Below are 144,179 nucleotides of genomic sequence, written 5' to 3'. Positions count from 1 at the left end.
GTGGGGGAAGAAGCTCTCCGATGGACTTTGTGAGGTACCGACATTACACACTTACAACGATGACCCACCATGGGGTGTATTGCCATGCTTGAGAATACTTGCACCAATCCACGCGTGCGTGAATCCCAGACGAGAACGCCAGAGGGTCACGTGGCATAGAGTATCAGACTTCAAGCCGTTAATCAGATGCACATGGGTTCAAATGACCCATGGGCGGCACGGTAGCACAGTGGTTAGCACTGTTGCTTCACAGCGCCAGGGACCCGGGTTCGATTCCCGGCTTGGGTCACTGTGCGGTTTCTGTGCATTCTCCCCGTGTCTGCGTGGGTTTCCTCCGGTGCTTCGGTTTCCTCCCACAAGTCCTGAAAGACGTGCTTGTTAGGTGAATTGGACCTTCTGAATTCTCCCTCAGTGTACCCGAACAGGCGCCGGAATGTGGCGACCAGGGGCTTTTCACAGTAACTTCATTGCAGTGTTCATGTAAGCCTACTTGTGACAATAAAGATGATGATTATTATTATTTTCATCCTCCCACAGGCACAGGGCATGTATCTTGTTGCTGCCGCCTGCGGAGGACTGGAGCATCGGAATGACACAGATCCCATTTCTCGCCCAAAGCTGGATTTTCCACCAGCTCAGGAATCCTGCTACCAGTGCCGGGTGGCTGAGAACCAGCTCTACGTCTTCGGCCTCACAGGCAGACTGCTGTTTAACATTCAGTTTTTCTTTAAATTTAGAGTACTCAATTCATTTTTCCAATTAAGGGGCAACTTTAGCGTGGCCAATCCACCTAGCCTGCACATCTTTGGGTTGTGGGGGCGAAACCCACGCAGACACGGGGAGAATGTGCAAACTCCGCACGGACAGTGACCCGGGGCCGGGATCGAACTTGGCACCTCGGCGCTGTGGGGCATCAGTGCTAACCACTGCATGACTGTGCTGCCCGGTTTAACATTCAGTTGGTGAACACCAAGATGCAGAACAACAGCCTGCTCCTCAAACCTGTCTCTTCTGGAAGATTTCCTACCATCGCCTGCTGAACTGACCCAGCCTCTGTGTACCTACTTCATCACCCTGAGGTATCAACAGCAACTGTAATGAGAAGCCTAACAGCCCCGGTCTTCAACCAGCTGAACTCGAGCTCCTATGTTAAATAATTCCTCATTGGACTCTGACTCTGGACTCTGGAAATCTTATGAACTAAAATCTATTTCTGTGGTTCTTGTACTGTTACTATCCATAGTTGTAAAACTCCTTAATCTCTATTCCCGTCCCACACCCTTCCTCACTGCGTGATGTGAACACTCCTCCCCCAGGTTTTGAATGCGAAATAAACTAACCTTCTGAGTTAATCACCACATGAGTTTGCTGCACGTTATTTGTAAATTAGATCACTCAAACAGAAGGTTTGGCAAAACACACCACAGCATACTTAAAAAATAATTTAAAACATCTTTTCTTATGGATAGTTGGTGAGAGGAAAGAAGAATAGTTTTGCCTGTCTCTCTCCTGCCTGTTACACCACTGGTTGAGTTTCTGTTTAAGCCTTAGATCAGATAAGTGATGGATGTTTCATTGGGGTATTCCACATAAAACCGCTCCGAGCAATTGCCATGGTGCTGAACAATTATTCTTTCAAACAACCGCCTTAGTCCAGTGGCTGATAATGGTAAAGGATGATGTTACCTGGCATCAACACTAGGTTTTCTGATCTCCTGGGGTGTAATGCGTTCCAAATGCACATGCAAAGAGACAAGCTGAATTTAACTGTTTCCAAGTGGATGGGTTTCAAATTAGTCAAAGTCTCGCCCACTCTGACCTCCCATGGCCCTGCGTAACCCAGCAAGTTGTGTGGCAAAGTACTACAGCAGGCAAGGCCCATGTCTTTTAAAAAAAAATGTAGAGTACCCAATTCATTTTTTCCAATTAAGGGGCAATTTAGCGTGACCAATCCACCTACCCTGCACATCTTTGGGTTGTGGGAACGAAACCCACGCAAACACGGGGAGAATGTGCAAACTCCACACGGACAGTGACCCAGAGCCAGGATCGAACCTGGGACCTCGACGCCATGAGGCAGCAGTGCTAACCCTCTGCACCATCGTGCTGCCCTAGACCCATGTCTAACTGCTGTGACCATATCAATTCCTGATGTTTAAACCAAGACTTTCTGGGTCAGCATAGGCTTCACCGCGGAGTCTGATCTAGTCCTCCCTTGATATACACACATACACATGAGCACACAGGTTTTGGAATGGGAGCGATTGGATGGTCAGAGAAAGGAACTCTGACTGAGTTTTTCCTTCCCGGAAGTGCTAAAGCCCATTATAATGAGTACAGCATGTCTCCAACTGAAACCTGCTCACAGATCATTGGTTGATCCTGGATTTATCTGCTCTAACGTTTGTCCTTCCAGGCGATGATGGCCATGTTATCATCTGGGGTGTTTGATAGTGTTCCGATGGGTATATAGGTAACTGAAAAGACTAAATTGTGTCTGGCAGGTTCTGCTGCAATTAGGATCAGATACATTGGGCTGGATTTTCCGCCGTCGGGATGCTCCATTTTGCCAGCAGTCCAGGGGTTTCCTGACGCTGTGGGGCTGCCCCACAATGGGAAGCCCCATTGTCCAGCCGGCGAAACAAAGCATCCCGCCGTCATGCTGAACCAGAAATCTGGGGCGTCGGGACGGAGAATCCAGCCCATTATTCCAGTTTTCCTCATGCTGAACATAGGAAAATGCTGGCACATTGGATAAAACTGAATAAGTCGCCCATACTACATTGCACGTCCAACTCTGACCTGCAGTTAGTGCACAGTCATCTGTAAGCAGGAAATCACAAACTATATCCTTGCAGATTGTGGTCTTTGCCCAGGGTCATTTCAGATTGAACAGCATCCAGTCCATTTGTTATCTAATTTTGATGCTATCACCATCAGAAGAAGGGTAGCAAGGATAATCCAGGGAACTACAGGCCAGTGAGCCTTACTTCAGTGGTTGGGAAATTACTGGAGAGAGTTCTTCGAGACAGGATCTCCTCCCATTTGGAAGCAAATGGACGTATTATTGAGAGGCAGCATGGTTTTGTGAAGAGGAGGTCGTGTCTCACTAACTTGATAGAGTTTTTCGAGGAGGTCACTAAGATGATTGATGCAGGTAGGGCAGTGGATGTTGTCTATCTGGACTTCAGTAAGGCCTTTGACAAGGTCCCTCATGGTAGACTAGTACAAAAGGTGAAGTCACACGGGATCAGGGGTGAGCTGGCAAGGTGGATACAGAACTGGCTAGGTCATAGAAGGCAGAGAGTAACAATGGAAGGATGCTGTTCTAATTGGAGGGCTGTGACCAGTGGTGTTCCACAGGGATCAGTGCTGAGACCTTTGCTCTTTGTAGTATAGAAAAATGATTTGGAGGAAAATGTAACTAGTCTGATTAGTAAGTTTGCAGACGACACAAAGGTTGGTGGAATTGCGGATAGCGATGAGGACTGTCAGAGGATACAGCAGGATTTAGATTGTTTGGAGACTTGGGCGGAGGGATGGCAGATGGAGTTTAATCCGGACAAATGTGAGGTAATGCATTTTGGAATGTCTAATGCACGTAGTGAATATACAGTGAATGGTAGAACCCTCAAGAGTATTGAAAGTCAGAGAGATCTAGGAGTACAGGTCCACAGGTCACTGAAAGGGGCAACACAGGTGGAGAAGGTAGTCAAGAAGGCATACGGCATGCTTGCCTTCATTGGCCGGGGCATTGAGTATAAGAATTGGCAAGTCATGTTGCAGCTGGATAGAACCTTAGTTAGGCCACACTTGGAGTATAGTGTTCAATTCTGGTCGCCACACTACCAGAAGGATGTGGAGGCTTTCGAGAGGGCGCAGAAGAGAGTTACCAGAATGTTGCCTGGTATGGACGGCATTAGCTATGAGGAGCGGTTGAATAAACTCAGTTTGTTCTCACTGGAACGACGTGAGTGGCGACCTGATAGAGGTCTACAAAATTATGAGGGGCATAGACAGAGTGGATAGTCAGAGGCTTTTCCCCAGGGTAGAGGGGTCCATTACTAGGGGGCATAGGTTTAAGTTGGGAGGGGCAAGGTTTAGAGTAGATGTACGAGGCAAGTTTTTTACACAGAGGGTAGTGGGTGCCTGGAACTCGCTACCGGAGGAGGTGGTGGAAGCAGGGACGATAGTGACATTTAAGGGGCATCTTGACAAATACATGAATAGGATGGGAATAGAGGGATACGGACCCAGGAAGTGTAGAAGATTGTAGTTTAGTCGGACAGCATGGTCAGCACGGGCTTGGAGGGCTGAAGGGCCTGTTCCTGTGCTGTACATTTCTTTGTTCTTTTGTTCTATCATGGGAGCATTGGATAGCTTTGTGGAGGAAAACATGCTGAAGAAGGTTGGCGCTAGCACACAGCCCTGTTTAACACTAATTAGTGACTGGGAATAGGTGAGAAGACTCACCCATATCCAGGGTAGGTACAAGCCTGCTGTCATGGAACTGTGAGGAATTTCTCAGCGCAGCTAAATTGTTCCATTACCTTCCAAAGGTCCTCATGGCTGACTGTGCCAAAGGCCTTGGTCAGGCCACCAAACGTAGTGTAGAGATCCATGTTCCATTCTTCATATTCCTCCTGAGCCTGTATAACTGCAAACACCACATCAGTGGCTCCGCAAACTTTTCTGAAACAACACTTAACTTGCTGGCAGCAGATCTTGGACGAGATGCTACGGTTCAGAAGGATTCTGGTGAAGAGTTTGCCAGTGATAGAGAGGAGTGAGATTCCTCTATGATCGTTATAAGATTGGCCAGTTCCTTTCTGATTGTACAGGTGGACAGTGGAGTTATCTTTGTATTCTTGTGGGATGGTTCATTGTTCCCACATAGACTGAGCGACTCCAGTGAGCTTCTGGAACAGGTATTGACTTCCAGCTCTCAGCCGTGTTAGCATTAGCTCCTGGAGCTTTGACGTGAGACAGGAGTTTGATTGCATGTATTGTTTCCAACAACGTAGGAGGGTCAGCAAACAAGTAATTGATGGCAAATTGCGGCAGCCTGTTTATTGCTGCTTCATTGATGGATGAAGGTCGATAGACGTGACTAAAGTGTTCTGTCCATTTTTCCAGAAACTGATCCTTTTCTGTGAGCAGTATTGACCCTTCACACTAAGGGTTGGTGATAAACTAGTAGACTAGAACCCGTGGACAGATTTCAGAGCATCGTTGGTGGTACAGCTCAGCCTCATATTGTTTTCTACATTTCTCCAGTGACATTCGCCAGTCCATTAAAGAAACCTTGAATGTCTCTTCCCTTCTCGTTTGATCAATGCTGGCATCTTCAAGGTGGATAACATCTGTTCATTCAATCTGTGATGGACGGGAGTGACCCATTAAAAAGTGGAAAGTAAAACAAAGCAGTCATTGATTGCCCGAAAATTGACAACATATTCGGAAACAATCCAAGGATTTTGCCAAATTTTGAATGAGCTATCAGGCCTACAGGTTTGGTTAAAAGATCAGCTCTAGATCAGGGTCGTCTCCTTTACTGGGCAAGTTCCATGATCCTATGATCCCAGAAGGGAGTCATATGGGAATGTGGAAGACAAGTTGAGCCTACGTCACTGTATTCCTGAATCTCCAATCATTGGGCATGCATCCTAATTAGCAGTATGAGCACCCCTTCAACTCTCAAACATGGGAACATGGAAACATGATAGGATCCTTCAACCAAGTCTCACCATTCTATGAGATCACCGCTGATTCTGTATCTGAACTCCATCTAATCCACCTTGATTCATAACCCTTGGTATTCTTGGCTAGTGTCGTATAAGGGTCGGGCATATATTGGGTAAATGTGGGTCTGAGTCGTGCTTGTTAGGTGATTTGGACATTCTGAATTCTCCCTCCGTGTACCCGAACAGGCGCCGGAGTGTGGCGACTAGGGGCTTTTCACAGTAACTTCATTGCAGTGTTAATGTAAGCCCTACTTGTGACAATAATAAAGATTATTATTATTATTATTAAGAGAGCACATGACCTACATTCAGGGTCAGTGTAGTTTTAGACAACGCTGTGTGTGCCAGCAAGCATGAAGACAGCTTAGCTTTTACCCTTTACTATAAATTTGTAAATATTTCCAAGTGTCAGTAAAGAATAATTTAGAAGTATTTACTAGGCGACGTTTGACCAGGAAGACTTCTTCACGCCTACTAATCTACAACCTACAACACCTAACCTAACAAAAATCTCATATGTGAAATTTTCAATTAACCGCCAGACTCAGCAGTATTTTGGGGAAGAGTGTTCCTTCACCTTTAGTGTGAAGAAATGTTTCCTAATTCAACCCATCCTTTTTTTGTTTGCATTGGAGATAAAGAGAAATGTCAGAAATAAAAACAGAAATATTGAAAATACATAGCAGAACAATCAACATCTGATTGAGAATGGTGGGTAATATTTGAGGGGAAACCTTTCAATCGAACCAAATTGGATCTTCACTTGACGCGTTTTCTGAACATGGATGTTAACATCAGTGTAACTGTGGTGAACCACTGTACACTTGTATGAGGGGATGTAAGGTACTACAGGTTCGCCGGTAGCCCCTGCCGGCTGGCTCCGCCCAGTAGGAGGAGTATAAATATGTGTGTCCTTCATTCAGCTGCCATTTCACCAGCTGCAACAGGAGGCCACGCATCTGACTGCAATAAAGCCACAGTTGTACCCAACCTTAGTCTTTGTGCAATTGATCGTGCATCAGTAACATCCAACATTAATGGTCATATTACTTTTGAGCATTGCTCTGGGATTGTCTGTCGATCACGATAATAATGGTGCAATTTACAATGTAGAAGGAGGCCATTCAGCCCATCAAGTCTGCACCGCCCCTTGAAAAGAGCACACGACTTAAGCCCACGCCTCCACCCTATCCCCAGAACCCAGTAACTCCACCTAACCTTTTGGGCACGAAGGGGCAATTTATCACGGCCAATCCACCTAACCTGCACGTCTTTGGACTGTGGGAGGAAACCGGAGCACCCGGAGGAAACCCACGCAGACACGGAGAGAAAGTGCAAACTCCACACAGTCAGCTGAGGCCGGAATTGAACCCGGGATCCTGGAGCTGTGAGGCAGCAGTGCTAACCACTGTGCCACCGTGCCGACCCAGGTTTTGTCTCAGTAAGAGAAAACAGGACGCAGCAACCAGAAAATAAAAGCTGCAGCTTGTACGAGTTACCATTAAGATTTTAAAAGATCGCGGCCTAGTTTTGGGAGCCGTTTGGAAGAGGAGGAGCAGTCTCTGTCAGGGAGAGAACCTGAGAACATCTAAGACACTCAGAAGGTAAGAAGGTAAGTAAGTGATTTTTACTCATTTTTACTTTTATACCTTTTTCAAATTGTGTGTGTCGGGGGGAAACTGAAGTGACATCACAGAAAAGCTGTGGCCTGAGTGGCTGGTTGGGAATCTACACTAAATTAAAAAAATTAAGCATTGGTAACTAATTAAACATAATTATTTAATTATAATTTAGAGGGGTATCTAAGCCAGAGATCGGAGAGTACTATATTTAGCTTTCGCATTTCTATTAGAAATCTAGTGCTAGGAAACAGATAGTTAACAGTAACTGAAAAAATTTGAAAAATATATTTAAAATAAAAAAAAATTTAAATTTTAATTTTAATTAATTGACGCAATGTCAGTTAGAGGGGTGCAGTGCTCTGACTGTGAGATGTGGCAGGTCCGGGAGGCTTCCAGCATCCCGGATGGCTTCATCTGCAGAAAGTGCACCCAACTGGAGCTCCTCACAGACCGCATGGTTCGGTTGGAGCAGCAATTGGATGCACGTGGGAGCATGCAGGTGGCGGAAAGCGTCATAGATCGCAGTTATGTAAATGTGGTGCAGGCAGAGAAATGGGTGACCACCAGAAAGGGCAGGCAGTCAGTGCAGGAATCCCCTGTGGTTGTCCCCCTCTCGAACAGATATACCCCTTTGGATACTGTCGGGGGGGATAGCTTATCAGGGGGAAACAGCAGCAGCCAGAGCAGTGGCACCACGGCTGGCTCTGATGTTCAGAAGGGAGGGTCAAAGCGCAGAAGAGTAATAGTAATAGGGGACTCTATAGTCAGGGGCACAGATAGGCGCTTCTGTGGACGTGAAAGAGACTCCAGGATGGTATGTTGCCTCCCTGGTGCCAGGGTCCAGGATGTCTCCGAATGGGTAGAGGGCATCCTGAAGGGGGAGGGCAAACAGGCAGAGGTCGTTGTACATATTGGTACTAACAACATAGGCAGGAAGGGGCATGAGGTCCTGCAGCAGGAGTTCAGGGAGCGAGGCAGAAAGTTAAAAGACAGGACATCGAGGGTTGTAATCTCGGGATTACTCCCTGTGCCACGTGCCAGTGAGGCTAGAAATAGGAAGATAGAGCAGCTAAACACGTGGCTAAACAGCTGGTGTAGGAGGGAGGGTTTCCGTTATCTGGACCACTGGGAGCTCTTCCGGGGCAGGTGTGACCTATATAAGAAGGATGGGTTGCATCTAAACCGGAGAGACATAAATATCCTGGCCACAAGGTTTGCTAGTGTCACACGGGAGGGTTTAAACTAGTATGGCAGGGGGGTGGGCACAGGAGCAATAGGTCAGAAGGTGAGAGCATTGAGGGAGAACTAGGGAATAGGGACAGTGGAGCTCTGAGGCAGAGCAGACAGGGAGAAGTTGCTGAACACAGCGGGTCTGGTGGCCTGAAGTGCATATGTTTTAATTCAAAAAGTATTACGGGTAAGGCAGATGAACTTAGAGCTTGGATTAGTACTTGGAACTATGATGTTGTTGCCATTACAGAGACCTGGTTGAGGGAAGGGCAGGATTGGCAGCTAAACGTTCCAGGATTTAGATGTTTCAGGCGGGGGATGTAAAAGGGGAGGCGGAGTTGCGCTACTGGTTCGGGAGAATATCGCAGCTGTACTGCGGGAGGACACCTCAGAGGGCAGTGAGGCTATATGGGTAGAGATCAGGAATAAGAAGGGTGCAGTCACAATGTTGGGGGTTTACTACAGGCCTCCCAACAGCCAGCGGGAGATAGAGGGGCAGATAGGTAGACAGATTTTGGAAAAGAGTAAAAACAACAGGGTTGTGGTGATGGGAGACTTCAACTTCCCCAATATTGACTGGGACTCACTTAGTGCCAGGGGCTTAGACGGGGCGGAGTTTGTAAGGAGCATCCAGGAGGGCTTCTTAAAACAATATGTAGACAGTCCAACTAGGGAAGGGGCGGTACTGGACCTGGTATTGGGGAATGAGCCCGGCCAGGTGGTAGATGTTTCAGTAGGGGAGCATTTCGGTAACAGTGACCACAATTCAGTAAGTTTTAAAGTACTGGTGGACAAGGATAAGAGTGGTCCTAGGATGAATGTGCTAAATTGGGGGAAGGCTAATTATAACAATATTAGGCGGGAACTGAAGAACATAGATTGGGGGCGGATGTTTGAGGGCAAATCAACAGCTGACATGTGGGAGGCTTTCAAGTGTCAGTTGAAAGGAATTCAGGACCGGCATGTTCCTGTGAGGAAGAAGGATAAATACGGCAATTTTCAGGAACCTTGGATTTTTTTTTTTTTTTTTTTATAAATGTTTTATTGAAAATTTTTTCCCAAACAACAATTTTTCCCCTCTTACAGAGCAAACGCAACAATAACAATACAGAAATTTTAAACAATACACAAGTAACAAAACCCCTTTATCTTTGACCAAAACTAAACCCCCCCTCCCCCCCCCCCCCCCCTCCCCCTGGGTTGCTGCTGCTGGTCATCTGTCTTCCCTCTAACGTTCCCCTAGGTAGTCGAGAAATGGCTGCCACCGCCTGGTGAACCCTTGAGCCGATCCTCTCAGGGCAAACTTTATCTGCTCCAGTTTAATGAACCCCGCCATATCATTTACCCAGGCCTCCAGTCCGGGGGGTTTCGCCTCCTTCCACATGAGTAGGATCCTGCGCCGGGCTACTAGGGACGCAAAGGCCACAACGTCGGCCTCTTTCGCCTCCTGCACTCCCGGCTCTTCCGCAACTCCAAATAGAGCTAACCCCCAGCCTGGTTTGACCCGGGCCTTCACCACCCGCGAAATCACTCCCGTCACTCCCTTCCAATACCCTTCCAGTGCCGGGCATGCCCAAAACATATGTGCGTGGTTTGCCGGGCTCCCGCCACACCTCCCACATTTGTCCTCCACTCCAAAGAACCTGCTCAATCTTGCTCCCGTTATGTGTGCTCTATGTAGCACCTTAAATTGAATCAGGCTAAGCCTGGCGCATGAGGAAGAGGAATTTACCCTGCTTAGGGCATCAGCCCACATACCCTCCTCTATCTCCTCCCCTAGTTCTTCTTCCCACTTTCCTTTTAGTTCGCCCACCGACTCCTCCCCCTCTTCCCTCATCTCTCGGTAAATCTCTGACACCTTGCCCTCTCCGACCCACACCCCTGAAAGCACCCTGTCCTGTATCCCCTGTGTCGGGAGCAATGGAAATTCCCTCACCTGTTGTCTAGTAAATGCCCTCACCTGCATATATCTCAAGAAATTTCCCCGGGGCAACTTATACTTTTCCTCCAATGCTCCCAAGCTCGCAAAAGTCCCATCTATAAATAAATTTCCCACCCTCCTAATTCCCAACTGGAACCAGCTCTGAAATCCTCCATCCATTCTTCCTGGGGCGAACCTATGGTTGTTCCTGATTGGGGACCCCACCAGGGCTCCCCGCACCCCTCTCTGTCGCCTCCACTGTCCCCAGATATTTAATGTTGCCGCCACCACCGGGTTCGTGGTAAACTTTTTAGGTGAGATCGGTAGCGGCGCCGTCACCAGCGCCTCTAAACTCGTCCCTTTACAGGACTTTCTCTCCAGTCTTTCCCACGCCGCTCCCTCACCCTCCATCATCCATTTACGTATCATTGCCACATTGGCGGCCCAATAGTAATCGCCCAAGTTCGGTAGTGCCAATCCTCCTCTGTCCCTACTACGCTGAAGGAACCCCCTCCTTACTCTCGGAACTTTCCCTGCCCACACGAAGCTCGTGATGCTCCTGTCTATTTTATTAAAAAAGGTCTTAGTGATTAGGATAGGGAGACATTGAAATACAAATAAGAACCTCGGGAGGACCATCATCTTAATTGCTTGCACCCTGCCCGCCAGCGATAGAGGCTGCATGTCCCACCTCTTGAAGTCCTCCTCCATTTGTTCTACCAACCGTGTCAGATTAAGTCTGTGCAAGGTTCCCCAGCTCCTAGCGATCTGAATCCCCAGGTATCGGAAGTTTCTTTCCACTTTCCTTAGAGGCAAGCCTTCTATCTCTCTACTCTGGTCCCCTGGATGTATCACAAATAATTCACTCTTCCCCATGTTTAGCCTATACCCCGAGAAATCCCCGAACCCCCTCAAAATTCGCATAACCTCTATCATTCCCCCCGCTGGGTCCGACACGTATAACAATAGGTCATCCGCATATAACGAGACTCGGTGTTCTTCTCCCCCTCTAATCACCCCTCTCCATTTCCTGGAGTCTCTCAACGCCATGGCCAGAGGTTCAATTGCCAACGCGAACAACAATGGAGACAGCGGGCATCCCTGTCTTGTTCCCCTATATAGTCGGAAATACTCCGATCTATGTCGACCTGTAACTACGCTTGCCGTTGGAGCCCCATAAAGAAGTCTAACCCAGCTAATAAACCCGTTCCCAAACCCAAACCTCCTTAACACTTCCCATAAATACTCCCACTCCACCCTATCAAATGCCTTCTCTGCGTCCATTGCCGCCACTATCTCTGCCTCCCCCTCCACTGGGGGCATCATTATCACCCCTAATAGTCGTCGCACGTTAACATTCAGTTGTCTCCCTTTTACGAACCCTGTCTGGTCTTCGTGCACCACCCCCGGGACACAGTCCTCTATCCTCGATGCCAGTACCTTTGCCAACAATTTGGCGTCCACGTTCAACAATGAAATGGGTCTATAGGACCCGCACTGCAACGGATCTTTATCCCTCTTCAAAATTAACGATATCGTCGCCTCCGACATCGTCGGGGGTAGAGTCCCCCCTTTCCTGGCCTCATTGAACGTCCTCACCATCAACGGGGCCAACAAGTCCACATATTTTCTGTAATACTCCACCGGGAACCCGTCTGGTCCTGGGGCCTTCCCTGCTTGCATGCTTCCCAGTCCCTTAATAACCTCGTCCACCCCAATCGGTGCCCCCAGGCCTACCACCCCCCGCTCCTCCACTTTCGGGAACCTCAATTGGTCCAGGAACTGCCGCATCCCCTCCTCTCCCTCTGGGGGTTGAGACCTATACAGTTCCTCATAGAAGGTCTTGAACACCTCATTTATCTTTCCTGCCCTTCGCACCGTGTCTCCCCTTTCGTCTCTAATTCCTCCTATTTCCCTCGCTGCTGCCCTCTTTCGCAATTGATGAGCCAACAGGCGACTCGCCTTTTCCCCATATTCATACCTCCTCCCCTGTGCCTTCCTCCACAGTACCTCCGCCTTTCTGGTGGTCAGAAGGTCAAATTCCGTCTGGAGTCGTCTCCTCTCCCTGTACAATTCCTCCTCCGGGGTCTCTGCAAATTCCCTATCCACCCTTAAAATCTCCCCCAGTAATCTTTCCCTTTCCTTGGCCTCTGTTTTCCTTTTGTGGGCCCCAATGGAGATCAGCTCTCCTCTGACCACCGCTTTTAGTGCTTCCCATACCACTCCCACCGGGACCTCGCCGTCGTCATTGACCTCCAGGTATCTCTCAATACACCCCCGCACTCTTGCACACACTCCCTCATCCGCCATCAGTCCCACATCTAATCGCCAGAGTGTTCTCTGCTCCCTTTCCTCTCCTAATTCCAGGTCCACCCAATGTGGGGCATGATCCGAAACCGCTATGGCTGAGTACTCAGCTTCTTCCACCCTAGAGATCAACGACCTTCCCAAAACAAAAAAATCTATCCGGGAGTACACTTTATGGACATGGGAGAAGAAGGAATACTCCCTAGCCCTGGGTCTAAGAAATCGCCATGGATCCACTCCCCCCATTTGGTCCATAAACCCCTTAAGTACCTTGGCCGCTGCCGGCCTTCTTCCGGTCCTTGAGCTGGATCTATCTAGCCCCGGGTCCAGCACCGTATTAAAGTCCCCTCCTAAAATCAAGTTTCCTACCTCCAGGTCCGGTATACGCCCCAGCATCCGTCTCATAAATCCCGCATCGTCCCAGTTTGGGGCATACACGTTAACCAACACGACCTCCATTCCCTCCAGCCTGCCACTCACCATTACATATCTACCTCCGCTATCTGCTACGATGTTCTTTGCTTCAAATGCGACCTGTTTCCCCACCAAAATGGCCACCCCTCTATTCTTTGCGTCCAGTCCTGAGTGGAACACCTGTCCCACCCATCCTTTCCTTAGCCTAACTTGGTCCGCCACCTTTAGGTGCGTCTCTTGGAGCATAACCACGTCTGCCCTTAGTCCTTTCAAATGCGCGAGCACTCGGGCCCTTTTTATCGGTCCGTTCAGGCCTCTCACGTTCCACGTGATCAGCCTCACTAGGGGGCTACCTGCCCCCCTCCCGTGTCGACTAGCCATTACCTTCTCTAGGCCAGTCCCATATCCCGCCTCCGCGCTCCCGCTCGCTCCCCCAGCGTCGCACACCATCCCCGCCCACCCACTCTTTAGCCATTTCCTTTTGGATTTCCGCAGCAGCAACCCAGTTGTCCCCCCCCCCCTTCTCCCTCCCTCCTCCCCTCCCCGCTAGATCTCTTTCTAGCTTGATTGCTCCCCCCATATTACTTCCGTAAGTCAGCTAACTTCAACTGACCCCGGCTACTCCTGCTCACTCCTCGACCCCCCCCATGTGGGGAACTCCCATCCGCCTTGCGCCTGTCTTCCCGCCTTATTCTTTCTGGTGCGGGAACATCCCTTTACCTGACCCGCCTCTTATGGCGCAGCTCCCTTTCCCCTCCCCCTCCCCTTCCCCATTCTCCAACTATGTCCCGTCTTTCCCCCCTCACCGGCGCCCACATTTCCCCAATGTCTCCCCCCTTCCCTTTTTACTTCTCAATTAACTTCCACCGTAACATTAACAATAACATTTCCTGCAGCATCAGTCCCTCAGTTCCGATCCAATTTCTCTTCTTTGATGAAGGTCCATGCTTCCTCCGCCGTCTCGAAATAATGGTGTCTCTCCTGATACGTGACCCATAGTCTTGCCGGCTGCAGCATCCCGAACTTCACCTTCCTTTTATGCAACACCTCTTTGGCTCGGTTGAAGCTCGCCCTCCTTCTCGCCACCTCCGCACTCCAATCCTGGTATACCCGTACCACTGCATTCTCCCATCTGCTACTCCGCACCTTTTTAGCCCATCTCAGGACCTCTTCTCTATCCTTAAGGCGGTAAAATCGCACGATTATCGCCCTCGGTGGTTCTCCCGCTTTTGGTCTTCTCGCCGGAATCCGATTTGCCCACTCCACCTCCAAGGGGCCCGTAGGGGCCTCAGCACCCATCAGTGAGCTCAGCATCGTACTTGCGTACGCTCCACAGTCCACTCCTTCCACACCCTCAGGGAGACCCAGTATCCGAAGGTTCTTCCTTCGCGCTCCATTTTCTAGGGCTTCGATCCTTTCAGTACACTTTTTATGAAGTGCCTCGTGCGTCTGTGTCTTAACCGCCAGGCCCAGGATCTCGTCCTCAATATCTGTCACCTTCTGCTCCACCACGCGGAGCTCTGTCTCCTGGGTCTTTAATGTCTCCTTGAGCCCCTCAATTGCCTGTAGCAACGGGGTCAGCACCTCCCTCTTCAGCAGCTCCACGCACCGTCTCACAATTTCATCCTGCTCAGGCCCCCATGTCACCTGCGCTTTCTCCGCTGCCATCTTGTACTTCTCTCTTTCTGACCCTTTGGTCGACGATTCCTCGCGCTGCAGCCGCCGCCGCCGGTTTTTTCCTCCTTCGTTTGGGGGGGACTCCCTTCTCACACGCCCCACACCGGGTTGCGTCGTCGAAAAATTCCCCGTTGGGGCTCTTAAAAGAGCCCGAAGGTCCGTCGGAGCTGGAGCCGCCGAAGCGTGCGGCTAGCTCATCCTCACCGCAACCGGAAGTCCCTTCAGTGGCCTTGATGAGGTCTTTTCACAGTTGTTCCCTCTGCTGCTAGAATTCACCTTTGATACAGGCCCTCAGGTCAGCTTGCAGTTTTAAGCTTGCCCTTCCCCCGCCTGCATGCTGGAAGAGGCCCTGTTTATCCTGTAGTTGCAGCCAAATCTTTCACTGTTTCTGCGTGTGTCTGGCAACCAAGAGACATACCCTTCCTGGGGGACACTGTCGGGGGAATATTGCCGCCTTCTTCCCACACCGGGAAATGTCAAACAAATGCCGTGGGGGCCCTGTAAAAGAGCCCAAAAGTCCGTTCCAAGCAGGAGCTGCCGAATGTGCGACCTAGCTCTGCATAGCCGCACCCGGAAGTCTCTTCAGGAACCTTGGATAACGAGAGATATTGTAGGCCTCGTCAAAAAGAAAAGGGAGGCATTTGTCAGGGCTAAAAGGCTGGGAACAGACGAAGCCTGCGTGGAATATAAGGAAAGTAGGAAGGAACTTAAGCAAGGAGTCAGGAGGGCTAGAAGGGGTCACAAAAAGTAATTGGCACATAGGGTTAAGGAAAATCCCAAGGCTTTTTACACGTACATAAAAAGCAAGAGGGTAGCCAGGGAAAGGGTTGGCCCACTGAAGGATAGGCAAAGGAATCTATGTGTGGAGCCAGAGGAAATGGGCGAGGTACTAAATGAATACTTTGCATCAGTATTCACCAAAGAGAAGAAATTGGTAGATGTTGAGTCTGGAGAAGGGTGTGTAGATAACCTGGGTCACATTGAGATCCAAAAAGATGAGGTGTTGGGTGTCTTAAAAAATATTAAGGTAGATAAGTCCCCAGGGCCTGATGGGATCTACCCCAGAATACTGAAGGAGGCTGGAGAGGAAATTGTTGAGGCCTTGACAGAAATCTTTGGATCCTCACTGTCTTCAGCGGATGTCCCGGAGGACTGGAGAATAGCCAATGTTGTTCCTCTGTTTAAGAAGGGTAGCAAGGATAATCCAGGGAACTACAGGCCGGTGAGCCTTACTTCAGTGGTTGGGAAATTACTGGAGAGAATTCTTCGAGACAGGATCTACTCCCATTTGGAAGCAAATGGACGTATTAGTGAGAGGCAGCATGGTTTTGTGAAGAGGAGGTCGTGTCTCACTAACTTGATAGAGTTTTTCGAGGAGGTCACTAAGATGATTGATGCAGGTAGGGCAGTGGATGTTGTCTATCTGGACTTCAGTAAGGCCTTTGACAAGGTCCCTCATGGTAGACTAGTACAAAAGGTGAAGTCACACGGGATCAGGGGTGAGCTGGCAAGGTGGATACAGAACTGGCTAGGTCATAGAAGGCAGAGAGTAGCAATGGAAGGATGCTTTTCTAATTGGAGGGCTGTGACCAGTGGTGTTCCACAGGGATCAGTGCTGGGACCTTTGCTCTTTGTAGTATATATAAATGATTTGGAGGAAAATGTAACTGGTCTGATTAATAAGTTTGCAGACGACACAAAGGTTGGTGGAATTGCGGATAGCGATGAGGACTGTCAGAGGATACAGCAGGATTTAGATAGTTTGGAGACTTGGGCGGAGAGATGGCAGATGGAGTTTAATCCGGACAAATGTGAAGTAATGCATTTTGGAAGGTCTAATGCAGGTAGGGAATATACAGTGAATGGTAGAACCCTCAAGAGTATTGAAAGTCAGAGAGATCTAGGAGTACAGGTCCACAGGTCACTGAAAGGGGCAACACAGGTGGATAAGGTAGTCAAGAAGGCATACGGCATGCTTGCCTTCATTGCCCGGGGCATTGAGTATAAGAATTGGCAAGTCATGTTGCAGCTGGATAAAACCTTAGTTAGGCCACACTTGGAGTATAGTGTTCAATTCTGGTCGCCACACTACCAGAAGGATGTGGAGGCTTTAGAGAGGGTGCAGAAGAGATTTATCAGAATTTTGCCTGGTATGGAGGGCATTAGCTATGAGGAGCGGTTGAATAAACTCGGTTTGTTCTCACTGGAACGAAGGAGGTTGAGGGGAGACCTGATAGAGGTCTGCAAAATTATGAGGGGCATAAACAGAGTGGATAGTCAGAGGCTTTTCCCCAGGGTAGAGGGGTCAATTACTAGGGGGCATAGGTTTAAGGTAAGAGGGACAAGGTTTAGAGTAGATGTACGAGGCAAGTTTTTTACGCAGAGGGTAGTGGGTGCCTGGAACTCGCTACCGGAGGAGGTGGTGGAAGCAGGGGCGATAGTGACATTTAAGGGGCATCTTGACAAATACATGAATAGGATGGGAATAGAGGGATACGGACCCAGGAAGTGTAGAAGATTGACGGGCTTGGAGGGCCGAAGGGCCTGTTCCTGTGCTGTACATTTCTTTGTTCTTTGTACCGGAGGCTATTCGGATGGAAGTTGTTCCTACATTTTTATAAATGGCACAAAGATAATACTCTGTGGTGTGGGTTTTCATTCCTTATTTGCTCCTTTACCATTTTAAAAGGAATATTTGTACTGCAGCAATGGAGAGAGAGCAGGAAACTGCGATTTGAAAATAGGCCCGACGTAACGTTGGCAGTTTGGGCCTGTTCCGTTATGAGGTATTGATGATTTTCTGACCTTACTTTTTTTTTGATCCCCCAGTTGGCAGAAATACCTCTCAGCTCTTACAGCACTGTTTGTGGTACGGTATGGGTCACTTATTATTCAGCCCATTTGCAACGCTTTCACCTGCCTGAGCGAATGAGCCTGGAAGTTAGAGCTTGAGGAATCAGGAAATTCCAGTGTGGAGCTCGAACCGTGACATCATTCTCATTTAGTCGCAATGAGCTAATGAAAATACTTGTGTTAGGGTGGGGGGTGGGGGGGGGGGTGGGGGGGGGGGGTTGCAGGGGAGGGTGTGCGGTTGCTTCTAAACACAAGATTGTGCTCGCTCGAGCTTGAGCGAGGGAGAAAATCAGCTAGTGGAATGAGGTCTTTGAATCAGCAGCTGAGGATAGATTTTACTTCCCTCTCTCCCTCGGTGAATAGATATTCTGCTGTACAAGAGAGCAGAAACAATCATTCTCTGTAATTCCGTGTGACCTCACACTCCACGCAAAAGAGGGAAAGAGATTGGCTCTTGATGATGTTATCATGTGTTAAATATTTTACTAAGGCCCAATTAACCTTCAGCACATTTCTTTATTTTTACTAATAACAAACATTACTCTCCAGCGAGCCGATAATGTTATTATTTTTCTTCCAATAAATGCATAAAGCTTTTTTTCTCCACAGCATATTAAATTGCCTCCAGAGGATGTTAAGGGTCCAGTTGAAGTATGACTCACCGCTCGGAGTGAATCATAACCACAGCTGAGTAAATTCTGCCCAAATACCCCAGGAGGTGTATGAAATCCTGCTCGGCAAACACAACTTTATAGCCCTGCGCATGCAGGAATTTAGGAGATAGAGGCTGCCTCACCGCCTGGTGTAAACTGGACTCTTTGAAGAAGCATTAACCACTTCGCAGTCGTGCAACTGTGAGGGCAGCGTGCTCTGTGGGCGGGATTCCCCGTCCGTTCGCGCCGGCGGGATTCCCGGTCCCGCTGCAGTGAATGGGAGATTTAGCTGAACACCAAATTTTCCGTCTTTGCTGGCGGCGATGTCGGGGCGGACTGGAATCCGAGAATCCCGGATAATATTGGGTGTCTTCATTTTCCAGTCTTTTTTTATTCGAGTCGCTCCATTGACTCTCTATACCCTCCACCCGTCTGCTGAGATCTTCACACTTTTAGACCAGATATTAGCAGGGCCATCATCGGCAGATGGGCCTCAGATTCTAAACTTTGGTCGTCCTTGAACCATTCCTTCTCTCTCATTTTCTGTCTTCTTTTAAGACACCCCCCTTAAGACCTACAGTCCTGACCAATCTGTTAATCACCTGCCCTAAGTAGGGCAGCACGGTAGCATAGTGGTTAGCACAATTGCTTCACAGCTCCAGGGTCCCAGGTTCGATTCCCTGCTTGAGTCACTGTCTGTGCGGAGTCTGCACGTTCTCCCCGTGTCTGCGTGGGTTTCCTCCGGGTGCTCCGGTTTCCTACCACAGTCCAAAGATGTGCAGGTTAGGTTGGGTGGGGTTACTGGGTTATGGGGATAGGGTGGAGGTGTGGGCTTCGGTAGGGTGCTCTTTCCAAGAGCCGGTGCAGACTCGATTGGCCGAATGGCCTCCTTCTGCACTGTAACTTCTATGACTTCTATAATAAACCAGGGGCTAGTTTAGCACACTGGGCTAAATCGCTGGCTTTTAAAGCAGACCAAGGCAGGCCAGCAGCACGGTTCAATTCCCGTACCAGCCTCCCCGAACAGGCGCCGGATTTGGCAACTAGGGGCTTTTCGCAGTAACTTCATTGAAGTCAATTCGTGACAATAAGCGATTTTCATTTCATTTCATATCTCCTTATGTGGCTCAGTGACCAATGTCTGATAACGCTGATGTGAACCAGCTTCGGAACTTCACCACATCAAACGCACATAGATTGCTATTGTCTGTTGATCAAAGAAAGAAGTCTTACAACACCAGGTTAAAGTCCAACAGGTTCGTTTCGAATCACTAGCTTTCGAAGCACTGCTCCTTCCTCAAGTCAATCAAGCGAGGAAGGAGCCTTAGGAAGGAACAGTGCTCCGAAAGCTAGTGATTCGAAACAAACCTGTTGGACTTTAACCTGGTGTTGTAAGACTTCTTACTATGCTCACCCCAGTCCAACGCCAGCATCTCCAGATCAAAGAAAGATATACATTCGCAGACTGAGCCACTTGTATGACAATGTCAGACTGCCACGGAAAGTTGAAATCCACCAGCTATCAAATAGTAGATCACATTTCAGTGACGTATCTGGAAATGTCCATAACAGGACACTGGACACAGGAAAAAGTTAAGGTGCAAAAGCAAGATATCACAGGTGTTGGACATTTAAGTTGTCCTGGTCAATATGTATCATAAAAAGTTGCTGACACCCATTGAAATACCAAAGGTGCTGTTCGCATTTGAGAATTAGCACATGAGATATTTGTAAAGAAAACCATTTTTGAAGCAGAAACACTTGCAATTTAACAAATTAATTAGCCCAAGCTTGTAGAAATATCCAATTTGCTGCAAATAATTTATGAAAATCCGAAGAATCAAGGAAATGCGATAAATATGAAATAAGCCAAGCCAAGGAAACATGAAAGAAAAACATTATCTCATCCTGATTTCATAAAATTAGTTAAAAAATATAAAGGACAAAGGCTTTACACAGACTGAAGCCAAGATTGACTACACCTCACACAAAAGGAATTTCTAGCCTTGAAAACCCCCCAGCAACTTTGTTATCTCTAAAGAGGCACTAATGGCCCTGTGGTTGGTGACATTACATTCCAAGAAAATGCACATGTCTGAGGCAAAGCCCTGACCAATGGAGATGGTCCGTCAGTGAGGACAACGGACCCTGAAACCTAATAATGGATGAAACATTAACCATCTCAAGGATCCAGACAAGGAATCTAAATACTTTGACTAATCAGGAGGAAGAAGTGGAAATTATGTCACATGTCTCCACCCACCCCTCTGCCCCAAGCTGCTAGAACTTTTAATATTGGCTTGTGAAGCTGAAGGAGCCAGTCCGCCATCTACCATCAACAAAACTGCAGTAGAAGCAGAGCTCAGCCCCGACTACACTTTCAACTGGAATGCCTGTACCAGCGCCTACTGCAAGACTAATTCCTCTTTACGTGCCTCTCCCATCGTTGAATGCTACCGGAAAATTGGCTTCAACCTGCTGACCCCTCTGAAGGAATACACCATTGGACATTTAATTCTGGACTCAGCGAAATAATCATTCAATTTGGTCAGTGATCTTTACCCTGTACCGCCTTTGTTTCCCTAAGCTCTTTTTTATTGTATGGATGCAAAAGGGGGAGGCGGGGGCCGTCGCGAACTCTCCTCCTGAATTTTGAGTGTGTGTAAGGTAAACTAATCCTCTGATCTTACCCTATCTCAAGCATCCTGTAGGGTTATTAATAGACAATTGTTACAGAAAACTGAAGGATTGGGGAAATATTCCACCACTTATAAAGGGGATAATCAGGGCTGTTTTAAATTAACCCCCCCTCCAGTCCATAACAAACATATTTTCTCTTTTAATGTTAATAGCTCATTGAGTTCTGTTTCTACCGGCTTCGCAAAGGTGCATCAATCTATGTTTGAAAGGTCAGAGCTCAGGATGTGACTGGCGTCAATTCCAGCCCTGCTCATTCTATAGCCCCCTTGGCAAATGCCTGACCTTCACCTGATAATCTGACAATTCTGGTGATTTTAATGAGATCCACACTTCTGCCTGACATCCCTGGGATACACATTAAGCTGCTGATATTATCTGCACGTTATTTGCATTTTCTGGATCATTTGATGAAAGGAGAGTTAAACGAACAAGACTGTGCTGCAGTCAGCCGAATGTTTACTCTGCTGATTAGCTAAACGTCACTTCCTCTCAATTCACCCAGTTTAAAACTGTATAAAGCTGATGTATTCAGAATACTACTGATCTCATAATGTGTATCCTGACCAGCTCAGGCAAATATGACACACTCCGAACACATATATCAATTAGATCAGTTAGGCACCAGACGAATTGATCAATTAACGTTGTCACACTAAACCCCATCTATTTCAGATAAGACCAATTGATCTAAGTGATGTAGAAATGTTGCACAAGGTGATGGCGTCCTTTCTCCTTGAACAATTTCAGCCCTTGTGCTGATTGGTGCTGCCACATAAATGCTGATCAGTCGAGACATGAATAAATGGTTTAGAATCTCAATTTCAGATTCAGAGAAAAAGACAATTCAAATCAAAGCCTGGATCAGTGTAAAGGTACACTTTCACGGACTTCATTAGTGAACGCAAAAGGTATTTATTAATAAGTACAAAAAATTCATTCTTTCACTTTGTGAACCCAAACTCACTTTATACAGTAAAGTATCTTTTTAATGGAATTAACAGTCTCATGACAAACCAAAGTTTAAAAAAATATATATTTTCCTTTCACTTTATTTGCATTATTTATATATATAAACGCCAAACACTAATAATATAAAACATTAACATACCAAAAAAATGCTTCCAATATCCCCTGCCTCTGCTCGATGATTCTGGGCCGAGAAAAAAAAGCGCAAATAAAAAGTATAAAAACTGACTTAACATCGGGGCAAGTCAACCAAGTGAGCTCGGCCCCTGGACTTTTCGTCTGTCTCTTCAGCACAGCAGTGGGAGGAAAGCAGGTGAAAAAAAACTACACCGGGAGTTTAAATGTGGCCCGCTTCCAGCGCGCGTGTCCGTGTGTCCACACTTCTGGCTCCGCGCATGTGCGGCGGACAATCGACTTAGGTCCGAGACCGGACAGGAAGTTACGGGTCAATGTGTTTAATATATTGAGACCTGTGAAGGTTTGAAACTCAGCACTTGTGAATATCGTTTCATTATCTGAGACCATGACTTCAAGTAATCCGTGAGTTGAAAAGGATTGGTGTGATCTTTCGATGATAGCATGTTATGTAGGTGACTTCATCTCAAAACTGTCCATCCATTTAGAGTGTGCATCAATCACAAGCAAACACATTGTGCCCAGGAATAGACTAAAATAATCAATATGGATTTGTGCCCTTGGTCAGTCCCAGGGTGCAGTGGGGCTGAATCAGGCTTTTATTGCAGTTGGCACTGTTGTCAGTGCTTGACTAACTTCTCAATACCAGCATCAACACCAGGCCTCCACACATAACTCCTAGCAAACATCTTCATCTTAGAGATGCCAGGATGTGCACTGTGTAATTCAGTAAGGAGCAGCTCTCTGCCGAGTACAGGAATGACTACACTGTTCCCCAGAGTAAGTGACCATCCTGACAAGTCAATTCATTCTTGCAGGTAGAAAATGGTTTCATTTCCTCGGTAACTGGCTCACTTACCCAACCTATAAGTATTTTGTCTCTCACTTTGGACAGAAGTGGATCTTATTATAGAATTTACAGTGCAGAAGGAGGCCATTCGGCCCATCGAGTCTGCACTGGCTCGTGGAATGAGCACCCTACCCAAGGTCAACACCTCCACCCTATCCCCATAATCCAGTAACCCTACTCAACACTAAGGGCAATTTTGGACACTAAGGGCAATTTATCATGGCCAATCCACCTAACCTGCACATCTTTGGACAGTGGGAGGAAACTGGAGCACACGGAGGAAACCCACGCACACACGGGGAGGATGTGCAGACTCCGCACAGACAGTGACCCAAGCCGGAATCGAACCTGGGACACCGGAGCTGTGAAGCAATTGTGCTATCCACAATGCTACCGTGCTGCCAAGAAATTGGTCCAATTTCTGATCTGCTTCGCCAAGACTGGCAATGTGTTTAAAACATTTAATGCCATGATGATTTCTTACTAGAGTACATGTGATACTTTCTCGCAAGAGTAGGCAACGAAGCTCATCCTCATTTGCTATGTTAGTTCCAGGTCAGTTCTTGAAAGCATATTCATAAGTGGACAGAATTAACACCCACCTTTGAATTCTTGCCAAGGTGACTGGTGGGATAGCCTAGTCCTCTTTGAAGAAACCCAAGAGCGGCTTGTGGTCAGAAATGATGGTAAAATGTTTATCACGTAGAGTCTGGTGGACTTTCTTGATCTCAAAGACTATTGATAGTCTTTCCTTCTCGATTTGGGAGTAGCATTTTCCAGTCTCTGAGAGGGTTCCTGACACACACCCTATTGGCCTTTCAGATCCATCATCCATCTAATGGGACATCACGATACCAACACCATACGGAGAGTTGTCCACAGGCCAATATCAGTTCTTGAGATGGGTTGACAGGTTTGAGGAATGCAGCAATTGTTTTAGCACAGTGGTTAGCACTGTTGCTTCACAGCATCAGGGTCCCAGGTTTGATTCCCGGCCTGGGTCACTGTCTGTGCGGAGTCTGCACGTTTTCCCTTTGTCTGCATGGGTTTCCCCCAGGTGCTCCAGTTTCAAAGAACAAAGAACAAAGAATAATACAGCGCAGGAACAGGCCCTTCGGCCCTCCAAGCCTGTACCAGACATGATACCAACCTTTGCCAAAATCCTCAGCACGTCCTTGTGCCGTATCCCTCTATACCCATCCTATCCATGTGTCTGTCAAGATGCCTTTTGAATGGCGTTAATGCATCTGCTTCCATAACCTGCCCTGGGCACGTGTTCCAGGCACTCACCACCCTCTGCATACAAAACCTGCCCCACACATCTCCTCTAAACTTTGACCCATGGTCCTTAAACGTATGCCCCCTGGTGACTGACCCCTCCACCCTGGGAAAGAGTGCCTGCCCATCCACTCTATCCATGCCCCACATAATCTTGTAGGCCTCTATCAGGTCATCCCTCAACCTTGGTCTTTCTAGTCCGAGTCCGAGTCTACTCAGCCTCTCCACATAGCAAACACCCTCCAGACCAGGCAACATCCTGGTAAACCTCCTCTCCAAAGCCTCCACATCCGTCTGGTAGTGTGGCGACCAGAATTGTGCGCAATATTCCAAGTGCGGCCTTACCAAATTCTCTACAACTGTAGCATGACTTGCTAGTTTGTATACTCGATGCCCCGTCCAATGAAGGCAAGAATTCTGTATGCTTTCTTGCCTACCTAGTTCACTTGTATGGCCACTTTCAAAGATCTGTGGACCTGCACACCCAGATGTCTCTGACTTTCTATATTCATAAGAGTTTTGCTATTTATGGTTAATTTTCTCCATGTTAGACTTACCAAAATGCGTTACCTCCCATTTGTCCGGATTAAACTCCATTTGTCATTTCTCTGCCTAAGTCTCCAACCTATCTATGTCCTGCTGTTTCCTCTGGCAATCCTCAACACTATCTGCCACTCCACTGCACCAACCTTGTTGCCATCCGCGAACTTACTAATCAGGCCAGCTACATTTTGCTACAAATCGTTTACGTATACTACAAACAATAGAGGTCCAAGCACAGATCCCTGTGGAACACCACTAGTCACAACCTTTCATTCATAAAAACACCCTTCTACTGCTACCCTTTGCCTTCTGTGACAGAGCCAGTTCTGTATCCATCTTGCCACCTCACCCCTGATACCGTGTGACTTCACATTTTGTACCAGTCTGCCATGAGGCACCTTGTCAAAGGCTTTACTGAAGTCCATGTAAACAACATCCACTGCCTTCCCCATATCAATCAACTTTGTCACCTCCTCAAAAAACTTGATCAAGTTAGTGAGGCATGACCTCCCCTTCACAAACCCATGCTGTCTATCGCTCATGAGTCCATTAGTTTCTAAATGGGTATAAATGCTGTCCCTGAGAATGCTCCAATAATTTACCTACTATCAACGTGAGGCTCACCTGCCTGTGGTTTCCAGGGTTATCCCTGCTACCTTTCTTAAACAGCGGTACCACATTAGCTGTTCTGCAGTCCTCTGGGATCTCACCTGTAGCCAATGAGGATACAAAGATGTCAGTCAAGGCCCCAGCAATTTCCTCCCTTGCTTCCCTCAGTATTTTGGGATAAATTCCATCTGGCCAGGATACTTTATACCTTAATATCTTTTAAAAGACCCAATACCTCCTCCTTTTCGATGTTAACATGATCCAGACTATCCACACACCCTCCCCAAGAATCAACTTCAACAAAGTCCCTTTCTTTAGTGAACACTGATGCAGAGTACTCATTTAATACCTCACCCATTTCCTCTGGCTCAACACATAGATTCACCCCACGGTTCTTAAGTGGTCCAATCCTTTCCCTGGCCACCCTCTTGCTTTTTACATATGAATAAAAAGCTTTGGGATTCACCTTAATCCTACTTGCCAAGCACTTTTCATGACCCCTCCTAGCCCTCCTAATTTCCCGCTGAAGTTCCTTTCTACTTTCTTTATACACCTCAAGGGTTTTGACTGTCCCCACCTTTCTAGACCATGCAAAAGCCTCCTTATCCTTTTGGATGAGGTTCACAATATCCCTTGTTATCCAAGGCTCCCTAAACTTCCCATACTTATCCCTCATTCTCTCAGGAACGTGACTTTCCTGAATCCTAATCAACTGTCGCTTGAAAGACACCCACATGTCCGACGTTGATTTACCCTCCAACACCCAATCCAAATTCTTCAATTCCTGTCCAATGTTATCGTAATTTGCCTTTTCCCAGTTTAGCACCTTAACGCGAGTGTTACCCTCATCCCTATTCAAAAGTACCCTAAAACGTACGGAATTGTGATCTCGATTTCCTCCCACAAGTCCCGAAAGACGTGCTGTTAGGTGAATTGGACATTCTGAATTCTCCCTCCGTGTACCCGAACAGGCGCCAATGGCGACTAGGGGCTCTTCACAGTATCTTCATTGCAGTGCTAATGTAAACATACTGGTGACAATAAAGATTATCAATTAAAACTTTGTTGAAAGCTTCATCCTGGAGAATCACCACAATCAGGTTTCATCCAACAGAGGTTCTCACCTCTGACTAATAATATAATAAATCCGATCCCTTCCAACCCTCAGTGATTTGCAGTGCCTGGCTCACTCAGTCAATCCCTGGCTGAACCTGTGTGGCAGTGGTGCAGGCCAGGCAAACAAACTAATGCCATTCACGTGGGACTACATTACAAAATCGACGTTTACTTATTTAAATAGACTCTACTTTGCATAATTTATTCAACAGTGATTGAATAGTGTTTATTCCCTGTTTATTCCCTTATTTCCACTTTATTTTATTTTGCCGTTGTCAATTTTGATTCATGGGTCATGTATCTTTAAGTCAAGCAGCAGAGGGAATGAGGAATTCAGAAGTTGCAGCAGAGAACACTCTGCTAGTCTTTGCCTGTTTGAACAGGAATTTCAGATTTGGTGACGCCAGAGAGAGAGATGGGCTGGAACTCGGTTGAACTGAGGTCAATGAATTGGCCTAAAAGGCCGTACTCTGCCCAGTAGCAGGTGGTGATTGGATCCTGTCCCAGTGGAATGATTTGCAGGACCCCCTTTCTCTCCACAAGGCTGTGAGTGCTGCATTCCTGAAACTACAGAGGCCTGTAAGAGTCAACAGTAAACACTTCAAACTGAAAGCAAAGTTCAAACCAGGAGTAAGATGCTGGAAACATCCATCTGAAGCAAAGACTCTTTTTTTTTTCTCTTTCCCTTATGTTTCTTTTTACCCATTTCTCCCCCTCTGTGTTTGTCTACCTTGTGTGTGAAGCAGGTGGTGGGGGGGGGGGGGGGGGGGGAGTTAAAATGGTGGGAGGGGGATTAGGATTCAGGGAATAGTTATCCAGTTGTATTTGCTGCAGATTTCATTATAGTTCATATTAGAAACCAACAATAATTATTTTTAAACTTATAAACCTGGTGCCTATAATTACTGGACAGCCAGGGGCTAACGATTTGGGGTATGTTTTGAAGAATTATTATTTAATTCACTTGTGTTGTGACTCCAGGTCAAGTGAGGTTAGGAATGACCACGCACTAGCCCAGAGTGTCCTAACAACGGGGTTAAATTTCTATGTGGCTCACATCTCCTGGGACTATCTCAATTAATGCTCTGAATGAAATCAATTTTAACAACATGCCTTCAGTTCTTGTCTAAGTTTCTGTGCGATGATTCATCAGCAAAGTAAATACAAGCATATTTTAGAAACTAGCAGTGCAGGGCTAGCTGGACAAGGAGTTTGTTTCTTTGACAGCCTGGGCCACATCTTGGCTGCAGTGACTTTATTTAAATTTGTGCGCATAATATGAGTCAAGAAATTGAGGGAGCTGCACTATCGTCCTTACATCATGACAAGCTATTAACTATTTAATGTTGTGAGGGTTGGGGGCACAGTAGGTGGGCAGGTTCCCTTTTCCCGCTGGGACCAACATTCAAGTCTGTCTCATAATTGACACGACCAAGGTTTTTCTTCTCTGAACCTTTGTGGGATGATCTTTGACAGCTCTAATTCAACTCCTGGTGGGTATGTGCTCCTAATTAGCAGTACACTGACCATCTCAATCAGATAGCGTGGCTGGTATTGTCTCGTCTCAGATAGTTCTTTTGTGGGAAGGCAGTGGCGTGGTATTGGCTCTGTGAAATGAGCTTCATCCAGCATTCAACAGAAGGAGCTCCGGAGCCTGCTGTTAGAGAACTGTGTCCCAGTAGAACCTGCTGCAAGGGAACTGTTTAGAATTTACTGTTAGAGAACTCTACCTTAGTTAGAGACTATTCCTGGCAAGCTCTACCCCAGTTAGAGAACTCTGCCCCAGTTAGAGTCTGTTCATAGAGAACTCTACCCCAGTTAGAGACCGCTCTTGGAAAACTTTACCCCAGTTAGTGTCCAATCTTAGTGAGCACTACCCTAGTTCGAGTCCGATCATAGAGAACTAATCTCCAGTTAAAGTCCGATCTTAAGGCAATCTACCCCAGTTAAAGTCTGTTCATAGAGAACTCTACCCCAGTTAGAGTTTAGCGTAACAGCTTTCTAAGAGTTTTGCCACAAGGCAATGACCCCCCTACTGTCCCCAGTCATTATAAGTGATAGTTTCAATGACTGCTCAATTACATACCAGTTCCTCCTTCAACCCGCATGTGCCTGTGAGGTCGGTTTTAGCCTTTTATTTAAAAAGCAACGCTTGAACATATCTTATCCAAACCTTTCCCTGGAGACGTGATTGAAGAAGATAAAAGATTAAGGTTAAAGTATATTGTGGGGAAGAATAGGGAGATCTTCAGTGTTATCATCCAAGTGTAGGATTGTCATCACTGAGTCAGCAAATTGTGGATTCAAGTCTCATTTCAGTACATAATCTAGTCTAAAGCTCTGGGACAGGATCCTCCGTCCCGCCGCACCTGTTCTCTGGAGTGGCGCGCCCCCGCCAGCAGCGGGATTCTCTGTCCCAGCAGCCGGCCAATGGGATTTCTCATTATGGGTGCCCCCGCGCCCTCTGGAAATCAGCGGGCGTGAGTGCGCTGCCGGTGAAATGGAGGATCCCGCTGGCGGAGAATCCGGCCCCTGATTTTTGCATTGATGGACTCTCCCAGCAAGTTGCCATATTGTACCTTAGGTGTGCTCTTACACAGAGCCCTGGTCTACTAGTCCACATGAATATTCAAAATTCCATGGTATTATCTCCAAGAGCTCGATTCCTCCTTCGAGCAACACCAGAGAGGACCCTGTTTAATGTGTGCGAACATTTTGGTATGCCTGCTGAACAATAGTCACTGCATTTCAAGTAGAATTTATGAAAGAGATTTGAGACATTTCTGAAAGACCGATTAGCTGCCACATCTTTAGTCTTACGTAGTGACAAAAATTATTTATACGTTGAATGTTACAGCACCGCCATTCGGCCCAGTAAATGCTCAGCACCAGCTTCTCCCACTCCTCTTCGTCTAACCTCAGCAGGATAATCTTCCAATCATTTCTCTTTCATCTCCTCGTCTGGCTTCCTTTTAAACATATTTTAATGCTTTTCCTTCGGCTTACCTGCTCCTTGTGGTGGATCATCCTGGGATTTCAACCTGTCTTTAACTTGAGCAGAATTTCCATGCTGCCACCATGAATAACTCTCATGTTTAAATGGTGGACAAACGAGTTCAAAGTTGCGTCATACGGAATGCACTAGAGTTTAGATTAACATTCCATTGAGAATGCACAGTCATGACATATAACTTTCTCCATTTCAATTACTGCCACTTTGAAAGGAAAAGGCAGATGAATTGCCTGAGATGCAGAGTTGTTATTGATGTGTTGGGTGCTCTGGATCCGTGGAACACATACAGGCCATCAACACTTAAAATAGTGCAACACTATTTTATTAAGCTAGAAGCTGTTGTTAACACGATGTTAGATTAAACTAAAGACCTATGCCTGTCCTAACCAGTCTATGCACTCAGCACATGGTGAAGATCTGTGCTGTAAGCTGTAAGCTCTGTCCTTGTAGGAGGCTGCATCCCGAATGAGCGGGAACTCTGATGCCCTCTGTCTTTACAGTGAGTGTGCTCAAACAGGTGATTGGCTGCAGTGCTGTGTGTGTTAATTGGTCTTGCTGTGTGTCCATTAGTGTGTGTGTCTGCACCATGATATACTGGTGTATATTATGACAGTTATCAAACTGGGAATGTTTGAGGGCTCCACTTTCTGAAACATTTAGGGCAGCACGGTAGCATTGTGGATAGCACAATTGCTTCACAGCTCCAGGGTCCCAGGTTGTTGCTCTTATTAGCCTTAGTTTTATTAGCTCTAATTCTGTCACCTTTGCTCACGAGTCGGCAGGTATCTTTCTGATACCGCCATGTGGTTCAAGCTCGAGTAATGATTAATAATACAGCACACCGCTTAGTAAATGTTAAATCAACGATCATTTATTATATGCAGCAATAAATACTTATACAATAATACTACCTCTAGACTATTACCAACCACTAAAGGCCAATACTTAACTTTGGTGATGGCCCACCAGGTCAGGGAAATGAATGGCTTATCGAATTGGGTCTGACCTGCGGGATTCAAAAAGTCTGGTACGGGTCGGTAGTCTGGAACACCTCTCTGGTAGCGATCGCTGGAGTAAGACTTACTTGTTCTTTCGTCGAAGGGTCTCGAAGGTTGTGAGTAGGAGAAGAAGGGTCGATCTGAACTTGGCCCCTATCTTTATACTTCCCAGAGGCTTCCCGCCTCTCGGGGCGGACCTTGACCCTGGTCCCAAGTGATTGGACGTGGTCCCAATCACTGGGTTCGATATGCTCCAATAATGGGGCGATTCCTTGATCGGGGGGTGGTCGTTCACCTTTCTTTGTCTCGGCCACTGCTGGCGTCGAGAGGTCTGGATCGGCTTTTAATTGCTAATTTGTTGCAATTGTTCCCGGGGATAGCCGATTAAACTGCAGATGGCTGGGCTGATGTGCTGTTAATGGTTGCAGGTATCGATCTGGGCCGACTTCCCCAGAGCCGAATACACTGTTCTGTCTGCAGCTGTCCGTTTGTGCCCGGTTGGCTGATTTTCCCATCAGCCTTTTCAGTTCGCCATTTTAATCGGGATTTGGCCAAATTAATCAGGAATCAGCCATTTTAGGTGGCCACAAACCCTCCTTGTGATCCTAATGTGAAGCGTGAAGGATCACATAAATTTTGTCCTTTCCGTTCCCTGACCGGGGGGGACACCTCCTACATGGCCACTACTCTGACCCTAGCTATGCACAAAAATTGTTTTTACCTAAACAATTCTAAGGGTGCTATGTCAGGCAGGGGCGTGCATTTACAAAATTAAAAAAACTTGGAACCTCTAATTTTACCTAAATACACTATACTCATCAAACATTGCCTTATCCTATCTTCCTAAAACATACAACAACAATCACAACATTTAACATACTCTTTCCTGGCTTGGCAGTCAAGCTCAGGATCATACATTTTTTTGTTTATGACAAGTTTTGTACATCTTTTATTTACAGAAAAACGCAAGTGCATGTTCTTTATTATTGTATTATAGGTCGCGGGGGTCGGGGGTCTGGTCATAACCGAATATAGGGAATCGGATCCGATATACCGGGGTTCGAGCGCGGTACGCTCTCCTTCTCCATTTACGGAGGCGCATAGTCTGCACTACACAGCAGAGTATCGCCAACGCTAACAGTGCTTCAATTATGTAGGACAGGGAGTACCAGGTTATGAACCTGGCACACCAGGAAGATGCAGTGTCGCTGGTGACTGGGCTTTGGGTACTGTGGGGCAGTGAAACATTAATGGCAGGGAGGTTTGGAGTAATGGGGTCCGCGTTCCCGCGCAACCAAAGGTCCATAAAAAGAGTGTTGGGCATGATGAAAGAAGTCCTCATGGCTGTCCTGGCTGTCCTCGTTCCTTTTCCTTCTTGTGTTCTTTTGTTTTCTCCGGTCCTGGAGCCTCTGGAGTTCTGTGAAAACAAGCATAGTGTCTGTAACTACCTTGGTTTAATATCCGGTGTGTTAGTGTGTCTGTCCTTCTGGGGCCAATTATACCCTTATAATTGGTCACTATGTGTGACACCTCATTTTTTTTTTCAAAACAAATTTTAGGACACGGCACACTTGCCAATGACGGACCAGTGCTGATTTGCCATCCCAATGTTCCAGGATGTAAATAGCATATGGCAGCAACCTAAAGGTCGGCAAAAAAAAGAAAAACTTTTGAAATAAAAATGTCAAATGAGGTGCGTATTGGCCGCGACGGGTACGATTTGGATGGAGTCCCCGGGTAGGACGGCTACCAATGCCGTATCTCCCCTACCCGAGCGTGTTTGACCAACGGGGGGGTCCCCAGGCAGGGCGGGTCTCACGCCGTTTCTCCAGTGCCTGAGCAACCGACAAGAACGGGCAAAAATGTAGTCATCGTGGTGGGGCTGCTATAGTGATTCTACCCTTGAATCAGAAGAGCAGCTACGATCGGGCATCTGGTGAGCAGGTATCTGCTGAATTGTCTGCAGACAAGCTAGTTCCACTGAACAAGCGTATGGTCTGTCCAAGTTGGTACCGCTGAACAAGCGACTGGAGAAAGATTTACTGTAGGACGAACAACATAAAACAAACGTACGAACAACATAAAACATCCTGCAGGTTCCATCAGGAAGGACAACACTTCTCCCAAGCATTTCCATTAAACATCATGTGGACACCTCAGTTCTCTGTTGCGAACAGGGTCGCAAAGGGGTTGGCGGTTTGGGAGTCTGACTCGAGGTCGTCCACTTCTCCCGGGTGCCAAACTCTGGAGTGAATTAAGGCTGAGAGGGCTGCGTGGTGTGAGTTGGGGTTGCTTTCGTCGTTGCGGACGAGTCTGTAGGAATTGTCGCGGTGCCAATGGGTTGTGTCGAGTTGTGTGGGGACAAAGTCGGGATCGTCCGTGTGGTTCGGTGGTCGGTGGTGGGATTTGTTTAGAAAAGTGATCATGAAGGGATCACTGGAGTCGAAATCGGAGTCGCTGGGTGTGGGTCCGGTTGTATGGGGATAGTAGGGAGGCGTGCTGTGGCTATCGTCCGAGTCACAGTCGGTATCTCTGCTGCTGCAGTCTGTGGGCATTCCGGGGCGGAGTGTATATTTTGGGGGTGGAGTCGAGGTCGAGTCCGTGGCTGGGCTGGACGTGGTGGGGGTTGGTCGGGTTACGTTGGCTGTGGGCGGGGTGTGGTCTGCTGCGTCAAGCATGATGTGGTGGGCGTGGTTTGACTGTGCTCCATAAACCTTCAACTGGTTGATATGAAACCAAGCAGTCTTTCCATTTGGGTATTTGATTTTATATACCGATGGGCTTACTTTATCCGTAATGGAGTACGTACCCGAGTATTTCGGAGACAGGAATGTGCTGGGGTTCTATACAGACAACATCACTTGTTGTCCTATCATACTCCGTTGCATGCACTGCCTTATCAAAACAGGCCTTGCTCTGCTTCTTTTTGGTGCCCAATTTAACTGCGGCTGCTAACTGAGCCGTTTTTACATTAGCAACCAATTGCTCAACGGCTTTCTCGTGGGTGAGGGCCGTAACTTCAGGGTTGGTCAGGTCTAAACATAACAAGTATTCTGTCCCTTTCATGGGGCATCCGGTCATAAGGATGTGTGGGGTGTAACCTGTGGAGGTGGAAACAGTGTTACGCAGAAACATCAGCGCAAAGGGGAGGACTGAATCCCAAGTGGTGTTGTTCTGCTGGAGCATTTTTCTGAGGGTAGTTTTAGGGTCCGATTCATGCGCTCCACTATACCACTCGACTGTGGGTGGTACGCAATGTGAAATTTTGGGGTTATGCCAAATATCGTGAGGACGTTCTGCATGATCCGTCCTGTAAAGTGAGAACCTTGGTCCGATTCAATACTGCGGGGGAGTCCCCATCTTGTAAAGATGTGGTGTGTTAGGATCTTGGCTGTGGATTTCGCGGTGTTGGTGCAGGCGGGAAATGTTTCCACCCACTTTGTAAAAGTGTCTATGACCACCAGAACATATTTATTCCCATTCCTGCAAGGGGGCAATGGACCTATAAAATCAATCTGGAGGTTAGTCCAGGAGCCGTTTACGGGTCGGGTGTGGCTGAGTTGGGCCTTTTTTGCAAATCTATCGGGGTTGTTCTGCGCACAGATAAGGCAATTCTCAATGTAATGGCTTACATCTTCCTTGAGATTTGGCCACCAACAAAGCTGTTTGAGGTGGGCTGTGGTGGGAGCGATTCCCTGGTGTCCATGACCATCATGGAATAAACAGATCAATTGGTTCCTATCCTGCTCAGGAACTACATAAAGGGTGTCCTTTAACACCACACCGTCATGTGTGGTCAGCGTATTTCTGAACCTCTCGTAGGAGGCTGGAAATTTCCCTTTCACGATCTCAGTGAGACCGCTATCCTGCTTCTGGGCCTCTACTAGATCTTCGATCCTAGTCTGCGTGACCTGAACTGCACTCACTGGCACACTCACTGGCGCACTTTCGGGGGGTTTCCAAAAGTACCCATGCCTGGATCCTGCCTTAGCCAGTGCGTTGGCTTTTACATTTCGAGGGGGGAGGAACGATGGTGGCTGCGGACTTTTATAATGCCAAAGGTCCTGTCCTTGGCTTTTTGCAAAATATGGCAGAGTAATGAGGCTGAGGGGAGGGGTTTTCCATCCGCGGAAACAAATCCTCTTGTTTCCCAGAGGGGCAGAAATTCTGTGAGGCTGTTGCAGACATATAGGCTGTCTGAATATATGTCTGCTGAGCTGGGGAAGGAATCTGGGTGCTCTACAATGTATGCGATGGCCGCAAGCTCTGCCGCCTGCGCGCCTAAGTGTCCGGGGAGTTTTAAGGCTATCTCCTCGAGGGTGCGTTCCTGCGCGTCCTCCACATAAATCCCGCAACCTGTTATGCGTTGCCCATCTAAGACTGTGGAAGATACATCCACATAAATCTTAATGGGGTCACACGTGTCCGGATGAGGGGGGCTCTGAGATGGAGTGGCTAGTTTTCTGGGGGGTGTTTTAGCTATAAAGTGGCCTGTATTATGGTGTGGAGAGATGATTTCACACTCATGGGGGGTTCCGGGGTACTGTAAATTGTCCCCTAAGTATGTGTGGGTCTTTGTCTGTTTTACTGTGATGTCCCGTCCTTGCAAGAGAAGGGTCCACCTAGCTGCATGTATTTAGCTGACGGTACCGTCCTTAAGTCGTCCGTCCAGTAAAAGTTGGGTGGGGGGGTGCTCGGTCAAAATGGCAGTCCGGTAATGTATAAAAAGTACTGGACTGCCCAGAAAACTGCGAGCAGTTGCCTCTCACAGGCTGAAAATCCCTGCTCCACAGCATCGAAAATTCGGGAGGCATAAGCTACTGGTCTTAACTGGTCGTGCCGTTCCTGCAGGAGCACGGCTGAAAGGGTGCGGTCTGTGGTCGCTACCTCTATGGCGTAAGGGGCAAGCGGGTCTGGAACTTGTAGTGCGGGGGCGGCTATGAGCACCTGTTTTAATGATTCCACAGCATCCGTATGCTGCGGAGGTCTGAGAGGGGTGCTGCCTTGCTGGCGAAACCGTCGATATGGTTTCGGCAGTAGCCAATCAGTCCTAAAAACGACTGGAGCGCTGAAACGTTCTGGGGAAGGGGCAATTTAGCGATCGAGTCAATTCTTTTATGCTCAATCTCGCGTTTGCCGTGTGTGATAATTGTGCCCAAATATATCACTTTTTCTTCCAAAATCTGGGCCTTTTTGGGGTTTACTTTACATCCAATTGACTGTAACAATTCCAGGAGTTCAGACAGAAGCTCAATGTGCTCTTCCTTAGTGTCTGTCTGCAGTAGTAGATCATCTCTACATACTGTACCAGACATTTGGGGCGAGAAAATTTTGCTAGTCCATTTGCCAGCTGCCGGTGGAAAATGGAGGGGGAGTTGTGGAATCCTTGTGGCAGGCATGTCCACGTGTACTGCTGCGCTCTGAAAGTGAAGGCAAATTTATACTGGCACGCCTTTGCCAATGGAATGGACCAGAATCCATTACTGACGTCCAAAACCGTGAAATATCGGGCATTGAGCCCCTGCTTGAGCATGGTCTCGGGACTTGTTGCTACGGTGGGGGCTGCTGCGGGGGTGACTTTATTGAGTTCCCGGTAATCGATGGTCAGTCGCCATGATCCGTCGGGCTTTCTCACTGGCCAAATCGGGGCATTATTAGTAGAGGCTACCGGTCTTAGTACGCCCTGCTCTAATAAGCTCTCTATAACTTTTAGGATTTCTCCCTCTGCTTCTAGGGGGAATCCGTACTGTTTTGGGGGTCTAGGGTCCGGTCCTGTTATTTGTACAGAGCCAGTCATCCATTCACAGTCGTGCTTGTGGGTCGCGAATGCTGCCCTGTTCTTTTGCAGGACTGCCCTAACCTGCCTGTCCGTGCTGAGTGTGGTGGGGTTGAACCAAAACTCGCCTACTGCGCTAATTTTGTTCATATAGTCCCCTATGTTGTGCGTTGAGGGGGCTCTAGCGGATTTCGCCATCTTCCAGACACACTGGTTGACAGGATCGAAAGATAGGTGGTGGGAATTCATAAAGTCGATTCCCAGAATGTATTCTGCTGTGTGGGGCAGGTCTACCAAAACTACGGGGTGTTTTGTGGTAATGTTTCCTATTTGAATGGGTACAGGGGCTGTGATGTGTCCCTGCTGTGAGTGGCCTGTAAAGCCGCTGAGGGTGAGTATCGCAGATCCAACTGGGGGAGCCTGTACACCGTCAGTCCGTTCCGGTTAAGTCTGTCTGATCTGAATGGGTGCTAATGCTATGTATGGGCTCTGCCTTTTTCTTACTGAGAGTGCCTGTTTGCTGGGCTCTCGGTGGCTTTTTAGGGGCATTGTATTCTTTGGCAAAATGTCCCAACTGTCCGCAATTGTAGCATTCTTACGGTTTTGTTGGGGGGCTGTTCTTTCCCTCATTTACCCAGGCGGGGTTGTGAGGTGTGGCTTTTACTGCCTGCATGTCTGCGGCGGCTTGCTTTTCCTCTGTGGTTTTAGCGGCGGGTCGATTGTGAACAGACTGTTCCCAAACGCGGGACAATCTTTTAACCACCCACTTCTTATTATGAGCCTCCTCCGAGGGATCATAGCTACTACAGGCATTCTATCCTGCTTCTGTGGCATGGGAGGTCCATTTGGCCATATTGTCTGGGGACAAATGGGCACGGTCTACGTTTCCGAAACAGTGAATCTACAAGCGCCCTGCGAACGCTGTGGGGTGTTCAGACTTCTTCTGCCTGCACTTATTTAGGCCATCTACGGGGTCACCCCAGTTATAGCCGATCGCATCCAGGATCGCGGTATGCATTTCTGTAAGGGTGCCTCCTCCTACGTTCTGTGGGTCGGGAAGGGCTGCTGCTACCGATGGATCTAGACTTAGAACCATGAGCTTTACATGCTCTCTCTCATCCAGGCCGTACATGGTCGCCTGATGTTTGACGGTGGCAAAGAAATGGTGTAGGTCTGAAGCGGGGAGGAACGGTGTGATTTTCGCACACGCGTCCCGTAATTGTGTCACTGTGAGGGGGGTGGAATATAGGAATTCCGCCTCGTCTGCTGTGGCTGTGCGGTGGGGTGTTACAGGGTTCATGGGAGCCTGAACTACCTGCTGTGTGGGGGGTGGGGGTGCCTTTCTCCTTTGGGGCTTTCCCTGCGCACATGTTCCCTGAACATATCTTTGCGCTGTCTCCTGCAATTCTTCCCAATCAGGGACGTCTTCCTGTTCTAAACATTCCCCAAAGGTTTCTTGGAATCCCTTTTGGACAGAAAGCAGTGATTGCAGGTCTGCAATTTGCTTCCGGCACTTCGCATGGTCTATGGTGCTCTGCCTTTGTTCCGTGGTTGCAGTGTGGAGCGCTCTCAAGGCTGCCTTGAGATCACTACATTGCTTCTGTAGCGTCTCCACCTGCTTCTCTGTCTCTTTCTTTACCAGGACTGCACGCTGCGTGTCCTGATAAGCCTTTTCGTACTGGGATTGGAAACTGCTGAAATGCGCCAGACAAGACTGGTGACCCCATTTGGCGTCAGCCAACTCTTCATCCTTTGCTGCCAATTTCCTCCTTAACTCTAAATTCTCTTTCTCAACCTCGCATACATCGACTTTACTCATGTGATGTATGCCCTTTACTCCTTTGCGGAGCGTCCTGACGACCTCCTCTGTGCCTCTCAATTGTGCCAGACAGGACAGAATTGCCATCGGCTTGCGAGCTTTTGTTAAATTCTTTTTGTGGATTTCACTCATGTTCTCTCACCTAGTATGCCCTATACTTCCGGGATCTGAGTCGTCATTATTACAGAAATCATTCCACATGGGCTATCCTTTGCCCTTGAGGTATTTCCGAATTTCCTCTTCCCAAGTGGGGCACTGTCCCACTCTACTGCTGCTGGTCGCTGCGTCCGCAAATTCCTCGGGGTTCATGAGGCGTTGCATTACCTGCATGCCATCTCTCCTATCTGCTTGCTTCGGTTAAATTTGGAACAGGGGGCTAAGGTGGTGTCGTAGATGCGGGTACGGCTTGCGCTAATTTCCAAAAATACAGACTTCCGACAGTTTTGACGCAACAAAAATCTATCAGTTTTGCCTGATAGCTCTGTTAGTTTCGCATGCATACACACACTTCCGAATTGTGAATTGTTAATCAGAACCGCTTGAACACTTGTGTTTTTTTTTTCCATTTGGATTCTATTCAAACTTCTTGGGCTCTCCCGGAGTGGTTTTCCACTTCTAGATCGGGTCCCACCAGAGTCGCCAAAATGTTGCTCTTATTAGCCTTAGTTTTATTAGCTCTAATTCTGTCACCTTTGCTCACGAGTCGCCAGGTACCTTTCTGATACCGCCACGTGGTTCAAGCTCGAGTAATGATTAATAATACAGCACACCGCTTAGTAAATGTTAAATCAACGATCAATTATTATTTACAGCAATAAATACTTATACAATAATACTACCTCTAGACTATTACCTACCACTAAAGGCCAATAGTTAACTTTGGTGATGGCCCACCAGGTCAGGGAAACGAATGGCTTATCGAATTGGATCTGGCCTGCGGGATTCAAAAAGGCTGGTACGGGTCGATAGTCTGGAACACCTCTCTGGTAGCGATCACTGGAGTAAGACTTACTTGTTCTTTCATCGAAGGGCCTCGAAGGTTGCGAGTAGGAGAAGAAGGGTTGATCTGAACTTGGCCCCTATCTTTATAGTTCCCAGGGGCTTCCCGCCTCTCGGGGCGGACCTTGACCCTGGTCTCAAGTGATTGGACTTGGTCCCAATCACTGGGTTCGATATGGTCCAATAATGGGGCGATTCCTTGATCGGGGGTTGGTCGTTCACCTTTCTTTGTCTCGGCCACTGCTGGCGCCGAGAGGTCTGGCCCGGCATTCAGTTGCTAATTTGTTGCAATTGTTCCCGGGGATAGCCGATTAACTGCAGATGGCTGGGTTGATGTGCTGCTAATGGTTGCAGTATCGGTCTGAGCCGACTTCCCCAGAGCCGAATACACTGTTCTGTCTGCAGCTGTCCGTTTGTGCCCTGTTGGCTGATTTTCCCATCAGCCTTTTCAGTTCGCCATTTTACATCGGGGTTTGGCCAAATTAATCGGGAATCAGCCATTTTAGGTGGCTACAAGGTTCGATTCCGGCTTGGGTCACTGTCTGTGCGGAGTGTGCACATCCTCCCCGTGTGTGCGTGGGTTTCCTCCGGGTGCTCCGGTTTCCTCCCACAGCCCAAAGATGTGCAGGTTAGGTGGATTGGCCATAATAAATTGCCCTTAATGTCCAAAATTGCCCTTAGTGTTGGGTGGGGTTACTGGGTTGTGGGGATAGGGTGGAGGTGTTGACCTTGGGTAGGGTGCTCTTTCCAAGAGCCGGTGCAGACTCGATGGGCCAATGGCCTCCTTCTGCACTGTAAATTCTATGAACCTGTCTTTTTTCAAATATTGACAGAGCTGCCATGGAATTCAGACATTGTGTCCTCAGTGTCTGCTTTGCTCAGTTGAGGGCACTAAGTCTGAAGATTGTAGGTTTAAGCCAAACTCCAGGATTTGCCATACAGCCTGTTACTGAGTGGCAGTGTTACATTAGGCTGAGGCCCTGACCACGCTATTTTTAAAAAAGCAGCGAAGGTGAGTTCCCCCAGTGCCCTGATCGATTACCTCCCTCAACCAACACCAGCAGGACTGACTGTTGGACCAAAGATGGCCTGTTTGTCTACATAAATAAAAACAGTGAACAGACTTTTATGACCACATTGTGTATGGAGCACTTTGGAATGGCTGGGCGTAGGCTAAATGGTCTCATGGTGGCATCATGATGTGGTACACAAAGGGTCACCGTCGGGCACACGGGAGTTCTCCCCGGGCGTGGGCAGAGTAAAGCATGGGGTAACTGCTCAGCCAGTGAAAGAACCCAGCACTTCCACAGTGAGGATACAATAAGGATACACGATCACGATACAAGTAGCTTCTCCTTTATCTCACACCATGATGTGATCACACAAGGAATGACATTTCGGAGTCAGCAGGGTACGATCCATTCTCCACACAAAGAGGAGTGGAACTTTGGAACTCTTTCCCTCAAAACATTGTTACAGCTAGACCAATTGGAAACTTCAAGACTGAAATTTGTTAGGCAAGGTTATTAAAGGATATGGAACCAAGGTGGGTAGGTAGAGTTGAGATACAGATGAGCCATGATTTAACTGAATGGAAGAAAATGACACTCTTTTATTTCTGTGTTCCTCTGTCTGCGAAGTCCTCCGGGACCCCATTGCTGCCTTACTCCAATCATGTTCAATTCTCCATCAGTCCTTACTTGGCATGGTAGCTTCAAACAATCATTTGGATAATTTAATTAATGTTTCAACACTTTGCACCTTTTATTATTGTGAGCTACAGAGCAGCCACCCGAGGCTTCAAAAGGTCACATCTACATGAAAGCATTTGATGCAGTCTGGGGCGCTATGTTTTGACATAATATGGCATCATATTATCATCCAGCAAAGCTATCACCATGGTAATCTCCATGGTAATCCCCGTGGTAATCCCCTTTCCTCCCCATCACGCAAATTCTAGAAGAATAGAATTGAAGATCAGGCAATTAATGTTAAATTTGTATAGAACCATGGCTGGAAAACATTGGAAGTGCTTCCACAGGCCCTATGTTACACAAAATAGAAGCACTAGAGCAGGTACAAACAAGATTTCCCAGTTTGAAAGGTTATAATGATCAGGAAAAATTGAGCAAACTAAGGCTCTTTTCTCCATGGAAGAGAAAGTTGAGCAATGACCAATGAAGGACTTTGAAATGATGAGCAGTCTTGATGGGATGGATTCAGAGAAGATATCTCGACTTGTAGAGGGAGGGGTCATAGACTAGAGGGCCGTCAATATGGAACAGTCACCAATGAATCATAGAATCCCTACAGTGTAGAAGGAGGCTATTCGGCCCATTGAGTCTACACCGACCCTCTGAAAGAGCACCCTACCTACGCCTAATCCCCCGTCCTATCTCTGTAACCCATAACCCACCTAACCTTTTGGACTTTAAGGGGCAATTTAGTATGGCCAATCCACCTAACCTGCACATTTTTGGACGATGGGAGGAAACCGGAGCACCTGAATCAAACCCACGCAGACACAGGGAGGAAGTGGAAACTCCACACAGACAGTGAGTTGAACCCAGGTCTGTGGCGCTGTGAGACAGCAGTGCTAACCGCCATGCTATCGTGTCGTCCCAATCCAATCGGGAATTCAGAGGAAACGTCCTTATCTGGAGAATGGCTACAATGTAGCAGTTGAGATGCATAGCCATTCAGGAGAAATAAGTGCGCAAGGGAGAAAATAATGGAAGGGTATGGTGAGCGGGCATTGCTGGAATAGTGAAGGAGAAGGCTTGTGTGGGGTGTATGCAACAACATGACCCATTGAACCAAATGGTTTATTTCTGTGCAGTGCATTCTATGTCATTATATGAATGAATTATTTTGTCCTTAACTAACTTGAGAGCTCTCCTGGGCATGGAATTTACTCCTACGATATTCATTCACCATCATTGAACTCCACTAACACAACAGTGTTGTGTTAAAAGTGTGCGGAAACATTCAACAAGCCAGGCATCGTCACTGTGAAGAAAAGTGAGAAGTTAACACATTGTAACCGTCCTGAGGAAAATTATGCCTCAAATGTTAACTTGTCACTTATTTTGTTAGATGCTGCACCACCGGCTTGCTGAGTTTTCCCTGTATTTTCCTATTTCCATCCAGCTCATCCATAAAAAAGACAGAATGATTTTATCATGCTTTACCATCTCTTCTCAAATATCCCAAAGTGTTTTGCATACAATGAATTAATTGGAAGTGCAGTGGTTGCTGATGTCATGAACATTACAGCCACTTTTGGCATAGCAAAATTGCACACAAATATAATGTGATATCAGCTTTAGGTAGAGTTGGGCGAAGGAGAAATCAAATATTGGCCAGGACTGAAGGAGATCTCCGAGAGCCGATTCAACTATTGTCACAGAATCCTTTAATAGTCTCTTGGACAGGCAAACTCTGTTTAAGGCATCGTCCAAAGCTGGTACCTCTGTCAGAGTGGGACTTCCTCAGCACTATGCGGAAGTGTCAGCTCAGTTGGAAGTGGGGGATTTTTAGCCCTGCAATAACTGCACAAGGTTAACTCTGTAAACCTCGGTAAATTCACTTGTTTTGAATGAGGACCTTTAGTATTTTAATAGAAGATGCAAACTGGTGAGAGGGTAATTCACAAAGTTCTGCCAGTGATTAACAAGACTAAATAAGACCGGCACTGTAAGTATGTTTATGTTTTGTGGTGATCCACAGTTTGTGGACATTGGTTATAAACAGCTGAATATATTCCTGGCTAAAATAATACTCTTAATGTTTCCGGCTGGATTGGTCCTGTCTGCAGAAAGGTTGCCACTTAATTGCTGCTTATAGTTATTCACTCAGTAAAACCTGCTTCCCTTTTTCCAAATAATGTTCCACCTTTAAGGGAAAGGCAGAGCAGCTTAAGCAGCTCTCTGGTAACTCCCTTTCCTTCTCAAAGCACCACTCTAGAGACTTGAGGATTTGATCTTGAGTGTAGTACTGAAGCAGTGCTGTTATGGAGGTGTGGTCTTTGATGTTACCAACAGTGGAAGTGGTGCAACTCTATTTTATTATAAGGTTAACTATATTAACATACTTGAACTGTGGGTAAATGCAATACCAGCTTTAACTGTTGACCCTTGCCTAGTCCTAACCAGGTGATGCACTCAGCACAATGTGAATGTCTGTGTTGCAGGCTGTGAGCTCTGTGCTCCGAGCTGGCTGCTACAAGAATGAGCGGGAACTCTCCTGTCCCCTGTCTTTATAGTGCGTGTGCTCTCACTGGTGATTGGCTGCGGTGTTGTGTATGCTGATTGGTCCCACTGCATGTCCATCAGTGTGTGTGTGGCTGCACCATGATATACTGGTGTGTATTATGACAGTCTTTTGGATGGGACTCTCAAGCAAGGTCCTATCTGCCTCCAGGTTGATAGGAAAGATCTCACAGCATCATTCACAGATGAGCAGGGGAAGGAATTCTCCTTGTTGTCTTGGCCCATATTTATCTCTCATGCAATATCACTAAGAAAACAGAGGGCAAGGTTCTATGGCCTCACCGCAGGATGTTTCTCGGCAGCCTGCCACTGGTCCCGCCGCTGTCAATGGAATTTACCATTGAATCCAACAGCTGGCTTGTAATGCAGAACAATGCCAGCAGCGTGGGTTCAATTCCCATACCGGCCTCCCCGAGCAGGCGCCGGAATGTGGTGACTAGGGGCTTTTCACAGTAACATTGAAGCCTACTTGTGACAATAAGAGATTATTATTATTATTATGCCGCCCGGAAATCCGTGGCGGAGATGCACTGTCTTTGGGACGGGAAGGTGTCACTGGTGTGAACAGCGGGAAGGTCTCACCCAGAGTATCTGCACTTTGCTGTTTATGGGACCTTGTTGTGGGCAGATTAGAACAAAGAACAAAGAACAAAGAAAAGTACAGCACAATCTTCGACCCTCCAAGGCTGCGCCGACCATGCTGCCCGTCTAAACTAAAATCTTCTACACTTCCGGGGTCCGTATCCCTCTATTCCCATCCTACTCAAGATGCCCCTTAAATGTCACTATCGTCTCTGCTTCCACCACCTCCTCCGGCAGCGAGTTCCAGGCACACACTACCCTCTGTGTAAAAAAACTTGCCTCGCACACCTCCTCTAAACCTTGCCCCTCGCACCTTAAACCTATGCCCCCTAGTAATTGACCCCTCTACGCTGGGAAAAAAATCTCTGAGTATCCACTCTGTCTATGCCCCTCATAATTTTGTAGACCTCTATCAGGTCGCCCCTCAACCACCTTCGTTCCAGTGAGAAAAAAACAAGTTTATTCAACCTCTCCTCATAGCTTATGCCCTCAATACCAGGCAACATCCTGGTAAATCTCTTGGAACATAGAACATAGAACATTACAGCGCAGTACAGGCCCTTCGGCCCTCGATGTTGCGCCGACCTGTGAAACCACTCTAAAGCCCATCTACACTATTCTCTTATCGTCCATATGTCTATCCAATGACCATTTGAATGTCCTTAGTGTTGGCGAGTCCACTACTGTTGCAGGCAGGGCATTCCACACCCTTACTACTCTCTGAGTAAAGAACCTACCTCTGACATCTGTCCTCTAACTATCTCCCCTCAATTTAAAGCTATGTCCCCTCGTTCTAGACATCACCATCCGAGGAAAATGGCTCTCACTGTCCACCCTATCCAATCCTCTGATCATCTTGTATGTCTCAATTAATTCACCTCTTAACCTTCTTCTCTCTAACGAAAACAGCCTCAAGTCCCTCAGCCTTTCCTCATAAGATCTTCCCTCCATACCAGGCAACATTCTGGTAAATCTCCTCTGCACCCTTTCCAATGCTTCCACATCCTTCCTATAATACGGCGACCAGAATTGCACGCAATACCCCAAATGCGGCCACACCAGAGTTTTGAACAGCTGCAACATGACCTCATGGCTCCGAAACTCAATCCCTCAACCAATAAAAGCTAACACACCGTACGCCTTCTTAACAACCCTCTCAACCTGGTTGGCAACTTTCAGGGATCTATGTACATGGACACCGAGATCTCTCTGCTCATCCACACTGCCAAGAATCTCCCCGTTAGCCCAGTACTCTGTCTTCCTGCTGTTCCTCCCAAAATGAATCACCTCACTCTTTTCTGCATTAAGCTCCATTTTCCACCTCTCAGCCCAGCTCTGCAGCTTATCTATGTCCCTCTGTAACTTGTAACATCCTTCCGCACTGTCCACAACTACACCAACTTTAGTGTCATCTGCAAATTTACTCACCCATCCTTCTACGCCCTCCTCCAGGTCATTTATAAAAATGACAAACAGCAGTGGCCCCAAAACAGATCCTTGTGGTACACCACTAGTAACTGGACTCCAGTCTGAACATTTCCCATCAACCACCACCCTTTGTCTTCTTCCAGCAAGCCAATTTCTGATACAAACTAATAAATCACCCTGAATCCCATGCCTCCGTATTTTCTGCAGTAGCCTACCGTGGGGAACCTTATCAAACGCTTTACTGAAATCCATATACACCACATCAACTGCTTTACCCTCATCCACCTGTCTGGTGACCTTCTCAAAGAACTCAATAAGGTTAGTTAGGCACGACCTACCCTTCACAAAACCGTGTTGACTATCTCTAATCAAATTATTCCTTGCCAGATGATTATACATCCTATCTTTTATAAACCTTTCCAAGATTTTGCCCACAACAGAAGTAAGGCTCACTGGTCTATAGTTACCGGGGTTGTCTCTACTGCCCTTCTTGAACAAGGGGACAACATTTGCTATCCCCCAGTCTTCTGGCACTATTCCCGTGGACAAAGATGACTTAAAGATCAAAGCCAAAGGCTCAGCAATCTCCTCCCTAGCTTCCCAGAGAATCCTAGGATAAATCCCATCCGGCCCAGGGCACTTCTCTATTTTCACACTTTCCAGAATTGCTAACACCTCCTCCTTATGAACCTCAAGCCCTTCTAGTCTAGTCGCCTGAATCTCAGTATTCTCCTCGACAACATTGTCTTTTTCCTGTGTGAATACTGACAAAAAATATTCATTTTGCACCTCTCCTATCTCCTCGGACTCCACGCACAACTTCCCACTACTGTCCTTGACTGGCTCTACTCTTACCCTAGTCGTTCTTTTATTCCTGACATATTTATAGAAAGCTTTAGGGTTATCCTTGATCCTACCTGCCAAAGACTTCTCATGTCCCCTCCTGGCTCTTCTTAGCTCTTTCTTTAGGCCCTTCCTAGCTAACTTGTAACTCTCGAGCGCCCTAACTGAACCTTCATGTCTCATCTTTACATAAGCCTCCTTCTTCCTCTTGACAAGTGTTTCGACTGCTTTAGTAAACCACGGCTCCCTTGCTCGACCACTTCCTCCCTGCCTGACAGGTACATACTTATCAAGGACACGCAGTAGCTGTTCCTTGAACAAGCTCCACATTTCCATCCTCTTCAGTTTTCCTCTCCATCTGATGCATCCTAAGTCTTGCCTCATCGCATCATAATTGCCTTCCCCCAGAGAAACCTCTTGCCTGCGGTATATACCTATCCCTTTCCATCACTAAAGTAAACGTAATCGAATTGTGGTCACTATCACCAAAGTGCTCACCTACCTCCAAATCTAACACCTGTCCTGGTTCATTACCCAGTACCAAATCCAATATGGCCTCGCCTCTCGTTGGCCTATCTACATACTGTGTCAGGAAACCCACCTGCACACATTGGACAAAAACGGACCCATCTAAAGTACTCGAACTATAGCGTTTCCAGTCAATATTTGGAAAGTTAAAGTCCCCCATAACAACTACCCTATTGCTTTTGCTCCTATCCAGAATCATCTTTGCAATCCTTTCCTCTACATCTCTGGAACTTTTCGGAGGCCTATAGAAAACTCCTACGAGGGTGACCTCTCCTTTCCTGTTTCTAACCTCAGCCCATACTACCTCAGTAGACGAGTCCTCATCAAACGTCCTTTCTGCCGCCGTAATACTGTCCTTGACTAACAATGCCATCCCTCCCCCTCTTTTACCACCTTCCCTGAGCTTACTGAAATATCTAAACCCCGGCACCTGCAACAACCATTCCTGTCCCTGCTCTATCCATGTCTCCAAAATGGCCACAACATCGAAGTCCCAGGTAACAACCCATGCTGCAAGTTCAACCACCTTATTCCAGATGCTCCTGGCACTGAAGAAGACACACTTTAAAACACCTTCCTGCCTGCTGGTACATTCCTGCAACTTTGAAACTTTACTCATGACCTCACCACTCTCAACCTCCTGTATACTGGAGCTACAATTCAGGTTCCCAAGCCCCTGCTGAATTAGTTTAAACCCTCCCGAAGAGCATTAGCAAATTTCCCCCTCAGGATATTGGTACCCCTCTGGTCCAGGTGTAGACCATCCCATTTGTAGAGGTCCCACCGACCCCAGAATGAGCCCCAATTATCCAGAAATCTGAAACCCTCCCTCCTGCACCATCCCTGTAGCCACGTGTTCAACTCCTCTCTCTCCCTATTTCTCATCTCGCTATCACGTGGCACGGGTAACAACCCAGAAATAATAATTTTGTTTGTCCTAGATCTACGTTTCCACCCTAGCTCCCTGAATTCCTGCCTTACATCTCTATCCCTTTTCCTCCCTATGTCATTGGTACTTATGTGGACCATGACTTGGGGCTGCTCCCCCTCCCCCTTAAGGATCCCGAAAACACGATCCGAGACATCACGCACCCTGGCACCTGGGAAGCAACACACAAACCGCGAGTCTCTCTCGTTCCCACAGAATCTCCTTTCTATCCCCCTAACAATGGAGTCTCCAATGACTGATGCTCTACTCCTCTCCCCCCTTCCCTTCTGAGCAACAGGGAAAGACACTGTGCCAGAGACCTGTACCCCATGGCTTACCCCTGATAAGTCATCGTCCCCAACAGTATCCAAAGCGGCATACTTGTTACTAAGCGGAACGACCACTGGGGATCCCTGTACTGACTGCTTCCTCCCAGCCCCTCTCACCTTTACCCATCTATCTTTATTCTTTGGAGTAACTACATCCCTGAAGCTTCTATCTATGACCACCTCTGCCTCCCGAATGATCCGAAGTTCATCCAGCTCCAGCTCCAGTTCCCGAACGCGGTTTCTGAGGAGCTGGAGATGGGTGCATTTCCCACAGATGAAATCAGCAGGGACACTGATGGCGTCCCTCACCTCAAACATTCTGCAGGAGGAACATTGCACTACCTTCCCTGCCATCCCCTCGAGATAAAAAAGAAAAAGAAAAAATGAGCTTACCTGTTGTTCACTCCCCTTCTCAACAAGCACTCACTCAGCAACCTCTGCGCCCCGCACGATAACACCTGAGGGAAAATAAAAGAAAAACTACTTACCAGTCACCAGCCACTCCCTTACCTGCGGGCTGTGATGTCACGGTTCAACTTCTTTCTACTTCTACCTGCCCTCGATCCTTCCCCTTGATCTTTACAGCGGTTGTTTATTTTTGGTTAGAGGATGGGGTAGGGAGGGAAACACTGAAGAAGTGTTTCGGGTTTAAGTGCCACTTGACAACAGCTCCTCCACAAACCACCTTCAAGTTAGGATGGCCACAATGCACGTATGCAAATTTCCCCAGCAACAGCCAATCAGCATCTCCGCTCTACTGCCATCTGCTGGATCTTCTGCAGCCTCTCTAAAGCCGCCACATCCTTCTGCAAAAGATGGCACTTCTGCTAATATGCCACTCCTTTTCACTGACACAGGTACAGATAGGGGGTGGGATTCTCCGCCAGCGGGATTCCCCGTTTGCCTGCAGCCCGGGGGTTTCCCGATGGCGTGAGACTGCCGCACAATGGGAAACCCCATTGACCGGCTGGCATAATGGAGAATCCCACAGGCGGGTCGGGGCCGAAATGTGGCACGGCGGGGTGGAGAATACAGCCCAGGCTGTTGAACTGGGCTCCCACCTTCTCTCTCAAGTGGATGCAATACATCCCGTGGCATTATTTGGAGATGAGCTCAGGAGTTCTCCCCAAAGGGTGGACCAATATTTATCCCCCAATCAACAACTAAAAGATAGAGGGCGGATTCTCCATCGGCCAACATCGAAACGCGATTGGGTGGAGAATTGGTTTTAGCGCAGAGATTGTGGCCGGCGCTGGTGTCACGCCAAATCACAATTCTCCGGTGTCTTGATAGCGGCGTCAATGCGTTACGCTCTGCACATACAGTAAACGATGCTGGCATATAATTAGCAGGTCTGGCCCGATATTTTCCGGGGCCTCCTATATCCTCCCGCTCCACCAGGGAAATTCCCGACGGTGAAGTTCACTTGTGCTTTCAAAAAGATGAAGCAAGCGTTGTGGCTGCTGAGAGAGAGAGAGAGTGGGTACGGAAAGTATCCAACATCACCATAGTGTGTTGACTGTCGTGCCGCTGGCCGGGGGCGGGGGGGCTTCTGCCAGGGCTGGGGGGAGTAGTGGGGTGTGGACAGGAGGTGGGTTGCAGGTTTGGCGTGGATGGGCATGGAACACCATTACCGCAGCCTGCAAGGGTAGCCATGCAGTTGCGCACACCGTTGACAGGCCACAATGAACCTAGCGCCACTGTTCTCCCCAGATCACCCCTCCTCGGTAGCCTCTGGCCCAAGCCGACCCATCAACAGAATGGGCATGCTCCAACATAACCAGTGTCATCTTGTTGGCCGGAATGTGTGTGTGTGGGGAATGGAGTGCCTATATGCGGCAGCAGCTTGCAGTCTGTAGAGATTCGACACCGTTTACCATTGAAATCGATCGTGTTCCATGCCAGTGCTGGTCTCTCAATGGTCGCTGAATCAGTCCAGGTACAGCGCCAGTTATGCTGTTGTAGAACTCCACGAATCCTGCCCCGGCATCAACCCTTAGTGTCAGGAAAAGAGAATCCGGCCAAGAAGCTTTGGTGATTATAATCCATTGCTGTTTGTGGGAGCTTGCCATGAGAAAATTGGCTGCTGCGTTTCCTAGAAGTCTATTTTTTCTATTAATCTTTTGCTTCCTTCCTCTCTCGATAAAGTGCAGATATAGTTCCCAACCCAGTGTTATGGGCGAGGCGTTTTCAGAACCCCAAAATGTATCATGGAGTTCAACCAACCTCTCCCTTTAATGGATTTGTTGCTTTTCCTAGCACACGGCTTTTTAGGTGTGGAATTACAATTATGGACACGTGAGTTTTTGAACACAAAATACAGTTTATTCCATGAACTCAACTTTACATTTTAAATAAACCTTGGATCTCTTCACACCCCTTACTTCGGGGCAGCACGGTGGCGCAGTGGGTTAGCCCTGCAGCTTCATGGGGACGAGGTCCCAGGTTCGATCCCGGCTCTGGGTTACTGTCTATGTGGAGTTTGCACATTCTCCCCGTGTTTGTGTGGGTTTCGCCCCCACTACCCAAAAGATGTGCAGGTTAGGTGGATTGGCCACGCTAAATTGCCCCTTAATTGGAAAAAATGAATTGGGTGCTCCAAATTTAAAAAAAAACACCCCTTACTTCAAAGATAACTCAGAAAATATTGCAACAGTAAATAATTCCTTAAAATGTTCCTTCAAACTTCCAAGAGACTTAACACCCTTAAACAAAATCACATCAGGTGAAAGGCTTTACTTTAAATCACCCAAATGATCCAGAGATAGTCTTTCATGGTAGAGATCCAGCTCACTGCAAAACACAGACACACACCCAGCTCTTTTCAAAACTGCAAAACTAAACTGCAAAATGGCTGAACTGAGCTGAGCTCCACCCACTCTATGACATCACTGTTTTATTAAAAGTACATTGCTGAAACATCCATGTCTTAAAGGTATCCTCACTTGACACCTCCCCCAAGATAAAAAAATAAACCATCAACTTCAAAATGGTTTCATTTTTCACTTTTGCACCATCCACTAAGAAATATACACAGTAAATATACCTTTTCGTTTTAAAAAAAAAAAATACATGCAAACAGGTATAATAATATAGTCCATTTTTCTTTGTTCTTCTTCCTCCAACCGAAATCCTTCTCGATTGATCACATTCCTGACAAAGCACCGGCTATCACATTTTCCCGTCCTGCCACATGTACTATTTTTAAATGAAATGGCTGGAACAGTAAGCTCCAGCGAAACAGCCTTGCATTGTTATTCCGGAATCGCTCCAAAAAGTCAAAGGATTATGATCAGTATATCTAATGGTGTCACGGATTGCTGGTCACATAAATGTGAAAATGTTGCAAAGCCAGCACCAAACTCAAAGTCTCCTTCTCAATCCTCGAATACTTTTTCTGGTGAATTTCTTCAATTCTTTGAAAAATAACCAACAGGCCGCTCGAGCCCTTCGTCGTCGTCTTGGAGAAGCACCGCACCTACGCCCACATCACTCGCATCAACAACCACTTTGAAGGGTTTGGTATAATCTGGGATGACCAACACAGGAGCAGTGGTTAACACAGCCTTCAGGCCGTCAAATGCCTGTTGACAGTCCGCTGTCCACTGGAATTTGTTACGCTTCTTGAGCAAGTCCGTCAGTGGTGCGACCACACTGCTAAAATTTGGTACAAATTTCCGGTTAAATCCACTCATACCAAGAAATCACATTATTTCCCATCATGTCGAGGGTATCGGAAACTCCCCAATAACTTTCGTTTTCACACCCCGTGGGTCCAGTCGACCCTATCCGATTGTTTGGCCAAAGAAAGTGACTTGGGCTTTTACAAATTCACTTTTAGCTAGGTTTATCACCAAACCCGCCTCCGGAAGTTGATCGAATAACTCCCTCTGATGTTTTAAATGTTCCTTCCATGTCTGGCTGAAAACTACCAGATCGTCGATGTATACCGCACAATTGGGTAATCCTGAAACAACTGTATTAGTTAACCGTTAAAATGTTGCTGGGATATTTTTCATGCCAAATGGTATAACTTTGAACTGGTATATATCATCTGGAGTCACAAAAGCTGAAATCTCCTTCGCCCTTTCAGATAAAGGTACTTGCCAGTAACCTTTCAGTAAATCCAATTTGGAAATAAAAGCGAATTGTCCCACTTTCTCAATGCAATCCTCCAAACGTGGGATAGGATAATAGTCCGTTCTTGTAACTGCATTCACCTTTCGATAGTCCACACACAACCGTTGGGTACCGACTGGTTTAGGTACCATCACTATGGTTGAGCTCCATTGGCTGCAACCCACTTCAATTATGCCATTTGTAAGCATACTCTCAATCTCTTTGTTAACCTGTGCCAATTTTAAAGGATTACGTCTATATGGATGTTGTTTGATAGGAACAGCAGTTCCCACATCTACATCATATATAGCCATTTTAGTACTTCCCAATTTGTCTCTACAAACTTGCCCATGTGATATCAATAACTCTTTCAGGTCAGTTAGTTTTTCCTCTGGAAGGTAACTTAACAATTCATCCCAATTTTTAAAAACATCCTCATTTTCCAATTTAATTTGAGGTATGTCAAATTCACAGTCATCTGGATTTGGTTCGTCACTTTGAGTTAGAATCATTAAAACCTCCTTTTTCTCTCCTTCCCTTTCAAAGTACTTTTTAAGCATATTCACATGACACACTCGGTGAGTCTTCCTTCTATCTGGTGTGTTTACCACATAATTCACCTCACTTAATTTCCTTTCAATCTGATATGGTCCACAAAACCAAGCTTTTAAAGGCTCATCTACCACTGGTAACAACACTGAAACTTTATCCGCACTGGCAAAACTACGAACTTTGGATATATTGTCCGCTACCCGTTTCATCACATTTTGTGCAACTTTCAAATGTTGTCTAGCCAATTCACCTGCTCTATTTAATCGTTCCCTAAAATTTGACATGTAATCCAATAGTGTAATTCCCGATCTCACCCACCAATTTTTCCTTGATCAATTTAAGTGGTCCTCTTACCTCATGACCAAAAATTAGTTTAAAAGGACTAAATTTGGTAGATTCATTAGTGCATCCCTAATTGCAAACAATATGAATGGGTTTCCTTTCTCCCAATCCTCTGGATAGTCTTGACAATACGCCCTCAACATTGTCTTTCATGTCTGATGCCACCTTTCTAACGCTCCCTGCGATTCTGGATGGTACGCAGTTGATTTAAATTGTTTTATTCCTAAGCGATCCATAACTTCTTTGAATAACTTTGAAGTAAAATTAGTTCCTTGATCCGATTGAATTTCTGTGGGTAGTCCATATCTAGTAAAGAATTTAAATAGCTCCTCCACAATCCTTTTAGCTGTAATATTACATACTGGAATGGCCTCTGGAAATCTAGTAGACACATCCATTATAGTCAAAAGATATTGATTCCCACTTTTTTTTTAGGAAGCGGTCCTACACAATCGATCAGGACCCTTGTAAAAGGTTCCTCAAACACTGGAATGGGTATTAAGGGCACTGGTTTTATCACTGCTTGAGGTTTCCCTATCACTTGACATGTGTGACATGATTGATAAAATTTAACTACATCTTTCTGTAGTCCAGGCCAATAAAAATGTTTCTGGATTTTTGCTTGAGTTTTCCTTATTCCCAAATGATCTCCCACTGGTACCTCATGTGCAACTCGCAACACTTCCTTTCTATACCCTATCGGCAACGCTACTTGATGAACTTCTGCCCACTTTTCATCCACCTGCATTTGTACAGGTCTCCATTTTCTCATCAAGACATAATTTTTACGGTAATAACACTCTGGTATACTCTCAGATTCCTCTTCCTAGTATGCTTTCTGATATATCCGTTTTATTTCTACATCTTTCTGTTGTAACTCCGCCAATTTTCCTGAACTAAAAATATCCGCCTCATCCTCCACCTGTTCTTGTTCTTTTTCAACCATCTGATCAAAAATCGTTTCTGATAATTGCACTTCAACTTCATCTTCACTCTTTGGTTTCTCTTCTTGTCTTAACCTGGGACTTTGCGACCTTGTTACTACACAATCCAGAAAAATCCCAGGGTATTCGTCCTTCAACCCTTCAGTTGACTGATTTTCCACTGGCTTATCAACCACTCCCACCTGCGATCCAGCTATATCATTACCCAAGATAAACTGTATTCCTGGACAAGATAGTTTATCTATTACTCCTACTACCACTTCACCACTCTTCACTGGACTTTCCAACCTTACCTTATATAATGGAATGCTACTCCTTTCACCCTGAATTCCACATATCACCACCTTTTCTGGCAACATTCTTCCCAAACTACATAATTCCTCATCTCTTACCATTAAAGATTGACTAGCCCCTGTATCTCTTAAAATTGTGACTTCTTTACCTGCTCCTCCTGATACACATGAGTACACTTTACCCACACAAGTAAATTCTTGAAAGACATCTGGCACCTTCTTAACAATTACTTCTTGAACAGGCTGCACAATTGTTTGCACCTCCTTCGCTTCCCTTGGGCTTTCCTTTACCACTCTAAAAAACCCCACTGTCTTATCCTGTTTTACCACATCAGCCTTCCCAGTGCTTTTCTTCAACCACCAACACTATGACTTTACATGGCCTAGTTTATTACAGTGAAATCATCTGAAACTTTCCATTTCTTTTCCACCCACCTGGATTTTTTTTAAATCTGAGGTACACTCTCTTTATTGTCTCCCATCAGATCACCTTTTCCTTTACCACTTGAGTATTTCTCATGTCCCCTGTTTCTATCCGTCACCGGCTGAATGTTGGAAACCAATCTTTGATTTCTGAACTAATTCATAATCATCTGCCATTTCCGCTGCCAATCTCGCAATTTTAACCCTCTGTTCTCCCACATGAGTTCTCACTACATCAGGAATTGAATTTTTAAACTCCTCCAAAAGTATAATTCTCTGAGAGCTTCATACGTTTGGTCTATTTTCAAAGCCCTTATCCACCTATCAAAATTACTCTGTTTGAGCTTTTCAAACTCCATGTATGTTTGACCAAATTCTTTCCTTAAATTTCTAAACCTCTGTCTGTAAGCTTCAAGCACTAGCTCATATGCACTTAAGATGGAATTCTTCACCTCCTTATGCGTTCCAGATACCTCCTCGTAGTGATGCAAACACTTCATTAGCTCTACCTACCAGCTTTGTTTGAATCAGTAACACCCACATGTCCTGTGGCCATTTCATTTGTTTAGCTACCTTCTCAAATGAAATGAAAAAGGCTTCCACTTCCTTCTCATCAAACCTTGGCAATGCTTGGACATATTTAAATAGATTCCCACCAAGCCTTTGACTATGATGCTCTTTCTCACTATTCTCATCACTATCACCCAACTGTACGTTTTCCTTTGTGTCTGCCAATTTTAACTGATTGTCATGTTTCATGGCCATTTTCTGAAGTTCAAACTCCCTCTCTTTATCTTTTTCCCTGACCTGTATCTCCCTTTCTTTTTCTTTTTGTTCTGCTAGGGCTATTCTTTCTTTTCTCCTTTCTTCTCTCTCCTTTTCTTTTTCCTCTATCTCTCTTTCTCTTCCTTTTCCCTCTCTCTCTCTTTCTCTTTCTTTTTCCTCTCTCTCACTCTTGTATGCCAGCCGCTTTAATTACTTCTCATGTTCCATTTGTTTAATTTGCAACTGAATTTTTGCCATTTCCAATGGGTCAAACTCTATCTCAGGCAACTTTAAATGCTTAGCCACTGCCATAATTACCGCACCTTTTCGCATTTTGTCAGGAAATGTTAACTGCAATGTTCTTGCCAAATCTAACAGTCTGCTTTTCGTTTCTATCCGTAAGGTACTACATGTAACATTCTCCACCCCCAAAAACTTCTGAGCCTCTGAAAGAGCCATTGTTCACAACACTCTCCCCACTTAAACTAAAACACCACACCGGAAAAGCTACAATCCTTCACTGTCTTTAAGTTCACAAAAAACAATCCAATAGATAGACTTTTATCCCCCTCGAGCCCCCAATTGTTATGGGCGAGGCATTTGCAGAGCCCCAAAATGTATCATGGAGTTCAACCAACCTCTCCCTTTAATGGATTTGTTGTTTTTCCTAGCACACGGCTTTTTCCCTAGGTGTGGAATTACAATTATGGACACGTGGGTTTTTAAACACAAAACATTATTTATTCCATGAACTCAACTTAACATCTTAAATAAACCTTGGATCTCTTAACACCCCTTACTTCAAAGATAACTCAGAAAATATTGCAACAGTAAATAATTCCTTAAAATGTTCCTTCAAACTTCCGAGAGGCTTAACACCTTTAAACAAAATCACATCAGGTTAAAGGCTTTACTTTAAATCACCCAAATGATCCAGAGATAATCTTTCATGGGAGAGATCCAGCTCACTGCAAAACACAGACCCAGCTCTTTTCAAAACTGCAAAACTAAACTGCAAAATGGCTGAACTGAGCTGAGCTCCACCCACTCTATGACATCACTGTTTTATTAAAGGTACATTGCTTAAACATCCATGTCTTCAAGGTACCCTCACATGACACCAGTCTTCATGTGTGAGTCAGCATACTGTTTAACCGTGGGGAGTGCCACAGCCAAGTTTTCATCCGACATTTGCACTCAATTACTTTCCAATAAGTCAGGATCACAAACCCGACCTGATTTATTCCCACTCAGCCTTGATGAAGGGACGCTATGACAAAAGTGCACTTTTACTGACCTCCATCATTGACTGGGCAACATCTGGTCTAGAATAGCTCAGTCTCACATGCCTGCCCATACACAGCCATCAAGACGAGGTCTTACTTGTTTGCATTGAACTACCTAGAGTCTGCACCAGAGAAACAGGCCATTGAGACAAACTACTCCCTGCGTGAGGTTAAGCTCCACACTAGTAACCTTCCGCCAATCTTCATCTGATCCTATCAATGTTTCTATTCCTTTCTCCCTCTCACATTTTTCTAGCTTCCCTTTAAATGCATCCATGCTATTCGCCTTGGTTACTCCTGAATGTCATTCGTTGTCATGAATGACAGATAAAGAACCAGTTATGTTCAGGATCTTGTACTTATTAGTAAATAATCACATGGTTCATTAGCATCCAACCAATTAATGGGTACATTCTTCTCAATGTGGAAAGTAAATATTTCCCAGTCCCAACACTAATATGACTACAGCTTGGTTTGCATTTGAATCTGCCTCAGGTTCTTAATTTGAATCTGATGGCAAATTGTTCTTTCAATTGATCTTGTGAAATTCCTGGGACAGAAGTAGTTATGTATTCAGCCAGAGACATTTCTGAGGCAAGAGTCTTACCATTGAGACACAGTGTACAATGATGTCAGCAGCCACAATAACATGCATTTATCTAGTGCATTGAACATCATTCCAAAAATCTCCCAAGGTGCTTGAAGCCAGGCAAGAGGTACATCAGCCATCGCTGAGTGGCGAATGATAGCTGGGGCAAGAGGTACATCAGCCATCGCTGAGTGGAGGATGATAGCTGGGGCAAGAGGTACATCAGCCATCGCTGAGTGGAGGATGATAGCTGGGGCAAGAGGTACATTAGCCATCGCTGAGTGGAGGATGATAACTGGCTGTCATCACTGTGCATATGGAGCTTTTCCTGTTATCACATGCATGTTATTGCTAGGTAATTCATAGCCAAGGAATAGGGGGAAGCTTGGATCATATCAGCCTGGGGAAAATGGTGTTGGGGATTGGGATTTGCTGGTTGGACTGGGACAGGAAGGTGCGGAAAGATATGACAACCATGTCTATGGTAATGGATTAGAGAACCGATTGGGGGTTGGGGGGTTTTCATAGAATTTACAGTGCAGAAGGAGGCCATTCGGCCCATCGAGTCTGCACCGGCTCTTGGAAAGAGCACCCTACCCAAGGTCAACACTTCCACCCTATTCCCATAACACAGTAACCCCACCCAACACTAAGAGCAATTTTGGACACAAAGGGCAATTTATCATGGCCAATCCACCTAACCTGCACATCTTTGGACTGTGGGAGGAAACCGGAGCACCCGGAGGAAACCCACGCACACATGGGGAGGATATGCAGTCTCCGCACAGACAGTGACCCAAGCCGGAATCGAACTTGGGACCCTGAAGCTGAGAAGCAATTGTGCTATCCACAATGCTACCGTGCTGCCGTGCTGTGGAGGATGCATAGTCAACTGACAAATCAAGCAGGAATAAGAGTGATGATATTCTTTAGTAACAAAACATAAGAACATAAGAACATAAGAACTAGGAGCAGGAGTAGGCCATCTGGCCCCTCAAGCCTGCTCCACCATTCAAGGAGATCATGGCTGATCTTTTGTGGACTCAGCTCCACTTTCCGGCCCGAACACCATAACCCTTGTAGCCACGTAAAATGGCTGCTTCCCGATTAATTTGGCCAAAACCCGATTTAAAATGGCTAACCGGAAAGGCTGCTGGGAAAAGCAGGTAACAAGACACAAACGGACAGCTGCAGGCAGAATATCATATTTGGCTCTGGGGAAGTTGGCCCAGATCGATACTCAGGGCTATTAACAGCCCATCAACCCAGACATTTGCAGTTATACTCAGGACTCTTAACAGCCCATCCACCCAGACATCTGCAGTTTAATCGGCTATCCCCGGGAACAATTGCAACATATTAGCAATTGAATACCGGGCCAGACCTGTCGGCGCCTGCAGTGGCCGAAACAAAGGCAGGTGAACGACCACCCCCCGATCGGGGAATCGCCTTGCAATTGGACGTATTGAACCCAGTGATTGGGAACAAGTCCAATCACTTGGGACTCAGGGTCAAGGGCCGCCCCGGGAGGCGGGAAGCCCCTGGGCCCTATAAAGTGAGGGGCCAAGTTCAGATCTCTCTCTCTCTCTCCCTTCTTCGCCTGCTCGAGACCTTCGCAAGAACAGCAACCGGCAACCGTAAGTTTGAATCCAGCGATCACTATCCGATAAAGACTCCTAGCCATCGACCTGTATCAGACTTTTGAATCCCGCGGGCCAGATCCGATTGGATAAGCCATTCGTTTCCCTGACCTGGTGGGCTCATTCTAAAGTTAAGTATTGGCCAGTAGTGATAGGTTTATTATATAGATAGTAGGATTATTGTGTAAACATTACTTGTTGTATATAATAAATGACCGTTGATTTCAATCTTACTAAGCGGTATGCTGACTTATTAATCATAACTTGAACTTGAACCACGGGGAGGTATCAGAAAGATACCTGGAGACTCGTGAGCAAAGATGACGTAATCAGAGCTAATAAACTAAGGCTAAAAAGAGCAACACCCTTAATCTCTTTATTCTTCAAAAAACTATCTATCTACCTATAAGTAAGCATGTCAACATGGTTACTTTTACCAGGCTTATTTTCTCTGGCAGTGGATGAAATATAAATTTCACCCATGACTTGTGAGTAACCAAATATTTTGGTGCCTTGAGCAGGACTGCCAGGTTTTTGGGACAGAAACAGTTATCTTTGCAGCCAGAGACATTTAGATTTAGAACTGCATGATCTGTTAAACATGGATCATTTATTATCTCTTCCGAACAGACTCCCTCTGCTGGTACATTTATGTTTGGTCGCCTTAAATGGACAAAATGCACAATGCAGTTTTCCTCTACAAGGCCAAAACTCGAACTGACGTGTTCAGGCAAGGGAGTCAATCTCAAAATCTTTACCTGGGATTAATGGGTCAATCGTGGTCTCAAAATGTTTCAATGGCCTTCTGCCTCATCCAGCCTTGCAGCCGTTTCCAAAGGAACCGACAATTCGGTGTCCAAAGCCTTTTATGAGGCCTTAATCAGGAACCAGGTTCCAAAAACATAAATAGAAGCTCTGATTGTCATCTTAGTTCTGAACTGGCCAGAATCTACGCTGTCCACAAGTGATGGGAGGGGTCAGACGAAAGATAAGTCCAAAGGGGCAAGAGTATCACAGAAGTAATCTGGTCCACTGTCCGCCTCACTGGTTCACCATTCTGAAAGAGCATGGTAACCTCCCTCCCACTCACTACAAGTCAAAGTAGACCCTAGCAACTGACACAGATTATTGTCCCACATAAAATTTATCGTTATTTTGCACAGTTTTCACCTCAGAGTTTCCTCAAAATCAGGGTGATTATGTTTTGAAGACCGTCAAAATGCAAAATATTTCGCCGGTGACTGATGTTTTGGTATCAATCCACAAGCGAAACTCCCTGCTAACATCTTATACAAGGTGATAACAACAGCAGCACACATTTAAATTGCACGTATAACACAGGAACACACCCCAATGCGCTGAACACAGGTGGTAACAAAACACATTTTGAAATGATTGACACCCAGCCACATATGGAGAATGACGATCGGTCCCCAAAGGTTGATCAAAGAGGTAGACATGAAGAAGCAGCCTAAAAGGGGACAGAGAGATGGAGGGGTTTAGGGTGGGGGGGGGGGGGGGGGGCGGGGGGTGGGGGGGGGGGGAAGATGGGGGGGGGGTTCCAAAGCTTAGGACAAAGCTAATCAAAATTACGGCCCAAGGTGACCCAAGTCTTGTACGACTGAATGCGGTTTCAGAGCTAGGGAGGGGTGAGGCCATGGAGGGTTTTCCAAACAAGAATTTAGATTAGAGATGACTGTTCTCAATGTGTTCATCAGATGCTGAGACTGGGTAGGCGATTCAGCGGTGTAAGCATGATAGCCAAATTTGACGCCATCCTCCCCCAATGTCCACTGAGATGTACTTCCCCAAGGGATCACTGAATGGTTAAATGGTGAAGGCCCAAGGTTTGGATTTCCCCTTCCTCACTCCAGGACCATTAGCATTAGTCAAGTCAACACAGACCAGGCAACAGACCTGGGACATTCCTGACTGTGTTCCACATTGTTCACTCAGGAGCCAGGGCTACGCTGGACTGATCCTCCCAGACACTGTTGGTTAAACAGGGAAATTACCCACAGTGTAGAAACTGAAACACAGATTACATTAAATTATGTTTTAAATGCAAGTAGGAGATGACCAGAGTTAGCAAAATAAAAAATCAATTGCAAAGGATTTGTCAGAAAGAAGATGTTCCTATGAGCATTTGAACTAAGAATGTCGAGTTGAGTTATGAAATGAAATGAAAATGGCTTATTGTCACAAGGAGGCTTCAAATGAACTTACTGTGAAAAGCCCCTAGTCACCACATTCCAGCGCCTGTTCAGGGAGGCTGTTACAGGAATTGAACCGTGCTGCTGGCCTGCCTTGGTCTGCTCTCAAAGCCAGCGATTTAGCCCTGTGCTAAACAGCCCCATATCCTATGTAAGAAGTCTTACAACACCAGGTTAAAGTCCAATAGGTTTGTTTCAAACACTAGCTTTCGGAGCACTGCTCCTTCCTCAGGCTCCTTCCTCATTCACCTGAGGAAGGAGCAGTGCTCCGAAAGCTAGTGTTTGAAACAAACCTGTTGGACTTTAACCTGGTGTTGTAAGACTTCTTACTGTGCTCACCCCAGTCCAACGCCGGCATCTCCACATCACAGTTGAGTTATGTTGATGAATGTGCAATATTTGGCAATCATGCACAATATTTGTTGACTTAATTCTAAAGCATTGCCAAAAACATTGCCCATCCCTAATTGTCCTTGTGAAGCTGGTGGTAGTCAGCCTCTGCTTGAACTGCTGCGGTCCAAGTACTGCAGGGAGAGGACAATCAGAGAGGGCATCCCAGGGGCAGAATTTTCCCAAATTTACACTGAGCACTGGATCAGGCAAGAAGAGCAAAGTGAAACTCATCAGTTTCATAAACACCTCTTGTCGCTTCATGAAACGGCACTCTGAGCAATTTCTTTTTTTTCAATGAATTTAGAGTATCCAATTCATTTTTTCCAATTAAGAGGCAATTTAGCATGGCCAATCCACCTATCCTGCACATCGTTTTGGGCTGTGGGGGCGAAACCCATGCAAACACGGGGAGAATGTGCAAACTCCACATGGACAGTGACCCAGAGCCAGGATCGGACCTGGGACCTTGGCGCCATGAAGCAACCGTGCTAACCACTCGCGCCACCGTTCTGCCCTACTCTGTGCAATTTCAACTGCTGCCGGGGATTACAAAGTCAGCTGAGGTGGGGGGGGGGGGGGGGGGGGGGGGGTGGTGGGGGGTGGACTAATCACACTGACAAAGCTGGAATTCTGAGGTCAGTGCGCAATTTATAAACGGTGCCATGATCTCTAAGTCAGATATAAGCTCTCCCCTTCCCCAAACAGTAATCGTTACCATCCCCACTCCTCACCCCCACCTCCCCCCCCAAGCCTCGGAGCACCCCCTCCACAACACTAGCATTTAAATTCATGGAAATCAGGTTCACGCCCTGGCTGGGCGCGAATCTGATTGCGTCACCGATGGGGGGGCGTGGAAGATCTCAAACTGTCATCGAAAACCCCCCTTGTGAAACTTAGCGGCCATATCCTGCTTTGCAGCCACTGTGAACGGGGCCATTAGATCACGCCTCAAGTTTTTGATCCAAGGACAATGAAGGAATTGTGATAATATTTCAAATCAGGAAAACTTGGAGGGGAAATTGCTGCTGGCGGTGTTCCGAAGCATCTGTCACTCTTGTCCTTCTAGGTGTTCGAGGTTGTGTGTTTGAGATGTTCTGTTCAAGGAGCTGTAGTGAGTTGCAGTAGTGTATTTTTTTATTCCTCCACTCGATGTGGGCCAGGCCAGCATTCATTGCCCATCCCTAATTGCCCTTGAGAAAGTGGTGGTGAGCTGCCTTCTTGAACCGCTGCAGCCCCTGTGGCGTAGGTACAACCACAGGGCAGTTAGGAGGGGAGTTCCAGGATTTTGACCCCGCGACAGCAAAGGAACGGCGATAAAGTTTCAATTCACGGTGGCATGTACCTTGCAGGTGGTGGCGTTCACAAGCATCTGCTGCCCTTGTCCTTCTAGGTGGTGGGGGTTGTGGAAGGTGAAGTTGAATGAGTCTTGGTGATTTGCTGCAATGCATGTTGCAGCTGAAACACACACAGCTGCCACTGTGCATTGTTGGTGAAGGGAGTTAATGTCTAGGATGGTATCAGGGGTGCCAATCAAACAGGTTGGATTTTCCCCAATGCTCTTGAGTGTCTTGAATGTTGTTGGAGTTGCCTACCCAGGCAAATGGAGAGTTTCCCACCATGCTCCTTGTAGATGGGAGACAGGCTTTGTGAAGTCAGGAATTGGGTAATTCACGATAAAATTACCAGTCTCTGACTTGCACTTTTGGCCACAGTGTTTGTATGGCTGGTCCAGTTCAGTTTTTGGTTGATGGTAATGCCCAGGATGTTCATAGTAGGGGATTCGTGAACGGTAATGCCATGTCAAGAGAAGATTGCCTCTTGTTGGAGATTGCCATTTCCTGGTACTTGAGTGGGAGGAATGTTACTTGCCACTCCTCAACCCAAGCCTGAACGTTGCCCAGTTCTTGCTGCGTTTAGACACGGACTGCTTCGGTATCTGAGGAATCACGAACGGTGTTGAACGTTGTGCAAGCATCAGCGAACATATCTATTTCCGACCTCATGATGGAGGGAAGGTAATTGATGAAGCGGCTGAAGGCAGTTGGGCCGCGGACACTATCCTGAGGAACTCCTGCAGATGGTGCGCACTGCTGCCACTGTGCTCCGCTGAAGGAGAGTGGTGAGATTGTCGCCTCGTTTTCCTGACAAGTCGGCAAAATAATCGGCAAACACAGGCTAGCTGACTGACTGCGAAGGCTGGCCTCAGCTCGGCTGGTTGCCGCGGCTGCAGCAGGGGCGAAAAAAATCAGCACAAATTTCACTTTCTTCGCAAGTCTCTCAATCAATAATCACGATGTTGCAAAATCTGGCAACAAAATGCTGTGTCTGCAGTGCCCAGATTCCAAGCACCCGCTGCCCCAGGAGAAGGCCCGGACAAAGTGCCCCCTCCTCAGCTGTACCAGAAAAGCCATTTTCCGACAGTCTGAGAGCCAATTGGCTTGAAAGAGGGGGGGGGGGTTTCGGCAGACATCTAAAACATTTTTCGTGCTCCTGAAGTATGATGCTCATACTTGAAGTGCATTCTTCACAGCCTTTTCCAGTAAAGTGCCCAGCAGCTAACTGAGAAAAGAAATAAAAGGCCTTTCTGGGACAGGGACTTCTGCAACATTCACTTTAACACCTTTATGGGGCCTTTCATAGCTCCAGTTTAACACAACTTTACTTTGACAAAGCAGAGCTTCAAAGTGCTTTATCTTGCACGGAATTTCACTGTGAAACCCGTGTTGGACAGCCGGCCGCTTTTGAAGCCACCTTTCGAAGGCACTTCACGATTTCGGCACAAGGCACTGACGGAGTCAGCAGGTTTCTGGCCGGCCGAGGACGACTCTGCCAGTACAAACACTGGCACACCTCTGTGGAATAGTGAGGAGGCCCGGAGAACTGCCAGCTGAATAGGAGCTATTATTAGAGGGGAGGTTCCATGCAGCTCTGGTGGAGCACATACTGCGGAGCCCAGTAAAACAAGGATAAAGCCTTCAGCACTGTAAGTTACTGAGATCACACTCAGTGTCCCTTCTGTGTGAGCAGCTGAAAGATAAATAGCCACGATCAGTAAGAAAAACCACTCTCCACCACACCCCTGCTCTGCACAACCCTCAAGAAAATAGCAGCGATGTGTTAAGGTCAACATGGGGAAGAGCGAAGCCATTGTTTTCAGGTCCCCTCCACAAACTCCGCTCCTGAAGCACTGACCCCGTCATCCCCCACCCCGCACTCCCTGATAACCATCTGTGACCCTGAACTAGAACTCCTTCACCTTTGGCATCCTCTTCAACCATGAGGTCATCTTCCCAACCCGCATCCTCTCTATTACCATCTCTGGTTTAGCACATTGGGCTAAACAGCTGATTTATAATGCAGAATAAGATCAGCAGTGCGGGTTCAATTCCCGTACCGGCCTCAGTGAACAGGTGTCTAATGTGGAGACGAGGGGCTTTTCACAGTAACTTCATTGAAGCCTACTTGTGATCATAAACTATTATTTTCGTAACAGCGTGTCCACTCCTGCCTCAGCTCACTTGCTGCAGGAATCCTCATTCATGCCTTCATCGCTTTCGGAATTGACCAGAATGCTCGACTGGGCAGCTTCGGACCTTGTGCTTCCCACTTTCCACGCTCGGTAAACCGAAGCTCATTCAAAGCTCTCCTGCCTGTATCCAAACTCACATAAAACCCTGCGATTGCTCATCCCTGCTCTGCTGGTCTTTAAGGGCTGCCAGCCACAAGACCTCGATTTTAAAATTCTCACCTTCAAATACCTCCTTGGGGTCTGGAACCTCCTCAGACCTATAACCTTCTGGGATCTCCTTGTCCCTCTAATTCTGCCCTCTTGCGTCAGTTCACCATTAGTCAAGCTTTCAGTTGCTTGAACCCAACATTCTGAATTTCCCTCTCCAAACCTCTCTCTCTGCCGATCACTCTCTCCTCCATTAAGAACATTTTTAGGATCTACGTCTTTGATCACATTTTTGAGCACCTGTCCTATTGTCTCCTTACGGGGCACGGTGTTAATTTTTATCTGATAATGCTCCCACGTGGCAGCTGGTAATGCATTTCACCGCGTCAAAGGCGTTATATAAATGCAAGGTGTTGCCATCAGTCTGGCTTTTTTCCACTGGCTCACTCAGTGTCCGAATAGATTAAAGAACAAAGAACAAAGAACAAAGACATGTACAGCACAGGAACAGGCCCTTCGGCCCTCCAAGCCCGTGCCGACCATGCTGCCCGACTAAACTACAATCTTCTACACTTCCTGGGTCCGTATCCCTCTATTCCCATCCTATTCATGTATTTGTCAAGATGCCCCTTAAATGTCACTATCGTCCCTGCTTCCACCACCTCTTCCGGTAGTGAGTTCCAGGCACCCACTACCCTCTGCGTAAAAAACATGCCTCGTACATCTACTCTAAACCTTGCCCCTCTCACCTTAAACCTATGCCCCCTAGTAATTGACCCCTCTACCCTGGGGAAAAGCCTCTGACTATCCACTCTGTCTATGCCCCTCATAATTTTGTATACCTCTATCAGGTCTCCCCTCAACCTCCTTCGTTCCAGTGAGAACAAACCGAGTTTATTCAACCGCTCCTCATAGCTAATGCCCTCCATACCAGGCAACATTCTGATAAATCTCTTCTGCACCCTCTCTAAAGCCTCCACATCCTTCTGGTAGTGTGGCGACCAGAATTGAACACTATACTCCAAGTGTGGCCTAACTAAGGTTCTATACAGCTGCAACATGACTTGCCAATTCTTATACTCAATGCCCCGGCCAATGAAAGCAAGCATGCCGTATGCCTTCTTGATTACCTTCTCCACCTGTGTTGCCCCTTTCAATGACCTGTGGACCTGTACTCCTAGATCTCTTTGACTTTCAATACTCTTGAGGGTTCTACCATTCACTATATATTCCCTACCTGCATTAGACCTTCCAAAATGCATTACCTCACATTTGTCCGGATTAAACTCCATCTGCCATCTCTCCGCCCAAGTCTCCAAACAATCTAAATCCTGCTGTATCCTCTGACAGTCCTCATCGCTATCCGCAATTCCACCAACCTTTGCGTCGTCTGCAAACTTACTAATCAGACCAGTTACATTTTTCTCCAAATCATTTTTCTATACTACAAAGAGCAAAGGTCCCAGCACTGATCCCTGTGGAACACCACTGGTCACAGCCCTCCAATTAGAAAAGCATCCTTCCATCGCTACTCTCTGCCTTCTATGACCTAGCCAGTTCTGTATCCACCTTGCCAGCTCACCCCTGATCCCGTGTGACTTCACCTTTTGTACTAGTCTACCATGAGTACCTTGTCAAAGGTCTTACTGAAGTCCATATAGACAACATCCACTGCCCTACCTGCATCAATCATCTTAGTGACCTCCTCGAAAAACTCTATCAAGTTAGTGAGACACGACCTTCCCTTCACAAAACCATGCTGCCTCTCACTAATACGTCCATTTGCTTCCAAATGGGAGTAGATCATGTCTCGAAGAATTCTCTCCAGTAATTTCCCTACCACTGAAGTAAGGCTCACCGGCCTGTAGTTCCCGGGATTATCCTTGCTACCCTTCTTAAACAGAGGAACAACATTGGCTATTCTCCAGTCCTCCGGGACATCCCCAGAAGACAGTGAGGATCCAAAGATTTCTGTCAAGGCCTCAGCAATTTCCTCTCCAGCCTCCTTCAGTATTCTGGGGTAGATCCCATCAGGCCCTGGGGACTTATCTACCTTAATATATTTTAAGACACCCAACACCTCGTCTTTTTGGATCTCAATGTGACCCAGGCTATCTACACACTCTTCTCCAGACTCAACATCTACTAATTTCTTCTCTTTGGTGAATACTGATGCAAAGTATTCATTTAGTACCTCGCCCATTTCCTCTGGCTCCACACATAGATTCCCTTGCCTATCCTTCAGTGGGCCAACCCTTTCCCTGGCTACCCTCTTGCTTTTTATGTACGTGTAAAAAGCCTTGGGATTTTCCTTAACCCTATTTGCCAATGACTTTTCGTGACCCCGTCTAGCCCTCCTGACTCCTTGCTTAAGTTCATTCCTACTTTCCTTATATTCCACGCAGGCTTCGTCTGTTCCCAGCCTTTTAGCTCTGACAAATGCCTCCTTTTTCTTTTTGACGAGGCCTACAATATCTCTCGTTATCCAAGGTTCCTGAAAATTGCCGTATTTATCCTTCTTCCTCACAGGAACATGCCGGTCCTGAATTCCTTTCAACTGCCCCTTGAAAGCCTCCCACATGTCAGATGTTGATTTGTCCTCAAACATCCGCCCCCAATCTATGTTCTTCAGTTCCCGCCTAATATTGTTATAATTAGCCTTCCCCCAATTTAGCACATTCATCCTAGGACCACTCTTATCCTTGTCCACCAGTACTTTAAAACTTACTGAATTGTGGTCACTGTTACCAAAATGCTCCCCTACTGAAACATCTACCACCTGGCCGGGCTCATTCCCCAATACCAGATCCAGTACCGCCCCTTCCCCCGCTGGCTGTTGGGAGGCCTGTAGTAAACCCCCAACATTGTGACTGCACCCTTCTTATTCCTGATCTCTACCCATATAGCCTCACTGCCCTCTGAGGTGTCCTCCCGCAGTACAGCTGTGATATTCTCCCGAACCAGTAGCGCAACTCCGCCTCCCCTTTTACATCCCCCTCTATCCCGCCTGAAACATCTAAATCCTGGAACGTTTAGCTGCCAATCCTGCCCTTCCCTCAACCAGGTCTCTGTAATGGCAACAACATCATAGTTCCAAGTACTAATCCAAGCTCTAAGTTCATCTGCCTTACCCGTAATACTTCTTGCATTAAAACATATGCACTTCAGGCCACCAGACCCTCTGTGTTCAGCAACTTCTCCTTGTCTGCTCTGCCTCAGAGCCCCACTGTCCCTATTCCCTAGTTCTCCCTCAATGCTCTCTCCTTCTGACCTATTGCTCCCGTGCCTACCCCCCTGCCATACTAGTTTAAACCCTCCCGTGTGACACTAGCAAACCTCGCGGCCAGGATATTTATGCCTCTCCGGTTTAGATGCAACCCATCCTTCTTATATAGGTCACACCTGCCCCGGAAGAGATCCCAGTGGTCCAGATAACGGAAACCCTCCCTCCTACACCAGCTGTTTAGCCACATGTTTAGCTGCTCTATCTTCCTATTTCTAGCCTCACTGGCACGTGGCACAGGGAGTAATCCCGAGATTACAACCCTCGAGGTCCTGTCTTTTAACTTTCTGCCTAGCTCCCTGAACTCCTGCTGCAGGACCTCATGCCCCTTCCTGCCTATGTCGTTAGTACCAATATGTACAACGACCTCTGCCTGTTTGCCCTCCCACTTCAGGATGCCCTCTACCCGTTCGGAGACATCCTGGACCCTGGCACCAGGGAGGCAACATACCATCCTGGAGTCTCTTTCACGTCCACAGAAGCGCCGATCTGTGCCCCTGACCATAGAGTCCCCTATTACTATTACTCTTCTGCGCTTTGACCCTCCCTTCTGAACATCAGAGCCAGCCGTGGTGCCACTGCTCTGGCTGCTGCTGTTTTCCCCTGATAGGCTATCCCCCCCAAAAGTATCCAAAGGGGTATACCTGTTCGAGAGGGGGACAACCACAGGGGATTCCTGCACTGACTGCCTGCCCTTTCTGGTGGTCACCCATTTCTCTGCCTGCACCTTGGGTGTGACCACATTTACATAACTGCGATCTATGACGCTTTCCGCCACCTGCATGCTCCGAAGTGCATCCAATTGCTGCTCCAACCGAACCATGCGGTCTGTGAGGAGCTCCAGTTGGGTGCACTTTCTGCAGATGAAGCCATCCGGGATGCTGGAAGCCTCCCGGACCTGCCACATCTCACAGTCAGAGCACTGCACCCCTCTAACTGACATTGCATCAATTAATTAAAATTTAAATTAAAATTAAAAAAATATATATATATTTTTTAAAAAATTTCAAAGTTACTGTTAACTATCTGTTTCCTAGCACTAGATTTCTAATAGAAATGCGAAAGCTAAATATAGTACTCTCTGATCTCTGGCTTAGATATCCCTCTAAATTATAATTAAGTAATTATGTTTAATTAGTTACCAATGCTCAATTTTTTAAATTTAGTGTAGATTCCCAACCAGCCACTCAGGCCACAGCTTTTCTGTGATGTCACTTCAGTTTCCCCCCGACACACACAATTTGAAAAAGGTAAAAAGTAAAAATGAGTAAAAATCACTTACTTACCTTCTTACCCTCTGAGTGTCTTAGATGTTCTCAGGTTCTCTCCCTGACAGAGACTTCTCCTCCTCCTCCGAACCAAAAGGTTCAAAGTTAAATCATTGCACTGAGTTAGGAAAGCTCAGGCACAACAATTGTTGTGAGTTTGCAATGGGCCTCAGGATTGCGATAGGATGGTTACTATTCTGTGATTGCTGCTAAAGAAGTGATGAGATGGCAGGTTTGCATGTTCAACATAACCTCGTTGCTCTTGCACTCTATGCCCCATTAATGAAGACCAGGGCAGGATTCTGCCGTAATCGGCGGGGCGGGCAACTTCGGCGGGAAAGAGTGGCGTGAACCACTCTGGTGTCGGGCCGCCCCAAAGGTGCAGGGGCTAGGCCGGCCCCGGAGTGGTTTGCGCCATGCCGGCCGGCGGGGAAGGGGCTTGGCGCCACGCCAACCGGCGCCGAAGGGTTTCCGTCGGCCGGCGCGAATTGGCACATGCGCGGGAGCGCCAGCGTGTGCTGGCATCATCTCAGCGCATGCGCGGGGGGGTTCGTCTCCACATTGGCCATGGCGGAGAACCACATCGGCCGTGCGAAGGAGTAGAGTGCCCTCACGGCACAAGCCCGCCCGCGGATCGGTTGGCCCCGATCGCGGTTGCCGAGGCTGCAGCAGGGACGAAACAAAATCAGCACAAATTTCACTTTCTTCGCAAGTCTCTCAATCAATAGTCACGATGTTGCAAAATCTGGCAACAAAATGCTGTGTCTGCAGTGCCCAGGTTCCAAGCACCCGCTGCCCCAGGAGAAGGCCCGGACAAAGTGCCCCCTCCTCAGATGTACCAGAAAAGCCTTTTTTCGACAGTCTGAGAGCCAATCGGCTTGAAAGAGGGGTGGGGTTTCGGCAGACATCTAAAACATTTTTCGTGCTCCTGAAGTATGATGCTCATACTTGAAGTGCATTCTTCACAGCCTTTTCCAGTAAAGTGCCCAGCAACTAACTGAGAAAAGAAATAAAAGGCCTTTCCAGGACAGGGACTTTTGCAACATTCACTTTAACACCTTTATGGGGCCTTCCATAGCTCCAGTTTAACACAACTTTACTGAGGGAGATCCTCCCGCGCCCCCCCGAGAACCCCGGAGGCCGCCCGCGCCGCCAGGTCCCGCCGGTAAGGACCTACTCTAATTCACGCCGGCGGGACTGGCAAAAAAGGGGCGGCCACTCGGCCCATTGCGGGCCGGAGAATTATCGGGGGGACCGCTGCCAGTGGCCGCCGACCAACGCGGCGTGGTGCAGCTCCGACCCGTCGGGGGGTCGGAGAATCCCACTCCAGAATACTGTCTGCTTTATTAACCGATCTCTCCACCTGTCCTGTCACCTTCAATGATCTATGCATAATACACCCAGGACTCTCTGCTCCTGAGCCCCTTTTAGAATTTTACACCTTATTTTATATTGTCTCTCCATGCTCTTCTTATCAAAATGCATTACCTAACACTTCTCCACATTGAACTTCATCTGCCCCTATCTGTCCTTTTGAATTTCTACACTCGCCTCCTCGCAGTTTACAATACTTCCAAGTTTTGTATCTTCCACAAACTTTAAAATTGTCCCCATGTACACTAAGATCTAGATCATAATATACATCAGGAAAAGCAAGGGTCCCAATACCGAGCCCTGAGGAACACCACTACAAACCTTCCTCCGGACCGAAAAATATCCATTGGCCATTACTGATTCCTATTATTCAGCCAATGTTGTATTCATGCTGCTACTGTCCCTTTTATTCCATGAGCTATAACTGTTCTCACAAGTCTGTTGTGTGGCACTGTATTGAATGTCTTCTGAAAGTCCGTGTCCATCACTTCAACAGCGTTACCCTCATCAACCCTTGCTGTTACATCCTCAAAGAATTCTAGCAAGTTAGTTAAACATGATTTCCCCTTTTGAAATACATGCTGGCTCCTCCTAATCAACCCACATTTTCCATGTGACTGCTAATTCTATCCCGAATAATTGTTTCTAGAAGGTTACTCTAAATTTCCCTCTCTGTATCCAAAGATGTGCAGGTAAGGTGGATTGGCCGTGATAAAACTGACTTTTAGGTGGGGTTATGGGTTACAAGGATAGAGTGCGGGGGTGGATTCCGATAGAGTGTAATTTCAGAAGATGGGTGCAGACTCGATGGGCTGAATGGCCCTCTTCTACACTGTAGCGATTCTATGATAAAGTAAGGTCATCTTTGGTCTGCAGAATGTCAGAGAGTTTTTCATCTCGGATACACACAACTATGCAATCATGGATTAGCTCATACTTCAGCTCGACATATCTTCAAGAACTATACCCAATACAGATCAATGAGAAATAATTCAATCGATTCCCCAAATCATTGTGGCCTTTGGTTAAAGCATGCTCATTCTGTAACTGAGGTTCATTTTGGACTAAAATAGCTACCAACAGCTTTGAGAATGGTCTCAAGGTCTGTGGTGGACTCCTCCAATCCCTGCCCAAGGAGAAGGCTATCTACTACTGGACTTACAGCATAAAGAAAGGAACTGACTTGATGGTTCTGCTCTGTAACGTGAGGATGAGATGCTGCTCCATTTCAAAGGAAATTCCATTTACATGACTCCCACCTCTGGCCTCTCTTGGGCCCTTGAGATGGTGTAGGGTGGGGACAGGGACTGCTCGCCGAGCACGGTCATCACTACTTCTCTCCAGTTTGCCTTTTCCTACCATCGTGTCGTAAGATCGAGCTGCAATTAATTTTTTCTCCAACCTGGTCGTTCCGTCAGTCACACCAATGTATTTTTTACATCATTGTCTCCACTGCTGCCATGGTATACTGAGATGGTCCTTCTTAACATTTTTAAGATTCATTCAAGTGATGTGGGCGTCATTGGTTAGGCCAAAATTTATTCCCTGTCCCTAATAGCCATCTGCCTTAGATCATAGAATCCCTACAGTGCAGAAGGAAACCAGTCAGCCCATCAAGTCTGCGCCAACCCACTGAAAGAGCACTCCACCCAAGCCCAGTCCCATGCCCGATCCCAATAACCCCTTAACCTAGCCTGCACATTTTTTTTAAATTTAGAGTACCCAATTTTTTTTTTTCCAATTAAGGGGCAATTTAGTGTGGCCAATCCACCTAACCTGCACATCTTTGGGTTGTGGGGGTGAAACCCACGCAGGCATGGGGAGAATGTGCAAACTCCACACAGACAGTGACCCAGGGCCGGGATTCAAACCCAGGTCATCAGCGCCGCAGTCCCAATGCTAACCACTGCGCCACATGCTGCCCTTAGCCTGCACATTCTTGAACCACGACAATCCATGAAGTGCAGGTACATCTATAGTGTGGATACGGAGGAAGTTCCAGGTTTTTTACCAAGCGAAGTAACAATGATATACTTCCAAACCGGGATGTTGAGTGAGGAAACTCCGAGGTGATCTTCTGCCCTTGCCCTTCCAGATGGTAATCGTCATGGGTTTGGAAGTTGCTGCCGAAGAAACATTGGTGAGTTCCTGTGGTGCATCTTGTAGATGGTACACACTGATGGTACACACTGCGTTAATGGTGAGGGGTTGAATATTTGTGGAAGAGGTGCCAATCAAGTGGGCTGTTTTGTCCCGGATGGTGTCAAGTTTCTTGATTATTGTTGGAGCTGCACCCATCTAAGAAATGAGCGAGTATTCCATTACACTCTTAACTTCTGCCTTGTAGATTGTGGACAGGCTTTGGGAAGTCAGGGGGTGAGTTACTTGCCACAGGATTCCTGGCCTCTGACCTGCTCTTTTGCCACAGTATTTATATGGCTAGTCCAGTTCAGTTTCTGGTCAATAGTAGCCCCCAGGATGTTGAAAGTGGAGATTCATTGATGGTAATACCATTAAATTTCAAGGGGCGGTGGTTGAATTCTTTCTTGTCGGACATGGTCATTGCGAATGTAACTTGCCACTTGTGAGCCCGGACCTGGATATTGCCCAGGTCTTGCTGCATTTGGACACAGACAATTTATGCAATCATCAGCGAATATCCCCACTTCTGACTTTATGACGGACGGAAAGTCATTGATAAAGCAGCTGATCGCACTAAGGCATGGTTATTGGTTACTTGACAGACTGCAGTCATACGCTGGCACTTGTTTAACACTTGTTTATTATTAGTACTATTATTAGTACAGAGTCGACATACTGCTCCTGGTCACCATGTTCCAGCCTCTCTGTCTTTCGAGAGTCGAACACAGAGAGACTGATACATCATCATCTGCATCATACAATAGCATATCACATCTGTTCACCCTTTGCACTACAGTTTTCAAATCAACTCAGAAAATAATTAAACTTGGACGTGGAGTGAATGTTGTAATGCAACAACAACGTGGGTCTATATAGTGCCTTCACCAGAGGAATGATACCAATCAGTCATCAGAGAATTGGCCGAAAGGCAGGTAGGTCTAAGATGTCGGTTTTGAAGAGGCAGGCCATAGAAACCAGGGAGAGAAACAGAAAGTTAAGGGTTTGAGGAGGCATTTCCAAAATTAGTAAAAGGTTCTTCCACCAACAGTGGAGAGGAAGGGAGAGAAAGTCTGAAGTTCTGCGCTGAAGGAGGTTAAAGAGGTAATGTGGATTGACATCAAGCAGTGATTGATGAGTGGAGATGTTGCACTAATGTGTGTGAATTCTCCCTCAGTGTACCCGAACAGGCGCTGGAGTGTGGTGACTGGGGGATTTTCATAGTAACTTCATTGCAGTGTTAATGTAAGCCTACTTGTGGCACTAATAAAGAATATTATCATTATTATGGACAAAGATATGTATTGCGGAGCTTAGGAGACTGAGAAGGGAGTAATATTTGGCTACAACATAAATGCAGATTTGGGGCGAACTTCTCCGGTATCGGCGCGATGTCCGCCTACCGGCGCCAAAAACGGCGCAAATCGGTCCGGCATCGCGCCGCCCCGAAGGTGCGGAATCCTCCGCACCTTGGGGGGCCGAGCCCTAACCTTGCGGGGCTAGGCCCGAGCCGCACTGATTTCCGCCCCGCCAGCTGGCGGAAAGGCCTTTGTTGCCCCTCCAGCTGGCGCGGAAATGACATTGCCGGGCGGCGCATGGGCGGGCGCGTTAGCGGCCGCTCACGGCATCTCCGCGCATGCGCTGTGTAGGGTGTCTCTTCCACCTCCGCCATGGTGGAGACCGTGGCGAAGGCGGAAGGGAAAGAGAAAGAGTGCCCCCACGGCACAGGCCCGCCCGCGGATCGGTGGGCCCCGATCGCGGGCCAGGCCACCGTGGGGGCACCCCCTGGGGCCAGATCGCCTTGTAGATTGTGGATTGCACCCCCCCAGGACCCCGGAGCCAGCCCGCGCCACCTTGTCCCGCCGCCTTGTCCCGCCGGTAAGAGAGGTGGTTTAATCCACGCCGGCGGGACAGGCATTCTAGCTGCGGGACTTCGGCCCATCCGGGCCGGAGAATCGCGGGGGGGGGGGGGGCCTGCCAACCGGCGCGGCGCGATTCCCGACCCCGCCGAATCTCCGGTGCCGGAGAATTCGGCAACCGGCAGGGGCGGGATTCACGCCAGCCCCCGGCGATTCTCCGACCCGGCGGGGGGTCGGAGAATCTCGCCCAGGATCTTAGTAACGAGAGAGGGGCATAAGCCGAATGTGGACAATGTTACAGAAGTTCGTTGTCGTGGAGATAGATAACAAGGGCATTAAAATAATAGTTCCGCTTCAGTTTGTAACTTCGAGGAGTGAATGATTGGCTCTTTCACAACTTGAGCAATAAAAGTGTAAGAACATCTGAAATGCTTCTATTGCAGTGAAAGATTTCTGAGGACGGGCGCAGGAAGTAAAAAGGTTACTTTCCTGTGTCATGCTGTGAAAAAAAATGAACTCCAGTGACAGATGTAAAATGGGGCAAGGCGCGAGGGCTGATTGAATCCTGAATTATCTTGCTGTGTGTCTTGGCTGTAGTGTACAATTCTTAACTGTGATCTGTTCTGTCCGATAGTCTAAATACAGACAAATTGTGGTTGAATTAAAGATGGTGCCACATGAACTGGCACCTAATATCTCTCTGGTTAAACTTCAATATTGACACGGTAAAAATATTTATGTAAAGTGCTGTTGGCAAATTCCAAATCTCATACACGCTCACAATTTTCACAACAGTAAAATGATCCAAACTGATACTTCACAAACTATTGTAAGATACATCAGTAGACCCTGTTTCCTGATTAAATAACATTGCTACTGGGACTTGGGCACCTTTCATGAAGAGAAAGAAAGATGAGGGGCGAAATTCTCCGTTATCGGCGGAAAGTGCGCCGATCGGCGCAAAAAACGGCGCAAATCCCACTTGCGTCACGTCATAAAAATGGATCGATAGTCTCTGGCCCGAAATGGGCTAGCAGCGACGTAACGGGATCCGCGCTTGCGCAGTGGTTCACGCCGTGCAGCGTCATACGCGCTGCACGGCATGACGGCTCATAAGGCCGCGCTGCTCCCCCCCACCCGACCGCAACACCCGACTGGATGGCTGGCCGTCGCTCAGCCCCGAGGTTCGAGTCACGCGATGTGGAGGCGCTCCTGGACGCGGTGGAGCAGAGGAGGGACGCCCTGTATCCCGGGCACGGCCGCAGAGTTGCCCCACGCCACAGCCGGCGTCTGTGGAGGGAAGTGGCAGAGGCCGTCACCGCTGTGGCCCTGACACCACGGACAGGCACCCAGTGCCACAAGAAGGTGAACGACCTCGTCAGAGGAGGCAGGGTGAGCCTCCCCATATCCCCCCTCCCCATATCCCCCCTCCCCCATATCCCCCCTCCCCCATATCCCCCCTCCCCCATATACCCCCTCACCCATATCCCCCCTCCCCATATCCCCCCTCCCCCATATCCCCCCTCCCCCATATCCCCCCTCCCCATATCCCCCATATCCCCCCTCCCCCATATCCCCCCTCCCCCATATCCCCCCTCCCCATATCCCCCATACCCCCCTCCCTCATATGCCCCCCTCCCACATATCCCCCCTCCCCCATATCCCCCATATCACCCCCTCCCCCATATCCCCCCTCCCCCATATCCACCATATCCCCCATATCGCCCCTCCCCCATATCCCCCCTCCCCCATATCCCCCATATCCCCCATATCCCCCTCCCCCATAGCCCCCATACCCCCCTCCCCCATATCCCCCCTCCCCCATATCCCCCCTCCCCATATCCCCCCTCCCCCATATCCCCCATATCCCCCTCTCCCCCATATCCCCCCTCCCCCATATCCCCCTCCCCATATCCCCCCTCCCCCATATCCCCCATATCCCCCCTCCCCCATATCCCCCCTCCCCCATATCCCCCATATCCCCCCTCCCCATATCCCCCTCCCCCAGATCCCCCATATCCCCCCTCCCCATATCCCCCTCCCCCATATCCCCCATATCCCCCCTCCCCCATATCCCCCCTCCCCCATATCCCCCATATCCCCCCTCCCCATATCAACCCTCCCCATATCCCCCCTCCCCCATATCCCCCATATCCCCCCTCCCCCATATCCCCCCTCCCCCATATCCCCCATATCCCTCCTCCCCCATATCCCCCCTCCCCCATATCCCCCATATCCCCCTCCCCCATATCCCCCCTCCCCCATATCCCCCCTCCCCCATTTCCCCCATATCCCCCCTCCCCCATATCCCCCATATCCCCCCTCCCCCATATCCCCCATATCCCCCCTCCCCCATATCCCCCCTCCCCCATATCCCCCCTCCCCCATATCCCTCATATCCCCCCTCCCCCATATCCCCCCTCCCCCATATCCCCGCCTCCCCATATCCCCATATCCCCCCTCCCGCATATCCCCCTCCCCCATATCCCCCCGCCCCCATATCCCCTTTCCCCCATATCCCCCCCTCCCCATATCCCCCATATCCCCCCTCCCCCATATCCCCCATATCCCCAAGTGAATCCAGCCCTAACCTTAACCTCTGCAATGCACGCGCAACCGATGGCGTGCATTCATATACCTGCCTAACACTGTTGCCTTTTACCCCTGCCACCACCACCCCCCCCACAGGAGAAGCGCGCACACAACAATAGGGAGCATGTGAGGACTGGAGGAGGGCCCGCTGATGAGAGGCCACTGACCGTACACGAGGAAAGGGCCCTGGAACTGGCTGGCGGACCTGAGGACCGGGAGGTTGCTGATGCAGAGGTCGGGGGCCCACCAGCAAGTGAGCCACCGACAGCCCGTCCCCATATCCCCCCTCCCCTATATCCCCCTCCCCCGTATCATCTGATCACTGCCTGATGTCTAACCATGCATGCTTCATTGTGTATCGCAGGACCAAACGTCCAGGCACCCATCCCCGCAGATGCACACCGCCCGCAGGATGCCCCTCGGAGACCACGGGAGACGGAGAGACCCAGACCCTCCAGCATGCGACGCCCGCAGGATGCCCCTCGGACACCACGGGAGACGGAGAGACCCGGACCCTCTAGCATGCGAAGCCCGCAGGATGCCCCTCGCACACCACGGGAGACGGAGAGACCTGGAGCAACAGGGAGACGACACCCCCGTCACGTGCGGGAGCAACCACCCAGCGATGAGGGGGGCAGCCACAGGCCCCCGTCACATCCGAGCCAGGACACCACTACCCAGGACACCAATACCCAGGACACCACTACCCAGGACACCACTACCCAGGACACCCCTACCCGGGACAGCACTACCCGGGACAGCACTACCCAGGAAGACGAAATACCGGACAGTGACTCAGAGTGGATGGGTGGAGACGAACCCCCACCCCAAAGTGCCATGGACTCAGAGTGGGACGAAGAGCACGACACAACGCCACTGCTGTCACCAACACCCTCCACCATCGCAGAAACACTCACCACGGTTGGGCACTTTAGTGATGAGGCGTCTGGTACACTCACTGGTGCGCACAACACAGCCGTCCCGGTACAGCAGGTGGATGTAGGAGCAGCAGAGGGACCGGGCGGTCGGAGGGCAGCCCAGGCCAAGCGAACATCTGCCGCCCAGATGGATCCCGGGTTCCTGCAGTTACCACACCCACACATAGATCCGATGCAACCACCGACCCGGAGACGAGCGAAGAGGGTGACGGGCGGCTTGCGGCGGCTGCGGTCGCAGGTGGAGGAGTCCACCCGTGTCCAGGAGCTGGGAGTGGTCCTGGTCATGCGTGCCACCCAGGCTGACACCGCATGGGTGGCGTCCACGGTGGAGGCAATGGTTGCGACGGTGTCAGACATGGGGAACGGTTTGCGAGGCCTGGGGCCTTCCGTGCAGGCGGCGTCTGTGGCCCAGGAAATGGCTGCCCTCTCACAGGAGGCCATGAGCCAGTGCCAGCGCCAGATGGCAGAGGCGCTCAACGCCATAGCCCAGTCTCTGCAGGCCATGGCCCAGTCTCAGCAGGCCATGACCCAGTCTCAGCAGGCCATGGCCCAGTCTCAGCAGGCCATGGCCCTGTCTCTGCAGGCCATGGCCCAGTCTCAGCAGGCCATTGCTGAGGGCATCGGCGCCAGTGGCCATGTGCGAGCCGGCGTCGCACTGTCACAGACAGGGTTTGCCAACACCCTGGGCTCCATGGCTGCAAACCTGCAGACCCCTGTCGATACCAGCATGGGCCTCCAGGACTGGCAGTGCCAGATGTCGGGGGGGCGTCGGATGGCCAGTCCGTTCGCATCCCCCACCCATGTAGAGGCCTGGGGGCCATCGGGCACCCCGAGGGAGGAGGAGGTGGTGTGGTCCATCCCGGCTCCCTCTGTAGGGGAGGTCCCGGTACACCGCGACACCTCGGACTCCCCCCCTTCCGTCCCAGGTGCATCGGGTGGGCAACGGGCAGGACAGGCTGGCAGCTCGCCATCCCAGTCGCCCGGGCCGCAGCCTGGCCCATCTAGGCCAGGACGCCCCAGGAAACGGCCGCCAAAGGGATCCAGTGTCAGAGGGCAGGAATCACAGGAGTCCACCTCCAGTTCTGCTGTACCGTCTGGGGAACCACGTAGACGTAGTCAAAGGGCCCGTAAGGCCAAACAATTAGACACTGAGTAAGTTGGCACGGGTGCAGGGCACAGATGAGTTTTAGGGGCTAGGGCACGTGCATGAACTCCTTTGGTTATTAAAGTCAATGTTACACCTACCGAAGCTGCCTTTGTGCTCTGTCCAAAGTGTGCAGGCGTGTCATGTACGTTGAGCGCAAGTGTGTGTGTGAGGGGTGGTCTTACCTCAGCCCCAGGTGAGTCTGCCCCCTTCCCCCTGGGCCGCCATCAACATCCCCCGGGCAGAGGACGGGACCGTGCGCTGCAGTGTCACAGCCGCATGCAGGGATGGTCCGGGTGGATGGTGGTACTGGTGGTGCTGGGTGGGTGGATGGGTGGGGGGTGTGGGTGGTCGGCTGTTGCCATGGTGTGCGGTCTGTGGCCATACTACCCGATTCCCACGGCCATCTAGTCAGTGAAGCGGGCGTCTATCAGTCTGTCCCGTGCCCGCTGGGCCAGCCGGTAACGGTGGACAGCCACCCGCCTGTGTCTACCCCGTCTGCCCTGACCATTGCCCCCATCCCCCTCATCTGGGGAGGACTGTGCCTCTTCCTGCTGCTCCTCCACTCCACCCTCCTCTGCCTGCGGCACATCGCCCCTCTGCTGGGCTATGTTGTGCAGGACGCAGCACACCACAATGATGCGGCCGACCCGATTTGACCGATACTGGAGGGCGCCCCCAGAGAGGTCCAGGCACCTGAAACGCATCTTCAGCACGCCAAAGCACCTCTCGATCACTCCCCTTGTCGCTACATGGGCATCATTGTAGCGGTTCTCCGCCTCATTGCGTGGCCTCCGTATAGGCGTCATCAGCCACGATCGCAATGGGTAGCCCCTGTCGTCCAGCAACCAGCCCCTCAGCCGGGGATGGCGTCCCTCGTACATGCCGGGGATGGATGACCGCGACAACATGAATGAGTCGTGCACACTGCCTGGGTGACGGGCGCAGACGTGCAGGATCATCATGCGGTGGTCGCAGGCCACCTGTACGTTCATCGAATAGGTCCCCTTCCTATTAGTGAACACGGCCCTGTTATCTGCAGGTGGCCGCACGGCGACGTGCATCCCATCGATCGCGCCCTGGACCATGGGGAACCCGGCCACGGCAGAGAAGCCCACGGCCCGGGCATCTTGGCTGGCCCGGTCCACGGGGAAGCGGATGTAGCGGTGCGCCATGGCATAAAGGGCATCTGTCACTGCCCGGATGCACCGGTGCACCGATGTCTGCGATATGCCGGACAGGTTCCCACTCGGTGCCTGGAATGACCCCGTTGCATAAAAGTTCAGGGCCACCGTAAACTTGACGGACACGGGGAGAGGGTGTCCCCCGCCAGTGCCACACGGTGACAGGTGTGCCAGCAGGTGGCAGATGTGTGCCACGGTTTCCCGGCTCATCCGGAGTCTCCTCCTGCATTTCCGGTCCGTGAGGTCCTGGTATGACTGCCGGGGCCGGTACACACGGGGCGCCCTCGGGTGCCTCCGTTGCCGTGGGGCCATGACGTCCTCCTCCCCCTCCTCGTCCTGTCGGTCAGGTGTCCCTCCAGCCTGGGCGGCTGCCGCCTGCCCCTCTGCGGCAGCCTGCGCCGCCTCTCTGGCACGCTCCTCCTCCTCCTCCTCCTCATCCAGGGCAACATAGACATGAGCGGCTGCCACCACGGCGGCCAACATCGCTGGATGATCTGAAAACATGACGGCCTGGTGGGGGGAGGGGAACGACGACATGTCATCATCGCCCATATCCCCTCCTCCCCCCAGCCAGGTGGCATGGACCGCATGGGTCCAACTGTTGGAGGCTGGCACCTGGCCAGGTGGACCAACTCACTTGCCCTCCCATCACCCTCCTCGGCACGGACCCCCCCCCAACCTCCACCCCGGCACGGACCCCCCCCCAACCTCCACCCCAGCACGGACCCCCCCCAACCCCCAACCTCCACCCCGGCACGGACCCCCCCCAACCCCCAACCTCCACCCTGGCACGGACCCCCCCCAACCCCCAACCTCCACCCCGGCACGAACCCCCCCAACCCCCAACCTCCACCCCGGCACGGACCCCCCCCAACCCCCAACTTCCACCCCGGCACGGACCCCCTCCCCAACCTCCACCCCGGCACGGACCCCCCCCCAACCTCCACCCCAGCACGGACCCCCCCCAACCCCCAACCTCCACCCCGGCACGGACACCCTCCCCAACCTCCACCCCAGCACGCCCCCAACCCCCAACCTCCACCCCAGCACGGACCCCCCCCCCAACCCCCAACCTCCACCCCAGCACGGACCCCCCCCACCCCCAACCTCCACCCCGGCATGGACCCCCTCCCCAACCTCCACCCCAGCACGGACCACCTACCCAACCTCCACCCCAGCACGGACCCCCCCCAACCCCCAACCTCCACTCCAGCACGGACCCCCCCCAACCCCCAACCTCCACCCCGGCACGGACCCCCCCCAACCCCCAACCTCCACCCCGGCACAGAGCCCCCCAACCCCCAACCTCCACCCCGGCACGGACCCCCCCAACCCCCAACTTCCACCACGGCACGGACCCCCTCCCCAACCTCCACCCCGGCACGGACCCCCCCCCAACCTCCACCCCAGCACGGACCCCCCCCAACCCCCAATCTCCACCCCGGCACGGACCCCCTCCCCAACCTCCACCCCAGCACGGACCCCCCCCAACCCCCAACCTCCACCCCAGCACGGACCCCCCCAACCCCCAACCTCCACCCCAGCACGGACCCCCAGCAACCCCCAACCTCCACCCCGGCACGGACCCCCTCCCCAACCTCCACCCCAGCACGGACCCCCCCCAACCGCCAACCTCCACCCCAGCACGGACCCCCCCCAACCCCCAACCTCCACCCCGGCACGGACCCCCTCCCGGCACTCCCCCCCGAGCCCAGCCTACTCTAACCACCCCCCCCCCCCGCCCCCGCCGCACACACACACACACAAGCCGAGACACACCTCCCCTCACGCAATCAGTCTGCGGCCACGCCATTTCCTGCCCAGAGCCAACCCCCGAGGCCGTCACTCACCTCCACGCTGGTCGGCGTGAGCCTGGAGCACCGGGTCATGCCGATGAAAAGGAGGTTTGCTATAGTCGACGTGAACGGTCATCACGTCGACGGGACTTCGGCCCATCCGGAAGGGAGAATATCGGCAGGCCGAAAATCGGCTGCCTTGCGCAGACCCGTGACATTCTCCGCGGCAGCGGCGCCATTAACGCCCCGCCGACTTTTCTCCCTTCGGAGACTTCGGCGGGGGCGGGGGCGGGATTCACGGCGGCCAACGGGCATTCTCCGACCCTCTGGGGGGTCGGAGAATGATGCCCAAGATTAGCTGAAAAATCTTTGCAAGAATGAGTCACTTTGGACATATTGCGCAAACATTGGGCGGCACAGTGGTTGGCACTGCTGCTTCACAGCTCCAGGGACCCGGGTTCAATTCCGGCCTCGGGTGACTGTGTGGAGTTTGCACTTTCTCCTCGTGTCTGTGTGGGTTTCCTCCAGGTGCTCTGGTTTCGTCCCACAGTCCGAAGATGTGCAGGTTAGGTGGAGTTCCTCCTCCAACCTGTGCCATCTTAAATTGCCCCTTAGTGTCCAAAAGTTTCGATGCGGTTACGGGGATAGGATGGACACGTGGGCTTAAGTAGAGTGCTCTTTCCAAGGGCCGGTGCAGACTCGATGGGCTGAACGGCCTCCTTCTGCACTCTGAATTCTATGATTCCAACGATTACAATCAGATGGAAGACCAGCGATGCAGCCAATGTAGTGTCAGGGACCATAGTTTCAGAATATCGGGTCTCCCATTTACGATGGAAGTGAGGAGAAATATCCTCTTCCAGAGAGCTGACAATCTTTGGAATTCTCAGCTTCAATCATTAAGTGTCTTCAAGGCTGAGTTTGAGAAATTTTAGGTCTTTAGGGGAGGCAAGAGTTATGTGGGACAGGCAGGAAAATGGAGTTGTGACGCAGATGAATGGAGGACCACGCTCAAGAAGCCAAACCCCTGCTCCTATTTGATATGTCCTTATGTTCTTACAGGACAAAGAGAGACTTGTACTCTGAGGAAGTTTAACTTGCATTTATAATAGACTTTTGCCCACATTACGCACTTTCTGAAAGCGTCAATTTAATCTGTGCCACACTTCTGTCTGTCGCAGTTTTCTAATTACACTTTATTGTTCCAGCATCTCTGGTGTCACCTCCGCCCGTCCCCCTATTTAGATGAGCTGCTGGGGTTTTGCTAGATTTTACGCTCCCCATCGAAATGTGTTATCGGAAAAGCTCGATGGTGAAATATTCCATACGCCTGGAATCTATTCAAAATAGGGAAAATAGGGAGTAGGCCTTAGAATATAAAATATAGCTTGGTGACCTTTCCAATAACGGACAAAGGAGTGTCTGACAGTGAACAATCAGGCTCAATAGAATTACTGGATGGAAAAATACTGTGGTTCACTTAGTTCAGTAGAATGATAATAGAGATATTATTATACGTGACAGGCAACTTCTATCAATTAGTCAAAATATGTTTTAATTTATTGGCTGCGTAATATCTCTACAACTATGACGACATTTAAAATTTCGTGGGCTGTGAAATATTTTGGAACATCCTGCGGTTTAGAAGGGTGCCTTATAAATGCAAGCGGTCGGATTCCCTGTTGGCTGGACGCCGAAATTGTGAAATGTGATTGGGTTAAAAATAAGTTCCGATGGCAAAATCCCAGCAGGCGCCAATTTGACGCCAAATCGCATTGCTCCGTTACCTCGACAGCGGTGTCAATGGGGTCCGGAACGCGTACAGTAAATACCGTTTGTATGTCATGAATGGGCCTGAGCCGGTATTCTCTGGGGCCTCCGTGATTCTCCGCCTCCAATGGGCCAAGTTCCTGACGGCGAGATTCAGTTGTGCTTTCAAAAATTGTGAAACCGGCGTTGTGGCTGATGAAGGAAAGAGGGGAGGTGGGGCACAGGCACCACTGTGGGTTGCCAGGCTGGACACAAGCCGGGCTGGCTGGGATGGGGGGACCATGCCATAGGCGGGGGAGGGGGGGGGAGAGGGGATGATGGGGTAATGGGTCGTGTGGCCGGTCGTGACCCCCCACGTGACTGGGGCAGTGTCCAGCCATGGAGCGCCATTGCCGCTGCCTGCAAGGCAGCCATCTTGCTGCGCACCATACCTTGCCGTCAAAAACTCTGGTTGAGCAGGGCGACAGTGCGATATATCTGGCAGATCATGGTGCACCTGGTACCGTGGGGGTAGGGCACCCGCTCCCGGTGGCCGTCAAGGTGACGGTCACCTTGAAAGTTTATGTGACAACATCCTTCCAGGTGACGAGTGGGGACCTGTCTGGGATCTCACATACCTCAATGCACAAGTGCATCAAAGCCACCCTATATGCCTAGGTGGCTCAATACATCTATTTCAATGTGCACCGAGCCCACCAGGATGCCGGGGCAGTAGGGTTCGTCGCCATTGTCAGGGTGCCCTGGGTCCACGGGGTGATCGACGAGATGCATGTCCCCCTCCGAGCACATACAGATGACAGACTCCTCTACACCAACCAAAAGGGGTTCTATTTGATGAACGTGCAGCTGATATGTGACCATCAGCTACGCATCATACACGTCAGTGCCCGATACCCAGGCAGTGTGCACGACACCTTCACCTTGGCACACGCGACGATTTCTGACATGTTCGAAATGCCCCTCCCCCCTCCCGGGCTGGGGGGCTGGCTCCAGGGTAACAGGGGTTATCCACTGCGGTTGTGGTTGACGACAATGATCCGGAGGCCACAGACCCTCGCGGAGACCCACTACAACAATGCCCACACAGTGACCAGGGGCATAATCGAGCGATGCTTCGGCCTGCTGAAAATGGGCTTTAGGTGCCTGGACTTAGCGCTAGGGAGGGGCCCTCCAGTATGATGCTGAGAGTGTCGCCCACATCAAGGCAGCCTGCTGCGTCTCCCACAACATTGCATCGTCAAGTGCCAGCGTTTTGGAGGAGGAACTCTAGGCCTGGTCAATGGCGGGACCAAGAGTTGGGTCACAAGGGCAGGTTCAGAGAACTGGAGTCAGAGGAACAGCTTTATCATCTTAATGACACAATCAGATGAAACTCAGTACATCAGGTTCCAAGTCAGATTGGGTGGCATTGACCGTGGAACTAGACTGGGACTGATTGCATTTTATCAACCTCCGAGCACTGGTGTAGTTACAAGTTTGAAGTTCGTCCACATGTCCACTGAACTCCTGCAAACAAGCAAAAGCCTTTCGAAGGATAATGCAGCAAGAGGTACACGTACTCCATCTGCTTGGCCTTCTGGCCGTGCTGAGGTGATGCTGAAATGGATTTTCTGATTTGATGAGTCTCTTTAGCCAATTTGAGAACATGTCTGTTCCTCTGCAGAGGGATTCAATCTCCTCCAATTCAGGCCTCTTGGACATCTCTGATTTTAGTCACCTACCATCGGTGGCCATTCCTTCAGCTGCCTCAGCCATGAGCTCCGAACTTCCCTCCCTAAGTCTCTCTCCCTCTCTACATCTCTCACACCCTTTCAAGATTCTCCTTGAACCCGGGGGCAGCGCAGTGGCACAGTGGTTAGCATTGCTGCCTCATGACGCCGAGGTCCCAGGTTCGATCCCGGGTCACTGTCCGTGTTGAGTTTGCACATTCTCCCCCTGCTTGCGTGGGTTTCGCCCCCACAACCCAAAGATGTGCAAGGTAGGTGGATGAGCCACGCTAAATTGTCACTTAATTGGAAAATATGGATTGGGTACTCTACATTTAAAAAAAAAAGATTCTCCTTGAACCCTACTTCTTTTATCAAATTCTTAGCCATCTATCTCAGTACCTCCTTTTGCGGTGAGATGACAAATTTTGTTCAAGAATACTTCTGTCAAGTGTCTTATGAGATTTTCCTATGCAAAAATTACTACATAAATGCAGGTATTGTTATTGGGTTGGGTTTATGCACCGCTAACAGCTGTGTTAGCTTAGCAAAGTAAATTTGCAGACAATTTCGTCAATCACGACTGACCAGGGAGTGAGCTTGGTTCCGACCTCGGTTCAAGGGCCTCAGAGACAAACTTACACTGGCACAGATCCTGACTGGCAGAAGGCAGAGAGTGAGGATAAATGGGACTTTTTCAGGACGACAGCCGGTGACTAGTGGTGCACCTCAGGGGTCGGGTACTGGGACCACAATGTTTCACACTATATATTAATGATCTGCAAGAAGGAACTGAAGGCACTGTTGCTAAGTTTGCAGATGATACAAAGATCTATAGAGGGACAGGTAGTATTGAGGAAGCAGGGGGGGGCTGCAGAAGGACTTGGACAGACTAGGAGAGTGGGCAAAGAAGTGGCAGATGGAATACAATGTGAAAAGTGTGAGGTTATGCACTTTGGAAGGAGAAATGGAGGCATAGACTATTTTCTAAATGGGGAGATGCTGAGGAAATCAGAAGCACAAAGGGACTTGGGAGTCTTTGTTCATGATTCTCTTAAGGTTAAAATGCAATGTTAGCATTCATGTCGAGAGGGCTAGAATACAAGACCAGGAATGTACTTCTGAGGCTGTATAAGGCTCTGGTCAGACCCCATTTGGAGTATTGTGAGCAGTTTTGGGCCCCGTATCTAAGGAAGGATGTACTGGCCTTGGAAAGGGTCCAGAGGAGGTTCACAAAATGATCCCTGGAATGAAGAGCTTGACGTATGAGGAAATGTTAAGGACTCTGGGTCTTACTTGGAGTTTTGAAGGATGAGGGGGATTTTATTGAAAGTTACAACATACTGCGAAGCCTGGATAGAGTGGACGTGGAGAGGATGTTTCCACTTGTAGGAAAAATTAGAAGCAGAGGTCACAATCTCAGACTAAAGGGACGATCCTTTAAAACAGAGACGAGGAGGAATTTCTTCAGCCAGAGGGTGGTGAATCTGGAACTCTTTGCCGCAGAAGGCTATGGAGACCAAATCACTGAGTGTCTTAAAGACAGAGATAGATAGATTCTTGATTAATAAGGGGGTCAGGGGTTATGGGGAGAAGGAAGGAGAATGGGGATGAGAAAAATATCAGCCGTGATTGAATGGCGGAGCAGACTCGATGGGCCAAGTGGCCTAATTCTGCTCCTATATCTTATGGTCTAAATCCAGTATGATGCTAAGAGGATCACCCACATTGTGGCAGCCTGCTGCGTCTTCCACAACATTGTGCAGTAGAGTGCCAGCGTGCTAGAGGAGGAACTCCAGGCCTCGTCCAACGAGGAGGGTGCGGGAGAGGGAGAGGATGGGCAGGACATGGGGCCCAGGCAGGCAAGGGAGGCCGCACAATGTGTGCGCCAGAGCCAATGCCCACAGGGCGCACTGATTTTATCCAGCTTCACCAACTGGGGGATGAGGGACAGGCCAGGGGCACAGACCCTGCATCCCGCCCCCATCCCCCCTCCACTCCCCCGGCCACCTCCCGCCTGCAACTCTCTCCGTGATACATACCTGCCGCACTACACGATGTGGGCCCTCGGTTGGCAGCAACAGCGGATCTGGTCCATGGGATGGAGGATGATGACAACCCGCCCTGCGATGAGCTCTGGTGGCCCGCATTGTATGAAACAAAATGAAATTAAAATCGCGTATTGTCACAAGTAGGCTTCAATGAAGTTACTGTGAAAAGCCCCTAGTCGCCACATTCCGGCACCTGTTCGAGGAGGCTGGTACGGGAATTGAACCATGCTGCTGGCCTGCCTTGGTCTGCTTTCAAAGCCAGCGATTTAGCCCTGTGCTAAACCAGCCTCATTGACGAGGTCTGACTCTTGCCCACGGTAGCACTTTCCGCCATCCACCTGAGCGATCCCTGCAGGCGCGTTGGCCATTCCATCACACCGTCCCATCAGGTCCCTGGGATGAAGGTAGTGGGGATGGTCGGAAGGTGGGGGAGTTCAGGTGGAGGGTGAGGAGCCTGGGCCACCCATAATATCCACCCATTCCCCCTGCTCCCTCCCCCCCCCCCCCCACTCTACCGCACCCCATTTTTGGCCAGAGCAGACCAGCCCTCCCCTCACATGCATCAGACAGAGAAGCTGAACAGGTTGTAACAGTGGTAACAGGTGGTTAATGTGACAATATATATGCAGATTTGTGCTCTAGCCCTATAACTAAACTGTGCCCTGCACCTGTGCCAAGTTTAGTGTCAAACTTTCTGGTCTTACGAGCCCTATCGCGATGTCTTGGTGGGTCTCCAGATGGTACAGCAGGTGTGGAGGCAGCCTGCTGAGATTCCCGCACAAGACCTCGGTGCCTGTTGGCGGACTTCTCGGGTGACTGGGGCCGAATGGGCCCAGCTGCTGCTCGAGTGACCCAAGTGGTGTGATGCCACCCAGTACTGCCCACTACTCACCAGATGCGCCAGGGACAGGAGTGGGGGAGTCCAAGGTGCTGCAGTGTTCCGGTACCACCACTGTGGGAGTCACCACCATGGGCCCCATCATCTCCTCCTCCCTCGTGATGCCCGATGGCCCCCAGGCTAATCCATGGGAAGGGAGTGTGAGCAGAGCTATCGCCTGAAGAACCCCTGCCACCTGGTATTGCCAGTCCTGGAGGCCCACTCTCGTCTCGACTAGGGTCTGTACACTCGTGACCATAGAGCACAGGGAATGGACTGTCTCCATCTGGGACTGCGCCACATCACCCATTGATTGTGCCACTACCTTCTGGGTTTGTGTCACATCAGCCAATGACTGCGCCATCTCCCCCTGAGACTGGTCCACCTCCTTCTGCATCTGTGCCAAGTTGGCCAGCACCTGGGCAATGCCACCGACATTCCCAGCCATGGCCTGCTGTGACTGGACCACGTTCAGGAGCGCCATTATGATGTCCAGGTGGCTCTGGCACATGGCTGCCTGTGAGGTGGTAACCTTGTCCTGGGCCTCAGCCACTGCCTGCACAGATTGCACCAGGCCGTGGACATGCTGATCCATAGCCAAAACCGTCGCCCCCAATGCCTCCAACGCGGTGGCACCCGTGCGGTGTTGGCCTGGGTGGCACGTATGGTCGGTACCACCTCCTGCTTCTGCACACGGTTGGACACTTCCACTGCACCTGCCGGTGCTGAATGCTCGCCGACAACCCCTCATGAAGTCCTTGGCTCTGCGACTGCATCTCCACATTCGATGGGACCGCTCCCATCTGGACAGCAGCTAGTTCCTTGGATCGGCCTGCCCTCAGACCCCTCGGCAATTCCAACTCCACTGGATCAGCTGTGTGGTGCGCACCAGAGAGTGTCCCAAGAGCCTCTTCACTAAAGTGCCCAACCGAGGTGAGTGTCTCTGGGTTGGTGGAGGGTGTTGGAGACCGCTGTGACGGGAAATCTGTGTCAACCTCCGACTCGAGCTCCGGGGTCTACTGAGTCTTGGGCGGAGGGCTGCTCTCCTCTACGTTTCTCGGCTCACGGTGGGAGGGGTGCTCTGGCTGTGGGTGGGGGACACTGGACGGATGCTCCCACTCTTCAGCGGCTTCTGCAAGACACAAGGCAAGACACATGATTAGACCACGGGCCGGGGTGTGGTAGTGATGAGCGTGTGGGTGGGGATTGGTGAGGGTGGTTTGGGGTGAGGGTGTTTTGTTGGTGAAGGTGGTGTGGGGATGAAGGTGGGGTGAGGGTGGTGTGGAGCTGTGGATGAGTTTGGGGGTGAGGTTGGTGTGGGGGCGAGGATGGCGTGAGGGTAAGGGTGGGGGTAAGGGTGGTGTGGGAGTGAGGGTGGTGAGTGTGAGGGTGATGAGGAGATGATCATTTTATGATTCTGCTGGAAAAGGAAAGATATTAGGAAGGTTGATTGAATGCTCAGTGGTAAAAATGGGTTTTGCGGAAGCCTTTAAAATTGAGAGGGTGAGGGGACAGGGGATTTCTGGGCTAGAATAAGGGAGGGAATTGTGGTGATATGCATCACTGTAAATACACAAGGGGTTAATGTAAATACACTACAACTAAGTAAACACTAGAGGGAGCACCAGAGATGTCATGACATGCAGACATACATCTAATGAACACACAGAATAGGACATGACCAATGGCCAGTCAAGACACCCAGAGGTGACACTACCACAAGGGGGCATTACACAACCCATATATAAGGACAGGGCACACATGCTCTTTCTCTTTCCACAGGCGACACTTAGAGAGTAGGACAGAGGCACATCAGAAGCATCACACCCATCGCATGGCTTAGAGCAGACTGGTTAGTTAGACTGAGTTACTATAGCAAGATTAGCAGGAGAGTCGAACTCATAGAGAACTGTGCTAATGGTTCAATAAATCACATTGAACTTAATTCAAAGCCTGGAGTATCTTTTGGTCAAAGCTGCATCGAGTTGCAGCCTGTGTTATCCCAGAGTACATAACACATCAGGAATGGGGCAGCACGGTAGCATTGTGGATAGCACAATTGCTTCACAGCTCCAGGGTCCCAGGTTCGATTCCGGCTTGGGTCACTGTCTGTGCGGAGTCTGCACATCCTCCCCGTGTATGCGTGGGTTTCCTCCAGGTGCTCCGGTTTCCTCCCACAGTCCAAAGATGTGCAGGTTAGGTGGATTGGCCATGATAAATTGCCCTTAGTGTCCGAAATTGCCCTTAGTGTTGGATGGGGTTACTGGGTTATGGGGATGGGGTGGAGGTGTGGGCTTGGGTAGGGTGCTCTTTCCAAGAGCTGGTGCAGACTCGATGGGCCGAATGGCCTCCTTCTGCTCTGTAAATTCTATGAATTCTATGATAGAAACAGACCACCAATGGCGGGACCAAGAGTTGGATACAAGGCCAGGTTCAAATAAGTGGAGCCAGAGGAACAGCTTTATCATCTTAGTGACACAATCAGATGAAACTCAGTACATCAGGTTCCAAGTCAGATTGGGTGGCATTGACCGTGGAACTAGATTGGGACTGATTGCATTTTATCAACCTCCGAGCACTGGTGTAGTTACAAGTTTGAAGTTCGTCCACATGTCCACTGAACTCCTGCAAACAAGCAAAGGCCTTTCGAAGGATAATGCAGCAAGAGGTACACGTACTCCATCTGCTTGGCCTTCTGGCCGTGCTGAGGTGATGCTGAAATGGATTTTCTGATTTGATGAGTCTCTTTAGCCAATTTGAGAACATGTCTGTTCCTCTGCAGAGGGATTCAATCTCCTCCAATTCAGGCCTCTTGGACATCTCTGATTTTAGTCACCTACCACCGGTGGCCATTCCTTCAGCTGCCTCAGCCATGAGCTCTGAAATTCCCTCCCCACGTCTCTCTCCCTCTCTACATCTCTCGCACCCTTTCAAGGTTCTTCTTGAACCCTACCTCTTTTATCAGGTTTTTAATCATCTATCTCAGTACCTCCATTTGGTGTGAGATGTCAAATTTTGTTCAAGAATACTTCTGTGAAGCGCCTTATGAGCTTTTTGTATGCAAACGTTACTATATAAATGCAGGTATTGTTGTTGGGTTGGGTTTATGCACCGCTAACAGCTGTGCTGGCTTTGCAAATTAAATTTGCAGACAATTTTGTCAATCACGACTGAACAGGGAGTGAGCTTGGTTCCGACCTCGGTTCAAGGGCCTCAGAGACAAACTCACATTGGCACAAATCCACTAACCTCACAGAGTGTTCGGAACTGACCTCAAACCATTGCGTTGAGAGCCAGATACAGACTGGCCGTAATCCATCAGCCTCTGAGACAGATTCAGCACGGCGACTGACCTCAGACTTTGGGCCAACTTCAAGTCGGCCTCGATCCATCAGCTTCGGAGCCTGACTGGGATTCCCTGGTTTATAAACCTTTGAGCCAGATTCAACCTAACCCGGTTCATCAAATGCATAGGCGCATGTAAACAAATCTATAATTGCGTTAAAAGGAAGAAACAAACTTGCATTTCCATGGCACCATTCACAAGCCCGCTTTACAACATAAGGTCTCATGGGATTAGTCAGGATGGGCATGTATTCAGGACTGGTTTGCAGACGGGAAACAGAGAGGAGGAATAAACAGATCATTTTTGGGTTGGTGGGTTGCAACTAGCTGGGTAAGGAAAGGTTCAGTACTTGGGCCTCACCCACTGGTAGTCCAAGCTAATGACTTTAAATAGCTGTAAGAATATGAAAATGAAAAATGAGTGAAATGAAAATCGCTTATTGTCATAAGCAGGCTTCAAGTGAAGTTGCTGTGTAAAGCCCCGAGTCGCCACATTCTGGTGCCAGTTCGGGGAGGCTGGTACGGGAATTGAACCATGCTGCTGGCCTGCCTTGGTCTGCTTTCAAAGCCAGCGATTTAGCCCTGTGCTAAACCAGCCCCTAACTAGACAGAATATAAAGAGGTTGCAAAGCAACATAGGCAGGTTGAACGAGTGGGCAAGAGCATGACAATAGAATATAATGCGGTCGGAGTGTGAAGCTGTTTACTTTGGAAGAAAAATTTACAAAGCAGATTATTTTTTGAATAGTGATGAGACTGGGAAATGTATGTATTCAGAGGTATCTGGCTAACCTTGTACATGAATCACAGAAGATTAATCCACAAGTAAAGCAAGCAATTTCTAAAGCAAATTCTGTGTCAGCCTTGATGACACAGAGAGTGGAGTATAAGATTGATTACTGTAATTATACAGGCACTCGCTGAGCCCACAACTGATGTACTATGTACAGTTTTGGCCTCCTTATGTAGGGAAAGGGAAACCAAGCCAAAAAGGGAGTGCTGCAAAGGTTCACTAGGCTGATTCTTGGGATGATAGGTCTGTCCTATGAGAAGAGATTGAGCCGACTGGACCTGTGTTCTCTAGAATTTAGAATGACGATGACCCCATTGAAATATCTAAAGTTCCTAAGAGACTTGATGGATTCTGTGATTCAATGATTTGATGCTCAATTCCAGTTCCCCACCTTATCCCCATGACCCTTGACTCCCTCATTGATTACAAATCTGTCTATCTCAGCCTTAAATTGCCTAAAGACCCAATGTAGCTCCTTCATCAGGTGACTCACTTGGCCAACTTCTGCTCCACTCACCTGATGAAGGAGCTACGCTCCGAAAGCTAGTGATTCCAAATAAACATGTTGGACTTTAACCTGGTGTTGTAAGACTTCTTACTGAACTACATAGATGCCACTAGTGAAGAATTATGAGACAAATAGGATTCCTAGGGGGCTTGACAGGGTAGGTGCCAAGAGTTGTTTCCCCTTGCTGGAGAGGCTAGGACCAGAGGGCATTATCTCAGAGTAAGAGATAACCCATTTAAGACAGAAATGAGGGAGAATTTCTTCTCTCGGGAGGTAATGAGTCTATGGAATTCTTTGCCGCTGAGAGCTGTAGAGGCTGGGTCTTTAAGCATTTTAAGGTTGAGATAGATTTTTAATCAGTGGGGGAGTCAAGGGTCATGAGGATAAGGCGGGGAACTGGAGTTGAGCATCATATCAGAGAATCGCTACAGTGCAGAAGGAGGCCATTTGGCCCATCAAGGTTTCACCGGCCCTCGGAAAAAGCACCCTACCCAGGCCGACTACCCCGCAACCCTGTAACCCGAACTAACTCTTGGACATGAGGGGTAATTTGGCATGGCCAATCCACCTAACCTGCACATCTTTGGACTGCGGGATGAAACCGGCGCACCCGGAGAAAACCCACGCAGACACAGGGAGAAGGTACAAACTCCGCACAGACAGTCACCCGAGGCTGGAATTGACCCTGGATCCCTGGCACCGTGAGGCAGTAGTGCTAATCACTGTGCCACCCCTGATCAGCCATGATCTCATTGAATGGCGGAGCAGACTCGTTGGGCCGAATGGCCGACTTCTGCTCCTGCATCTTATGGTCTGGTAAATTATCTCTACCCCTTTCATAGCTGATGGTGTATTTGTAAAGATAGACCACATTAATGTGGGAGCCACTATCCTTAAATGCTGAGTGACTGCAATAGGTTTGTTCAAACTAGGTCATTTTAGCTGGTCCCGTGCCAACTAAGCTCATAATGCAAAATGTGGCTTAAGGTGGTAATTCATGATGGCCATGTTGGAAGAGGCCAGCTTTTACCTCCTTTCCAGAAAGCAATTGCGAGCTGGCCAAACAGATTATAAAAAGGACATTGATCATTTCAGAAATGTATATTTGCACTGAGGAACAGTATTAGCCTATAGCACTACTAACCGCGTGCGTGTGTAAGAGAATAGGTTCTTTTATGTAGAAGTTAGTACATATTTTGCAGGATAATCATTCAGCAACTTGAACCCTTCTCAAGAACTCCACTTGGCTGCTCAGTGACTGAATATACCATTGTGAGATGGGTTGCTTTACTGAACATCAATCCCCAATTCAATGTTGGAATCACACCAGTCCGGGTCTTGCAGTGGGAGGGACGACAATTGGGCCTCATTACAATTGTGTCGTTTACGATAGTCACTGCACTGCAGAGTAAATCACCCAACTAGTTTTGGAGGATTCTCTTTGGCTTAAACCTTCTACCTTGTCCATTTGGGCCGAACCAGCAGTTCAGTCAGTTCTCTTTTAGGGGACTGATTTGAGTGCCAAGTTTCCAAAGACTTTGCTCCCAAGCCAATTTTAAGAAATTCAGACCTTGGTCTACTTTCGATTTGTTACCACTGTCCAAGTATAGTTTTACAACGGGCCTGATCTAGTGGCTGTTTGCCACCGGCCACCAAATCCGGCAAAAGAGCATCGTGCCAGCGAAATCTCGGTTTGAGATCTCCCCCGCCGGTGACGCCATCATGCCCAGAAAACGCGTGAACCTGATTTCCATTAATTTAAATGTACTTAAATGGCTTTACACCGTAGTGTCCGCCCACGATGCATCCTCCCTCCTGATGGTGTGACGTCAGGCCGCACAAATCACTGCTGGTTTTCAGAAGCTAAAACGAGCCATGATGACCATGCCGGGAGTGCAGAGATGACCGAGACCCCAGGGGTTGGGGTCCAAAGCTGGGCATTACCCCCTGGCAGGACCAAGTGGGCACCAAAGTGGTAATTGCCAAGTGAGCACTGCTGGGGGTGACACTCTTCTATTTGCGGGCGGGCGGGGTTCACCTTATGTGTGGTGGGGGAAAGCATTGATGACAACACCGGGGGGTGGGGGGTGTATGAGGGGACAGTGCATCTGGACACTTCTGTGGTGAGGTGGGAAGCGGGAGAGAGTTCCCCCTAATCCTTCCAAGGTGGGGGGATTGCCTCCTGATACTTCCATGGTGGTGGGGATTGGAGAAGGGGCAGAATGCCCTCTGATACTTCCATTGTGCAGAGGGAGTGGTTAGCACTGCTGCCTCACAGCATCAGAGACCCAGGTTAGATTCCGTCCTCGGGTGACTGTGTGGAGTTTGCACATTCTTCCCGTGTCTGCGTGGGTTTCGTCCGGGTGCTCTGGTTTCCTCCCACAGTCCAAAGGTATGCAGGTTAGGTGGATTTGCAACGCTAAATCGCCCTCAGATGGAGTCAAAGGGATAGGGCGGGGGAGTGGGCCTAGGTAGGGTGCTCTTTCAGAGGGTCGGTGCAGACTCGATGGGCTGATTGGCCACCTTCTGCACTGTAAATTCTATGATCCTATGAAAAGCTGTAAGTTAGGAAAATTTATTGCCATTGTTTCTATAGATGTAGAATGATCTGTACCCTTCAGAGCTTCCACAGTCTAATTCCAAAAAGCATGCCACCGTATAAACTTTGGCTCAAGGAAAAAGTAGTTATAATGTAGCTATGAAACTTGAATCCTAAAAAACAATTGTCATGGAGCAAGATTGGTGATTAGGAAGTTGTTTAATTTGATGCTAGCTGCTGAAATTCTAACAGGCCGATTTCAAAGAAGTAGAGTATTTAATCCTCGAATAATATTGAGCCCATCAGATATAAGGTTGCCTTTTCAACTCAGAAGAAAACAGTTCCCAATTAAGCTTTCATATTCCATGACCATAAACAATCGCTCGGCCAGACTTTGACAACAGTTGTATTTATATTTCTAAGCCTGTTTTTACACATGGGCAGCTTTTTGTACGTATGAACATAGGAACGAGGAGCAAGAGTATGCCCCATGCCCCATCAAGCCTGCTCTACCATTGAATAAAATCATAGCTCTTCTAATTATAACTCCAACTCCACATTCCCTCCTACTCCCGATAGCCTTCCACCTGTAGCCACGTAAAATGTCTGCGTTCCGATTAATCTGGCCAAAACCCAGTTTGAAATGGCTAACCCGAAAAACTGCTGGGAAAAGCAGCTAACAAGACACAAGCAGGCAGCTGCAGACAGTATTGCATATTCGGCTCTGTGGAAGTTAGCCCAGATCGATACTCAGGGCTATCAACAGCCCATCAACCCAGGTATTTGCAGTTACATTCAGGACTGTTTGCAGCCCAGCTATACAGACATCTGCAGTTAAATCGGCTATCCCCGGGAACAATTGCAACATATTAGCAATTGAATACCGGGCCAGACCTGTCGGCTCCTGCAGTGGCCAAAACAAAGACAGGTGAACGACCACCCCCCCGATCGAGGAATCGCCTCACCATTGGACACATCGACCCCAGGGATTGGGGACAAATCCAATCACTTGGGACTCAGGGTCAAGGGCCGCCCCGGGAGGCGGGAAGCCCCTGGGCCCTATAAAAGTGAGGGGCCAAGTTCAGATCTCTCTCTCTCTCCTCCTCGCCTGCTCGAGACCTTCGCAAGAACAGCAACCGGCAACAGTAAGTTTGAATCCAGCGATCGCTATCCGGTAGAGACACCTAGCCACCGACCTGTAGCAGCCTTTTGAATCCCGCGGGCCAGATCTGATTGGACAAGCCATTCATTTCCCTGACCTGGTGGGCTCTTCCTAAGTTAAGTATTGGCCAGTAGTGATAGGTTTATTATATAGAAAGTAGTATTAGGATATTAATATTGCTTGTTGTATATAATAAATGACCGTTGTTTTAATCCTTACTAAGCGGTGTGCTGTATTATTAATCATAACCTAAACTTGAACCACGTGGCGGTATCATAAAGATACCTGGTGACTCGTGAGCAAAGGTGACGTAATCAGAGCAAATACCCCCTTGCTTATCAAGAATTTATCGAGCTTTGCCTTCAAAATATTCAAAGACTCACCAATTAGATAATCAGCTTCTTTTTTATTCTTCCTGCCAAAATGCACAAGTGCACGTTTACCCGCAGTATACTCCATTTTCCAGATCTTTGCCCTCCCCCTTAATCTATCTCTATCCCTTTGTAGCTTTCTTACGTCGTCTTCACAACTTACTTTCCTACCTAACTTTGTGTCATCAGCAAATTTAGCCATCTTGGTTTAAATCCCCTCATCCAAATCATATCTATTAATTGTAAAAATCTGGGGCACCAAAACTGATCCCTGGGGCGCACCACTTGCCACATCTTTCCAACCAGAAAATGGCCCATTTATGCCCATTCTCTGTTTCCTCTTAGCTTTTTCCAGCGTGAGAAGTATTGATTCTTGTGAAAGTCTCTGGTGAGAGAATGATTGCAAAACCGGTATTCAAAAAAGTATTGCTGCAATAAAGATAGAAAGTTGACTGCAAATGTTCTGCGGGACTTTGCTAATTTAAAACTAAATCAATCCCAAGCATGCTATTAAATTATTTCACTGAAGTAGCTTGAGGAATTTGATGGAGTTTGGGACATAAGAGAGGTAAAGAGGCTGGCTAAATGCGAAACAAAAGCTCTGTTCATTGCTAATGATATTAATATGGTTGAGCAGTGATTCGGTGGTTGCACTCTCGGATCTGAGACAGACGTTGTGGGTTAAAATCCCACTACAGAGATTAAAGCATAAAATCCAGGCTAATGTTCTCGGTCATATGCCAGGGATGTGCTGTCAGGGGTGCCGTCTTTCAGTTGAGATACTAAATGAAGGTTTCAGCTTCCCTGTCAGGTGGATGTGAATTATCCTGTGCTACCATTTTGAAGAAGAGTAGAGGGGTTCTCCCGTTTTCTGGCCAATATGTGCCCGCCCGAGACAGATTATCTTGTCAATCTCACTTTGCCAGTTGTGGGATCTTTCTGTGTCAAAATGGCTGCTGTGTGGCCACATGTCAATCGTGCTTAGTTGGCTGTCGAACACCATGGGACATCTTGAGGTCGTGAAAGGTGTTATCAAAATTTATTTTCCCTCCCTTAGCAAAGTGAATATGAAATAGGATTGCGAGATGTTGACTCCATGTACAGTGCCATCTAGAGCACAGGCTGAGCAACTGCTTTCACGTTAATAGGCTACATGCAACTGCGGCAGAATTATCAGGCCTTGAGAGAAATGGCCGATTCATGTGTTCTCTTATACTGTGAAGAAACCAGAGCCAAATTACCTAGGTTGCGAACTGCAAAAATAAAGAGCTGCATGGATGGGGGCAACAATGGGGTGGGAATGGGGGTGTTGTCCTTGGTGATTGCTGGTGGTGGCATCGTTCTGGTAATGCAGATTCTATGGATTTTGTCTCTAGGTGTACCCAATCCTAAATTCAGATTGTGAGGGAGCAGGTTAGTCTTCCACTCACTGCCCCGCATCCCCACCATCTGTCACACCCGGCACTATGGAATATTATGAACTTTCAGTAAATACTTTCAAAAATTGGACACAAACATGCTATTAAGGGGGCTGCTGCAAATCATTAGATTTTTGCATTTGGGTTATAGACAGCGTCAGATCTCTGGCGAATACCTAATTTAGTATGGACACAGATGAGGTTACCTAACAGTCATTTGTGGAATTCACACAGCCCATTGTTTAAGGATGGGTTAACAACTTAAGACTATGGATTTTCCAGACTGCCTATCTCAATGTTTCATACTGGACCACAGGGAAGATCAAAACTCATTGGTCAACATCAAATTTCCATTTCATCATGATGATCTTCCCCATCTAAACCAGGCTGGGTAAGCCTCAGAAGTGTTAACCCAGCAATCATGTGATCAAAACTGGTTTCAGGGATTGCACGATTATTGTCCTATGATCCCAGCAGATCCATCAGAACTATCAGTTGTCAACCAGTCTGAAAACTAGACTCTGAAACTAATCATCAAGCCTCTAAAGTAACGTCCTGTTAACATTTCAAACTTTACCTGAGACACAATCTTTAAGGTTTTTGATGTCAAGAAACGTCATAAGCTGTTGTGAACCTTTTACCAGACCATGACTTCAAGTTTAAATTATTGAATTAATTCACAACGTCATAAGTCTGCCATGTGGGGAACCAGAAATCTTAAAGCAGAGACGGAATTAACTTTAATCTGTCGAAGTGCACAACCGTTATCTGTATTCAATCATTGTATGTCTGAAGGATCAAGTGAGCGATGTTGCATTACTTTGGAATAAGTGTTTGAGGATAAATAACCTTCTTCATTTTAAACTCATAAAAACTTGCTGCTGAATTATTTAATTGGAATACAGTCTCCAAGGATATGAAAGCCACATGTTAAGAAAGGTAAATACCTGCCTTGATTTAAAGTCAGAGGGTGAAGACTCCAGTTTCCAGTGAGCTTTGGGCCGTTTTGCATATGTGTCAGCTAGGAAGTGGCCACATACGTGCAGTTAGTTATTATAAACTCTTCAGACCAGGAAAAGGTCCTGTGCCCGTGCAAAGAAGGAAAATAAGCAAAGAAGTGAAAAGGCACAGAAAAATTGGTCAGGTGACTAGAACCAGAGTGCCATCCATTCCGAGGAAGGTGTCCCAGGAGGCAGGGCACATGCTGGGGCACAGGAAGAGGTCCCAAAAGAAATCCCTAGGCAGGGAAAAAGTCAGGGATCAGAAAGAGATCCCTGAAGACCATTTGAAAGAAATGAGCAGAGCAATAACCCCCGAGTTAGAGAAAAGGCTGCAGAGATAAAGACTTCAAGGAAAATGGAGAAGCCCTGAAGATACAAAGTGGCCAGCTGAAGACTGGTGACTCCATACTGTGGGCCTTTTGGAGCAGTGGTGCTCTGCTTGGCACAGTCGAAGAACTGAAATTTTTCTTGGAAGGTGAAGTTTGAGTGTACTTGGAGATCCAGGGGAAAGGAATCTCAGAAGGTGAGACTGAAACCCCGGAGGTGGTTCCTTGTTGCATCTGTCAGAGTGTGAGCGGCCTTTTGAGAGAATTCCAAGACAAATGTGGAGATTGGAAAGCCTCATGAGAAAGGCAAAGGGCTGGATAGTCCAGTCCTCCAGCCACTGTGAGAGGTTCACCGGCGGTGGATTCCCCGTCGCTTGCCAATAAGGTTTCCATTGGAGGGCCCGACTGCTGAGATCCTTGGCCGGCATCGTGGCCCAAGATAATAAGCAGACCCGCATCACCCCCACACCACCGGCAGCTCATCACCCACAATGTCGAGAAGCTCTACAAGCTACTGCGAGGGGGTTACCAGAGCCCAGGGTGGTGTCCAGGCTGCACTGCTGCCCAAGAAAACTGGGAAACGCAGAGAGTGAAATACATAAAAGATCTTTGTGATGAGTGCTTTACTTTGTTCCCCTTCCTAACAGCAACAAGTTGATTGGGAACAAACAATTTGGTGCAGACGATTGTTGATTAAAGATATATCACCTTTCATTGTTCACTTGCTGTTGGAGGTATGAAGAGGAGTTTTGAAACACACCAAAAATTTTCTGGGACACTTCGTCAAGACTTGTCCATCAACAAATATTCCATACATTGTCTGAGGACTTCATCCAAAAAGAATCAGCACTACGCGATTCTATTGTACTTATCATGTCACAGGAGTTACCAGGAGAAAGGAAATATTTGGTTATTGCCATTTTTCAGGGTTTCACCTTGATCTGACTGTGCAATGGGAGGAGGGCCTAAGGCTAAACAGAGCAGTTCATTTCAGAAGGTGAGTTAGTCTCCTTCCCACTAGCCCTCTTTCCCTAGACCTCCCCTTTCCACCCCCCACCCCCCTCTCCCTACATACCACCTTGGAATGGAAACCATCTGGTCCTGGGGACTTGTCTCTTTTGTTAGTTTCTTCATTCCTGTTATTTTTTGTGAGTCACCACCCTCATTCAATGTTCATTTGATTGGGATGTTCAACATTGTATCTGTTTCCTCTACTGAAAATTCTGACAAAATGGCAACAAAATGAATCCAAAAAGGAATCCCCCCTCTTTGCGGATCCATTATTAACTACTAAATGTAAGAAAATTATAAAACACATGCGTATACAGATAGAAATAGAATTGAGTCCAAAATACGGAAGTAAAGAATGAAATATATGAAACATGAGGAGTAGATGATTCAGCATTGCAGCCATTATGATTTGTGATTCCAGTCACGCTGACTTCGACAGGTGAATAGTCGGTTTCAAGGTTCTGGTGTCCTGCTGTTTGGCTGCGCAGCTTGCCTGTTTCCGTCGTGATGTTGATCAGTGCAGATATGACGTACTTCTGTGAACAAATACGGATGCCACATTTACCCACTTGGGGAAGTTTTTCTGCTGGCTTTTATCCCAGTTTTTGCATATTCCTGGAAGGAAGAATCCACAAATCCATCTGAAATACTCACCTCCCATTGTCTACACTGGAGATGGCAATTCGTTTCTGCGTGCTTTAGAATTATCTTTGTCTGGAAACAGTGTAAGTTTCCATTGTCCCTCAAACTATCACCCATCAACATTTCAGCCAGTGACTGACTTCACATCCTGGCCATTTGTGGCTTGCATGTCCATTCAAAAAAGGCTTCCAGGTCTTATTCAAAGTTCAATATTTCCAGACATAATTAGCTGTTTTTCCTTCATTATTCTGACAATATGGGAAGGCACGGTGGCGCAGTGGTTAGCACTGCTGCCTCATGGCGCCGAGGACCCAGTTTTAATCCCAGCTCCGGGTCACTGTCCTTGTGGAATTTGCACATTGTCCCTGTGTGTCTCACCCCCACAACCCAAAGATGGGCAGGGTAGGTGGATTTGCCACGCTAAATTGACACTTAATTGGGAAAAAAAATGATTATGACAATGCCCAAGACGGTCTTCCTGGCTACCCTCACTATCCCTTTTTTAATCGACAGGTTAAAGTCGAAGCAGAATAGGTTAGAGTTGTTCAGACTGCGCACAACCATTTGGATTCCCAGTTTACACGGTCAACGAGGCTTAGGAAAGATAATTCAATAGTGAAGTCCCGCTGAATCCTGACTCTCAACTTCCATGTGGCACTGGATGCCAGGCCCTGCCATCTGTGCAGCATTTTCTGCACTCCCCACGACTGCCAATGAGTCCTGTCAACTGGGTCTCCACCGGTAGGTGGTAATGGAGAACAGTGATGTTTTTCAGGGCGGAGCCAGAAGTCATGGTGCGTAGGTTTTAGAGAGGGTGAATCCAGATGTTAAGCGTGGTTGGTGGGCTGGGATGTAGGCAGGCCTGCAGGAGAAGGAGCTTGAGATTTTGGCCTCAGGCCTATGCCAGGCCTGGAGACCAGGTAAGGGCAACTAGAGTGGGCATCCAACTGCTAGGGACCTAGGAGGACAATCTGGACAGCGCAGAAACGGCGAACCTGAGGAGCTCCCAGAATCTTCAGGGTCTGGATGGTATAATCTGGTGTTTGAGGGGGACGAGCAAAAGGAGTGGTACAAGTGTACCATTTCTCAACTTTGTTTCCCTGCTGCACTCCAAGTCCAGCTTTAAGCCCAATCCCAATTGTAAGGATTGGGGATAGGGGATGAAGTGGAACGGTTCAGGATCATGACCCAGCACTCCCACTGGATCAATTTACCCATTGTTTAACACTGCTGGTTTGAGGCAGGAGTTGTGTCGCAATTTGTTTCTGTATTTTGCAGTGCTGAGGAATGGTTGTCCATTGTCAGGAGTTTTTTTTTAAGATAAGCTTATTCATGAATGTACTGATATAGTTGGTGCCAGTGGAATTAAGGATCAGTGAGCTAGTGCCCTTGCGCATTCCATGTGCTTGTTTACGCGTTATAGTAATAGAACTGAAGATGCTGGAAATACTGAGCAACATCTCAGGAAATGAAAACAGATTCAGGCCCGTGAGGTTTCACCAGTAAAGCTAAGTTTGAAATTATTCCTCTGGGGCTTGGAAGTGTTAAACTCTGCCATCTCAAAACTCCCCTTCTCCCTGATTGTGAACACCCTTCACAACTCTTTGCCCGGGCAGCTCAATATTAACTAAGCTCGTATTGTGTCGATTCAGCTCTCTGAGACTGGAGCCACAACATCGGGACCGCCTCCTTGTTGTGGAAACGAGAGGCCGGCCATCAGAGTTGGTTACCTGTAAGTCAGAATTTTACCCGGTAAATTATTGGCAACTCCCAATGCTTGAGTTCATAGATGAAGAATGGTCTCAGGCAACAGAGCAAAGGGCAGTTGGCATCTTGAAGAAGGAAGGTTGGGAAAATATAATACAACAATATAATTCAAAATAAACTAAAATGCACCGCAAAGAGAAAGGATCCTTTGGGACTGGATTCTGGGGATGGTAAGTGTTAGTTTGGAGAATGGGAAGATTGCTTGGTTATTGTGCTAAAATAATCCCATTCACATTTCGCATCTTGAAGTGAACTATGAGTAATGAGATACAAAATTAAAGAGGGATGATGCTTCCATTGAGATGCTCTCTGGGAAGATGAAAAGTGTTTCTGTAGACTCAGTTGCTCCTCTGTGTGTGAATCCATTAGAATCTCTTGTGGTTTGTGTTCGAGACAGACACTGCAATGAATCATCACCACTTATTGCATGATAATAGAACACTTTATCTGTCATGAGAAAATCCCCACTTTGGGCTCAAGATGCCTTCATGGGTATTAGGAGAGCATCAGCCACAGAATCTGTCTCCTTGGCGACAATTGGTTCCTGTGTGTTGCAGACCTCAAGAAAAGGCATTGCAGTCTCTGATACTTCCGTCACTGGAACCAGCTTGAGGTGATGTCGGCGACTGCTTTTCAGAGTGTTCTGTTACCACGGAAATGAGCATCTTTGGCAGGAAAGATCAAAGCTGAGAAGTGCTATTTGCGTCAACCGGCACAATACCATTCACATACACTACTACCATTAATGTTGAGTTACAAATTGGACAACATTGCTGAGTGACATAATGATGTTTCCAGTTCAAACTAATTACACACATTTATGCAAAGAGCATGCTAATGTGGATGCCTGAATGCATGGTCTCCCAGTGATGAACGTGATCTTTGACTTCAAGTGACCATTATTTTATTGTCACTGACTGAATCGAGTTCAGCTTCCGAAGTTACAACACAACAGCACAGTATGGCCTCTTCCAGGTCTTTACCCGTCACTTTGTGAAGAGTTCTGCTGCAGACAATGAGCGGAAACACATCGAACACATTTGTAAGAAAGCGTTCAGTGCAAACATGCTTTGTAGTGTCGCCTCTATGTGCTGCACAACATATAGAGACACAACGCGATCGATGTCACTAATAAGAATTAATTTCTGAGTCATTTATTTTTCATTACGAGTACACTCCTACGTCAGGCACAGCACATTTTAGAGTAGATCATAGAATTTACAGTGCAGAAGGAGGCCATTCGGCCCGTCGAGTCTGCACCGGCTCTTGGAAAGAGCACCCTACCCAAGGTCCACACCTCCACCCTATCCCCATAACCCAGCAACCCCACCCAACACTAAGGGCAATTTTGGACACTAAGGGCAATTTATCATGGCCAATCCACCTAACCTGCATATCTTTGGACTGTGGGAGGAAACCGGAGCACCCGGAGGAAACCCACGCACACACGGGAAGGATGTGCAGACTCCGCACAGACAATGACCCAAGCCGGAATCGAACCTGGGACCATGGAGCTGTAAAGCAATTGTGCTATCCACAATGCTACCGTGCGTAAAACTCCTTCATATCGCCACCAAGTCTTGAATGAAGATTCCTCCTGCTTACTTTGTAACATTTATTTTCCATTTCCCATTCCAATCACTGTTATCCTTTCAGAAAAAGACTGCTAGTTTATTGTTAATTGCTACCATGTCAATGTCGTGGTTCTCCTGTCCCCCAGAAACTGGATTGATATCCCAAACACATTTCACATGGCTCGTTACGGTGGGGGGAAACGTTCCTCCCATCGGTCAGAGATTTCTTTGAACCGACGAGATCACAGAGACGAAAGGTCAATGGCTTAATTTCCTAAACAGTTCGTCCCTCCTGTCCATTTCACGCAATTCTTTTCATGAATTTTATAAATGGTCTGAAAACATTAGAGGATATTTTCCTTGGTCTTCATCTGAATTCAGAACATCACCTAGATTTAGTAGAATAGTGAAAAATCGAATGGGTGGCGAGGCAGTCTTGACTTTTTACACGTCAATGCCTATCCTTAATTGCCCTTGGCCGATGGTGAGCGAACTCTTTGAATACAACTGAGCAACTTCCTATGCCATATCAGAGGGCAAGTAGGAATCAACCACATTGCAGGGGTGCTGGAGTCACACGTAGGCCAGGCTGGGTTAGGATGGCAGGCTTCCTTCTGTGAAGAGTTTTACTGAAGCAAGCGGAATTTTTATATCAACCCAGTGGTTTCATGGTCACAGTTACAGAGACTAGTTTTTTTAATCCTCAATTTCATTTCATGAATTGAAGGTAAATTACTCAGCAATTGTCTGTTAATTTTTCGGCAAGTGACGTTGAATTTGTCGGTGGGTGGATATGGGGGTTATGAATGCAATGACCAAATTGTTTGGAAATTGAAGTAAAACAATTTCTCATTTTGATTGCAAGCTGGATGAAGAAACTCAGTGCAATTAGTTGTGTTTACAAACAACACCAAGCTAGAGAGATGGTATTGGGAGCTGAAACAGAGGAGGCGGCTAAGGATTTACTTGACGATAAGTGGAAAGAACGCTGTCATGTGACATATAATATGGATATAAATCCCCCATAAATGCTACAACTATGGTTTATATTTTATATCTTATTAATTCTTTGGGTGTAGGCAGCAAACCATGTAATTCTCATGGTTACCCTGAAAGCATTAAGTGTCAGCCATCGGCTTGTAGGAGCATACAGGTTAGATCAGGTCGGAGATAGTTTCTTTCTCTGAAGAATATTGGTGAATTTGTTTAACCTTACCACTAGTAAATAAATTATTAGGTTTATTAAATTTAACTTTACAGTGTGTCATGATATTTCATCCCTGTGACTGCTAGTTTATGACTATAAACGTGATCCTTCAGTATGAAAGTTAATTAGTGTTATTAATAGATTTCTGATCATTCTTAGTCGACGCTCTCAGTAGTGCAAAATAGTTTGTTCCCCTCACAGAACGTAGAAGCAGGGGGAGTAAGCCATTCGGCTCTTTGAGGCTGCTCGGCCCTAGGATAAGATCACAGCTGATCTGCTTGTAGTCTCAACTCTACATTTCAGCCTGCCCCCATAACCCTTGACTCCTTTCATCTTCCAAACTCTATGTAACTCAGCCTTGACTAAACACAATGACCCAGTCTTCACTGCTCTCTGGGGAAGTGAATTCCACAGACTAACCACCCTCTGAAAGAAGGGCGGGATTCTCCGCAATCGGCGTGATGTCCGCCAACTGGCGCCAAAAACGATGCGAAACGGTCCGGCATCGCGCCGCCCAAAAGGTGCGGAAGTCTCCGCATCTTGAGTGGCCGAGCCCTCACCTTGAGGAGTTAGGCCCGCGCCGGACTGAGTTATACCCCACCAGCTGGCGGGAAAGGCCTTTGGTGCCCCGCCAGCTGGCGCGGAAATGACTTTGCCGTGCGGCGCATGTGCGGGAGCGTCAGCGGTCACTCACGGCATCCCCGTGCATGCGCAGTGGAGGGGGTCTCTTCCGCCTCCGCAATAGTGGAGACCATGGCAAAGGCGGAAGAAAAAGAGTGCCCCCACGGCACAGGCCCGCCCACGGATCGGTGGGCCCCGATCGCGGGCCAGGCCACCGTGGGGGCACCCCCTGGGGCCAGATCACCCCGCGCCCCCCCCAGGACCCCGGAGCCCTCCCGCACCGCCTTATCCCGCCGGTAAGAGAGGTGGTTTGATTCTCGCCGGCGGAACAGGCATTCCAGCAGCGGGACTTCGGCCCATCGCGGACCGGAAAATCGCGGGGGGTGGGGGCTTCCAACCTGCGCGGCGCGATCCCCACCCCCGGCGAATATCCGGTGCCGGAGAATTCGGCAACCGGCAGGGGCGGGATTCACGCCAGCCCCCGGCGATTCTCCGACCCAGCGGGGGTCGTAGAATCCCGCCCCACATCTCTATCTTATAAAGGAGGCCTCTTGGGTGCGCCGGGTCGGAGAATCGCCGGTGGGCAGCGTGAATCCCACCCCGCCGCTCTGACGCTGGCTGCCGAAATCTCCGACGCCGGTTTTCGGGCGGGGGCGGGGATCACGCCGCGCCGGTCGGGGGCCGTTGGCAGCGCCCCCCCCCGGCAATTTTCCGGGACCCGATGGGCCGAGCGGCCACGCATTCCTGGCCAGTCCCGCCGGCGTGAAATGGACATGGTCCATCCCGGCAGAACATGGCTTGAAGGGCGGCTGGCTGAGTCCTCGGTGGGGGGGGGGGGGTGCGGGGGTTCTGCCCCCAGGAGGGGCCTCCACGGTGGCCTGGTCCGCGATCAGAGCCCACCGATCTGCAAGCGGGCCTGTGCCGTGGGGGCACTCTTTCCCTCCGTGCCAGCCTCTGTAAGGCTCCGCCATGGCCGGCGCGGAGAAGAAAGCCCCAGCTCATGCGCAAGAAACACGCCGATGGTTCTGCGCATGCGCCAACTCAAGTTGGTCCTTCGGCACTGGTTGGCGTGGCGCCAACCCCTTTGGCGTCGGCCTAGCTCACGGAGGTGCGGAGGATTCCGCAACTTCTGGCTGGCCCAACGCCGGAATGGTTCGCGCCGCTCTTGGAGCCAGCCCGCCAATTGTGGGAGAATCCCGGCCCTTATTCTTAATTTGTGTTGCCTAGCTTTAGACTCACCCACAAGATGGAACATTCTCCCGGTACCTAACCTATCAAATCCTCTCAGGACCTTACACATTTCAAAAAGATCACTTCTCATTCTTTTAAACTCTATTGATTGTGGGTCCAACATGATAATGACAATCGCTTATTGTCACAAGTAGGCTTCAAATGAAGTTACTGTGAAAAGCCCCTAGTCGCCACATTCCGTCGCCTGTTCGGGGAAGCTGGTACGGGAATTGAACCGTGCTGCTGGCCTGCCTTGGTCTGCTGACAAAGCCAGCGATTTAGCCCTGTGCTAAACCAGCCTATGTCTATCCGTTCTTCATTAGATAAGACTTTTGTCCCAGGCATGAGTTGAGTGACGCTTCCCTGAACTCCTTCCAACGCAATTATATCCTATAGTCAAAAAACATTCCAATACTGTATACGGTTCTCCAGTTGTGGTCTCACAAAGGCCATGTGCAGCAGCAGTACAACCTCTTCACTTTCATATTCCATGCCCCTTACAATAGACACCAATATTCCTCTTGCCTTCCTAATCGTTTGCTGTATCTGCATATTAACGTCTTCGGATTCATCTACCAGGGTACCCAAATCTCTCTTTCTCTCCGATTTCTGCAACCTTTCTTCATTTAAATAATATACTGGTTTTCTATTCTTCCTGTCAAAATGGACAAGTTCACATTTTCCCACATTCCAGACCATCTGCCAATTTCTTTACTACCCACTTACCTATCTATATCCCTTACCAGACTCTTCAACTCCGCTTGATAACTTACTTTCCTATCTATTTTGGTATCATTGGCAATTTTAGATATCGTATAATCGGTCCGAAAGTAAAAGTCATTGATTGGGGCTGCACAGTGGTTAGCACGGTTGCTTCACAATACCAGGGACACGGGTTCATTCCCGGCTTGGGTCACTCTCTGTGCGGAGTTTGCACTTTCTCCCCGCGTCTGCGTGGGTTCCCTCCGGGTGCTCTGGTTTCCTCCCACAGTCCAAAGATGTGCAGGTTAGGTGGATTGGCCATTTTAAATTGTACCTCAGTGCCCAAAATGTCAGGTGGGGTTACTGGGTTACAGGGATAGGGTTGGGGCATGGGCCTAGGTAGTGTACTCTTTCCAAGGTTTGGTGCAGACTTGATGGGCTGAATGGCCTCCTTATGTACTGTAGAGATTCTATGATTCTATGTAGATTGTAAGTAGTCATGGTTCCAGCACTGATCCCTTTGGCACTCCATTAGTTGCAGTTTCCAACCTGACAAGACCCATTTACCCTACTTTCTGTTTCCTATTAGTTAACCAATTTTGTATGCAGCCCCCTTACACCATATGCTCTTATCTTATGTTGTAACCTTTGAAATGGCACAGGATACCAGAGTCTCTTCATCCCTAATTACCCTTGAGAAGGTGATGATGGACCGCCTTCTTGAACCACTGCAGTCCTTGCGTTATAGGCAGGTTGGCATGGTGGCATAGCGGTTAGCACTGCTGCCTCACAGCGCCAGGGACCTGGGTTCAATTTGGGCCTTGGGTGACTGTCTGTGTGGAGTTTACAAGTTCTCTCCATGTCTGCATGGGTTTCCTCCGGGTTCTCTGGTTTTATCCTGCAGTCCAAAGATGGATGATTGAGGTGGATTGGCCGTGAAAAATTTCTCCTTGGTTTTCAAGGATGTGCAGGTTGGGTTACGGGGATAGGGTGAAGTGGACAGGGTGTGGACCTGAGTAGGGTGCTGATTGGGAAAGTTGGTGCAGACTCGAGGGGTCAAATGGCCTCCTTCTGCATTGCACGGATTCTGTGACCCACTGAGCTGTTAGGAAGGGTGAGCTCGGATGTTGACCCAGAGACAGTGAAGAAACGGTGATACAGTTCCAGGTCAGGATGGGATGGCTTGGATGGGGAATGTGCAGGTGGTGGTGTGCCCCTGAGTCTGCTGCCCTCGGGAGGGATTCTTCAGCTGGATCCGCCCGGCGACCGGAAATTCCCACATTAGGTCAATGGACCTTTACATGGTCCACGCCCCATCCGTGGCGATCTTCTGGCGGGAATCCAGCCCCTTATCTTTCTATCTGGTAGAGGTTATGGGTTTGAAAGATTCTGTTGAAGCAGCCTTGGTGAGTTGTTGCAGTGCATCTTATATATGGTACACACTGCTGCTACTCTGCATTGGTGGCGGAGGGAGTGGACCTTTAAGATGGTGGATGGAGCGACAATCAAGTGGGTTCTTTGCTAAATGATAAGTCCAAAAGCAATAGAATAAGAAGTCCCAGGAAGTCATTGTAGAACTATACAGGAGAAACAATAACTTGCATGTGATATCTAATCATTAACATACAGGAGCAATATTCCAGATGTGGAGGTGGTGTAGAGATGTAATCCCTTACACTACAGGGAAGAAAAACATCGCAGATCTCTGAGCTGTTCAGCTTTGAAAAGAGGGGACTGAGAGAGGATGGAATATTGAACAATATAGAGTATTTAAACCTTGATCATTGCTTGAAACTGAACAACCAAAGTACAGCAGGTGTAAGATTAAACCAATAGTCTGTCAATAGATGTTTCAGATCTCTGACTGAAGTGTGTTCATCTCAGCTCAGTTGCTGACACTTTCACCTCTGATTCAGCAGATCATGGGTTCAATTTGTTATGAGCCAGGGTTTAGAGAACCCCAAAGTGTATCATGGAGTTCACCTGACCCACAACTTTTAATAGATTGTGGTATGGGGAGCACACGGCCCACACTACAGGTGTGGTACAGCAGAAATGGAAAAGTATTTTTAAAGCATAACAATGTTTATTCTATGAACTCTAAGTTAACCTTTTTAAAACATACAGTGGACATCTTAGCAACCATCAATTCAAATACAACCCCCAAAGAATACAACACTAAGTAATCCTCAATAACTTCCCAAACAACATCCAGAAGACAAAAGAAATACCTTTTAACAGAAGCACATCAGGTTTACATTCACTACTGAAAACATTTATAATTCCGAATTCAACAAATGATCAAGAGATAGTCTTTTCATGGCAGAGAGAACAGCAGTACACCTGCTTTGTCTGGCTTCAGCTCCAACACTGAAAACGAAAGTAAAACACACCCTGCAGCAAACAGCCTACAACAAAAGTAAAAAGCTGACAGGCAGCCCAGCTCCACCCACACTCTGACATCACTGATAAACACCAATTTCTTAAAGGCACATTTCTTAAACACCCATTTCTTAAAGGTACTCTCACATGACAAAAGACCATTCCAGACATTTGACCAGGTAACCAATGCTGGCACTTCTATGCAGTATTGAGGGACTGCTGCATTGTTGCAAGTGCCATCTTTCAACTGAGGTGTTGAACAGAGGCCCTGGCAAACGTGAAAGATCATAAAACACTATTTTCTAAAATGAGGGTGCCAGTTCTTCCTGGTGCCCTGGCATGCGGCAACCAACATCACGATTACAATGCAATCTGGTGCAGGATCCAATGCACAAATTAGCTGGTGTTTATCACGACATTATAATAGTGACCACACTTCAAAATTACTTCACAGGCTGTGAAAGCACATTTGGACCTCCTGAGGCTGTGAAAAATGCCACAGAAATGCAAGCCTTTGGTTTTTCTTTGTCGGCACAATGAGGTGGCAGCATGGATCGTCTTCACCGGCGGATGGTATTGAGAGGGGTTGGGGAGGAGAACAGCTTTCATCGACTTTCCCGCAAAGTTTTCTCGGGGGGGATTGCATCGGTGCAGGCGACCTGAGCTCTGTAGCAAAGTCATAAAACTTTCCAAAGAATCTTGGCAGGTGAAAAAATAACTAACCACCTGATTTGTTCGGCAGCCAAAGTTCTGCTGGAAACTTTTAGGACACAGCTATGAAGCACAGGGTGATCACACGGTGATGTAATCCTTATGAGGATGTGCTGCATGAAATATAAGCAAAGGTAACCCAATCCCTGAGCACACACACCTGCGCTGAAGAAGAAATGGAATGTGAGCTGGATTAATCTGCAAAACTGTTGCATGAGTGTGGAGTTTGCAGGTAGGTGGCTATGAAAATGACAAGAGGTTTGGATGAACCCAATGTTTCAGTTAATAAATGCACCCCGTGAACGGGGAGAGCGACCCACGCTCAGAACAGAAAGGTATCTGGTTCAAACCCATCTGGTTCACTATTGCCCTTTAAGGAAGGAAATCTGCCATCCTCACCTAGTCTGGCCTACATGTGACTCCAGAGCCACAACAATGTGATTGACTATTAACTGCCAACCTCAAGGGCGATTAGGGATGGGCAATAAATGCTGGCACAGCCAGCAACGCCCACATCCCATGAATGAATAAAAAAATCATCTGTAGCCAATGTCAAATGAGCCCACCTCAGTCAAGGCAAAGGTTGAACTGCCTCATGAAGTCTGGACTGCACCTAGCAACAGTCACCACCCTTTAGACGTACCCCATTGGCTGGAAGTGACTTTGGGATGTCCCTGCGGCACGGGAGGCACTCGAGAAATAAACCTTCCCCTTCCTTTTGTGACAGAATGATACTTGAAAGAACTAAGAAAGTTTCTTCCTATCTATTTCTGACCAAAATAAAAAAGGTATCTTTCTCTAAATGGCAGCATTGTGTGCACTGGCTGGGAGTAGCAGCTCATCTCTACAGCACAAGGGAGCTGAATTCAACACACACTATTCAAACAATGAGATCTTTGCAGCATGTCAAACCTAATGGCTATATCTTGACTGGTGTTAAATCAGCATCTCTATGCTGTCAGACTGTTCCAAGCCAGCTCCAAAAATAGAATAAAAATAAATAAGTCAATAAAAGCATACTGTAATACTGTAATTGCCCACAACTCGGGGGCAGCATGGTGGCGCAGTGGGTTCGATCCAGCTCTGGGCCACTGTCCATGTGGAGTTTGCACATTCTCCCCGTGTTTGTGTGGATTTTGTCCCCACAACCCAAAAGATGTGCAAGCTAGGTGGATTGGCCACGCTAAATTGACCCTTAATTGGAAAAAAAGAATTGGATAGTCTAAATTTTTTTTTTTTTAAATTGAGCACAAATCTTCGCAACGTTCAATTGTTAAAGGGTCAATGCTGTTATGAATATGTGTCTGGCTCATATAGATATATACGTTATTAATGCTATGAGGAAAATTGCTTTGGTGCACATTATTCCTTGCCTTATGGAAAAATGATGTGAGGAAGCTCTTCCTTGAGAGGGTGCAGAAGAGATTTGCTGGAATATTACCAGGGATGAGGCATCGACAAGCTGAAACTGCCTGAGGTCCTCTTCTGAAATGGATGGAGAAGGTGAAAATACACGTGTCTCTACCCAACTGGACCTGGCTTGGAGCTCACTCGAAAGTACATTGGTGGCTTTCTGCTGGATGACACAGTCCAGGTGTCATGGGGAATCGGGGTTTGAATGTTGTCTTTGGATTGTGATGTAGGCATAGCAACAGCTCCTCTGGTTAATCTTCCAACTGAGGGCATAAGGATTCATGTATCTTTTGCCTCACCTGGAATTGGAACTGAATGAGTTCAGTGACCCATTGAGTTTCTGTTGCAATGAACTTGGAAAGTAGCTGAGTGGATTGTTGTCTGTCAACACTTCAAACTCTGCACCAATCAGAATGGGTCTGAACTACTGGGAAATAGCCCACAAATAGCCCAAAGATAACAGTCTGAGCAAAGCGATAACCATTCTTTTTTGCCCTTGAACCTGTGGCAGCCCTGTTCCGAAGCCAAGGAAATTGGTGTTGGTTTCTAGTATGAAAGGGAGATGAAAAACTGTAACAAGAATGGGTGGTGAGATTAATTTGCGCTTGAGAGTGCAAAAGAAGTCTTCACATGCTGGGGTTCAACTCCCTGTGATTTTACATGAAGAATTACGGCTTGTGTGTCCTTTTCCACCAACTGCCTCAATAGTCTTTGGTTTCCTCAGGTTGCCAAGGAGCAGGATGGCCAATTGTGCATTAATTTTCACAAACCTCCTATAGCCGCCAGCCAGATCAAGGAACCCACTCTGTTCTCTCTCTGTCTTGGGCCAGAGCCACACCCATATTGCTGAGGTTTTCTCATCGCCAGGACTGATCCTTTCCCTGGGGACAAAGTACCCAAGGTATCGTACTTTGGCACTTCCTTGGTTTGACCTTCAAATTAAGCTTTATCAAGTAGGCTAAGACAGTGTCTAGTCTTTCAAGGGTCTCTTTGAATTTTCAGCTGAAGATGAATATATTGTCCAGACACACACCAAGCGACTAAACATTAAGGTTATCAAAAGGCACATACATGAAGGTGGTCAAGTCATTACAAAGCCTGATTGGCATTCTTGTTTATTTGTAAAGTCCCCCCCCCCCAGTGACCCTTTGGAATGCTGTCTTTTCAACATCTTCCACAGCACGGGAGGTTGGTTATAACCATGGGCCAAACTGAGACCACATAAACACTTCGCACCTTTGAGGACTTGTAATGCTTCCTCAGTTCTAGATAGAGGGTAAATACCCTATGTGTCTTCTCACTGCTTGGCGGTAATCGACACAGATCTTCAGTTTTTCATCTTTCTTCCTCATGAGGATTATGAGGGAGGTGTATGGACTCGATGACTTTGAGGTGACATCTCGTGCCAAAGAGCTCCGCAAGTACCCCTGAATTCCGATGGTGAGGAATCTTTACCGGGCAGTCATCTACTATTCCTGTGGCTCACCAGGTCACAATACCCAATGTCATCATTATCCTTACTGAAAGCTGTCTGACCCCTGATGAGAATATAAATGAGCTGTCTACTGTGGTTCTCCTCCAACTTGCCCATGACCACCTCGGAAATGAGGTTAGAGATATCTTCCCCAGTCACTGCGCTCTCCACAGCAGTGGCGGGTTTAAGGATACCGACAGGCATTCTCAGTTGAGATAAACATCTTTATTGCTGAAATTGGTGGGACGGCTACCCTACCCTTTCCTCCCACAGTGACGAGGGCAGTTCCCAGAGTTACACTAAGTGGTAGCTCCGCTGCATGCGAGACATGAGAGCCTAATAAGAGCCAATGTCACCCAGTTGGGGCGGCTGACGTGAGAGTTCAAGGACAGGTAAAAGAACAGCCTGATTCTCTGCTATTCGAGCAATTTTAAAATCCAGTACAGGCTGATACACCTTGATTGAGGCCATTTGACTTCCTTAGGCCGCATTGTAACTTGCTGCTCATACTGATCACCATACCTGCCTTCCGAGGATGCCTGGATGTCTCTGAACAGGTTTCATCCTAACACCACGGGTATTCTCAACTTCCGTTTCCACTGGTGTATTGATTGTGTTGCGAACTACCCCAGGTTATGAAAAGTTTGATTGAGGACAGATAGTGGGAGCTCAATGCAGCCATGATAAGGGATTTCCAACCCTAGCAAAGCAAAAACTTGAATGAGAAAAACGATGTTTATTAGCTCACACCTTGGGCGGGATTCGCCCCTACCCGGCGGGGCGGGTGGTCCCGGCGCCGAGGAGTGGCGTGAACCACTCTGGCATCGGGCAACCCGGAAGGTGGGGAATCCTCCCCACCTTCAGGGGCCAGGCCGTCGCCGGCGCTGCGCCAACTGGGCCAAAGGGCCTCCACTGGCCGGCGCGAGTTGGCGCATGTGCGGGAGCGCCAGGGTGTGCTGGCATCATCCCAGCGCATGCGCAGGGGGGTTCGTCTCCGCCCCGGCCATGGCGGAGGCCCACAGCAGCCGGTGTGGAGGGAAAGAGTGCCCACACGGCACAGGCCCGCCCGCCAATCGGTGGGCTCCGATCGAAGGGCAGGCCACACTGGGGGCACCCCCCAGGGCTAGATCCCCCCGTGTCCCCCCAGAGGACCCCGGAGGCCACCCGCAGAGCCAGGGCCCACCGGTAAGTACCTAGTCTAATTTACGCCAGCGGGACCGGCCTAAAGCGGCCGGCCGCTCGGCCCATCGCGGGCCGGAGAATTTCCGGGGGGGCTGCTGACCGGCACGCCATGATTCCTACCCTCGCCAAAACCCCGGCGCCGGAGAATTCGGCAGCCGGCGGGGCGGGATTCACGCCGCCCCCCGTCGATTCTCCGACCCGGCTGCCGACTTCAGTCACTAGGTTTGTAAATTTAAACACAATATAATTTTTATTATTAAAGTAACTATGATTAAATAGGCAACAATTACAAGTGGCTAACTCCTATCTAATTTCTAAATTCCCCTTTTAACACACCCCACCTTCTACACACAAGCACACACAGACAAAAAAAACACAGGGGGGAAAAGAGGGGTGTAAAATAATGAGAAAAGTAAAATTATGTGTCTTTGTTTCAGATGGACATTGTCCAGAGGCTTTGAGCTGCCCTATTTGTGGCCTTGGTTTTTACCAAATTGTAATTCACAAGCCCTGGCCTCCAGCTCCTTGCTGCCTCTGCAGCGCTCGCTTCCTTCGAATGCATCTGGCTCAGCACATGACACCCCGCACCCCCAGCCTGCTGAAAATCCAATACCTGCATGCAGAGGCCCACGGGGGGTGGTGACTACTGCTCAGCACACTCCCCCACCAGTGCCACCTGCTGGCAGAAGCACTGCTACCTTAGCTTTAGGTGGCATTTGCCTCACAGGAACATGGGACCCCTGCTGAGGTGGCCAGCCACTCACTCACCTGATCGATCATGGAAGTGAACAGGCAGCACAAAGTTTATGTGTTTCCTGCATCAGTTCAATCAGATGAGGAATAATCACACATCATGGCGGGATTCTCCAAAATCTCGGCCAAGGTTGACGCCGGCTTAAACACCGGACTGTTTCATGCTGCCGTCAATGGGCCTCTTGGCCCAGTGATTCAGTGGGCCACAGGGGGCCAGCATGGCGCCGGAGTGTTTCACGCAGCTCCGGCTGCCGATACGGACCCTCAGGGGCCAGTTTAGCTCAATGGGCTAGACAGTTGGTTCATGATGCAGAGGAAAGCCAACAGCGCAGGTTCAATTCCCTTACCAGCTAAGGTTATAGGACGGCACAGTAGCACAGTGGTTAGCACGGCTGCTTCACAGCTCCATGGTCCGATTCCCGGCTTGGGTCGCTGTGAGTGTGGAGTCTGCACATTCTCCCCGTGTCTGCGTGGGTTTCCTCCGGGTGCTCGGGTTTCCTCCCACAGTCCAAAGATGTGCAGGTTAGGTGGATTGGCCATGATAAATTGCCCCTTAGTTGCCAAAAAGGTTCGGTGGAGTTACTGGATAGTGGGGAGATAGGGTGCTCTTTCCAAGAGCTGAGGAAGACTCAAAGGGCTGAATGGCCTCCTTCTGCACTGTAAATTCTATGATTCTATGATTCTGACTGAACTCCTATCCTGTCTTATCAAATAAATAAACAGCCAGCAACAATCCCATCAAAATTGTATCCACAGGGCACGGAATATTATTAGAACACTTCTGTCATCATTCCAGATGAGAGGGGTTAATGGGCATCATCTTAGAGATTTAGCTTTCCTATAGACCTCAGTCCCACAATGGGCAGCACATTTATCTACATGTGCCACACATTTGAATAGAAATTGAAAAAGATTTTTTAAATAATAATTACTGATAGTCAAATGATAGAATCCTAATTACGGAAACGACTGGCAATAAAGTCCATTCAGGCCCTTTGGGAGCCCGTTGTCTACATCAGTGCTAGAAAGGTCTAAATTCCCAATTCCTCCTTGTGGTGGTTCAGAGCCAGAGAATGAACATTCTCGCTTTAAGGAATCTGGATTGAAGTAGCTTCCCAGAACTGAGACGATGATGTGACAGAAATAGATGACTTTGTAGTTTATCATGGCCATGTGATATTTCTAGCTGGTTCCCACACTCGCAGCTCACTGAAGAAGAATAAAAAAAATGTGACTGATGAGACACACAGGCTGGAGGGTTTTCAACAATATTTCTTTTGAAATTCTGCAGCTTCCTGTACTTTGGTGCAGTTTCCCTCAAAGTTACCTATTCACTCGACATTGCTGCCTACGTCACGAGCAGCAATGTGTCATGGGAATCGGTGACAGCAGAACAATGTCACCCTGACTCAGCTGTGTTACCAGCACAGTGAACCTGTGTGGGATTGGAGGTGGGGGAGTGGGGGGGGGCTCGTTTTTGAGTCACACCATGACTGCTATCGGTGAACCATGGAGCAATATTACAACAGTTAGCAGAGAGGCTGAGTGACATCAGGCCTCGTGGGACAATTCAGGACAGCTCAAAGCCTGGCCCCGGTTCATGATCCATGACATCAGGCTTGCGCTGCTGCCCGATCCTAAAAGGGGTGAATGACATCTAGACTGCGTCATCTTGAAAGATACGAGGTACAAACTCGGGCGGTATTAACTCGAGCCTGAAGGGGAAAGGAACATAGCAACCAAGATCTGTCAGTAAAGTCTGCATCGATATTAGCTTTAGCTAGAGTGAGTGTGAAACCCACGCAGACACGGGGAGAATGTGCAAACTCCACACGGACAGTGACCCAGGGCCGGGATTCAAACTCGGGTCCTCAGCGCCGTAGGCAGGAGTGCTAACCACTGTGCCACGCGCCGTCCTGATTTTGATTTCTGAACATATGTCGGTCATTGGGCAGTAAGGTAGCACAAGTGATTAGCACTGTGGCTTCACAGCGCCTGGGTCCCAGGTTCGATTCCCGGCTGGGTCACTGTCTGTGGGGAGTCTGCACGTTCTCCCCATTTCTGCGTGGGTTTCCTCCAGGTGCTCCGGTTTCCTCCCACTGTCCAAAGACGTGCAGGTCCCCGAACAGGAGCCGGAATGTGGCGACTAGGGGCTTTTCACAGTAACTTCATTGAAGCCTACTTGTGACAATAAGCGATTTTCATTTCATTTCATTTTCATTTTCATTTCATTCAGGTTAGGTGGATTGGCCATGCCAAATTGCCCTTAGTGACCAAAAATAGGTTAGGAGGGGCTACTGGGGTACGAGGTTAGGGTGGAAGTGAGGGCTTAAATGGGTCGGTACAGTCTTGATGGGCCGAATGGTCTCCTTCTGCACTGTATGTTCTGTGTTCTATGTAACCATTTCTCAGATCAGGAATGTGGGGCGTGATTCTCCGACCCCCCCACCGGGTTGGAGAATCGCCGGGGGCCGGCGGGAATCCCGCCCCCGCTGTGTCGCGAATTCTCTGCCACCGGAGATTCGGCGGTGGCGGGAATCGCGCCGCGTCAGGTCGGCGGGAATCCCCCGGCGATTCTTCGGTCCGCGATGGGCCGAAGTCCCGCCGCTGTCAACCCATCTTTGGGACAGCGGGACACGGCGGCGCGGGCGGGCTCCGGGGTCCTGGGGGCGGGGCGCAGGGCGATCTTGCCCTGGGGGGTGCCTCCACAGTAGCCTGGCCCGCGATCGGGGCCCACCGATCCACGGGCGGGCCTGTGCCGTGGGGGCACTCTTTTCTTTCCGCCTTCGCCATGGTCTCCACCATGGCAGAGGCGGAAGAGACCCCCCCCACTGCGCATGCGCGGGGATGCCGTGAGCGGCTGCTGACGCTCCCGCTCATGCGCCACCCGGCAAAGTAATTTCCGCGGCAGCTGGCGGGGCACCGAGGCCTTTCCTGCCAGCTGGCGGGGCGGAAATCAGTCCGGCACGGGCCTAGCCCGTCAAGGTGAGGGCTCGGCCCCTCAAGATGCGGAGAATTCCGCACCTTTTGGGCGGCGCGATGCCGGACTGATTCACGCCGTTTTTGGCGCCGGTCGACGGACATCGCGACGATATCGGAGAATCCCGCCCCTGATCTGTGATGTATTGAAGGAAAAGATTTTGTTTTAGGATAGCTGTTGGTCTCCGTAACCTTATTGATAAAAGAGTAGCTTAAATCCCAGTGCTCTTTCCTGTCAGTCTCCCTGGGGAAAGTTATGAACTTGATTCCCCAGTGAACTGCCCACTGGCCCTTACTTGCCATCAAAATAACTGATGCTACTGAAGTGAACCAGAGTCTGAAAATTTAGAGCCATAATGACGTTCAGTGCTATTGGCAGTGTGGTTTACATTCTGATGTTCGGTGCCAGTTCCCACTGTGACAGGTAGCACAAATACAGCACTGTCCCCATGCTGAAACATAGCTACTGCACGCACTGCTCCTAAACTCCAGGTATGATGGTCGGTTCTTGAAACTGACGCCCTGTAAATGTTTTCTGCACCACCTTCCTGCAGTCCAGGCTAGCCCTTGCTACTCCTCCACATCCTCCTCATTCAGTAGAATCAAGTTTAAGGCCCAACAGCATTTCAAAAATTGGGGACAAGAACATTCAGAGAATCAGCCAAAGCTCTCTTCAATGGGCAATGCACAACTATTTAACAATTGCCAAAACAGCTGCAAAGTGGACGCAAAAGTAGCCCAGCCACCTAAACTCGCGAATTCTTTGGGCAAGATTCTCTCCTGCCCCGCCCATCGCTGGGATCGTCCGGTCCCTCCGAAAGGACACTTGTCTGGCTCGCTGCCTCCCCACGTCGGGTCCCGCCATGGTGAGGATAGGAAATCCCAGTCATTGGGCAGGATTTTCCATCCCCCCCCACCCCGCTACAGCATGTTTTACAGTGGCGGAGGTGACCCACCAATGGCCGGTAATGGTATCTTCCAGTCCCACCATCGTCAACGGGTTTCCCCATTGTTCGCACCCTTTGCTGCCCGGAAACCTGCTGGCGGGAACGACCGAGAAATTTTTGGCTATTTTATCTGGTTGGTTTCCTGACAGGAGTCACAAACCAGTTGGTGCGATTACAGCCCTCGTTTCCCAGAAGCCAGCCTGCCATCTGATGGTCTGGGTAGAATTCAACAGAGAGAGTATTGAAGATTGGCATGGCATGAAACATAACCTCTGCCAGGAAACCGGACACAGCACTGCGTGATTGCTGCCTCTGGTCCCCCACAGATTACAACGTTTCTGGGCTCCAACGCTGCTTCTCAAAGCTGCTTATCAACCCTCGCCTCCATGATGCACAAGGGCGGGTTAGGAAGATAGTGTTTCAGTCTCGCATGGCCATCAATTTCAGAAAAGGGCCCCGATTCCAGAGCCCAGTGCCAATAATAATATTTGAACGATTGAGTACTTTCTGCAGGCTGCCACTGGGGAAACCAATTGGTCGCACAGTCCAAAATGGTTTTACGCATTAAAAAATATTCAGCACGCATAAATCATAAGCAGCAATGATAATGGAGATTCCAGGAAAATGTGGTGATAGAGCTAGCATGCAGGCTGGATTGGCAAAGAACTCTGAAAAAAGGCCTGGGAAGGATGGAGGCCTCATGGGAATGTAGTAGGCCCGATTCTCTGCTGATAGACTCCAAGCGACACAGCTTGAAATTGCAGTGCTGACGTACAGACACCAGAAAGTTTGAAGTAATTGACAGGCCACTTTAAATATTGTCGCTTTTATTTTAAAAAATGCTGCTTCAGAGGCAGATGCCTTTTAACTTTCAGCTTACTTTTGCTTGGATGCCTGCCCTTCCCCCGCTCCTCAGACCTCCCCCCACCATGGGCTCAACCCCTACTTTGAGAAAAAGCTTTGGGAGGTTACTCTCATTCGGTCACGTAATCTTGATGGGTTATCACTGCTGTCCTAATTCACTTCCCTCAGGCTGCAGCAGTCCTCAGGGGGGCTGAATTACTAAAGTCAGTCACACTGTCTGAATCCTTTGATCATTCTACCACCTTGGAGCTGCTGCCGGGAAACAGGAAGAGAAAGTAAAGAACATAATTTAATTAGCGGCTCAAATTTCTGTGGACAGAATACTTTCTGACCAGGTGAAATATGAGCCAAATCTTCCAAATAACAGGGAATATTATTGTGGTTTGACCCACAGACACACCCTGCATATTTCGCGACTTTAAAATTAAGTAATATCTTTTACAATAACCATAGCACAGTAGGGTGAACAAATATGAACAATTTGAGCCCTTCTCAGATATGGTAACATGATAATATCATGCGCAGTACAACTGTGTCAGATTCATACCTTTCAACACGGACCGTGCTCATATGGAAGATTCTGGAACTTGCATTTATTTATTTAAAATGGATACTGATGAACTGTTAAGATGGCTCACTGAAAAATCAGAATTTAAGCATACTGACAGGGGGTTCCCCTTTAATGAATAGTAGTAGTCTTTCCACAATTAGTAGAATTTCCACAAATTCATTTGTGGAATTCGCAAATGCCATTGTGAAATGTTTATTGAAAACACACACGCCACTGAGCCCCTAGACTCCGTGGCCTGGATTTTCACCCTCAAGACTGGCATGGGAAGTCAGGATGGTTCCCGGCTAAACCCGCCCATCTTGGGAGAAAGTGCCAGCAAAGGCAGGATCTTCATTGCTGGGTTGTGGCGCCCGGGTGGAATCGGGTCAGCCAACCTGGGAAGAAATGTGCGGGCAGCCACAGGTGCTGCTGGATCTGAAAGCAGGCTGTTTAAAAGGCCTACCTTGGTGCTTTGGGATTTTGTCCCAGTGAAAAGAATAACAAGGCCCTCCAGGTCTCATCCCCTTCACCCTGAAAACTCTCTCCATTCTCCATCCATGCCATTGTGTCCCCACTTCATATCACCCCTCATGTCCACTATGCTAAGCTCTGCCCTTCCACCCACCCTCGAAGGCCTATCATGATGCCCCCTATGACGCATTTCTTCCTTGCACCAAGCCCTATTGTTCCTCATGGCCTAGCTCCACCCATTCACCCACCCGCTGAAGTTATACAAAACATTAGTAAGGCCATACTTGGAATACTGCGGACAGTTCTGGTCACCCTATTACAGAAAGGATATTGTAAACTAGAAAGAGTGTAGAAGAGATTTACGAGGATGCTACCGGGACTTGATGGTCTGAGTTATAAAGAGAGGCTGGATAGACTGGGACTTTTTTCCCTGGAGCGTAGGAAGCTTAGGGGTGATCTTATGGAGGTCTATAAAATAATGAGGGGCATAGATAAGGCAGATAGTCAACATCCTTCCCCAAAGGTAGGGGAGTCTAAAATTAGAGGGCATAGGTTTAAGGTGAGAGATACAAAAGGGTCCAGAGGAGCAATTTTTTCACACATTGGGTGGTGAGTGTCTGGAACGAGCTGTCAGGCAGTAGTAGAGGCAGGTACAATTTTATCTTTTAAAAAGCATTTAGACAGTTATATGGGAAAGCTGGGTATACAGGGATATGGGCCAAATGCGGGCAATTGGGACTAGCTCAGTGGTAAAAACATGGCGGCATGGACAAGTTGGGCCGGTTTTCATGCTGTCAGCCTCTATGACTTTATCTCATTGATCAAGCTCTCCTAAGATCTGCTATTGAATTGAATTTGATTTGTCACGTACCGAGGTACAGTGAAAAGTATTGTTCTATGTACAGTCCAGGTAGTTCCATGCATGAAAAAACATAGGACATGCATAAATACACAATGTAAATACATCGACACAGACATCAGGTGAAGCATACGGAGTGTAGGACTACTTAGCAGAGATGGACAGATCAGATCAGTCCATAAGGGGGTCATTCAGGAGTCTGGTAATGGGAAAGAAGCTGTTTTTGAATCTGTTCTCAGACTTATGTTTCTCCTGCCCCATGGAAGAGGTTGGAAGAGAGAGTAACCCGGGTGGTAGGGGTCTTTGATTATGCTGCCCGCTTTCCCAAGGCAGCGGGAGGATATTTTCATCCGGGCTAATTATAGAGTCCCCAAGTCAACTCAGTCGAAACATGTGAATTGAACGTGTGGACTATACAGGGGGGGGGGGGGAGATCAATCGTTCATGAAAACTAATCCAGTGAAAATGGCGAGTCTTCAACACGTGTGGAAAAGAAACACCAGAGGCATTCTAAGAAAATATTATTTATTTAAACTCTATTCTCTGGTATAGAGTTTTGTTTTATACAATGCAAGTGTAAAAAGACATGTAGGGCCGATGGAATGCAAATGGCCACATCATCCCCAACAGCAAAGGAGAGCAACCTTAGAAAGCCTGTGGAGCAGGCGACACAAGTGACCAAGCCTAAACCCAAAGGCTGGTCAACGCAGTTAACAAACCCCCGACAATATCCTGTATGTACTCGAGAAAACGGCAGTATCAGAGCTGTGAAATACAGGAGATGGCAGTAAAAGTGCAGCACGCTCCAATGCTCGCTTGCAGAGAGCTTCTGGGAAAATAAAGTCTGTGCAGCTCTATTCTTTCTGAAGGCTTTGCTGGTGGAGTGCTCCCAATGTAGGAGATTGCTCAAGAATATTGAGGCCCATTCGAGATTTCACTGAAATTTAACAAGTTGCTGCAGACTAGTTCGGCACAACATCGTGGGCCGAAGGGCCTGTACTGTGCTGTATAGTTCTATGTTCTATGGCTCCCCATGCTCCCCTAGGCCAAGCTGTGGCACTTTCATGCCCATTGAGCCACTTTACACTTGATAGGACCAATGAACCCCTTAGTGGTATGCATGACAAAAAGCTTTGAAAAAAAATCATTGATAACAATCTCCTATGTTTGAAAACAAAATTCGGCACTACAAGCTAATAAAAATATCAATCATCCATTTGAAGATTCAAAAATCAAAAATCATTGAAACCACTTAACTTGTGTAAACAAACATTGTCAAATCAACAGCAGAGAGCCTGAGCTGTCATTCAAACAATATTTATTTTGGTAAGCGCATGTTCTAGTATTCTAATAGCTATCTGGGCTCTCAGCCAAGCACACATAATGAGGCCAAATGCAGGCTTTTGACAGCAACCAGAATTTAAAGACACTCATAAAACCAGACAGTGCAGGAATGAGGCTGGGAACCCCAGAAAGGGAAAATGCAAGCTTATGTCTCCATGTTTGCTGTGCAACAAAGGAAATTAGATGAGGCTAATGAAGTCAAGTGTGAAAGACAACCATCCATCTTCTATTGTACATCAATGGTCATTTAGCTCCCAGCATTTATGGTTGGACATTAGCCATTGACCATGTGACTGAAACTGGTTTCTGTTACCAAATTCCTTTTATGCCAAGACTCAGAAGAAACTGGGGCATCTGTAGAATAACACCGACAAGACAACAACTGCAGAGACGGTTATGCCGCCTTTACCTTTTAAAAAACAGGAAGCTGCAATGTCTTTTAAAAAGCTTTTGAGCCTGATTCCAAGAGCTCTGGGTTTAATTGGAAAGAAATTGGACCACTTGATAGAAAATCCATGAGTGCCTGACTTCATGACCTGCTGAACATTCATCTCTTCAAAGGAATCCTGCAGTAACCCTAATATCCGACTCCGGTTAACTGAGCTCATTTGAACTACAATTAAAGAGTAGAAAATACTTCCCTTTTCACCAAAACCACTGAATATCCTACAATAAGGTAAGCATGTGAACTGTTCTTTGATTGAATATTCATAGAAGTGCACTATCTTCTTTAACTGTACCTTTCATGAGTATGTGCTCTGTGATTGACTGTTTAATTTTTTTGGGCTGAGTGTGTGAATAAATAACCCTCTTTATTTAAAACCCATAAAGCCCTGCTGCTGGAACTGTTAAATTGACCATATACTAACTAGAAACAAATATCTACCTTGCCAAAAAGAAACCACACTGATTAGGGACAAAAGGGAATTAAGTGCTTCAATTTATCTCTTCTCCTCTGTCCATAGCACTAAAATTAAGTAAGAGGAATAGAGAGTGCACTATACAACCCAGAGAGTAGAATAAGATGACCGTGTATAAGTAAAGCCTACAGCCCAGATTCAATAAGGAGCAACGAGAAAAATGTAGGAAAACATGTAGAAGGCCCGAAAACATGTGTGTGGATTGTGATGTGCTGTCTGTACTTTAGCTTGACATTGGGGTGGCTGCCGGCCTCAGTGATGGGAATGGTGAAAAATAGCAGAGAGCAGGCTCCAAGGTTCTCTGGCACAGCACTGGAGGCCTTGGTGAAGAAGGTGAATTTGATTTGATTTGATTTATTGTCACATGTACCAAAGTACAGTGAAAAGTACACAGTAGGTACATAGTAGACAAAAGGAAGAATAAACAGAGAACATTGACAAATGGTACATCGACAAACAGTGATTGGTTACAGTGCAGAACAAGGGGCCAAACAAAGCAAACACATGAACAAGAGCAGCATAGGGCATCGTGAATAGTGTTCTTTCAGGGAACAGATCATTCCGAGGGGGAGTCGTTGAGAAGTCTTGTAGCTGTGGGGAAGAAGCTGTTCCTATGTCTGGATGTGCGGGTCTTCACACTTCTGTACCTTCTGCCTGATGGAAGGGGCAGCATGGTAGCACAAGTGATTAGCACTGTGGCTTCACAGCGCCCGGGTCCCAGGTTCGATTCCCTGCTGGGTCACTGTCTGTGCGGATTCTGCACGTTCTCCCGTGTCTGCGTGGGTTTCCTCTGGGTGCTCCAGTTTCCTCCCACAGTCCAAAGACATGCAGGTTAGGTGGATTGGCCATGATAAATTGTCCTCAGAGGCCAAAAAAGGTTAGGAGGGGTTATTGGGTTATGGGGATAGGGTGGAAGTGGGGGCTTAAGTGGGAGGGTGCAGACTCAATGGGCCGAATGGCCTCCTTCTGCACTGTATGTTCTATGTTCTATAAGGCAATGCCTGGTTGAGAGGGGTCTCTGATAATGCTGTCAGCCTTCCTGAGACAGCGGGAGGTGTATGCAGAATCAATGTGGGGGTGGCAAGTTTGTGTGATGCGTTGGGCTGAGTTCACCACACTCTGCAGTTTCTTGCGATCTTGGACCACAGTTGCCATAGCAGCTGTGATGCAGCCGGAGAGGATGCTCTCTATCGCACATCTGTAGAAGTTTGTGAGAGTCGATGCAGACCTGCCAAATTTCTTCAGCTTTCGTAGGAAGTAGAGACGTTGCTGGGCTTTCTTGACTGTTGCATCAACGTGAATTGAAAAAGAGGGATTCTCTATCCACAGATGGCCAGGACACCTGCCAGACAAACTCCACAAAGGTAATGGGAGCAATGTAGGGCAATGTGGGGAGTACTGAAAGAAGATCAACAACCTTACAAGTATTCACCGTCATTGACCTTATTTCCACCACCTTTACCTCTAACTTCACACACATCCAGACGTGAAACGTTAGCTCTGTTCTCTCGCCACAGATGCTGTCAGACCTGCTGAGATTGTCCCGCATTTTCTGTCTTTGTTTCAGATTCCATCATCTGCAATAATTTCCATTTATCTTGGTTGGAAGAGAAAGCTAGATCCGAAGAGACATTGGAATCTGAGTGGGATCAACCCAATGTTCCTTTCTTACCGCCAAAGAAGCGTGAAAGTCCAGGTAGACCGGGAAAGACTTGGGAAGATGCTGGAAAAGTTGGGACTTTGCTCCTTACAACAGAGAAGTTCAAGAGGTCACCGAAAAGTGCTGTCCAAGAGGTTTTGATAGAATGCATAAGAACTATTCCCTCTAGTGACCAGGACTAAGTATTTTCAACTGATTTCTTGAAAACAGAACTGAAATGGATACATTCTGAATAAATGATGTTCCCTTTAAAGTCGAAGATGGAGTAGTTTCACACTCGCTGTTCACCCATTGATATTGCACAGTTGCTTTCCCAAAAATACAACAAACATCCGCTTGCAGATCGGGGAGAGTGTTTAGATCATTGGCAGAAGATTTGGAGGGGAAATGAGGAGAAAGTTCGAGCTGGAAAGCTCAGCTTGAAAAATTGATGGACGTTGGTTGCAAAACTGGTGCTTACCGACTTGCCAACAAAAAGGTAGGGCTGTGGGTCTGAGCACAAGTGTCCTTACAAAGAGATAGCACAGGCACACTGGGTGGAATGGCCTCGTTCTGTGCAGCAAGATTGTACGATCCGATAATCAAGTATCCAAAATGCAGGACTACTTAAAAATAATTGCAGTATATGAAACAACATGTTTTAAGGTTGGATATTTGGCAGGAGAGGCCGGGGGTTATATATAAACGCCTCGGCGTTTATCCAGGATGTAATGTTTGTATTACTTTGTGCTCTTCCACATAATAAATATAACAGTCATAGACCATATTGCCAGCTGTTATATTCTGCTAAGTATTTTCAACTGATTTCTTGAAAAAAAAATGAAATTGGTACATTCATAGATTATCATAGAATTTATCATAGAATTTACAGTGCAGAAGGAGGCCATTCAGCCCATCGAGTCTGCACCGGCTCTTGGAAAGAGCACCCTACCCAAGGTCAACACCTTCACCCTATCCCCATAACCCAGTAACCTCACCCCACATTCTGAATAAAGTTCCCTTTAAAGTAGGAGATGCAGGAGTTTCACACCAAATGTTAACTCATTGAGCTTATTACGGATGCCAGAGCCGATCCCAGCAGTGGCTAGGATATTGGACCAGAACCACAATGTTTTTTTTGTTTCTAAGACTGTGTGGAAAGATCGATTAGCTCCAGAATTGATTGCAGGAGAAATAGGGTTTGGTTATTCTTATAAACAAAACTTTATTGTAATAAAAAGAACAATAATAGTTAAACTTTTAAACTTTAAACCTGACAGGAAAAGCTCACAAGTATCTCTTAACCCTAACACATGATTTCCCATTAAACAGCACGTAAAATGACCATACAGCTCTCAACTCCATTTACACAGGCAGACAAAACTAGTACTTGCATTACAGACCTTAATATTCCTGCTGTCAGTGAGTCTCCTTCAGATCCTTTCCGAAAGCCTATCTCTGCAGCAGTTTCTTCATGGCATCTCAATCGTTCTCCAAATTCTTCTGCCCCACCTGTTCGAACAGGATTCTTTTATCTCTCTAAGCTCTGTCCAGCCCCACAAAGATGGTTCTGTCCAGATGTGCCCAGATTTGAACTCATCAACGCTATCTGGACTTTTGATTATCCACTCCCTTTTACACAAAAGAACAGAGCCATGTTATGAATATTCACCTAACCTCCAATTTATGGACAAAAGAGACCATGAGATTCTGTAATGGGCTAATGGCTGGTCAGACAAGATTGTCCAGGAGCACAATGGATCTTGAGTGAATTACCCTGGCTGAACAGGGATATCCTATTTATTCCCACAAATGAGTTCAAGTCTGAATGGGAAAATATAGCTCAGGCCAGATGTGGTGCATCTCTGACTCAGGGCTAGTCTTTTACCCTCAGGCTGTTGACCCCTAAATTGTCCACTACATCTTTGATCCAATTTCCTAACATCTCCCCATCGTCACATAGAGGCTTAGTTACACGCCTTTGCAATTGTGTTAGAAGACATAGAACGTAGAATTCCTACAGTGCAGAAAGAGGCCATTTGGCCCATCACATCTACACCGACCCTTTGAAAGAGCACCCATAACTAGGTCAACCTCCCTGCCATATTCCCGTATCCTCACCTAACCTGCACACCATTGGACACTAAGGGCAACTTTAGCATGGCCAAACCACCTAACCTGTACATCTTTAGGTTGTGGGAGGATACTGGAGCACCCGAAGGAAACCCACGCAGACACGGGGAGAACATGCAAACTCTACACAGACAGTGACCCAAGGCCAGATTTGAACCCGGGACCACTGCACTATGAGGCAGTAGTGCTAACCACTGTGCCACCATGTCACCCATAACTCTGTCCTATCTCCTTTCTCTTATAGCCGATTGAATCATAGCTGTGGCGAGATGTAATTGAGGACCCTGCGAAGGGTCATCAGGACGAAGCATGCAGAGCATGGCATTTCTCCAGTTCTGTGTGAAAGGTGTACCTCAGCTATTCTGCCTTGCACATTCTACCCCACTCTGTGTTAGCACCTCCAGTTGGCGTCACTTTTTGTTTTGAGTTAGAACGTTGAGGGTTTAAGCTTCCCTCGGTTGATCCATATTGTGCTGCTAATTCGAATGCATCATCCTACCCAAGGCTACTTCAAGTGTTGATCACTCCTTGTGCGGAAACGTGTTTCCTGACCATAACTGGACCAGCCATTTAAGCAGCGTGACGACTAGGACACAATAGCAGCTCACTGCCCAACCTCGCAAAGTTATCCCATTGCCTGCTTGATACAATACGATGGAATACCCTTCACCTCCATGAATGACTGCAAGGGTAACAACACTCAAGGAGCACGACACTACCCAGCGCATAAGAGCATCTCATCCTAAGTAGCCAACCTCCCGCCTCCACAGATTTGCCGTAGCTGCAGTGTACACCATTTACACCATGCATTGACGCAACTTTCTGATCCCTGTAAACTATGACCTCGACTTCTCAAAGGATCAGGGCAGCAGGTGCATGGAAGTATCAGCACCTCCAAGCTTCTCTTCCAGTGACACATCACCTTAAGTTGGACATCGATTGCTGCTGTGCCTTTGTGGTACTTTTATCCATAATTTGCCAGCTTTCTGTAACTTCTGCTGAAGGTGTGGTCTCCTTGCTGCATTATAGGCCCAAAGGGAACATTCTCTCAGTTAAGTACGCTTCACGTGATGGGCCATGAGATAGCGTGTGTCAGCAAAGTAATGATCATTTTGGCTGAGGTTAAGATTTTTTCAATTCGAAAGGCAAGATACGGGTGGGGGAGGGGTGATTTCCCTCGCATGCTTGACAGCAAAGACCTCAACTGCCAGCAGTAAACGGCAGGTGCACTGATCAGGAAACACATCACCAAAACTACCTGACCCATGGAAACAGACTCGATGTGCACACGTAAGATACATCTCACAGGGGTGAACCGCCATCGGAAGCACGATTCCTTATTTATTTCTTCCCTCGCTAGGCGTGGTTCAGTGGACGGTCCTGCGTGCAAAGTCCCGCTCCAGGGACATGAACACAAAGCCTGGACTGGCAGCCCAGTGCAGTACTGAGGGAGTGCTGCAAAGTCGGGGTGCTGACTTTCTGATGGTACAAAAGCTGAGGTCCCATCTTGTCCCCTCAGGGGGGCACAAAAGATCTGCTGGCTCTGTTTGAAGAAGAGAAGGGGAGTTTTCCAGTGTCCTGCCAACATCGAGTCCATAATCAACGCCTAAAAGCAGATCGTTCTCACGTTACTGATGGTGGCATCTTGCTGCGCACAAATCCACTGACGTGTTACCCAACATTAAAACAGAGATCGCACTTTAAAGGTGCTTGACTGGCTGCAAATTACTCAGTATGTGAGAGGCGCTATATCAGCGCAAAGCTTTCTTTTTTCCTCCCCAAACCAGGAACATTGAAGCAAATTGTCACACCCTGCTGCAGCCCAGTGCTAGGATTAACGAATCGAAGAAGGCTTTGCAACAATAGATTATCAATGCAGTTCCATCCATAGTTTAAAAAGACAGCTGTCGGGCAAGCGGAAACCCCTGGGAATCCACCTGAAACCTCAAAGCTTGCCTGTGCTATTGGGCTGCAGTACTCTTCAGGGACCCATAGAAGCATCCATTTTGGAAGGAAGCCACCTGGTTTACCCTGCCTGTGCTAACATTTTGAATGATTTCAAAGTCGCTTGCCCGCATTTCCCCATAAAACTTGCAAACTTCTTCCTTTTTAAGTATTTACCCAGTTCCCTTTTGGAAGTTCCTGTTGAATCCTCCTTTCAAGCAGCTCTCTCTATCCACCACCCCCCTCCACACAAACACACACACACAAAACTAAGGCAGGCAGTGCACCCTTAAGTAAAGGAAGAAGAAGCGGCCCATAGGAAAAGAAGGCTTTCATCTTTCAGAAGTTGTTTTGTTTTTTTGGATAGGTTCCTCTTCTCCCTCTGCGAGTGTGGGACACAGTTCAGCCGTGACGGCTGCTCCTGAATGGCCCCATCCTCAGTCAGTGATAAGGAGGCTCCTTGTAGTTTAAACCAGTCAGTTAAACGTAAGGGCCTCCCTGTTCCAGCAGGGGAATGAGGCCCCCTTTCTGTGAGTGAAGGGCTGCAGAGTCAGTGAAAGCGCGAGCTGTGGGTGTTTAACTTTCAATATATATGTATATATATATATGTCTGTGTGTGTGCCTGCGTGTGTACTTGGGCAAGAGAAACAACAGCAGCATTAAACCCAGCGCTAACAAAAATATAGCTACGCACTTTCACTTTGCCAGATATAATGTAAGTGTGTCTTTCCTAAGGAGCGAGTGGAAAAAGTGCTTACAGGAAGACACAGGGCTTTCTCTTTGAATTAAAAGAGGTCTTTTTTTTTGCCTTGGGCAGGCGTGAGGCTGGAGGACTGCCTGTTGCCAGAAAGGGTGTTTCTAAATGGCTTCTGCAATCTGTCTGGCTGCAGCAGGTTCGAACGAAGAAGGCTCCACCAAGTTTGTTTGCACTGTAACTTTGAGCAAGCATTTTCTGTTCTAACCTCCCTCTGGAAGGCGAAGTACTTGATCAGCATTTAAAAGCATGTATCGCTACAAAGGAAGGCTCTGTGTTCTAACATATGATTTCTCTAATTGGAAAAGAAAATTCGCTTGGATTTTTTTTTCATGGAAACAGTTTTCTTAACTTTTTAGTACTGCTTAAAAATACATACGCTGAGCATGTGCGTAACAAGCTGTCGGATTGGGTATGAAGCCGCAATGACAGATTTGTTGTCGATAATAACTAAGAATAAGGATTTTTTTAAAAATCGGTTTGCTGACTGATAACCATGGTAATTCAGGAACCTTGGCTCTGAAGGTATACAAGGTGAGGTGAGGAGTTTATGTTGAGTATTTCAAAAGGTTGCATCAGCTTTCTTTATCAGGGCGATGGTAGTGCAGGGAAATAAAGTCTCCTGGTCTTTCCCAGGCATTCATCCCCATAGTTTTACCCAACAGATCAGACCAGAACAGTCTTTGGGTTCATGGTACAGAAAACATCAGAAATAACTTGCATTTATACTGGGCCTTTAACGTCGTGAAACATCCAAAGATAATTTGGATTTGGATTCATTGTCACGTGTACCGAGGTGCAGTGAAAAATATTGTTCTGCGTACAGTCCAGACAGATACATGAATAAACATAGGACATACATAAATACACAACATTGGGTGAAGCATACGGAGTGTAGTACTACACAGTGGAGAAGATGTGTGGAGAGATCAGTCCATAAGAGGGTCATTCAGGAGTCTGGTAACAGCGGGGAAGAAGCTGTTTTTGAACCTGTTTGTGCGTGTTCTCAGACTTTCGTATCTCCTGGTTGGAAGAGAGAATAACCCGGGTGGGAGGGGTCTTTGATTATGTTGCCCGCTTTCCCAAGGCAGCGGGAGGTGTAGATGGAGTCAATGGATGGGAGGCAGCTTCGAGTGATGGGCTGTGTTCACGACTCTCTGTAGTTTCTTACGGTCTTGGGCTGAGCAGTTGGCATACCAGGCTATGTTGCAGCAAGATAGAATGCTTTCTATGGTGCACCTGTAAAAATTAGTAAGAGTAAATGTGGACATGCTGAATTTCCTTCGTTTCCTGAGGAAGTGTAGGTGCTGTTGTGCTTTCTTGCTTGTAGCATCAACATGGGTGGACCAAGACAGATTGTTGTTGATGTGCACACCTAGGAATTTGAAGCTGTCAAACATCTCCACCCCGACACCATTGATGCAGACAGGGGTGTTTACAATACGATGTATGATAGGGGTGTGTAATTCACTGCAGCCACCTAAAATGGCTGATTCCCTATTAATTTGGCCAAAACCCGATTTAAAATGGCTAACCGAAAAGGCTGATGGGAAAAGCAGCCAACAGGACACAAACGGACAGCTGCAGACAGAGTAGCGTACTCGGCTCTGGGGAAGTCGGCCCAGATCGATACACAAGACTATTAGCAGCACATCAACCCAGACATTTGCAGTTTAATCGGCTATCCCCGGGAACAATTGCAACATATTAGCAATTGAATGCCGGGCCAGACCTGTCGGCACCTGCAGTGGCCGAAACAAAGACAGGTGAACGACCACCCCCCGATCGAGGAATCGCCCCATTATTGGAGCATATCGAACCCAGTGATTGGGAACAAGTCCAATCACTTGGGACTCAGGGTCAAGGGCCGCCCCGAGAGGCGGGAAGCCCCTGGACCCTATAAAGTAAGGGGCCAAGTTCAGATCGCTCTCTCTCTCCCTTCTTCACCTGTTCGCAACCTTCGCTAGAACCTTCGACAAAGAACCGTAAGTCTGACTCCAGCGATCGTTACCCGATAGAGATTCCTAGCCATCGACCCGTATCAGCCTTTTTGAATCCCGCAGGCCGGATCCAATTCGATAAACTATTTGTTTCCCTGACCTGGTGGGCCATCTCCTAAAGTGAAGTATTGGCCAGTAGTGGTAGGTTTTGATATAGATAGTAGGATTATTGTGTAAGTATTGATTGCTGTACATAATAAATGACCGTTGATTTCAATCTTACTAAGCAGTGTGCTGACTTATTAATCATAACTCGAGCTTGAACCACGTGGCGGTATCAGAAAGATACCTGGCGACTCGTGAGCAAAGGTGACATAATCAGAGCTAATAAAACTAAGGCTAAAAAGAGCAACATCTTTTTAGAGCACATTATCAAACAAAATTTGATGATGAAATTGAGACACGCACAACAGGCTACAATTGGAGGAGCGCAGATATCTTGGACGGGTGTAAGATTGATGGAAGTTGCAGGGATAGGGGGGAGGAGAGGCCATCCAGAGATTTGAAAAGAAGAATTCAAACTTCTAAAATCAAAGCATTCCACTACGACCGTTTGCTGTGGGCTGGAACTTGAAGAACAACCATTGCCATGTGTGCTTGAAGAGCTGGGAGCTCCCATAGAACGAAGACCCAGCAAAAGGTCAGCTCCTCCAGTCATGGAGACATCAACTAAATGTACTTCCCATCAGTGAATTCTACTTCACTGACAAACTCACCACCAGGACAGGGGCTATTCCTGGCAGTTTCATGTCATGAATTTGTTTATAAAGCCTTTGTGCTTTTTAAAAATCATTTGATGGACGTGTAAGATAAGGAGCTGGTTACATTTTTTCATTCTCCTCACATGATTTCTTAACTGACTGCTATATTCTGGCAACCTGTTCCCTGTCATTCTTGGTAAATTGTTAAACTGTCAGAGTGTTTCAGCATCAACACCAGGGGAGCCAATCAGTCAATCAGCTGAACATTGACTGAAAATGCTCAACTAAAGACGAGAGGCCTGATTTTAACCTAGCCTGCCCAGCAACAGCAATAATTGCCGATTAGATCACCGAGTCACAGAATTGTTACGGTGCAAAAGAAAGTCATTTGGCCCATCATGTCTGCACCGACACTGCAGACAAGCATCAGAACTTAGTCCCTTCCCCAGCCTTTTCCCTGTACCCCTGCAAATTGTTTCTATTCAAGTAATCATGGAATGCCCTCTCGAATGCCTCAATTGAACCTGCCTCCACCACACTTCCAGGCAGTGCATTCCAGACCTGAACCAGCCATTGCGTTAAGAAGCTATTTCTCACATCACATTTGCTTCTTTTGCGAATCCTTTAAAATCTATGCCTTCTTATTCTTGATCCTTTTACAAGCGGGAAAAGGTTCTCTCTATCTACTCTTTCCAGCCCCCTCATGATTTTGAAAATCGCTATCAAATCTCCTCTCGGTCTTCTTCTCCCAAGGAAAACAGTTCCAACGTGTCCAGTTTATCCTCATAACTGAGTTTCTCATCCCGGGAACCATTCTTGTGAATATCTGCTGCATTGTCTCCAATGCGTTTCCAAAACAGAACAGTACACAGTATTCCAGCTGATGTTAAACCGGTGTCTTGTATAAATTCAGCATAACCCCCTTACTCTTGTAATTTACGCCCCTATTAATAAAGCCCAGAATACTGTATGATTTATTAACCTCTCTCTCCGCCTGTCCTGTCACCTTCAATGGTCTATGCTCATATGCACCCAGGTCCCTCTGCTCCTGCACCCCTTTTAGAATTCAACCCTTATTTTGAATTGTTTCACCATGTTCCTCCTACCAAAGTGCATCAACTCACATTTCTCCCCATTGAACTTCACCTGCCACCTATCTTCCCACTCCACCAACATATCCATGTCCTTTTGAAGTTCGACACTGTCCTCCACACAGTTTACAATATCTCCCAGGTTTTGCATCATCCACAAACTTTGAAACTGTACCCTGCACACCAAAATCAAGGTCATTAATATATATCAGGAATAGCAAGGGTCCCGATACTGAGCCCTGGGAACACCACTACAAACCTTCCTCCAACCCCAAAAATATCCATTGGCCATTACTGATTCCTATTATTCAGCCAATGTTTCTACTATCCCTTTAACATTATCATGGCACTTTACATGTGTTGTCAACAAAACCGAAATTTAGTCAAAACTGTGGGCTTTGTGGAGGTCTTTAAGGAGGAGAGAGAGTTACGAAGGTGGATCTTAAGGGAGGGAATACCAGAGCTTAAAGCCTTGGCATGGTGGCCAATTGTGGAGTGATCAGAATCGGCGTTGCGCAAGAGAGGGCTAGGGAGGGATGAACCTGTGGAGGGACTTGAAAACAAGGAAGATTTGGGGTAACCAGCTGCCTGTCATGATATTCAGATGAACATCTCAGCACATACATACACGCATAATGATGGACAGATCAACGGACCAATCAACACACAAAACATGACAGCCAATCACGGACAAGAGCATACACAGTACAAAGCAGTGAACACAACACTTCCTGGGCACTCGAGCAGGAGAAGGCTCAGGGCACAGACCTCATTGCCAGCCACTCAGAGGTTCACCATGTGCTGAATACCAGAGTTTAATATGTTAATAGTTCATTGAAATAAAACTGCGTTGCACCATTCGCAACCGTGTTGGTTCGTCTGTGTATCAGAGTACCCAACACTTCATGATACCAGGAGTGATTTGACACCTACCCACAAATCTGCCATCCTGCGCCATGGACACCGTCAACACACCGCAGCCGCTGCAATTCGCTGGGAATCTCGGCGTAAATTGGAAGTTGTTCAAGCAGCGCTTCCAGATCTTTCTGGAAGCCAACGAAAGAGAGAGCGCCTCGGACACCAGGAAGATCGCCATCCTCCTCACCACCGCAGGTCAGCACGCCATCCATGTCTACAACTCCCTGGTGTTCGCGGAAGGCGAGGACAAATCCAAATACAAGACGGTCCTTCTCAAGCTCGACCAACACTTCAACGTCGAGGTCAACGAAAGCTTCGAGAGATATGTCTTCCAGCAGCACCTGCAAGGTAAGGATGAGCTCTTTCAGTCATTCCTTACGCATCTCCACATCCTCGCGCAGTCCTGCAGTTACGACACCACCTCAGATTCCATGATTTGGGACCAGATCGTTTTTGGGGTCGCCTCGGGCACCCTACGCCAGTGGCTTTTAAAAATAAAAGGCCTCACCTTCGCCTCCACAATCGAAGCCTGTGTCCTGCACGAAAACACGACCAGCCGCTATGCCCAATTTCAGGCAACCGAATCGGCGCGGCGGGGGTCCTACGCGGCCGGATCGGCGAGCCAGGTGCCCCACGAGGCCGAACGGGTCCAGGCGATCGAGTTCCTCCCGGCCCCCGGCCCGGACGACGTCGGCCATTTTGACCGCTTTTCGGGGCCTCCCACGCTTGTGCGTGCCAAAACCTACAGCAACGCTGAGGGACGTAATGCGCAGGCGCGCCCGACGCAAGACCGAACTGCGCATGCGCAGTGGCGCAATGAACGTCAGGACGTCACGACGTGCGGCAACTGTGGAGTTGCACATTTAAAGCGGCAATGTCCTGCAAGAACCCGACAATGCCTACGCTGTGGCAAGGTGGGCCACTACGCTGCTTACTGTCGAGCAGCTCAACCTGTTAATCTTCCAGAATTCCGACAACCTCGCAGGGACGTGCGGACCCTTCAGCCTCCCCATTACGAATCTTCCCCAGACGACATCCAGACGGGTGACACAGATGACCGAGACGTCTTCCGTGTTGCGGTCATTGATGGGAACCGAGTTAACACGATCAATCCGGGTGATGAATGGTGTGCCACCCTGACGGTCAACCGATCGCCGATAACTTTCCGCCTGGACACTGGCGCTTCCGCCAACCTCATAGCATGGTCAGCCTTCTACGCCATGAAGGTCAGACCACCAATTTGGCCGTCCCGGTGCAGGATGGTCGACTACAACGGGAACGTTATCCCGGCTATGGGATCCTGCCAGCTCCAGGTGACACACAACACACACACGGCCACACTCTCATTCGAGATAGTCGGCTCATCGAAGGACTCCCTGCTAGGTGCACAGGCATGCAAGGCTCTCCACCTCATGCGACGAGTCCACTCTCTCTCACCAGACGGAACGTCTGACTTCTCGGATGCAGAGTTTAATGCACAGCTCCAATCGCTCCTCGCCCACAACCAGGAGGCATTCGAGGGCAAGGGAACACTGCCATACACCTATAGAATTCGGTTCAAACCAGACGCCACCCCAGTCATTCACGCACCTCGCAGGGTCCCTGCGCCACTCAAAGACCGCCTCAAGCAGCAGCTGCAGGATCTCCAGGACCAAGGGGTCATATCCAGGGTCATGGAGCCCACGCCGTGGGTCAGCTCCACGGTGTGTGTCAAGAAGCCCTCCGGCGAGCTCCGGATCTGTATTGACCCAAAAGACCTCAATAACAATATTATGAGGGAACAATATCCCATACCCAAACGGGAAGAGATCACGAGTGAAATGGCCCAGGTGAAAATATTTACCAAACTGGATGCCTCTAAAGGCTTTTGGCAGATCCAACTAGATCCGTCCAGCCGAAAGCTGTGCACTTTCAACACCCCTTTCGGCAGGTTCTGCTACAACCGAATGCCATTTGGCATCATCTCGGCATCCGAGGTCATTCATAGGATCATGGAGCAGATGATGGAAGGCATCGAAGGGGTGCGCGTCTACGTGGACGACATCATCATCTGATCCACCACACCACAGAAGCACATCTATTGTCTCCAACGCGTCTTTGCACGCATACGTGAAAACAGCCTGCGCCTCAACCGAGCCAAGTGTTCGTTCGGCCAAACGAAAATGAAATGAAATGAAAATGAAAATCGCTTATTGTCACGAGTAGGCTTCAACGAAGTTACTGTGAAAAGCCCCTAGTCGCCACATTCCGGCGCCCGTTTGGAGAAGCTGGTACGGGCTGAAGTTCCTGGGGGACCACATTTCCCGGTCAGGGGTCCGTCTCCCGTCATGCAGACAAGGTGAGCGCCATCACAGCCATGCTGCAGCCCGCAGACAAGAAAGCAGTACTGCGCTTCCTAGGCATGGTCAACTTCCTGGGGAAGTTCATTCCCAACCTTGCCTCCCACACGACAGCTCTGCGCCACCTCGTCAAAAAGTCCACAGAGTTCCAGTGGCAACACACACACCAGCAGGAATGGGAGGAGCTCAAACTCAAGCCCACCACAGCACCGGTATTGGCGTTTTTCGACACGTCTCGTGCCACTAAAATCTGGACTGATGCCAGCCAGTCCGGCATTGGGGCAGTGCTCCTGCAGCGGGATGACACTGCGTCATGGGCCCCAGTCGCCTATGCCTTGCGGGCCATGACCCCACACAGAGCAGCGCTACGCGCAGATCGAAAAGGAGTGCCTGGGCTTGCTAACCGGTTTAGACAAGTTCCATGATTATGGGAATGGTCTTCCCCGGTTCACTGTTGAAACTGACCACCGCCGCCTGGTCAGCATCATAAACAAGGACCTGAAAGAGATGACCCCTCGCCTCCAGCGCATCCTACTTAAACTCAGGAGGTATGACTTCCAACTGGTCAACACCCCAGGGATGACCTTATCATTGCGGATGCCCTATCCAGAGCAGTGAGCACGCCACCAGATTCGGAGGGGTTCGTATGTCAGGTCGAGGCGCAGGTGGCCTTCACATCGGCAAATCTGCCAGCTGACGACTCCAGTCTGGCCCGTATTCGCCGAGAGACTGCGGCCGACCCCCTTCTACAACGTGTGATGCGCCACATGACGGGAGGGTGGCTCAAAGGGCAGTGCCCGCAGTTCTACAATGTTCGAGACGACCTGGCCGTAATTGATGGTGTCCTTCTGAAGCTGGACCGGATTGTGATTCCGCACAGCATGCACAAGCTGGTTCTCGACCAACTACACGATGGCCACCTGGGGGTTGAGAAGTGCAGAAAGAGGGCCCGAGAGGCGGTATACTGGCTGGGCATCAGTGACGATATTGCCAATATGGTGCTCAACTGCCCAACCTGCCAAAGTTTTCAGCCGGCGCAACCTCCTGAAACGCTTCTGCCCCATGAGCTGGTGATGTCCCCCTGAGTGAAGGTGGGTGTGGACCTCTTTCACGCGCTTGGCAGGAACTATGTCATCGTCGTTGACTACTTCTCCAATTCCCCAGAGGTCATACGCCTACACGATTTGACGTTGTCCGCTGTCATAAGGGCCTGCAAAGACACCTTTGCTCGCCACGGCATTCCGATGACGGTCATGTCGGACAATGGGCCCTGTTTCGCCAGCCAGGAATGGTCATCGTTTGCTGCCTCGTATGGCTTCACTCACATGACGTCTAGCCCTCTGCACCCCCAGTCCAACGGAAAGGCGGAGAATGGCATTCACATTGTCAAGCGGCTCCTCTGGAAGGCTGCTGCTGCTGGATCGGATTTCTGCCTCGCTCTGCTGGCCTATCGCTCGGCCCCACTAGCCACTGGTCTCTCACCAGCCCAGCTGTTGATGGGTCGCGCCCACAGGACTACTGTGCCTTCCATTCTGGTGCCCAGAATCGACCATGCTCCGGTACTGCACAGGATGCAACTGCAGCGCGGTCGCCAGAAGAGATCATATGACACACGGGCAACTGATCTTCCCGCCCTGGCCCCTGGAGATGAAGTCCGCATCCACCTACCAGAAGGTTGCTGGTCAGCACCTGTCGGAGTTCTCCGACGTGTGGCTCCCCACTCGTTCCTGGTTCGCATGCCTGATGGATCCGTTCGTAGGCACAATCGCCGGGCTCTTCGCCTGCTTCCACGCTCACTATGAGACCTTACACTGACACCATGCCCCCCTGTTGTTCCTGATTTTGACTTCGTGGAGCTGCCTGCCACCATGCCCCTTCCGTCGTCGCCCGTGGCCAGGCCCGTTCCTCAGCTGGTGGTTCCAGACCTACCCTTGAGGCGGTCAACCCGAATTCGTCGCCCACCTACTAGACTGGACTGTTCATCCATTGAACTCATGCAACCACTTTGTTCATATGTTTATGTTCTTATCGTTACAGGGATTCGTTTTATCGTTCAACATTTCCCAGTTCTTTGTTTATAGTACAACCTCGTTGTTATGTCACACCCGACATCGCCCCTTGTATATTGTTAAGCCCCATGTACATGCTGTAAATATTGCACACACACACATTTAGCTACACTCAGTACACATCTCTCTTTATAAACACGTAGGCACATAATCCTGTAAAAAAGGGGGGATGTCATGATATTCAGATGAACATCACAGCACATACATACACACATAATGATGGACAGATCAATGGACCAATCAACACACAAAACACGACAGCCAATCACGGACAAGAGCATACACAGTACAAAGCAGTGAACACAACGCTTCCTGGGCACTCGAGCAGGAGAGGGCTCAGGGCACAGACCTCATTGCCAGACTCTCAGAGGTTCATCATGTGCTGAATACCAGAGTTTAATATGTTCATAGTTCATTGAAATTAAACTGCGTTGTACCATTCGCAACCGTGTTGGTTCGTCTGTGTATCAGAGTACCCAACACTTCTCGGCCCATATAGGTCAACGAGCGCAGAGGTGAAGAGTGAACGGGGCTCGATGCCAGTTAGGACACGGCCAGCTGAATGTTGTATGATTCCAAGCTTACGTTGACTTTTATAGTCATTACATTTTGCCATAAAATGCAGGAGCTTTTTTTAAAAATGTCTCTGTTCATTGGAATTGTTAATTTTAAGGCCTTCTGAACCGAAATCCTCAAAATGAATGCTGCCTGCACAATCTGGTCTCTATTGGCAATCTGTTATTGTCGACTCCAAGAGCATATTCCAGCATTGTCGCCAAATCCAACCCCACAGTGAGCAAGTCCCTGGCACATAGCTAAACTTGGTCTGCCTCAGATCACACTGAAATTTCTATCAGATCGCTGTTACTTCTCCTTAATAGGTGAGAACTGATCTTTAATCACAAGTATATCATTCCTGTGTTTGTCAGATGTCTAGTTCGGAATGAAGATCAAAGGGCAGCTTGAGTCTCCCACCTCTTGATTCAACCGGGACCCTTAACCTCTGAAAGTGGTGCTGTGTGACAATGGCCAAGCTAATGTTTCAATGCTGTTTGCCGTCATTGAAAGAAGACAAGAGACTGTTGTCCAGGGTCCAGGTCCTTTCATAAAAATTAAAAATGTCTGTTAAATATTGATTAGAATGATTGGTTCTATGTTTTCAACCTGTGTGGAGCTACCCAGCAATAACCTCGGACGGGATTCCGCATGCCCCCACCTCCTCCCTCCCCTCCCCCCCACCACTGTTTTCTGATGGTGGAGGCAACTCACTATTGACCCACCGCTGGGATCGTCCGGTAGTGCCGATGTCTACGGAATTTTGCATGGCTTGCCCAGGGCACCTGCACCAGGAGATAGCTGGAAGATCCAGGCGGTGGGGAGGGTTGGAGAATTCCACCCCTAGACATTTATGACTGACCCTGGCGTGGAAAACGACAGGAGTTGAGTGGTGACACTTTAGCAAAAGCAAAATACTCAGGAAATTTGAAGTAAAAACAGAAAGGTCTGGGAAAAAACGCTGATTAAATGACAAAGTTGTGATTGTAGTTAAGAAACAAATCATCGGTCCAGAGTAAGTGTCTGAAAGCAAAATCATCCGACCAAGATACAGATGAGCATGTGGCGAAAAAATAAATAAGTGTCAAAATGGAAGAGAGAATTTGTGGTCTAAAGTTGATGAATTCAATGCTGAGTGAGGAGGCGGTAAGGTGCCTAATTGGAAGATGAGGTGCTGTTCCTCCAATTTGCACTGGGCTTCACTGGAACTTGCAGCAGGCCAAAGACAGACATGTGAACATGAGAACAAGATAGTGAATTGAAATGGTGAATGTCAGGAAGATCGGGGTCATGCATGGAGGCGTTCAAAAAAGCGGTCACCCAGTCTGCCTTTGGTCTCTCCAATGTAGAGGAAACCACATTGTGAGCAGCAAATACGGTCGACTCAATTGAAAAAAGTACAAGAAAATCACTAGTTCATCTGGAAGAAGTGTTTGGGGCCTTGGATAATGCGGAAAAAAGAGGTAAAAGGGGCGATGCAAGAAGAAAGAACAAAGAAAATTGCAGCACAGGAACAGGCCCTTCGGCCCGCCCCGTCTGCGTCAATCCAGATCCTTTATCTAAACCTTTCGCCTATTTTCCAAGGATCTGCTTCCCTCTGTTCCCCGCTCGTTCATATATCT

This window comes from Scyliorhinus torazame, chromosome 8 (genome assembly GCF_047496885.1).
Source record: "Scyliorhinus torazame isolate Kashiwa2021f chromosome 8, sScyTor2.1, whole genome shotgun sequence".
NCBI classification, from domain to species: domain Eukaryota; kingdom Metazoa; phylum Chordata; class Chondrichthyes; order Carcharhiniformes; family Scyliorhinidae; genus Scyliorhinus; species Scyliorhinus torazame.
Note: the sequence above shows the minus strand (reverse complement) of the source record.